Here is a 128,972-nt window from a genome sequence, read left to right on the forward strand (position 1 = left end):
CCACAAGTGCACTGTGGCATCCACGCACACGTTTATGCACACTCATACACATGCACACATACACAATACATATTTCCATCCATCCATCCATGCATAATACATTTATACATACATGTAATAAAACTATTTTAAATCCTAAACAAAGTACGAAAGTGACATTACTCTTTAAATTATATTTTATATCAATAGGTAGCCAATATAATATATTGAGTTTAAATTGCGTGTATGTATGTATGTATGTGTTTGAGATGGGGTCTCTCTATGATAGTCCTGCTTGTCCCTGAACTCTGTGTAGACCAGGTTGGCTTCCGACTCAGTTACCTGCCTGCCTCTGCTTGCCAAATGCAACTAAAGAAAGGCATGTACTACCACGTGAAGCTGAGTTTCGAATTTTTTAATTTAATTTTATTTATTATCATCCTAGCATGATCTCCTTGACAGTGGGTGCTTAGAGTATGCAGTCAATAGGGATTTCTGGCAAGAGAACCCAAGCAGGGACTGCAGGTGCTGGGAACAGACAGGCAGGCTTGTGAGGGCAGGAAGGAGGCCTTGACGCTGCCCTTCTCCCCCTCGTGTATCTGGCAAAGTTGAACTTGCCTGGCAGACACCAGAGACTCCATAGGAAAGAAGTCATGATCTTAGGGAAATCATGCATGTGTGATAAGTAACAGCTTAGGGCCTGGGGAGGTGGCTCGGTGTGTAAAGTTGCCTTGCAAGCATGAAGACCATTTAACCAGAACCCACAGAAACAAGCTCTGTGGTGACCTCTGTCTCTACTGTCTTCTTCAGAAGCTGGGTGTCCTCTGCCGTGGGGCTCTCTGTCTTGTGGAATAAGAGAGGAGACATCATGGACAAATGATGAGAGCCATTTTAGAGACTTGTGGGCCCGATTGCTCCCTTCTCCCTCCCACGTATCTCCCCAACTCCCTCCCCAAGTATCTAGCCCAGAGAGGGCTTCCTGGAGAGATGGTCAGTAGCTAGGAGCTGGCTGATATCCCAGAGGACCTAGGTTCAATTCCCGAAACCCAGATGGCAGCCCATCACCAACTATAACCACTTGGCACATATGCGGTGCTTAAATACATATGCAAGCAAAGCATCCACACACACAAAATAAATGGATGGAAAAACATTTAAGAAAGGCGGCTTGGGGGGAATAGGGGGCCTAGGCAAGACAGTGTGCACGGTGGGTCCCACACGAGCTCAGCAGGTGGTCCTGGCCTCAGATGCCTGCTTCTCTGCTTCCTGCACTTTCCCCCCACACCGCTGACAGCCACAGGGATGTGGTGATGGGAAAGCAAACAGGAGTAATTTACATACTGCCAAGGAGCTGGCATGAGCTCCCCAGAAGGGAACGCCAGCCAGGGCTAGCCTTCCTGAACCCACCCTCTGCACAGAGTGGGGAATGAGGCACGGAGATGTTTTGAGACCTAGGAGCAGGAATGTAGAGGGTGACAGACATCTTGGTTGGCTGCTGGGAAAGACACTCCAGGGCCCAACTAGGGCTGTTCCTGTGCCCTTCAGCTGGGCCAGTGATTTACCTGTGAGCCACCTCTTCCAGATTCCAGCCAGTTCATTGGTGTATTCCAAACAGACAAGCACATCACACACCTGAGCTCCTCACCATCGCCCCTGCTCCTCGCATCCTCCACCCCAGCTCTCGGACCAGCCCTCATCATTGTCACCAGTTGGCTGAGTCTAGTAGGCATTCCCTGTGCTTGCCTGGCTTGTCCTCTGGGCAGTATTTAACACAGGTGACCATTTCCTCTTTAGGCTTGTGTGAGGACTCCCGAGTGCACACTGTCCCTTCCCTCATAGCTGCTCAGGCCTGCTTTTCCAGTCTCAGACAGAGAGGCTCCTCTCTCATGGCTCCAGAGGCCATCTTCTGGGTGACAGCATGCAGGGATCTGCTCATTTTTCTCAAGTGTCATCGCGGTACCTACCCTCCGTTGTCTGTCCCGTATTCCAAGAGTGCACACAGCTGTCGCAGCAGAACCTCGATGGAATGAAACTCTGGTTCCCATCCATGACCACTGTCCTGGTCTCATCCATCTCAGGGAATGCCGTCATCACAGATCCCCATCCTCAACCCCCCTTACTCTCCCCCATGCCCCCCTCCCCCGGGTCTCTCCATCTCCACCTGAATCCAGCACCATCTCTGGCTCCCCCTCTAGCCCTCCCTGGCCCTATATATGTCACAAACTTCTACTTCACACATGAAGCAGACCCAGTACCTTCATGCCCAGTACCTCCTCTATCTACTATTGTTTTGGAAATAATCTAGCAGGGACTCAAGGTTCAAGATCTGGATTGGTAATTCTCCAAAACTTCCCCCTATTTCCCCCTGGGGGGCTTGCGTCACTCAAACACACAGCACTGCTTTCTGTTCCTCAAATAAGGCGAAGACGTTCTGCTCGCATAAACATCACCTTCTCCATCACTCGAGCAAGAAGACTCAGTGGTGTGTGAAGCCCACTTCCTGTCTCTGTTGTCCATCCACTTGACCTTAGACTCTCCCTCCCTTCCTCATTCCAAATAGGAGCCTCTCACCAAGGCCTCCTGAAGACCCCCTAGCTTCGAGGAGCCACAGACAGACCTCTGAATTCCAGGCCCATTTTCGGTCCCTGGACCCTGAGCCACAGCTAGTATTTGATTTCTGGACAGACTCAGCTATTACCCCACCAGGATGCCCTGTGCCTCTAAGAGCCTCTGGGCCTTCCTGACCCTGCTTCTGGTCCATTTCAGTACTGGCTTAGAACTGCTGCCTCTCCAGTTGAATGAAATAATCCCAGAGGAGAGGTTCAGGAGTTGTCTGGAGGACCTCTTCTTTCCTACCTGTCAGATGGCACCTCCCACTGGGGAAAAGTTGGGAAGCCCCAGGCTGTAAACTGCTTATATAGAGTATACTGTTATGGGAAAAATCCTAACGGTGACTGGACTCATCAGCCCAACACCCCCTCCCCCCAGCTGGATGGGAATAGACAGCTCTCTCTCCCAACAACAGCGTAGCTACTGAGAGGCCCTTTGCTACAGAGCCTCCCTAGTCAGTCTCCCCATTGACCATCACCATGACATCAGCCCTTCAGCTGCCTCCGATTTTTAATGCAACAGACATGGCCAGCCTTCTAAAGTACACATCTGATAAAAGTTCTCTGCTCAAGGCTTCCCCCAGCTGCTTGCAGAGTCAAGCCAAAGAAATGTGGATGATTGGCGCGGCCACGCTTCCTCCTGGCTCCTCTTCCAACCGCACCACCGTGTCACATGTGGACTTTGTTCTGGCTGCAGCATCCACCTGGAGCCTGATTTCTGCTGACAGGCTGTGTTAACTGCCTTACCTCCTTCCAGCCTGAGCTTGAATCTGACCCTTGTCAACCAGGCCCATTCACTCCCTGAGAGCACAGCAACCTGTCCCAACCTTGCTTCTTCAGCATCCTTTCTGCACCAATACTTACCTCTCTGTGACACATGGTATAAGTTGCTTATTTCCTGCCTCTGTATGGCTAGAGACACCATGTCCCCATGTATCCTAAGCACCTGGATTGGTGTTAGATACAAAGTAGCTACTCAGTAAAGAGTTATTGAACAAATGAATGACCAAAGAGATGTCTCCTTGTCTGGGGCAGATATCAGATACAGGACTGGTTTTGTGTCAGCTTGACACAGGCTAGAGTCATTAGAGAGGAAAGAGCCTCGCTGAGGAAACGCCTCCATGAGATCTAGCTGCAAAGCATTTTCTCAATTAGTGATCAACTAGAGAGGGTATGGCCTATTGTGTGTGTGTGTGTGTGTGTGTGTGTGTGTGTGTGTGTGTGTGATTCCTGGGATGGTGGTTCTGGGTTCTATAAGAAAACAGGCTGAGCAAGAAAGCAAGCCAGTAAGCAGCCCTTCTGTGGCCTCTGTAACAGTGCCTGCTTCCAGGATCCTGCCCTGTTTAAATTCCTGTCCTGACTTCAGTAAAGAACAGCAATATGGAAGTGTAAGACAGATAAACCCTTTTCTCCCCAACTTGCTTTTTTGGTTATGCCATTTTGTTGCAGCAATAGAAACCTTAACCAAAGCACAGAACTAGAGCCCAGGCAGGTTCCCACCCCCAACACAACGCCTCTGTGGGGCTGGAGAGATGGTTGAGCTAAGAGACCTTGCTGCTTTTTCAGAGAACCTAGGTTTCTCAGTTCTCAAGTCTCACAACCACCCGTAACTTTAGCTTCAGAACTAACACCCTCTTCTGGCCCTCCTTGGTCCACATCTATGTGCTACACACAAAAAGAAATAAAAATAGGTCTTTTTAAAATTGCACTTTTTCAGATCCCTTGTCAGAGACAAAGGTGTTTTGGGCTCTGGTAAGGTCTATATAGTCACCACCTTGGGACACGGTATATAAGATCTGTTTGAGGGCTGGAGAGCACTCACTGCTCTTCCAGAGGTCCTGAGTTCAATTCCCAGCAACCACATGGTGGCTCACAACCATCTGTAATGGGATCTGGTGCCCTCTTCTGGCATGTCTGAAGACAGCGACAGTGTACATACATAAAATAAATAATTCTGAGGCTGGAGAGATGGCTCAGTGGTTAAGAGCACTGACTGCTCTTCCAAAGGTCCTGAGTTCAATTCCCAGCACCCACATGGTGGCTCACAACCATCTACAGTGTGATCTGATGTTCTCTTCTGGTGTGTCTACATAAAACAAACAAATAAACAATTCTTAAAAAAAAGATAAGATCTGCTTGAGACTTAGAGCAAGGAGAACACACACACACACACACACACACACACAGAGAGAGAGAGAGAGAGAGAGAGAGAGAGAGAGAGAGAGAGAGACAGAGACAGAGACAGAGAGACAGAGAGAGAAAGGGAGAGAGAGAGAGAATGAGAATAAATAAATATCAGTCGGTCATAGGAAACACCAGCTGCTGAATCTATTCAAAGTAAACCGAAGGGATGCCATACTTCCAGGAGCCCAAGTGCCCAGATGCACTTGGGAAAGGCAGGCATCTCCGGAAGACATCCAAACTATTTCGTGGGTGAGAGAAGGGCACAGGACAAGACTCTAGGAAGGTCCAGAGAGGAAGAGGAAGGTTCCCCTCTCTCTGTTTAGCAGTGTCAGGTCCCACAGTCAGATTGAGCAAATCTGCAGGAAGAACATTACATCACTGAATTGAGCAGACTAAGTTCAACCTGTGCAGCAGCCCAATGAGGCAGGTCTTCGCATGACTGTTTCATAGGTGAGGAAACCAAGGCACAGAGGGGTTGCCTATCCTGTTCCAAATCCTGTGTCTGCAAACTGATGGAACTGAGGCAGTTTCATGTCAAAGGATAAACTGATGGTCACTGAGAATGTCTCTGAGGACTAGCACACATCTGCCTATGTTGTGGCGGAGCACCACCTCACATATCAGTATAACTGTTACGTGGGCATGGTAACACAACTTTAATCCCAGCACTGAGGAGAAAGAGGCAGGCAGGTTTCTGAGTCTAAGGCCAGTGTGTTCTACACAGAGTTCCAGGTCAGCCAGAACCATGTAGGAAGACCTTGCTTAAAAAATTAAACTTTAAAAATCGTTACTTAGCTGAGGATAGCTTTAAAAAAAAGATTATGGGAGCAGGGCAGGGTAAAGGGATAACATCTCAAATGTAAATACAGTGTCTAATAAAAAAGGATTTATGTATGTACATATATGTAAGTACATTGTAGCTGTCAGACACACCAGAAGAGGACATCAGATCCCATTATAGATGATGTGATTGCTGGGATTTGAACTCAGGAACTGTGGAAGAACAGACAGTGCTCTTAACAGCTGAGCCATCTCTCCAGCTCCTTCCTCTACTTCTTCTTCCTCCTTCCTTCCTCTTCCTCATCTTTTCCTTCTTGTGTTTTTGGTTTCTTTGAGGCAGGGTTTCTCTGTGTGGCCCTGGCTGTTCTGGAACTCCCTCTGTAGACCAAGCTGGCCTCGAACTCAGAGATCCTCTGCCTCTCCAGGACTAGGACTTAAAGGTGTGTGCCTCCACACCTGGTGGCTTTGCACTGCTGACCCTTCTGCTTCTATCTCCTGAATTTTGGAATTACAGGCATGTGCTGGCATGTTGGTTATTTATGGGGTACTGGGGTCATGCTGCCAAGCTTCATGCACACTAGACAAATACTGTGGTAGCTGAGATCCTCACACCCTACCTTTTCCTCTCCTTCCTTCTCTCCATAAAGAGCTTTCCCTAGTCAACTGGTATGGAGCCATAACTCTGTTCAGAGGCAGGCAAATTTTTCTACTGGGGTATGGCATTGCTCTCTATATGACTGGTAGGTGGCCCTTCAGGTTGGTTGTGGGTCCTTTTGATAAGACCCAGGAGCTTGAGCATTTGGGGGTTTGTGGAGACCAGCCCAGTCCTGGCTGTTCCTCAGGAACTCTGACAGAGCTCCTGTGCTCTTTGGGTCTTGCTGTGTGACAGTACTTTCCCCTTTTTGAGTCAGATGCTTTCCTACAACATTTGAAAAGTGGATTCTACCTTACTTCCCCATGAGAGTGTGACATCTAAGTCTTCCTGCTTCTAATGACTACCTCCCTCCCATGTAAGCGGGAGCCTCTGAAGTAGAGATACCCCACTGGGCAATGATTCTGTATGCCACCACTGAGGGGGGCTGTGACCTCTGATCCTGTTAGGAGTCTTGGAGGGGACTATTGTCCAGCTCACCCTGGATGCTGGGACCCAATCTCCTGACTGGACTCTTATGACCTTGGGGTCAAAGTTCCTTCACTGGGAGAAGGGTTTGTGCTGCATTTTATCGTACAGACTCTATTGACTTTGATACATTTTTCTTCATTTTAAACTTAGTTTTACTTTGTATCAATGTTTACCTAGTTTAAATTGGTAGGTGGTCAGTGCCTTTAATCCCAGCACTTGGGAGGCACAGGCAGGAGGCAGAGGCAGGTGGATCTCTCTGAGTCGGAGGCCAGACTAGTCTACAGAGTGAGTTCCAGGACAGCCAGAGCCACACAGAGAAACTTTGTCTCAAAAAACAAACAACAACAACAAAACCCAAAAAGGATAAAATATTTCTGTCAGGCTAAGGTTTCCCCGAGGAAAACAAAAAATAACAGACCTTCTAGGTCCTTTTCATACAGTTTTCAGACTCCCAGCACCTGCTTTCAGTTATCTGCTTCTTTGTCTCTGAATACCTTTCAGGTATTGTCTTCTGATTCTTCCTGTAGACAGACATTTTCTGAATAGCTTTTTGTTTCTTTGTTTCTGTCCACCACCACCACCTCGCCCCTCAGGGTTTCTCTGTGTAGCCCTGGCTGTTCTGGAACTCACTGTAGACCAGGCTGGCCTCAAACCTCAGAGATTCATGTGCCTCTGCCTTCTTAGTGCTGAGATTTCATGGTGAGGCCGTCAAAATAACAAGATTAATCATTAACACTTTCTTTTTTTATGTACATTGCTGTTTTGCCTGCATGTTTGTCTGAATGAGGCGTCTGATCCCCTAAAACCAGAATTATAGCTTTGTACTGTTGTGTGGGTGCTGGGAATTGAATGTAGGTCTTTTGGAAGAGCAGTTAAGAGTAGTTAAGTGCTCTTAGCCACTGAGCTGTCTCTCCAGCCCTATTAACACTTTCTTAAGTTACTTTCATCAGGCATTTTGTCACAGTATTGGGAAGCTAATATACACTCTGTGATGATTTGCCTCCGTGAAGATTTTAGAATGGAAATTATTTTTCCCCATAGGATTTTAAAGGCATTATTATACTAGCGGTGTTTCCAGAGTCAAATAATTAAGAAGCCTAAAGGCACTTTGATGTCAGAATCTCTGTGTGTGCCTTATTTTATCTTTCTGAAAACTCACAGAATATTCTTAGTCTTTACTTTTCTGAAACCTCATGCCTTACTGTGAAATTATTTATTATTATTATTATTAATTTTTTTGAGACAGGGTTTCTCTTGTGTATGCCTGGCTGTCCTGAAACTTGCTCTGTAGACCAGGCTGGCCTCAAACTCAGAGATCTGCCTGCTTCTGCCTCTGGAGTTCTAGGATCAAAGGCATATGCTACCACCACCCAGCTGTGAAATGATTATTACTCTTTTTAATTTTTTTTCTTGGTACTCACTGGGTCCTTTCAGTTTGGAAATTTAAGTTCTTGACTTCTGGGAACTGTATTGAATTACATCACTGGCGATTTATCCCCAACTATTTTCTCTGTTCTCTGTTTTTAGAACTCTAGCACATGGCTGTTGACCTTCCTAAATTGGTCATTAATTTTTTTTCTTAATATTTTCCCTCTGATTTCTTTCTTTCTCAACTAATTTCTTGGAAACTGGGGGGGGGGGATCCATGATTACTGATTAATGCATACCTTTTAAAAAGTTTTCTTTAATTTACTTTATGTGTATGGATGCTTTGTCTGCATGTCTGTATGAGTAATGCATGTGTGGTGCCCCAGAGACCAGAAGAGGGCGTCAGATCACCTGGGTCTGGAACTACAGAGTTGTGGTTACAAGTAGTTATGAGTTGTGAGCCATTATGTGGGTGCAGGGAATCTGAACCTAGGTTTTCTGGCAAAACAGCCAGTGCTCTTAATCACTGAGTTATTTTCCAGCACCCACCCACACCCCTGTCCCCCCACCCCCAAGGCAGGGTTTCTTTGTGTACCCGTGTAGCCTTGGCTGTCCTGAAACACTATGGACTGGAATGGCCTCAGAGATCTGCCTGCCTCTGTCTCTGGTGTGCTAGGGCTAAAGGAGTGTGTCACCATGCCCAGCTTCTAATTTTCTTTTTTATTTTTCAAGAGGTCTTCATTCTTCAACAGTCATACTTGTGTGTACTCTCTAGTGACTCTAGATACAGCTCCATCCTTTACAGCACCGTAAGGTTAGTCAGTTTCTTTTTTCCCCTGTGCTCTCTCCACTTGACTGTTTTTGCATGCTCTCTTTAAAGGTAATACATTTTCCTCTGGGTGCTTCATGACCCTTGGTATTCTGAAGTGGAGGATGTGGCCCATGAATAGGGCTTGGCTTGGTCAGTGAGGGCCTGCACAGGGTTAGCTGGCTGAGTTGTCCTACTGGAGAACAGTTCCAGCTTCTTCAAATGTTTTCCCCTGTGACGGTCATGATCTTCAAAGAAGCTTTCTTCTGTCTATGGGCTGGAGGAAGAAGGCCTAGCTTCTGGTATTCTGCCACAGGAGAAGATGGATGCTTAGAGTCAGGATGGGTTTGTGCCTTTCTGTGTCAAGGGTTAGGCTGCTTTATAGGAAGGCTGAATTAGTCACTTTTGGGTCACTGTGACTAAATACCTAACAGAAACTACTTGTGTAAGGGAAGATTTATTTTGGCGGATGGTCAGAGTTGTAGTCCTCCATAACGGGAGGTGAGACACAGTGGCTCAGGCGTGACAGCGAGATTGAAGGGCATGGCCTATTTATACTGGATTAGAAAGCAGAAAAAAACAGGCACAATTAAGGGCCCACCCCCTAATGTCCTACTACTGCCAAACAGACCCCAGTTTCTAAAGGTTCCACAGCCTTCAGGATAGTTTAACAAGCCAGGGACCAAACAGTCAAACAAGGGCCTATGGGAAACAATTTAGATTCAAACTGTGTCTTCTGTTGTTGTTGTTTTGAGACAGGGTTTCTCTGTGTATCCCTGGCTATCCTAGAACTTATTCTAGATTAGACTAGGTTTTCCTGCTTCTGCCTCCCGAGTACTGGGGATTAAAAGCATGAGCCACTGCTCAGCTCAAACTGTGTCTTAATTACTGTTCTATTGCTGTGGAGAAACATCACAGTCAAGAAAACTCTTATAAAGAAAGCATTTCATTGTGGGCTTGCTTACAGTTTTAGATGGTTATGATCATCATGGCAGGAAGCAGATGGTGATAGTGCTGAGAATTTTATATCTTAATCTGAAGACAGCAGGCGGAGGGGAGGGAAGGAGAGAGAGAGAGAGAGAGAGAGAGAGAGAGAGAGACAGAGAGAATAGACCTTGGAAACATCAAAGCCCACACCCAGTTAATACCTACTCAAATAAGGACACACCTCCCAGTCCTTCTCAAACAGTTCCACTGTCTGGTAACTAAGCGCTGAAATATATGAGTCTATGGGCACAGGTCATTCTTATTCAAACCATCTCAGATCATAAAAAGAGCACTCAGGGAAACACTCTACTTACCACTTTATCCTAAAAAGAAGCCGTATGCAGAGGTAAGAGGCACGAGGCCTGAGGTATGTGACATGAGCCCCTGGTGCAGGAACTTCTGTTGTAGTGCTGGCTGTCCTGCTCTCTTGAAGCAGGGAAGCTATTCAGACCCTATCCATTGAGGGTTTTATAGACGTCCTGTATATGAAAATATGATCAAGCTATTTGCTAATGTGATTGTGCTCAATCTTCATCTCTTTCCCCTGAAAAGAGTTCAAGTCCTCGTCCTCTCATCAAATGGTCAGTCACTCTGGCAACAAACCTCCATCCTAATTAACTTAAAAATATCCTCTGGGCTGGGGGATCTGGATCAGTTGGTAGAGTATTTCTCTATCACATCATGAAAGAAGTCTTGGGTTCAATTGTAGGGATCTTTGTGAAATAAGCACTTTGACACCAATGAGAGTAGAAGAGAGATGATGTCATCAGTAGAAGAGAGATGATGTCACCATGGGCTGAAGTCAGGACAGTTCCCCAAGGCCTTATTGGGTCCAGTTTGTGTTCTCTCATTTTATGCCTTTTTGGTTATACAAAGATAGGGTTTCTTTGGTAGTCCTGGCTATCCTGGAACTTGTTGTGTAGACCAGGCTTGGCCTTGAATTTACATAGATTCTCCTGGGATTAAAGCACCACCTTCCTGGCTCTTATTTTATGCTCTTGAGTCACAAGGTGGGGTGGGCGAGCAAGATTTTACAGAAGCAAACATAGCAGTCAGCAGGTTGTTAGGGGACAAATAGGCAGTATAAGCTGTGCTTTACATATATCGTCAAGTAAATCAATAAATTAATATCTAATAATGTTTTTATTATTTTTATTTATTTATAATATTTATAATATTAATATAATATATAGTTATTTATTATTATTTATAAGGACTTTTCTACCTTATTCTACTTCACAGTCCCCAGCACTGTATAAACTTGACGTGGAGATGTACATGTATAATCCCAGCACTCAGGAGGTGGAGGGAAGATGATCAGAAGTTCAAAGCCATCCTTAGCTACTTAGTGAGTTTGAGGCCAGCCTGGGCTACATGAGACCCTCTCTAAAGCAACAACAAAATGCCCTTTCCAGTCTAGATCCTAAGGCTTTAGTGGTTCTTTTGTCAGAGGCCAAGAGCAGAGACTAAAGATCTTTCTTGCGAGGTCACAGTGTGGGCACAGATGAAGCCTTGCCCAGACAGTTACATTGCTATGACGCCCCTTTCCAGACTCTGTTTCTTCACTTCTGTCACCTGACACTACACTGTCTGAGCCGTGGGAAGCAGAAGAGAATGGCTAAGGCATCTGGGCTCCATCCATCTCTGCCTGCATCTGTGAGCGTGCGCACACACAGCCTCTCTACACCAGTCTCTGCTTGAAACACAGAAGAAGGCGCGCTCCTCTGGGACACTGTAAAGATTCTATAAAACGTGACCAGTTATGATTTGGCCACAGTGTCCCACAAGCGTGACTTCGTCAGTGATGGCAAGTGTCAGCATGATGAGAGTCTTCACATATGGACACTGTGTAGACAGGAGCAGAGAGGGCACCAAGTCCGACCTACATCTCCAATTTGGAAATGGCACGTAGACCAGAGAGAGGGACTTGTCTAAGCCCTCTTTCTTCCTTCATTTATCCATGGATAAGGGGGCAATGTGTGTATGTGGGTGTAGATGAAGGTACTTTCTTCTTCAAAATGATTTCTTGCCTGGGGAGATTGTCTATTTCTAGAAACATCCACAGAGCCTTTTGAATCCAGAGGTCTGCCTAGCAACAAGTGATGAGAGCCCTGGCTAGCCAATGGGATCACGCAGGCCTTTCTACCTGTTTAGGAAACTCCCCCCTCATCCTGCCCAGGGAGGACAGCTTTGAGTGAGTGGGGTATTTCCAGATTTGTGGCTTTCAGTTCCACATCTATGTGGGCGGAGTGACCTGCTGTGGACGAATCAGATTCCTCCCAGTATCAGCTTCAAGAGGTGATCCTGGGACTCCAGGGTCCCAGACACACAGCAGCAGCAGCAGCAGCAGCAGCAGCAGCAGCAGCAGCAGCAGCAGCAGCAGCAGCAGCAGCAGCAGCAGCAGCAGCAGCGCTTGTGAGAAAAACTAGAGGCTAGAGCCATGGATGACCAGCGCGACCTCATCTCTAACCATGAGCAGCTGCCCATGCTGGGCCAGCGCGCTAGAGCCCCAGAAAGGTATGTGTGAGTACTAGCAGAGAGCCCTTAACTCTGGAGGGCACAGAACGCAGACCTGGGAAGGGACACAGAGCTGAGTTGCAGGAAGGTGGCCTTGAATGCTGGCCTTCTGAGTATTTTTTTTTTTTTTTTTTTTTTTTTTTTGAGACAGGGGGCATTCTACATAATGAAACTCAGGATGTAGACCAGGCTAGCCTTGAACTGCCAGCCTTTGTCTGCCTCTGCCTCCCAAGAGCTGGGAGCAAAGGCACTTTATCGCACTTGGCTCTGAGTAATCCTGTACTCCCCCGTTCCCCCTCCCCCACCCCCCACACCCCTCAGCCTGCTGAGGGTATTGACTTCCCCTCTGTAAACCAAGAGCCTCCTTTAGGACTTGTGTTAAGAGAGCCCTGGATTCGAGTTTCTCGATGTAAGGGGCTTCACAGGCCCTCTAAAGCCGGGCCATGACGCTAGGTCAGAAGACTTAAGACCATAGTGTCCCTCCCTTGGATTTGTTCTCCCTTTTCCTCAGTAAGTCTGTTTGCTTTCCTAGCCTCTAATGTAGAAAAGGTATCAATGCCAATGGCCTTAGAAACCACTTCTGAGGAGAGTGGAAATAAGTCATCATAGTCTTCCTTAACTGCTAGAAGGCATGTATGAGCCCAGATAAGCAGAGCCTCATCATACCTGAGTCCACACCTGAAACAGGAGGAGCCTTTCTCTGTGTGCGTGGGGGGTGGGGAAGAGGGCCAGCGGCCATCCCAGCAGCTGCTCAGAGGGAACTCCTGTGGCCATCCAGATAGTCCTGGGCTCCTCTCCCAACCCCTAAATTACCTCAGCCTTATGTTCCCAACCCCAAGAAACCAAACAGCGGTAGAATTCACCTGCCCTCTTGTCCTGCTCCCCCAACCCCCCCCCAGCTGCCTATTTGCATGTCTATGGGGAACTAAAACTGATGTGACGTCAGCTGTTTCCAGGCAGAAAGGGGTTTGAAAGAGACTCTGGGAGATTGCCCAGGAATGGCGTTCTGGAAAGAAGGTAACCAGATATAGATTAGAGCAATGGGGAATTCTAAGGCATCATTTACTGCTGTCACGGGTGACCACAGAGAAACCAGAACTTCTTTTGGGGTCCCATTGCTTAACAGCAATGGCTATGAGAAAGTCCATCAATTAACTGTGTACTTTCCACTGGTCCTCAGACGATGTTGATCATAAGCAAACTATAGTCTCTGTCTTAATTCTTACAGTTACTGTAGCTAGGAGTTGGGCATTTTTATTATTATTATAGCCCCCTGCCTGTGCCTTAAAAAAAACAAAACAAAACTGGTTTTAGTATGTAGCTGGGCTGGAATTCACATTGTAGACCAGGCTAGCCTTGAAGTGATAGAAACTTGCTTACTGCTCCTGAGATTAAAGGTGTGTGCCACTATGGTTGGCATCATTACACAAAAGGAATCTGAGCTCATCTAGTAAGTAACTTCCAGCTTTTCTCAGCTGGTGAGCACTGGATATAGCATTTGAACCAGGACCAGTCTGAGTCCTGCCTGCATCCTGGAAAGGCTTCATTTGTAGGGAGGGAGGTAAGAGCCCTCTGCATTCAGGCCTCTCAGGGAGGGTTGTGCCCGGAGACAATGCCTCCTTACCAAATCTGCGACAATCTTCATTTTACTTCAGTTACTGCTTCTAAAGCTAACCAGGCCTTAAGCTCTCAGGCTGTTCCCTACAGGTTTGATTTGGGGCATTTTTGTGAACACTTCTGCCTGGCAACATGTGTGTCATGATTCCTGATAGCTCTGATTGGTTTCTGACTTCAGCCAATTACTTCTCTCTTTTTTTAAACACAAGGAGGAAGTACAAAGGAGGAAGTAAAACCAGGAGGTGGCAAGAGTTGGCACTCAATCAGACGCAGCCAAATCTAGAGGCAGTCAGAGGCTGGGTGACTGTGTATGCCTATAATCCAGCATTTGGAGGTGGAGGCAGGAGGATCAGGGATTCAAGGCCAGATTCATCTACATGAGACCATCTCAGAAAAACAAAATAATAATAAACTTGATAGTGGCCTTCCTGAGAGCAGTATTACTGATGGAGAAAATGTGTGTGAGGTGTGGCGCCATGTTTCGTCTCTGTGTTATTTAACAACCTCTCATTTTAAGCACTCATGACCACCCACACTCATCTCCGATACAAACCCATGTTCTCTGGCCTCCTGAAAGAATGAAGTTCAAAAGGGGAGGGGCGTGGCTTCCCCAAGCTCTTGTGGTAGCAGGCAGAGCTGGGGCTAGATCCGAGTGTGGGGACGCAGCGGGATCCCATGAATAACCAAAGTAGATAAAACAGAAGACCTTGAGCCCAGGTCCCATCTTCCTTCATAAGACCAAGAAAGTGAACTTATTCTCCCTCCTGTCTGATAACTTTTCTCTAACGAAGAGCTTTTGTTTTCTCCAAAACTCTTCCTCTGGTCAGCCCCTGGCTTAGGAAATAGAGGTTGGCAAGCACAGAGCCAATGAGAATTAGCTGTGCCTGTGACGTCATAAGTTACCAGGCAGACAGGTTTTCTGGAGTTTCCTGAACTACCCCTTCCTGGTTGCTGAAGTAGGCAAGATGGAAACTTACCACCAGCTTGTCTTAGTCTGAGTTTACTATAATAGAAAGCCACAGACTGGGGCATTTATATAAATAAAAAATATCTAGAGATTTATTTCCCATAGTTATGAAGACTGAGAATTCCAAGATCAAGATAAACTAAAGTTGAGTTTCCAAGATCAAGGCAACTAAAGATGAGTTTCTTGTTGTGTTATAAATAGATGATAGTGGAAAGGCAGGAGTCCAACTCCTTAAGTTAAACTTTTGTACAAGGGCACCTAACTCTATTCATGATAACGCTCGGATCTTAGAGGAAATGTGCTGAAACTACAGTAATGACAGTTCTTTCCACCCAAGGGGAAGATTGACTCTCAGGGTCCCCAGTCAAGATCTCTATGTTCCATACTGCAATGTGTATATGCACCCCAAAACATTCAAAGCCCCCAAACTGCAAGGAGTCACTGAAGTCTGAAAGTCTGGCCTCCCAGGAGCATTCGGCCTGGGCATCTATGTTGCTGTTGAATTTCTCCCAGTTGGATATCACTACTACATGCTTTTATGGTGATAGTAAGATCTTGTTTCAAAAAAGAAAACTATGCTGGGAAGATGGCTTAGTTAGTAAAACGCTGGCTATATAAGCATTAGGCCCCCGAATTTGAAACTTCACTCCCCAACTGGAAAACAAGTATCTGTCACCCTAGGATTAGGGAAGCAGACCCCTGGGGTTTGTTGGTGAGACGGTCTAGCTGAATCATTGAGTTCCAGGTTCAGTGAGAGACCCAGACTCAAAATATGAGGTGAAGAGCAACTGAAGAAAAGATTTAAAGTAGACATCTGGTCTCCACACACATGTGTACATGCATATGTACATGCACACGTAAGCACACATGCATGCACACACGCACATTGGGGGAGAACCAAATTTTAGGGTTACTCATGTGATATATGAGAGAGCTGGGAGACTGGTGAAGACCTGTTCAGATTTCTAGAGACTCTGGGACACACACACACACACACACACACACACACACTGCTCCTCCCCACCTTCACACATAAAAACTCTAGGCTCACTTCTCCTTTTCAGGTGTGCAGCCCTGGCTGTCCCCATTACATTTCCTTCCTTTTTCTCTTTAAACCTGACATCACTGCAGGGATCGGGATGACACAGCGGAGGAAAATCCTTCTTCCTCCTACACAGTAAATTCACCTGTATTTTTCTGCCAAGGAATACAAACAAAATCAAATTTTCCTCCCCACCTCCGAGGGGGGCTCTTCAGATCTCCCGGATAGAGAGATCTTGGGGGGAGGGAGGACACTCCACTTTACCCTGTCACTACACAGATGGGACACTAAAACCCAGAGGAGGCAAGGAATTTGGCTCAGTTTCCCCCTTAAGCTTGGGCCCCGGATCTGATTTTTTTTCCTGGGAAGGAAAGTGGTGGTTAGCAGGAGTGGATGTCCTCACACGCATCTCTATAACTAGGGTATAGGGAGGGCTTAAGTCTGAGAGGGCATGGGTGGGGCATAGGTCCCCACTTCTAGTCAGCCTCCAACTCTGGATCATGCTTACTCCCACAACAGGTGCAGCCGTGGAGCCCTGTACACCGGTGTTTCTGTCCTGGTGGCTCTGCTCTTGGCTGGGCAGGCCACCACTGCTTACTTCCTGTACCAGCAGCAGGACCGCCTAGACAAGCTGACTGTCACCTCCCAGAACCTGCAACTGGAGAACCTTCGCATGAAGCTTCCAAAATGTGCGTGTTCTACCTGTCCTGACCACGTTGCTATCCCTTACCTCACAGACTTCATTTCTCTAGTTGGCTCCTCCCAATCCCCCCAGGTTTCAGATCTTAACTCCCGGGTGCCCTACTCCCTTGGACCTAGACTCAAGCTGTCTTCCCTGTCCCACAGCTGCCAAACCTGTGAGCCAGATGCGGATGGCTACTCCCTTGATGATGCGTCCACTGTCTATGGATAACATGTTCCACGGGGTAAGGAAGGCAGCCAGAAAGACATAATATCTGGTGTAGGCCAAGGGCAGGCGCTAAAGGGGGAGGAGCCAAAGCATAACAGCTGAAAAGGAATTCAGGTCCTAACTGCTGGGAGAAGAGGGCTCACCTCAGAGAGATTTGCCAAAAGTGATGGAGGCCAGAACTCTTAGGGCTACCCTGGTGAGGAGAGGGCAAATCACACAGCTTGCAAAGTGCCAGTGCCTCACCTTCTTTAGCATCCTATAGACTCTCACCTCCTCTAAGCCTTTGGTAGCACTTTGCTGTTAATTATAAGATTGTTATTGGAACCCTATCTAGAGAAGAACACATCAACTGGACAGTGCCAAATGGTCAGCCCTGAAACCACATAAGGCAGCATAATACAGACTGAACAGGTTTTATTAGGAATATATGTATATAAATAAACATAATATAGGCAAGTAATAACAATGAATGAAAAAAGAGGCCATGAATTTGAAGTAAAGCAGGAAAGGGCATATAGAAGGGTTGGGGGAGGAAGAGCAAACTCTGCTATTGGCAAGGCCCTGAAAAGCTTATGCCGGCCTGACCAGAGAGGACATGGAGGCAGGAAGGGCATGAGGAGGTGGCAGATCTGAGATGGTGAGCACAAGGACCTGTCTTTTACTAGACTCTAGCTGCTGGTGACTCTGTTCCCTTTCCCACAGCCTGTGCAGAATGTTACCAAGTACGGCAACATGACCCAGGACCACGTGATGCACATGCTCATGGTGAGTATCAGAGCCAGCGAGCGGGCAGTCTCCTGGTTCACGCGAGACCTCGGCCCTCACTCAAATGCTAGGCTCGCTATAAACTCAACATATGCTCAGCCTAAGGAATACAAGGTGGTTACATAGTCCAGCCCTTACCTCCTTTGAGATAAGGGTCTATGTAGTCCTGGAACTGGCTATGTCGAGCTATTTCTAGGCCAGGTTCCTGGCACCTTACTTTTGAGGAGTTAAAATTAAGGTCAAGTCTTGGATGTGACTTGGCCATGGCACCACAATTCTTTCTCCTTCCCAAATTAATACTGCACATGCCTGCTCCGCGCCAGACACTGTGCATGGCTCTTGGCCTACAACAGGGGGCAATTTTAATAGACGAGTGAACAGGTGATAAGGGGAAGGGTAGCTGGCTGTGTGAGGACAGGCAGAAAACCCAGTCAGAGGGAAAAACTGGAGGGGCTGGTACAGTTCCCCACCACTGAGGCCAGGGTCCAGGCTTGGTGTGGGTAACATCCATTCCTCTGAAGGAAGACCTGGGAACATGGGGCACACATTTCCCCTTGCCTACCCTGTGTTCTGTGTAACCTCCCCTTGCCCTGCCGCTCTGCAGAGGTCTGGACCCCTGGAGTACCCGCAGCTGAAGGGGAGCTTCCCCGAGAACCTGAAGCACCTCAGGAACTCTATGGATGGTGTGAACTGGAAGGTAAACAGCTACTGCTGCTCTCACCTCTTCCCACAGTCGCCTCGGGGCTAGAAAGAGGCAAAGGGGAGGCCAGGGGAGCTGTTCTCTGGAAACTACAGAGGGGCCTTCTAACATTCATGACACCCCCGTGGGTCTGTAAAGTCCAGAGGTAGGCTGTTGACTCCAGACCCCGACCATCACCTCTGTTCTCGTTAGGTCTTCGAGAGCTGGATGAAGCAGTGGCTCTTGTTTGAAATGAGCAAGAACTCCCTGGAGGAGAAGAAGCCCACCGAGACTCCGCCTAAAGGTACCGGGACGGGGGCTTCGGCCTGACTGTTGCGGCGTCTCAGCCTCTCAGCTGTCTTTCCTTGCCTGCTCCTTCAGGGTTCGGAGACCCTTATATCCTGTCTGTGGGTCTGTTCTTTCACACACATGTCCAGAGGACAGAGGCCTCTAGTCTCTCTGTTTTGGAACAAAAACAATTCAAAATGTACCCGGCAGGACCCTCTCCCCCTCCCCAGCAGTATATAAACACACGAGGCTGAGGGCCACAGAATCAGCACACGTCCAGACGGAGCCCAGGCACCTCTCACCTCACCAGCATTGGGGGACACCTTCTTTACCTTAGTGCTGTCTCTAACCTGCTGTTGAGTGCTGGACAAGCCCATCCCACTGGGGCTTCCACGTCCTACAGGTCTCTGGACCTGTTTTTTCTGATATATCTTACATGCCATCTCAACCAACTTCTGGCTCACGTTTAAATCCCCTCTCCAGCATCCCCAACAGATGGCAGCCCCCATTTCTCTCTGGGTTACCCCAGTAAAGAAAGGTCAGATTCCCAGCAGTGTCCCTATTACTGTCCCCCTGCAACCAGAATCACAGGCGCAATTAAAAACTGTAACAAAATCTGAGTGCTAGGATAATTATACACTGGGGCAAATGACACCTAGAGCCATGCTTTTCCTTTTTGGACCTTACTGGTTTCAGACTCTAGGCTCAGTTTTCTCATCTATGCTATGGGTAGAATAAGGAAAGCAACTTGGATAGGCATTAAGCCCATGGCAGTGATGTGAGTCTCTGCTATGCTGAGATCCTGGCCCAGAGCCCACTCATTCACTGTGTTCATCATGCCTTCAGTACTGACCAAGTGCCAGGAAGAAGTCAGCCACATCCCCGACGTGCACCCGGGTGCGTTCCGTCCCAAGTGCGACGAGAACGGCAACTATATGCCACTCCAGTGCCATGGGAGCACTGGCTACTGCTGGTGTGTGTTCCCCAACGGCACTGAGGTCCCTCACACCAAGAGCCGCGGGCACCACAACTGCAGTGGTAAGCAGGGGCCACTATGTCAGCAATCTACGACTAGGAAGCTCTAGGAAGGCTGAGGGTCCAGAGGTCCCTTCCGGTATAAATGGGGTCAGGACATGGGTTGGTTGTGTCTTGGGAACATCCACTGTCAGTCACGCATCTGCCCCTTTCTCCACATGGGCACTCCTCTGTGCCCTTCTAATCTTCTTCTCTTCTCATTCTCCGCACGCTGTCCTACATTGGAGTCCCACAGACCCGCCCATCTCAACCATATACAATGGCAATGGTGTGTGTGTCCATGTGTGTTGGGGTAAGGGGTATGAGATGAGCCTGATGCTTGTTTTGCAGAGCCACTGGACATGGAAGACCCATCTTCTGGCCTGGGAGTGACCAAGCAGGAACTGGGCCAAGGTAAGGGGGCCCACACGTACACTCCGGCGGTACAGTGTGAAACTGGGCCATTCGTCACCATCACTGGGATGGTTTTTACAGACTGGGCTGGTGGCTGGAAGCAGAGTACCTGAACCCAGCAGGGGGACAATGGTGGGCTTGATTGTTCTGCAGTTCCAAGATGTTGGGAAGGGGCAGGGACAACAAAACCGGTGACCTAACTGTATCAACTTGTGCTTCTCTTCCCAGTCATTCTGTGAAGACAGAGGCCAGCTCTGCACAGCGGCAGCTCCCCTGCTCTCCTGGGCCTCCGCCCTTCTTACATTCCCTAACATCACACCCCACATCCCGAATCCTGGGGCCTGCTATTGGTATCTGCTCCACCATCCCCGGACATGACAAATGAAACCAGAACAGAATGAGGATGCTGGAGGGCCTTGCTGCCTAACCCCATCTAAAGGGACTCCCATTTCTGACCCATTAGCAGTCTTTAATGTGAGGCTCTGAGACAGGCCCACAGACAGGGATTGGGGATACCCTGCCCTTAACCTAGGCTGGACGCATTTGCTGTCTTCTCCTCAAGGAAGAACCCAAGCCCTCCTTCCAGCAACCCTTCCTCACGTCCTACCCGACCTCCCACCCCCAACTCCAGGTTCCTTGCTCAGCCAAGCTTATCAGCAGCCGGTAGGATCATGGTTCATGTGACAATAAAATAAAAGGTAGAAGGTAGAATATTCTTGCTTCTGCGTCTTCAGTTGGGATACAGTTAGTTTACCCTAGAACCAAGGACAACCTTAAATCTCATCATCTAGGTACACAGGCCTGCAGGGCCTGGGGAGATGGGTCCCAGATACACTTGGTATCTATTTAACATTCAGAAAGAAACAGACTCCTGCTCAGTTTGAAAAGCACATCTCATCACATCCCAGTTTCCATTGCTCACGTCCCCAATTCCATTTCTGGACTAGGGACAGCGTAAGTGTGATGACAGATGGCAGTGGACACAGGGGCCGAGTGTCAGGAATGGACGCAAGTGGGGGCTGCCACCAGCTGGGTTCTGTGCAGGACCCGAGGCTACTCAGCTCCAGCCCATTGTCACTGGAAAAGGGAGCAGACCCCTTACCACCCAGGACTCCACAATGAATGTTAAGGACATTGTTCCATTTTTAAGTTTAAATACTGCTCTGAGTAAGCAGAGCCATGCTCTCAGTATTCTGATCTAGACCTGCATCCCACACTCTGATCCACACTTATAAATGGATGGAATGGCTGTCGGGTGTGGTGTGTCCTAAGGCATAGGGTCCCCACGACTTCCAGTGCACTCCCCTTCTCTGTACTGTTTTGTTGAAGTGAACATTTAGTGATTATCCCAACACACAGTTCAGCCCCTCCCCCACTTCTCGCCGTCACTAGCACAGAACTGTTTCCCAGATACAGGGTGACTCACAGCCTAGCTCACTGGGTCTTTCCCACTTCCCATGCCAGCCACCCATGTGCCCCCACATCTAAACTCCTAGTTTCCAAAGGCCTCCTATGCCATCTACCTGGTGTCTGACCCATCTTTAGTTCCCCTTAGGCTTAGAGGCCATCTCTTTAGAGATCCCTCCCTACATCAGCTCCCTCCCTGGGGAGCTTTACCAAGCTTTCCTTTAGCAGACTGACCTACTCACAGTCCCTAGGACCTTGGCATGCAGTTGTGGAAGGAACCCTGAGTGCTAACCTATGCACGACCCGGGTCACTAACTACACTGTCCTAAGTGGTCAGTAACAGTCCGAGTCCCAGATGCATGGGAAATGAAAACCTTTATATTTAAAGTATTTTATTTTGAGTTCTTTAACAAAACTGGAAAAACGGATGGGACAAGGCCTCAGGATAAGCCAGGGATCCAGGGTATGGGATGAACCAGACGCAGGGCTTTGCTGGGTCTGCAGGATAATGTGGACGGAAGTCCTGAGGTCTCCGGGCAGGTTGAATTTGAAGGGGGAGAGGTCACTTAAAAAAATATATATACTGTACACATCTCTTGCAGCACTCAGAGGGGGCATGTGCTCTACGTCACTTCCTCCTGGACCTGTGGCTTCCCTGCAGGCTCATCTTCTACTGTTAAAAAGTTAAAAAGTCCAGTCCCGACTCACACTGGCCAGAGGTCAGAGGCCTGGGGATGGTCACACTTTGCCAAGACCCTAGGAGAGGAAGACAGACCAGGCTTTGGTCAGCTTTCCTGACCTTTATCGCCACAAAAGGGAACAAAACCAAGGGGTGAGGGTGGGGGGCAGCCATCTTACGCCACCAGACTCGCTCAGGGTGGATCCTTTGTGTGTTGCTGCTGTAACTGCAGCCCCACTGACCTGAGGAAGGTAGTGTCTCTCTCTCTCCCTCTCCCTCTCTCTCTCCCTCTCTCTCTCCCTCCCTCCCTCCCTCCCTCCCCCCTCCCCTCCCCCCTCCCTCCCTCCCACTGGGCCTACCCAGCTACCCAGAGAGGTTGGACACAGTCAGGTACCTGTTCTATGCGCTGGCCCTCATACAGCAGGCTCGGCCGTCTTCTTCTGTGGGGAGAGAAGGACAATAAGCTATCAGTTCTGTGGGTTCTCCTCACCACTGCTGTCCCACAGGTCCAGGACAGGACTTCCTGGAGGCAGGGACGGTATCTCATGGGCCCTCTAGGGATGCACACACCTGGAGGCATAAGGATTCAGACCCACCACTACCAGCCCTGGGCTAAACAGTCTCTGATCCCATAAAGCAGACGGTTGCTTTTTCAGTGGGTTTCCCACTGGCCAGGACATGTAGATTAGATACTTTCTCACCTGAAAGCTGCCCAGTGTCCTGCCTAGAGTCTCTTCCACCACCCTCCCCCTGCTCTTCCTCACAAGGCCCATTAGAATCTGGGACTAAAAAGGTGGCACGGACCTGTCTAGGTGTTGGAAGGGGAAGGGTTTAAATTCCTGGCCCGAGACCCCTCAGGAACTCAACCTACCTTCTTCTTTTTCTTCTTCTGGGCTGGAGAGGCAGGGTCTTTGGCCGAGGTCTTTTTTCCTTTTTTCTTTTCCTTTTTTTCCTTGTCTTTTTTTTCTGAGGGGAGAAATTGAGCTTCCTGAGCAATAGGTTTTGACACTGATGGGTCAGCGTTAGTGAGCCCACGACAGTTCCCACACCACGGGAAAGTGGGCCCTGATAGGGCCAGGATACATCCACGTGCCAGGCTCTATTCTTCCTGTCTGTGGACTATGCAGCCTGGCCTCAATACTAGCAAGTCTTTACCACCGAGCTATGTCTCTCTATAGCTACACAGAGCATGGTGGTACACCCTTTTAATCTCAGCACCCAAAAGGCAGAGACAGGCGGATTCCTGCAAGTTTGAGGACAGCCTGTTCTATAAGTTCCAGGCTGGCCTAGCCCTGGCCATAGTGAGACCCTGCCTCAAGACAAAACTAAAGAGGGGACTGACTGCCCAGGACTAGTGGCCTTTCCTTCTCAGAGCTTGTTTTCCACTTACAAAATGAAAAGAGAACTCTGCTCGTGGCCCAGGGCTGGAGGGCAACAAACATCTACACCGAAGAACTGAATTCTAGCATAAAGATGGGCTCTGGATGAGTACATAGGGACAGTCCACACCCCAGGAACTGGCTGTGGACTCTGCTACTGACGTAGGCTAGAGAGCTCCCTGTTCCTTATCTTGTGAAGCTGGGGTTGACTTTGTTTTCCAAGAGCCCTAGGCTGAAACCTGGGCACAGTAAGGGGTTGTGAGAGCAGGGGATGCAGGCCAGATAACAATCTACTTTTGGCTTTGCCACCAGATAGATGCCTGTCTCTCTGGACAAACCACTTCCCAGGCTCTTGTTCTTTGTGGAAAGAATGAGACAGAGCAGGGCCCTGCCACCCAGCCCTGGCCCCGCAGTGCGTGCCCAGGAAAAGTCACTCACTCTTACTGGACTTCTTCTTCTCCTTCTTGCCCTTTGGGTTGCTCTGTTCTCCACTTTCCAGCTTTATTCCAGGCTCACTTTCAGGCTTCTCCTTTGCTCCTTGGGGGCCAGGAGACCCCTTTGCCTTGCCTTCAGCACTCCCTTTGTCTAGCTTTGATTTAGCCTTGGAAGTCCTGGAGGTCTTTTCTGGGGAAACAGCACTTGCCCCAGCCACAAGCTCCTTCTTCTTCTTTTTGTTTTTTGGGGCTCCACCTTCTAGCTGGTCCCCTGATAGCTTCCGCTTCTGGCCCTTCTTCCCACTCTCCTTGATGGCCTCTGTGACCTTCTGCCTTTCTTGCTCCAGCAGTTCCGTCAGGACCTTCATTACAGAGGCCTGCACCTGCGCCTCACTCAGGGGCCACGGCTGCTCCAGGAGGCGCTGGGTGATGCTGTTCGGCAGTGCCTGTGTGGAGGCTGGGGAGCTCAAGGTGCTCTTCTTGGACTTCTTGGGCTTCTGAGGCGTGGGGCCTGAGGAGGCCTCTTTCCTACCTGTGGATCACAGGTCTTAGAGGTCACAGGTCTGGAAAGCTGAGGGACAGATCTTACATAATATGAGAACCGAGGTGTGTACTTTACAACTGCATAGATGGAAAACCGAGGTCCAGGGGTCACTCCACTCCAACCATCTCCTATGCTTATCTTTACAGTCACACCAAAAGCTCTCCCCAAGCTACGTCTTCGGATCAACAGAGATCCCAGAATGCAAGGAAGAGGGCCTGAAGTCTGCTAATGAGATGGAGGGCACAACAGGTGGGACACAGTGACTCTGGTTCTAGCACTGCCTTTGTCAACTTAGTGTAGGGCTTTGGCCAGGTCACAGTCCCTCCAGGCTGATTCCTACTGTATAACAAGAAGTCAGACAAACAATGGTAAACCATATGGATTATAATACATGCGAAGGTCCTACAGACCAATGCTCAGCTCCCGTCTGTGGACACATAGTGCGTCCTTAGTTCATCAAGGCTGGGGCAAGAGTATGCTGTGTATGCATGCGGTGGCTGACTAAGCAGGTTTACTGCCTGCCAGAGAGGCTTCTGGTGCAGCCTTTGTTTAGAATTTTCTACGCCTCTGCTTGCCTTTGATAATTGTGTGCTGACTACATGTGTAAAAAAAACCTTCCACAGCCCCCTCGAAAATGTCTCCTTGTCGCTCGCACCCGCCTCTCACATAGACAAGAACACTGGGGAAGAAAGTGAGCAACAACTCTGCCTCTGACCCAGCACCGGGAAGCTGAAGTTACAAGCCCAGAGCTTTGGCCCCAGCACCCCTTCTGGCCTCCCAGGTCACCTGTGCAGCACAGAATGCTCACATGTTGGGCTCATGGGCTGAACCCTAGCACTGTTTGCCTCCAGAAGCCGAGAGGGATGGGGTGGAATGTTTCATGTTATATAAGGCAGGGGTGTGGGCACCCTCAACGGTCTCCTCCCCTGGGCCCCTCCAAATGTCATGTGACAATTTTCTTTATGCCATGCTTTCGACCGTGCACGGTGGAATTACTCTTGCCTTGTGTGGTTAAGACATAGGGGCCCAGGTGATCAGGAACTTGTCAAGGTTGCAAGCATGAGTCAGAGCAGCCCCTGGAGGCCAATCCGTAAATAAGGCTGCTTGGTCTAATCTGAGTCATCCTTAGTCCCTATACCCAGTACCCTGGTCCACTGACTGAGGAGTCAGTAGGAACAAATGGATGGCCAAGGCCTCTCACAAGCTCAGAGAAGTAGCTCCAGATGGCTAAATATTCCCGTTCCCAGGCTGCCTAGAGCTGGCAATCCGGGTCTGGGCACCAGCTGCATTTGAGGGTACCTCTAGTTCTTAGAGGACCCCACATGACAGACTCTGATGGGATACAGACAAACGCTGGTGGCACTGTTGCTGCTGATGGCAAACAGGGACCAGACAGCCTTGACTCTCCATGTCCGGTATATTGTCCCCTACTCACCGGTTTTAGGGACTGTGGTGTCTGCTGAGAGTTGGGATTTTGATTTCTGCTTGCCATCTGGGTTATCTTTGGTGGCTGGGGCAGAGGAAACCAAGGGGTTGGAGTCTGGTCTAGGAGTGGCTTTTGAAGGCTGGGAATTAGCCACAGTCAAGCCGGGAGTCACATAACCTGAGAGGAGAGACTGAAGAAGTCCAGTGTGAAAGACGCAGTGAGCCCCTAGCCATACCCCAGAGGCAAGGCCTGCTCAAGGGACTCAGTTGGTGACCCAGATCAGACTAACCCAGGCAAGCACAGGAATGGCATACTGAGTCCACAGGGAACATAAGTCTTTGGCATGTGCCTCCTAAACTATGTGAATTAACACATCTGTAAGGCACATTAAAAGGGGACTTTCTTATTGTCAATGGACTATTACCATCACAGAAAATCATTAACATTTTAGGCTGGTAGGATGGCTCAGGGGATAGAGGCACTTGCCACATGGGCCGACAGCCTGAGTTCTATCCAGTAACCCTCCTGAAGGTGGAAGGAGAGGACTGACCCCCACATGCACCCACTCCCCACAGATGAGAAAATCACCAGAGGCTGTCCTATACGGAGAAGAGCCTTAAGAAAGGGAGACCTCAGAAGTAGGCTTTTCTGGGCATGTCTTAGAATCCATGTGACCCTCTTCCTAGGCCCCAGAGCATGGGGTAGGGCTCTATTCAGTTCACTTCCCCAGGGCCCTGGGAATCTAGACACTTGATCCAAGGGGTGGCTGAGGCCTAAGGCTGCAGATGCAAGCTCCAGTCTTCACTCTGGCAGTTACCTGTGAGGGGGCCACCATCTCATCTTCGCTGGATTCTGTTGGGGTCTCTTCTACCACAGTGTCCTTCTGGGAAGGGTCTGGATCTAGTGTAGAAGCAGAGGTTTCCTATTGAGTGTGAGGCCCTGGCTAGGGAGAGCCCCCCATGAAGCCTTCAAGGCCTTGGTCTCTCTCTGTTCCTCATCCCTCTGCATGAACCTTCCTATGGTTCAGCCTTGCTATCTGAAGCACCTGGCCTGACACATGCTAATGGCATACTTTCCCCTTCTGGTTCCTGAGGTTCCCACTTCTCTGCCTTCCCCAGTAAGGAAAGCTGAGTCCTCAGACTTGTGGCCTTCAATAATGGGAGCTTGACGCTAAGAAGCTGCCATCAGCAGTCGGGTCTCTGAAGTTGTGAAGCCCAGGGTTGGGTTGAGAAGGCCAGAGCCTATAGTTCCATCAGGCTGTGTCTTATCCCTTGCCCTCTCTCTGGGAATCCTCACCCAGCCTTTGGGCCGACTTGGATGTCTGGGGTCTCTTGGCATCCCCCTCGCTCTCTGAAGAGGTGTCACAGCTGTCCTCTGAGCTCCTGGGGGCTTTGTGGTAGCTTGGGGTAAGCTGCTGCTTCTCAGGAAGTTTGGGTTTCCCGAGTTTGTTGGTAGCTTTGGGCTGGGCAGGTGTGCTCTGGGGAGGTGTCGCAGGGAGTGTTTCTGAGGCACTGCTGATCTAGTTTGGTAAAGAAAGAGTACAAGAGAAGTTACAGTAGAGGGACGTGACAGGCCAGACTCCATGTGGGAAACACCGCATGGCTTCCATGACTTTTTCCACAGCTTTCTGGTGAGCATTGCAGCTTCTTATCATGTGCCAGCATGGTGAGGCCCAGGGAGGTAAAGTAAGGGCTGGTGGCCAGACATGCAACCATGCTGGCCTTTAACTGAGGTGGGGCAGCGAGAACCCAGTCACATAATGTGGGAGGAGAGTGGGGTCAATATGGTACACATAGGTCCTCAAACACAAGCACCAAAAGGCTGATGGGACTCACGCCTGCATACACGTTCATGTTGAAGCTGTGAGTAAAATTCAGGAGTTCTCAGGAAGCCTTCTATCTTTAAATGTGATTGGGGCTCACCAATTAGGCTAGGCTGGCTGGTTAATGCGCCCAGTATTGGGATTACAAACCCCTGCCACCATCCTTGGTGGGTACTGGAGAATGAACTCAGGTCCTCATGATTTTGCAGCAAGCAGCAAGTGCCTTATGCCCCAGCTAACCCCTCGCCTGAGCTACCCCCAACCCATACTTACTGGCTTTTTAATTAAGAAAGAGCTTTCAGTACCAGTGGGAGAGATGCAGGGTCCCTCTGTTACCCACCAATGATACAAGAATGTCCGGAGACCCATAGATTCTCAGAGCAGCATCTGTACCATTCTGAGGCAGAGATGCCTGGCATGGGTAAGGCAGGGAGGCTCAAGCAAGAAGAGGTGGAGGACCAAGCAATCACAGATGGAAAGACAGACACCAGGTGATGAGCTATTGCTTTGTTCTGGAGGCAGGAAAGCTTCAATTCAACTCCAGTGGCCACTGTCTGTGTCTCCTCTGGGATGTGTCCCTAGCTAGGTAATCCCCAGGGCACCCCTGCTTCCCATCCTGCTAGCAGCCAGGAAGAGCACACAGACAATGGATAAGCCTTTGCTAAGCCTCCCAGAGCTGCAGGCACAGAGCAAGCAGTCCAGGTATGGCCTGAGCCCCCTTCCACTTTACCTTATCTGCCCTACGTGGATCACCCATGGTTCTAGTGCCTCTCGGTTCCCTTCCTGCAGGGGAGGCTCTGCTCACGTTCTCAGAGAAGCCTTCCCCGTTCGCCTTTTCTAAAGCAGGTCACCCATTATTCTCTGGTTTGTTCCCTTTGCAACACCTAGCAGTTGGTGACAACTAATTTATGCTGCTTTCCCTATTTAATGGCAATGTCTTTGCTGGCTTAGGAGCTCCACTGCCGCCTCAGTGCCCAGCAGGGCAGATGCTCAGCACCACCTCACTGCCCACACGACCGCCAGAAGCTCTTCTTGGGCTATTTGGTGATGCGCGCAGTAACGGGGTGGCACAGCAGCCCCTCAAAGCTGGGAGGGGCTTTGGCATAGCTTTCTCCTGCCTTCAGGGTGTTGGGTGTGCAATGGACTCTTACCTCACATTAACAAACCCCATTAGGCCTACAGAGCAAGGAACTTGGAGTTAGAGGATCCAGGTTCTGGCCTAGACCAACCCTGGCCTGGTGGGACATGCCTTAAACAGTGTCCACTAGTCCCGCCCTAGATATTAATAATGTACTGAAACGTGGTGGCTAGGAGGAAATAGTAAGGTCACTTCCATTCCAAATATGAAGAGAGGCAAGCAACTCATTCACAGTTTCAGCATTTCAAAACCAGGGGGAAGAAAATTAACCCATAGTCCGCCAAGCTGGGAAGATGGGGGATTCCACTTGCCTTTGGACTGACTACCAGCCTGCTCTTCCAGACAACACCATAGGGATTTGGGAGCCTGGCTCCAGGCCTTTGTGACAGTGCCAGGGGCTGGGAGCAAGCCACTGACTGGCATTCAACCCTATGGCATCAAGGCAGCAGAGACTAACCCTACCACAACCCTCTCTTACCCGACAGTACCTGAGCGGATGCTGTCTTTGGTTTCTTGCCTTTTGGCATCCGACTAGACTGATCACTCTTGCTGGGTTGGGGGGCTGTTCGTGAGAGGGCTGTGGGCGTAGTCACATTGGTTCGGATGGCTGAAACGGAGGAGAGGGGGTATATCAGAATACAGAAGCCCCATATCTCCCCAGCCAGGCATTACCAGATCACCCTTCCCATGAAACTGCTACATGAACTTAGGGATCATAAGGGGGATGTTGGCTTCCCCAAGCCTTCTAGGCAGCAGCTGTCATTATGTCATTTGATAAGGCTCATGGCCTTCAAATGGCTGCTGTGACAGTGACTCATCTTCTTCCTCTTGAGCAGGGTACCACTCCTAAGCAACATGCTGGATCATGGAGAGACTGCTCACAGCTAGGAAATCAGTGGGAGAGCTGCAGGGTGCTGATGAAGAGGTTTATCACAGCCCAACATAATCTCTCATATCTCCGGTAGTTACTGACCAAATAAACAGCAGTATTTTGCTGACAGCAGGAATTTTGCTGTCCATACTTAATGACAGAAATGTCACAGAGCCCTGATATATAATCGAAGATATTTACACTACCAGAGGGCCTTGCCACGTACAAATACTCATTCACCTTAGGTTCTGGGACGAGAACCAGTATAAAGTATTACCCATCTTCTTTTTCTATGCTAAGGGGACAGAAGCTCACTGCCAGAGCAATAGTGTACTCCACAGCCAGTTGGGTATAACAGAGCTCTTTTTAGACTAGCCTAGTCCCTGTAGCTTCTAGCCACCAGAATGCTCTGGCTTTCAGGCTTGGAGCTAGCACACAGAAGCCTTGAATGTGATTTCTTCAAAACGAGGCAGATGAGCTACCCTCATCAAGGTAACAAGCAGGGCCTAACAAGCTGAGCCCCTAGTCCAAAAATGCCAATGCCCCTGCTAGGCCACTTGGTTAGTATCTGGTCACTTCTGGTCTCAACAGGCAGGGAGTGTGTGGCGGGGGCCCTCCTAGCTGAACAGCACCTGCAGCTGCACTCACCATGGGTGGAGGGTTGTGAGGCAGGAATCATGTCCTCGTCCTCACTCTCAGAGGAGGAGCTCTGGGCAGTGCCACCTGAGGCCTGGGACTTCCTGGTGGTGTTCACAGCCTGGACTTGTTCTGGGGTAGGAGTTGGGACAGCTGGACCACGATTAGGGTTGACAGAAGTTGGAGGGGATTTCATCACCTTGAAAAAAAAAACATAAACACCCAGACCTGTGATTAAAGGCTTGGTTAGAGGAAAGAAATGGGAAATGGGATGACGGAAGGTTTTAAAAGGCAAACTTCAAGGAGCTGGGGCCAAGTTCACTCCCATCCCATAACAGCCAACACTCAGCCCAGCACTTCAGAGCTCAGGAGCCCAGCTGACCTTCACAGTGACCCCCAAGGTAAGCGGTATCCATCCACTCCACTGGCCTAATGGGAAAGCCTTAAGTCCAGAGAGGAAAAGAGGAGTGCCTGGGCCATACAGCCACATAGGAAGCAAGGAGAGAGCCGGGATGTCTAATTTAGCCTCTTTCTTCTGGTGACATCAGATGGCCACCTGCTAAGTGGGGAATTCTAAAAAGCGTTTCCTATAGCAGCCTGTCTGATTTCCCTGGAGTCTCATTGTCCCTTCCCCCAGAGACCCCATAGCAGTCTCCCTGAGATGTGGCCCAGCATGCAGCCCCCGATTATACGGGGAACTAGTTTCTGTAGTACACAAACCACCTGGGGTAACTGGGTGGGTAAAGCAAGTAGTCAACAGCCATCAGACTAAAGAGCTCAAGATGGTGACACAGTGCGTGGCCCTGATTTGCTTTGAGCCAGGTTTTGCTATACAGACCAGTGCTGGAGCTAGAGGAACACGTCACCGCACCCTAACGTTACTTAGACTCTTCAACAGGGTAAGTATAAAAAATGTCACTCATCACATGGATACTTTGGGGAAACAGGCACAAGGCCCGTTGGTTAGTCAACTTTCTAGCTGTGATTGTCTTGTGGTTGCGCTTACAAGGACTAGGAAAACTTTCTGGAGCTGCGCACTGAGATCCTGACGATGAGATGACGGGCCTGAGGCCAGCTTCAAAGAGGACAAGAAGCAGAACGTGCACAAAGCCGACCTGCTCGGGGTAATGTGTAGGGTTAATCCTGAGACATGGTCTCACCGTGTTGGCCTCTGACTTGATATTCCCCTTGTCTCCTTCGTGCAGAGATTACAGACATGCTCTAACACGCCCTGATTCAGTACTTAACCTGTGGGTCTGCTTTGCATCACACCAGATCCTATTGTGGGGAAGGACAGTTTGGCAGTGAACCAGATTCCTAAATATGTCACCGCACACCAGGAGACTCCAGATCTATTTCCTTTCAAAGACCCAGCTGATGCAGGTACTGAGACAGTAGTCAGGGAACTGGAATTCCACTTTCTACTCTCCAAACACCAGGGTAGCTGGGTTGAAGGCTGTGCCTTGGCTAATGGGAGGCCTGCCGAGGGTTAGCGGGGTCTCTATCCACTCCGACACCCTGCCTGCCTGCTGTGCTTCACCAGGCTCCCACCACCCCAGGGAGACAGAGAAAGCAACAAGCTTAGCACTATGGTACCCACCAAGTGTGGTGGCGCCGCTGTGCTCAGGCCCTTCCTACCCTGCCAAACAGCCTCCCCCGCGGCTGCTCTGATCTGCCACTTCCAGAGCCTTCCTTCCCACGTGATGAGAAGGAGAAGGATGGAAAGTGGGAGAAGGCTTGCGGTGGAGGGAGGGGGATCTATATATATGTGAGAAGACAGAAGAACAGATTGTTGGGGACCAAGAGAGGCAGCAAACCCACTGAGGCAAACAATAGCGTCTTGGAATGTTAAAAGCAGCTCTGCACACAGCCTCCTCCAGCCCCACCTGCCCACACCACCCCATCCCGATGCAGGGAGGGCAGGCGACGGCGGAGGCAGCCTAGCTGATGAGGGTGGGCTGGGCACAGGGGCAGTGTTCAAGTCTGCAGCACCTCTGCTCCCCACTCTGTCAGCGCAGTGTGTGGCCATGCCCAGCAAGGGCTAATCACCCCATCTGGGTGTGGTCAGCTGGGGAAACACAGAGCCCAGCATGTGTGGGCTGTGCTTTGATCAGAGAGAAAAAGCACTGGAAGAGGACAATACTGCCACAGTCACCTGAGCATCTCACCTCCATTCCCTGTGGGTGCCGAGAGCACATTGGGGTATGGAGATACCCTACTCATTTGCAGGAAGGATCCCTACAGAAGCAGATTTGAGACACTGCCTGCTGTCTTAGCTGGGCTCATATCTACTGTGCCCTTATTCCAGTTAGTTTGGGGCAAAGTAGCAAGGTGGAGCTGTACCAATGTCACCAAGAGCTTCTCTCAAAGCAGCTCTGTGGGGCTAGAGGTGCAGTACAGTAGCAGGGTGTGTCCACACACACACACACACACACACACACACACACACACACACACACACACACACGAAGATGACTGGGTGCTGGTTAACAGATCCTAGGCTGATCCTTTCCCAGGGGACTCAGAAATGACACTTCCTGAGGACACAGCTAGGAGACTTGGGGTTTATAAACTCCCATCTTAGTCAGAGCTGAGGTTGATGCTCTAAGGGAGGATGAGCACCTCAACCAGGAAGACTAGCAAACTGGTTTCAGATACAGGAATGGAAGGGAGCTCTCTGGGGACCAAGCAGGAGTTTCTTTTAGACCTAACCATGCAAGCCTTGACTAAATACTAACATTTAGATTTTATAGGTTCTGGCTCAGTAATGACAGTGCCTATGGTGCATGACGTAGCATGATGCATGGCTTTAATGCAAAACAGATCGGCCATGCTACTTCATGTCTGCATCACCTCACATGCCCACTTCTTTCTCATCTGTACCCAGCCCAGGCCCCAGCCTGCCTCTGCTTGAGGCTTATACTCCACATAACAGGGCTGAGCTGCAGGATGGAACCTGGGATCAGAGCTGGCCCAGAGCTGGACAATTGCTGGAGTACCCAGCCCTTTCTCCCATGGACAGGCTAATTCAAAACAACCAACCAGATCAGGAATCCAAGGAAGGAGCATCTCCAGTTGTCAACAGAGAAGTGCTCCATAAATGCCCAATAATGACAGCAAATCCCGAGCAGGCTGACACGCTCCCAGAGGAAAATGACAACTTCCTGGGCTGAGCTCGCTTTCCTGAATTCCTTCTGGGGACCTAGATAACCACTGGCTTTGTTTCTTCAAAACAGAGACTCCAGATCCTCAAGACTAAAGGACCACTTTATGTTCAAGTCCAGCACAATGCTCATTTTAGTCAGAAAATAAATAAATAAATAAATAAATTAAGGCAGCCTTCCCTCCCAGCTGTCTGTCCTTCAGGAGTCCTAGCGGAGGTGCCTCAGAAAGACTGCAGAGCCAGAGGGCAAAAGCATATCCTGGAAGAAGGCTACAGACAGGGACAGCTGGCTGGGAGGAAGAGCAGGATTTAAAGGTTCCTTGAGCTCTCACGGACCTACAGGCCCCTCTCCTTCAAATGGAAATACCCTGTTCCCTCAGAGAGTGGAATCACAGGGATCACAGGGAGCTTGTACCATCTTGGGCCCCTGATGTCAGAGAGGGTGTCCTGGATCTCGCACTTGGAAACAAGGCCAGGAAGAAGTGGGAAGCGTCAGACAGTGAGAAGGTTGCAAGGGAGGATCTAGATGCACAATGATCCATGGGAAAGACGCCTGGACAGCAGTGCTTAGTGTTCCCAAGCTTCTCCACGAGAAGACAGGGACCTCAATCCCTGCCATGCCAAACAGGCAGCCAGGACAGCATGCCCTCCCAACAGCGTTCTGGCAGGGGACTGGGCACCATGGCTAACTCCATTTTACACAAAACATTCGAGTCCTAAATAAATCCTCGCTAGCACGGTGGAGCCAGGGGTATGAAGCCCGTGTCCTACCACACCAGAAGACAGATAAGAGCTTCGAGGTGCTGCCTGCATGTGGTGAGACTATCCCTGTGGGGAAGATGTACCCTGTTACCAGACAACAGCCTGGCCCAGCCAGGGGAGCCTTTAGAGCAGCCTACCTGGCCGGACGGCAGATCCTCATCACTGCTCTCTGAGGACTCTTCTGTGCTCTTCTCTGGGGGCGCTGGACCTGAGGCTTTGCTTCTGGCAGGTTGGGAGACACCATCCTTTGAAAGGGACAAGACTTGAATAAGCACATGACAGGGGAGGGCGCCCAGGGGAGGGGGAAACTCGGCTTCAAGTGGCACTTCTTGGGCTCTCGTTCTCTGAGGACAGTGGCCTTCTGCGTAAGCCTTCTCAAGCCAGGGAGGTCACAAACCATGGAACTTGTCAATCAGTGAGGAAGAGCTAAGCTGGTGGTGATACCAACTAGGGGAGGGCTCTGTTTCCCAGGGGAGTGGCCTGTGCTCACTCAGCAAGTTGGACCCGGTTTCTCAAGAAAGGCTACAGTATCTTGACTTGTATGGGACATTTTCTCCATTTCTATAAGGTCAGGGTCGGCCGAAACTACTCACAGGGACTATTTTTTCTGATCTTGCTGCCACCTCCCTAAGGTGCAACATCAGAGGCCATCACGTTACTGGGCTGCCTGAGCTCAGACTAGAACCTGTCACCCTGAACAGAGCCAGCCTACTGCTCTCTGCAACCAGGATGAGAACTGGACAACGGTCAGGCTTCACTGAGCTGGACAGGCCCTCCTTAGACAGAGGATTGCCCCATAGCCCAAGCTTCCTTGTGGCTCTGACAGGGGTATCTTTGCAGGATGGCTCCAGATACCTCAACAGACTGCTGTGCCCAGTGCTGTAGAGGCCCGGAGAGCTGTAGGAGTACCTAGTATCTCCTTGACTTGGGACTTACGGCACATTTCATCCAGGGACATGGGGGCGGGGGGAGGTGCACCTGGAGGCAAGGGATCCTAGAGATCCTGGAGTTAGGACTTCTTCCTGTTCTTCCTCCCCACCAGGGAGAAAAGACAAGGTCTTTCTAAGTGAAGAGTTGGTGACGGTGGCTCTCAGGCCCGGCAGGCCTCACCTGGGCTGGGGTGGTGGCTGACAGCATCCCTCCGTCACTGTCAGATTCCTCACTACTGCTGTCTGAGTCCTCTGTCTTCTGTGCCCAGGCCTGGGTAGCTGGAGACCCTGTCTTCCTGGAGGTACCTGGATGGACTCCTTTTTTAGGGGACTCCTTGGCAGAGGCTGAGGCAGCTCTGGTCTGGGAGGTCTTCCCCACAGGTTTTATCTGGAGAAACAGCAAGGGGAAGAGACATACAAAGCTGTGCCTATAGGCCCAGGCCAAAACGCACGGTGTCTGAGCCCAGGCCCACCTGGGTACCTGGGCTGGTGTCTCTTCTTCACTGTCAGACTCCTCACTGCTGCTCTCTGAGTCCTCCCCTGCGCCAGCCATGGGCCCTTTCTGTGCTTGGACTGCCGGGGCTCTTGCTTTTCCCGTGGCCGGAACAGACTGTTGGCCCCCTGCAGAGATGGTGCTGTTCTGAACAGTACTCGCAGGTGGTTTTCCCTGAATCGAGAGGTGGCAATGGTATTGGAAGAAGAAAGGGCAGCAGTCAACCTTCTACTAGTGTGTAGCTATTATAATGTCATATTGAGTGGGACAGAGTGTGGTCCATGCCGGATCACTGAGAGACCCCCTTTGCAGACTTTATCCTAACTCGTTTTGTGGTTTCTGGTCCTACTTGCCTTGGGTGGAGCAACTACTGAGGTCACTTTTCCAGATGCAGACGTTGGAGGTGTCTTAGTGGGAGGTGGGTTGGTTTTGGCCTGAGGAAGTCTCCCCAGGGGTGTGGCCTGGAAGGAAGGAAGGAAGGGAATTAGGAAGGTCAAAGGGCAACAGAGCAAAAGAACACCAATGCTGCAGACACTGAGTTGATGCTAGCTCCTCCTTCTAACTGAGCAATGTGAGCTTCAGAAGTCACTTATGCCAGGGATGGTGGCACTGCCCTTTATCCAGCACTCGGGAGGCAAAGGGAGGCACGTCTCTGTGAGTCTAAGGCCAGCCTGATCTACAGAGCAACTTCCAAGACAGCTAGAGCTACATAGTAAGACCTGATTCTAAAAACAAAACAAAACAAACAAAAGAAGCAGTTTAATCCTACCAGGCCTCACTTTCATCTCTCTAAAAGGAGTATAAAAATAGAACATATCTATGAGATTTCTGCAAAGATTAAATAGACTTTGTTTAGTTGGCCTAACTGCACTAACACACACTCAAATCCAGCGCTGTAAGCCATTTCAGCATAATCCTACCAAACACAACCCTTTTAGGTTCCCTTTCAGCTAGGCTCCATGTCATTAGACTCTGTTTCTGGGTTGTTGTTTTTTCCCTGCTTAATCTCATCCTCCCCCAGACCCCCAAAATGGCTGTCAGGGTGTCCTGCTCAAACAAAATGCCTGTCAGGGTGTCCTGCTCAAACAAAATGCCTGTCAGGGTGTCCTGCTCAAACAAAATACCTGTCAGCGTGTCCTGCTCATACAACTCTACATGGATCAGTGACAGAGGAGAGACCATTCCAGAGTAAGTGCTGTACCAGAGATGGAACCCAGGGCCTTGTGCATGGTAGGCAAATGCTAAACCACCAAGCTATGGCCCCAGCCAAAGTAAGACAGACACTTGATAGACTCTGAGGAATCCGGTCAGTGTGAAACAGAAAGGCAGCCAGCAGCACGCCAGGCCCTGGCTCATTCAGATGCTGTCATCCAGTCTGTTTCAAAGTAGCTCCAACTCCCAGTGCCTCTCACATGCATGGCAGAGTTAGGACTTAAGGAAGGTCCCTATACCTCAGACCGTGACAAGCTCCTTTTCACTTCCTGTTCTCGTGGGCCAGGTGGTGTGACCCTCAATTCTGCCACCAGCAGCCCAGCCCACTGCCAGGAAGGCAGGTCGCTGGACTTCTGGCAGGTGAGGCCCTACCCAGACCCACAAGGGTGGATTTCGGACACACAGGAGTGTAGCCAAGACTCCAGGAATAGAACAGGTCTTGAGCCCAGGTAACCTGGCTCCTGGCCTCTGCCACTTAACCCTGCAGGTGGGGCTACCCAAGACAACTTCCTTGGCTTTGCACAGGCTGCTTCTGTCTAAAGAATCCACCCTCTACCTCACCAGATGACTTTCAGCTCCCCAGGGACACGACATTCATCTTAAAATATCTGAGGTACCACGCTTGACTAGCCCCACTGCACAGCCCAAAACAGTTCCACCAATCCTGCTGTAATAGTGTGTACTGTATCACACCTTGATCCAGGTGGCAACTTCCCAAGCATTTAAGTTTTGATCAAACATTTTTGTTCTTGTTTTTAATTTAAGATCTATTATTTATTATATATAAATACATTGTAGCTGTCTTCAGACACACCAGAAAAAGGCATCAGATCTCATGACAGATGGTTGTGAGTCCCATGTGGTTGCTGGGATTTGAACTCAGGATCTCTGGAAGAGCCATATCTCCAGCCCCCTCCTCTCTCTTAAAACAAGGGTTTATGTAGCCCAGGCTTACCTTGAGCTCTTGGTCCTCCAGCCTCCAAATGCTAGGATTACATATATGCATATACCACCAATCATGCTTGCTCTCTCTTTCCTCCCTTCCCCCTCTCTCTTTCTTATTCTCTCTTCCTTCCTTCTCCCTTCTTTCTTCCTTCCTTCCTTTCTTTCTTATTCTCCATTCCTTTCTTTCCTTCCTTCCTTCTTTCTTTTTCTCTCTTCCTTCCTTCCTTTCATCCTCCTCATCATGGTTGTCTTCCTCCTCTCTTCCTCCTCTCGTCCCCTTCATTTTTCCCCTTAGGCCAAGAAGGTGCAGACCAGACTTGAACTCAGCCAACACCAGTTTTTCCTCAGCCTCCTCAGTGCCAGGACAACAGGCAATGAACCTTCCCTCCACACTTGACTCGCAGAGTGTGTGGGGTACACTCAGACTTGTGGGAACCTAGAGCCAGGAGGCTCAGGAAACAGAGGGCAGAGAAACTTGAGACCCCGTTGGGCCAAGAGTAGCCTCAGGTGAGTTCATCAGCAGTCTTGGTTCAGGCTGGTTCCTCCCTACCTCACCTGTGCTGGGGTCTCATCTTCTTCCTCGCTGCTCTCTGAGTCTTCCTGAGCCATAGCTTTGACCTGGGCAGCTGAAGGCCCTGTCTTCTGAGTGTGCATGGGGGTCATCCCTTGTCCCAAGGCAGCTTTCCCTTGGAGGCCCTTCCCCCCAGACTTCCCCTAGAAAGACAACCAGAAGAAAGGGTTTCTCAAGGGCCAGAAAAGCCCCATGGGAGCTAGGAGTGAGCCCACCTGGGCAAATGCCGGCCTTACCTGTACACTGGTGGGACCGGGAGCAGCTCCTTCTGACTCCCATTCACTAGAAGAGTCCACATCTGGACTCTGGGTGTTCTTGGCCAGAGCTAGGGATGAACGGGCTGAAGAGGTCATTGTCCCTGCCTTACAATGGAACGAGGTGCTCACTCCTGTAGCGGATGCAGAGGTGCCTTTCCTAGGGGAAGCTTTCATCTGCTTTTCCAGAGCTGGTTTAGCCTGTGGAGAAAGCGTAGATGAAGGTTGAAGGAGACTCCTGGATTCATCATTCGTTATGAGAAGCAGCCCCCCCCCAACAAAAACCCACATAATTCTGAGAGGAGGGGTTTCTGATTGGGGCGGGTCAGGCCAGCCAGACTGCCTCTCTTCCCTGGTTCCCACCTGAGCAGCAGAGGATACTGGTGCTGCCTCCTCTTCGCTGTCAGTTGACTCCTCACTGCTCTCTGAGTGGGCTTTGCCCCTGTCAGTCTTGACCTGGGTGGCCACAGGCCCCACCTTCTGAGGGAGTGCATGGGTGGCTTTAGTTCCAGGGGGCTTTGCCTTGGCTGGGTTCACATCCCCATCACTGTCCGACTCCTCACTGCTGCTCTCTGAGTCCTCTTCTTCCTTTTTCGTTTGGACCTTGAGAGCTGCTGACCCCGCCTTCCCAGCGCAGGGTGGGTTGGCACCTTTTCCAGATGACCCTGGGCTTGCAGTGGAAGCTGGTCTGACCTGGGGGCTTTTCCCCAAAGGTTTCACCTTCGAGTGACAGAGGGCAAGATCAGGGGAAAATGCTCTGCTTTTAAAGAATGAGGCCTTTCTAGACAGAACACAGGGCATCCCTGGCCTCACCTTGGCAGGACTCCTGGTCAGAGTCCCAGCTGCTGGTGTCTCCCCACTGTCACTCTCTGACTCCTCACTGCTCCTGGTTTCCGGCTTCCCTGCCTGGGCCTGGGCTGCCAGAGGCCTTGCTTTCCCAGGGGTGACTGCAGGAGCCCCTTTCTGGGATGACCCCTTGGGAGGCGCCGAGGTACCTCTGACATGAGAACTCTTCCCAGAAAGTCTTGCCTAGTGTGAGAAATTGAGGAGTGAATCAGAAGGTAGATGTGTACAGAGACCCGACAGGAGAGGGGATGAGTGTGACCAGCTGAGGAGACAGGTTAGAAGCCTTCTAGGCTGTGAATGGATGCTCCCTCCTGAGGCTTCACCTGAGGAGTGGTCACATTGATTGGCATCTCATCCTCGCTATCAGAATCGTCCGAATCGTCCTCGCTGCTGGTTTCCATATCCTTTTCTGGCCTTCCTGTCTTGGCCTGGGTGGTCCCAGTCTTCTCTGGGGTTGCCGAGATGGGCCCTTTCCCAGAGATCCCCTTGGCAGAAACCGAGGCTGCTCTGGCATGACCTTTTCCAGGGGCCTTTACCTGGTGAAGGAAAAGAATAGTTAGTTCTTCTTTCTCAGTCCTCTGGTGATGCCATCAGCAGAAAGCCCAGAGGCTCCGGAGATACCAATTTCCTCTCTCACTGGTGTCCTAGCCACCCCGGGCCCTGTGGTTCCTTGGCACTGACCGGTTCCATACTCTCTCAGTACCAGAGTACCGCAGACCTCCTCAGTACCCAGTGATACCAGTATAGTGGCCTTCGGTTTGGCCCTGGACAGCACTAACACATAAGTGGTTAAATCCTTAGATGGAAAAGTCTGCTATGTGGGTACTGGCACTGGCTTCTGAGTCTGGCCAGCAAAGCTCAGGGCAGAGAAGAGGTATGTAAAGCTGCTAAGGGACAGCCTGAACGCTGAAAAGAACTCAAACCTCCTGGCACTTCCTGTGGTAAACAGCAGGACTCCTAGATCAGCAGTTATCATCCTGTAGGTCACAACCCCTTTTGAGGTCACACATCAGATGTCCTACATATATGACATTTATATTTTGATTCATAGCAGTAGCAAAATTACAGTTATGAAGTAGCAATGAAATGATTTTATGGTTGGGGGTCACCACAACATGCAGAACTGCATTTAAGGCTCACAGCATTGGGGGGGGGGTGAGAACCACTGTTCCAGATCCAGTTCCCACACTGGTCCCTTTATCCAGTCTCCTCACTGTTCTCAGCCACAGGCTCACCACTGCCTCTCGGGTTTGGTAGGGTGGCTACAGGCCCTGTCTTCTCATGATGGCCTTGTCCACTTGGCCCTAAATCTCCTAGAAAATAAATGGCTTTGGTCCTTTTAAGACCTGTGTGGTGGGCCAGTTACCGCACACAAGCTGCGTTCAGCACCTCTCTTCAGATATGAACCAACGCCCACAATGCAGCCCCACTGTGGGCTGGGTCTGCCCACCCTGTAACTTGCCTCAGAGCTTCAGCACCCAACTACCCTCTGCTCCCTTCAACCTCAGGCCTGTAGTCATACCTCCTTCTGGGTCCTCCCTTGGCCACTTCATGTTGTCAGCCAACTCTTCTTTAACATTTTAATTGGCGTGCACCCCTGTGCCCCCAGATATGGACTCCCTTCACTTCTTCCTCCTTGTTCCAACTCTAAAAGCTTTCTAGTCCTTTCTGCTTGTCCCGGCATGTGTACGGGACCATGAGACGGCTATCTGAGCCGCACTCCATAGAAAGGCCCCGAAAGAGGAACAAAATAGATTCTCTCTAGCAGTTGCCTGCTCAGGGTCTAGTTTGGCTAGAAAAGCTAAAGAGAGAACCAAGCCCTTTAACGTTCTTAGGACTCGCTGGGGCACATGCAGTATCTGAATACTTGGTGTGTCCCCTTCCCCTTTCTGTTGATGGAAGCATTTGAAAGGATCTGAAGGCTTGGCTTTGTTAGAGAAGATGTACTACTGCTTTGAATTAAGCTTTCTCTCTGCTTGTGGACCAGTTTCAGGCGTTTTGTGACTGCTCCAGCCTCATGCCTGACCACTGCCATGTTCTCGGTCATGGAACTGTAAGCACCAAGTTGAATTCTCTTTTATACGTTGGCTTTTGTTTCTCTTCAAAGCGACAGAAAACTTAAGAGAACGTGAGTCAGAAGCCAACACAGACTACAGGGAGACTGACTCAGAATGGAGGAAACCTCAGGTCTCCTCCTAGTAGCTGTCCTGAGGACAGCAAAACACTGGCCACACATGGAAACCAAGGCAAATAACAACCACCAAAGCAGGTGTAGGACAACCCCTGGTCCCTCGAAGGCGTCAGCCATTCTGGCTGCAGTGTGGGCCCAGTGGACAGTTTCCATAGGTACCGAAGCTGCCCAGTTGCCACTGTTCTCCAACTTGTCCCCACTCTTCTCCCTCTCCATAAACTCTAGAATGGGTCCCCTTCAGCAGGAGTACTCCATCACACAGTGGCTTTGGCAGCATCAGGGGCCACAATAACCCTCCTTGGGCTCACCTGGCTTGGCAGGCCAGCAGGGGCCTCTTCCTCACTCTCTGAGTCCTCCTCACTGCTCTCAGACTGTGCTGCTGCAGCCTTTACTGGTTTAGTCAGAGTGGGTGTCGCAGTCCCTAACTTGGTAGGTCCTGGGGCTATTCTTGCTGGAGGCTCCTTGGCAGAGGGTGTTAAAGCTTTGGCCTGGGGTGGTTTTGCTGAGGGCTTCACCTACAAGCAGGAAACAGAAATCCCTTGGCAGTCAAGTCAATTTGAACGAGAATGGCCTCACAGGCTCCTGTTTGAATACTTGACCAACTGGGAGAGGTGTTTGCCTTGATGGAGTGTGTCCTGGGTTCAAGACTTAAGTCCTGCATTCTCTCTCTGCCTCCTGCTGTGAATCAGGGTGTGAGCTCCGAGCTGTTCCCACGGTTATGCCTTTGCTCTACCATCACAAACTCTCACCTTTTGAGACCGTAAGTTCAGTTAAACTCTTTTGAAGAAAAATTTGTTTTGGTGTCTTAGTCACTGCCCTATTGCTGTGAAGAGACACCATGACCGAGGTGGTGGGTTAAGAGAAAGGAACGGTACTGGAGAAGTATCGGGGAGCTGCATCCTGGTCCACAGATAGACAAAGACTGGGTCTGATGAGGACTCTGGAAACCTTTCAGACCTCTAAGCCCATGCCCAGAGGTGACATGGTTTCTCCAACATGGCCACACCTCCTAACCCTTGTAATCCTTTCAAACAGTCCCACTCCCTGGTGACCAAACATTCAAATACATGAGCCTATGAGGGCCACTCACAGCAACAGAGAAGTAATTAAAAGCATGTTCCCTTCCATCTCCCAGAGGCAGACAGAATCTTACAGCCCTTTTCTAAAAAGGCACAGAACACTTAAGGGCAGCACAAGGTTTACAAGAACCCCTAGCTACCTTCGGGGCAGCACTCAGCCACCATACCTGCCTATCCACTGAGATTTTCATAAGAGAGTCTACCCGGAGGGGTCACTCAAACCAAAAAGCACCTGAATAAGGTACTGTCTGGGGGAGAAGAGCCTGGCATCTGCACTGGCTTGAACTTCTTCCTGGGACTTTTCTAGTGTTCCAAAATCCTGACAGCCTGAGGTAGCCAGTGGGCCAGGCAGTACCTGTTTCACTGCGGCATCTGACGCCCCACATGAGCCTATGGCACCACCCTCTTAAACAACCCTGCTGCTGAGCTCCGCACTGGTTTCTGGTTGCCAGTGCTGTAAACTTAGGTGCTGGATTTGCAGGAGAAAATCCTGGAGTAAAGGGATCTGGAGGGGTTCCTTGGGCCTTATTCTACTCAGGGCCCACAGCAACAGGGAAGGCGAGGAACAGCTGTGGCCAAGTCTGGAGCAGAAGGGCACAGCTCCGGCTACCCAGGGGCACTGGGTTTGGTGGGACAGCACCGTAGGTATAATCTATTCCTGGTCCCTGCTCCAACCTTTTGAAATGATGATACAACACTGTAATTTACAAAGTTCAAGCCCAAGATTCAACAACTAGAATATAAACACCTTCATGCTTTTTTCTTTCTTTCTTTCTTTTTTTTTAAAATGAGCTTGTGGCTTTCTATTGGGGTACAGGTTGGTTATTATGACAAATAATATATGTAATACATATGGGACATACTGGTTCTCACCACTGGCATCTTGTTACTGTCACCTGACAACCTGCCAGTGGGCCTCACTGAATCTTTTACTCTAAATCTTCCTCCAGTCCAGGCCACCTCTGTGCAGTGCTTAAAGCCCCTTGACGACCCCTCAGTGACCTTACAAGAATGCTAACCCCTTCACTGACCAGCTCAGACAGGATTAAAGCCCTGCGAAGTCTAACCTCATCTTGTACCTCAAGCAAGGAATTGCAGATCCACAAGCTCCCTCCGCCTTTGTCCTGCTGGTGCGGTGACTTCTCCCACACCTGCCCCTCGGGTGCTGGGTTGACCCCTATGGCTTTCTGTTTTCCTTCTCCACTGCAGTTAAAAAACCAATGGTCCCCATGAAGGCAGGCAGCTGCCTACCTGGCTCACTCTGTATTCTCAAGATCTGATGTTAAGTACTCAAAGTTCAAAGAAACAAGGCTGCAGACCAAGGGTCCCATCCAATTCTAGCCCCAAACCCACACTGACCATTAGGGTCAGAATCCTCTAGGCAGCTTTACCCCTGACCACATGTCACAGTTACTCCTATTCAGGGTCTCTGCTCCTGTGTCTTCCTCTCCCAGCATTGGACCTGATGCCCAGCATATCCTAAGCAGTACTGTGGTCCTCATTCCCCAACTGTCTAGTCTTGTCTGTAACCTTCCAGCAGTCGACACAACTGCTGGGCTGGTAACTGGCCACTGGGATCTGAACACTAGCAAGGCTTCTGGGAGGGTCAGAAGCTAGAAGAGAGAGCAATGCCTGGGAAGGGGTAGCATTTACCTCTACATCTGTCTCATCGCTTGAGCTGGAGGTATCATCGCTGGAACTGCTGGCTTGGCCTGTTGTCACCGTTCCTGAGGGTGGACATAGGACACTGAGGACCATTTCCATATTCACCTCCTTCCCAGAGCCTCCATGCCATTTGCCAGTCAAACCTAGGTAGCACTTGCTTCTCACCTGTACAGGGTTAGGTATCTGCCCCGACCCAGCTGGAGTGGGGACCCTCACACATTGTTGCAGACCTCTCTGAAGTCTTGGAAAGGCTAAAAGCACCTGATGGTTAATCAAGTCACTATTTGCTATCAAGTTGGGGAACGGGGGACAGGCTGGGCAAAGGCCTATTTTGCATTAGGAAGAAAAACCTATGCCTTTTCATTTAGTTTCCAAGTGACCACAGTGGTCCCTGTAACCGACCAGAGAGAAAAGCCAGGAAATGTCACCCTCTAAAAAGCCCATATAGAGGGCTGGAGAGATGGCTTGGGGGTTAAGAGCACTGACTGACTTGACTCCTCTTCCAGAGGACCTGAGTTCAATTCCTAGCACCCACTTGACCGCTCACAACTATCTGTAACTCCAAGATCTGATATCTCACACAGATGTACATACAGGCAAACAAACAAACAAAAACAATGCACATAAAACAAAAGTAAATTTAAAATAAATAAAAATAAAACCAAGAGTCCATATTGCAGCTGATCTAGGTCAGAAAAGGGACATGGCTGTTGTAGGACCCTGGCTGTCAGAGACAAACCCACATTCAGAATGTCTCAGAGTAAGGATACCACTGCAGTGTTTAACCCTGTTCCCTTGCCCCAGGCTCTCACCAGGCTTGGCAGTGGGTCCAAGGACTTGGGCACTGCCCTCCTCCTCAGTTTCTGAGGCCAAGACAGTGTTTGCCAAGGGCTCTGCTGACTTCTTGGGTGACTTCCCAGAGAGCAGGTGGACCACTGTCTTTCCGGAAGCAGGGCGCAGCACAGAGTTCACCGTCTTGTTGGCTGTCTTGGTCTTTGCCTACAGAGTATGGGAGGGATGAGCACTCTGTCACAGCAGGACATGTGAGAAGTATCAGCTGGACCTGTGGGTCCCACGAGGCCACTTCTGAGCTCTGTGAGTGCCCTACCCCTCCACCCCCCCAGCCTAAGGGCAGTCGGCTTCAGCCTGACATCTCTACAGGAAGAGGACAATGCCTTTCACACAGGCATTAAGAGAACATTACTGCTCCTGGGTCACAGTGGTTCCCACTTTGCATTACCCTGTAGTTCTCTGGGCTACTCGCATTATCTCACTACCTATCATTGCTATCTCCTGGCTCGGGTGACACAATCATTTATGTGTCTGCAACAGAGTTTATGGATTACTGGCAAATGACACTTTTGAAGTACTTCCTGATCCAGACAGTGCAAACACAGAAGTCTTTCTTCTGGCACTGACTGCCTAGCAGCACACCAGGGACTAGAGAGATGCTACTCACTGAACAGTGGGTACAGGGAGGAGATAGGAAAGCACCCGCCCAAGTGCTGTGTGGCCATGGCGTCACTTTTGTTTTACAGAAAAGGCACCAGAGGCCCAGCTAGATAAAGACAAAGACACCTGGAGACACAAGTTGAACCTTACAACCCTATCCTGACACAGCATCCGACAATGCATATGGCTCCCACAGGTAATAAATAACTTGCAAACAGCTCACCTTTTCTTTCACATTTGATGGCAAAGCTGCAGTTGCGGAATTAACAGGTGTCGGCCTTGGGGCTGCAAGACACAAATGCCGTGAGCAAGGTGGGCTCTTCTCATGTAAGACGACAGAGTTTACACCGTCTAAAGGCCTTACTGGCTGTTTGGTGCCAGTATGAGGACCCGAGGCCCAGCCCAGAACCGTGAGGACTCTGCAGCATCAGCATGCTTACCAGGCCTGCATCTCTGAGGGACTGCTTCACGGCATGAGATCTGGAGGCCCCCAGAGGGAAAGGACAGGCTCACAATCCTACCATCCAGCACCACAAAGCATGCCCGACTCTGGCGACTACGCTTTGTGTAGGGTGCCAACCGTCAGTCCTGATGGTTCCTGGTAGGCAGGGCCGTGGTCAGGAGGCCAGCCCCAGGCCACAAAGAAAGGTATGAGGAAGTCAATGGCGCTCAGGAGTATGAGACTAGTAGAGACACTAGATTCAGACTATAAAGAGTTTTAAGAAATGGTACCTTGGATCCCAGGCATTCAGGGAAAGAAGTTATCATTAAAGGGACAGGGGTCGAAACGAATGGTAGGACTGAGTTTATTTCCTCATGTTTTGACACTCTCTTTTCTGCACTTGTGCAGTTTTTACCAAGTCCAGAAGTACACCAAAGCCACCCAGCTCCAGCTTATGCATGTATGTATACATGTATGTACGCATGCATGCATGCATGTATGACATGCAGCTTCATTCTTTATTTAACTTCATATCAACTCATGGCGAACCTTAGTTCACCCACTGCCTCACTTTCCCTTTTCCCTTCACACACGATTTTGAAGGAAGTGCTTGACATCCTGTCACGTTACCCACAGATACTTCACAGAGGACTCTTACATTAGGCCAGACATGGTGGCACATGCCTATAATGTTAGCACCCAGAAAGCCGAGGCAGGATGTCCCTGAGTTTGAGGCCAGTCTAGGGTACATATCAAGACCATAAGAAGAACTAGTGGAAAACAACAAAACCCCCAAATGTAAAAAGTCGATTATAGGGCTGGAGAGACGGCTCAGTGGTTAAGAGCACTGACTGTTCTCCCAGAGGTCCTGAGTCAATTCCCAGCAACCACATCGTGGCTCACAACCATCTGTTGTGGGGTCCGGTCCCTCTTCTGGTGTCTGAAGACAGCTCCAGTGTACTCATATACATTAAATAAGCATTTTATACGTCAGTCCATCACACAGCTTTAAAAACTAACTTCTAGGCTCGAGATCGTAGACTGGGGGTGGGAGTGTGGGGCATATGGGACAGGACTTACTATTGTCATTCTGCTATAAGAACATTTCAACCTGCCCCTGCAGTAACAACACAGAGACGCCTAACTTGTCAAACAAAGTTGAGATTAAGTGACACCTGAGCTCTCAGCCCTAAGTGGGACACACATCAAGCCTGGAACATTACAGAATAGCAGGTTTAAAGAAAGAGCTGCTGAAATGCTGTCTTAAGGTCATGACAAGGTCATGTTCGTGAACTCGATGTAGCTATGCTGACCTACATAGGATCAGTCAACACCCTGGCAGGTAGCAATACCTGGATCCAGGAGGTTGGTTGTAACAATAAAAAACACAAGAAACAAAAAGAGGATATTAAGGTGAGAGGACATACTGGGGGAGCTGGGTGTAGGTAAGAACCACATATACATATACTGTATACACATATGGAACTGTCAGAGAGTAAGGTATTTTTAAAACACGGAATACTACCAAATACCTAGTCAGCACAAGCACCTGCCATTTCTGTTTGAAGCAGGATGTGGTCTGTCCGAATGCACATAGCTGGACGCCTGTTTGACTGGAAGCAACAGGGCAGGTTCATAGGCTGCCCACCAAGAGATACAGGTAAGAAGTGATGGGGACAGCAACAGGGTTCTTACATCGTCCTTCTCTGTGCTTCCTAATATATACTGGACCCGCTTTGCATTTATAATTTAAGGTTAAGTTACGATATACATCCAACATTCTCTCAAACATCCGCCACAGTACACAGGAAGGATATATCAAAGAAGACTGGGAAGTATAGCTGACGAGAATGTGGGTGACTTCTCCCTCGCCTTCTCTTAAAACAACTTTTGAATGAGAATTTATTTGAATGTTTGGTTTCCAGTTGATGGGCTGTTTAGAAAGGACAAGGGGGTGTGTCCTTAAGGGGGGGTGTGTCCTTAGTGGGGGTGTGCCCTTAATGGAGGTGTGTCACTGGGGTGCGCTTTGAAGTTTCAAAAGCCCACACTAAGCCCAGTCTCCAGCTCTTTGCTCACTGCCTGCAGATCTGGATATAAGCTCTCAGGTACTGCTCCAGTGCCATGCCTGCCTGACTGCTGTCATAATGCTCATGGATGAACTTCCCTGAGACTGTAAGCCTGCCCCTCAATGCTATAGATCATGGTTATCCCCTCATGGAAGCAGCCCCACGGCTACTCAGAAGTCAGAACCGTCAACTTCCTGAAATGGACTCAATACTCGTGCAAATATGGCCTCCCCCCATCTCCAGCAGTGGCATTCAGGAGCCGTGGAAACAGCCCCTGTGAAGTGAATTGAAGAACTGTGTGGGCCATCCTTTTTTCAGGAACAGGGGTGGGGAGGGGAGACAGGGTCTCACTGTGTGGTCCTTGCTGGTCTGGAAATTACTATGTAGACCAGGCTGACCTCAAATTCTCATTCACTTGTCTCTGTGCTGAGATTAAAGGTGTGCACCACTACACCCAGCCTTCTGGGATCTTAGGATTCAACCTTGGATCCTCAGAGGTTGGGAGTCACAATGCCTGCCACAAAGGAAGGGCTCTTTGGTACTCCTCAATCTCCCTCTGAGAAGCCCTACCTTTTCTGGTTTTATACTAAAGAATAGTTCAGAGGTAGATACTGCTGTAGAATAGACTAGAACCCCACAACTGCCAAGGTAGGCCCCAACCCCACATAGCACCGGCAAGGAGGGTTCTTACTGGCTTTGGCAGTTTTGGTTTCTGCCTCCTCTTCCTCTTCCTCCGAGCTCTCTGAGCTGCTAATAGGGTCTGACACTCGAGACTGCTTGGCTTGCAGTGTCTCATCATCCTCTGCCTTCTGCTTCTGGCCGAGCTCTGAGGTCCTGCAGGACAGGGGAAACGGGACATATCCATGAGATCTGGGGAGATACCTATTCAGTCCTCACAGGGAATGGCCACAGAGAGTTTAAAGTGATGCCAATACGGTGTAGAAATGATCTGTTCTCTGCATATTCACCCACTTTCTAATGTACCTTTATTATTCTCAGTGTCACAAGCCAATGAAGTTACAGAACAGCAGCAGCTAACAACCATCAGTAACAACTGGCCACAGCCCAGAGGCTGCACAGAACCATCATCCAAGTTCTCCTGACCCTAGAATTACGTCCTTCTCTTGTGCTGGTGTACAGACTGGTTTTGTGTGTTAACCTGACACAAGCTAGAGTCATCAAAGACAAAGGAGCCTCAGTTGGGAAATGTTTCCATAAGATCTAGCTGTTGAAGCTAATTAAGACTTTCTTAGTTAGTGATGGATGGGGAAGGGCCCAGTCCCTTTCAGGGTGCCATCCCTGAGCTGATGGCGCTGGGTTCTTTAAGAAAGCAGGCTGAACAAGACAGTGAGCAGCATTCCCTATGGCCTCTGCGTTGGCTCCTGCTTCTAAGATCCTGCCCTTATTTCCTTCAATAATGAACAGCAGCATGGAAGTGTAAGTTGTATAAATCCTTTCCTCCCTAACCTGCTCTCTTGTCACGGTATTTCTGTCACAGCAACAGCAACCCTAGCTAAGACAGCTGAGGTCCTTGTTCTTCCTTTTGAACTCTGAGTTTGGTGAAAAGCATCTTTTTATGACACCCCTCCCCCACAGCGCTCTGCCCTGCCATTTGGTTTCATTTCCTTCTCTATCTTCTCTGGCTGATTTCTGGATGAGCCCACGATATAAAAAGGCCCCCAGAGAGAAGGACAGCAGCTCATGACAGCTCCCTGCTCCCCCCCCCCCCCAGTATCTGGCACACACCCAGAGAAAGGATCCACTACTGAAGTGGCCTGGAGTCTGGGAGGAAGCAGAGTGGGGACTATGGGTGGGTGGGTGTATATAAGGCGCTAAGTCTTCAGACAGCTTAGTCCATTGAACTTTGACCCCACTCTCCCACCTGCAGGAAGTCATTAAGCACCATTCTTCCTAGCTGGGTTTGACACTGTTGTCAACAGTTTGGGTCCTTTCTTCCTAGGAAGGCCACTTGTCAGGAATCTGTTAGAAGTGGCTTTGTCATACCCCTCTCCTCCCAGCAGAACTTGAACTTCACAAGAATAGGAATCGTCCCTTCTAGCTTGTTCCCTCAGATACCATCAAGAATGGTATTTGAAGACAGTACCAGGACAGTTTTCACCGGCCAGTTTTAGGATTGTGTTAAATACTTCACTGTGCTTGAGCTTCATAATGCAATGAGATAATAATGTTCACTTTACAGATGATGTTACTCTAGAAGGTCACGAAAGTTGTTCAAGGTCATTTAGCTAGTTCCCGGGTTTGACTCAATAGGTAATCGCTGCTCTGGACTGGCTTGGTGGGTGAGATCTTTGGTCCACTCTGTACCCCTCACCAAACGGGGCAGGGGGGGGAGGGGCAGAGGCAGGAAACCGTGTGTGGCACAGCTCAAACACAGCTTGCTGGGGAAGGAAGTACAGTGAGTAACACCCACACACCTGGGCAAGGAAGCACCTTGTGCTCTGAGCTTCCCAAGCAGAGGAGTATTAACTATGGAGGGAAGGGTGGGCAAGATTCCCATTGACCTGAGCTCCCTCCCAGGGCCTGGCATCCCCAGCCCACAGAGCTGCCACGACGGAACTTTCACTACCAACCTCACTCTTCAGCAGATCAGACAAGTGCTCACGTCAGGCACCGGACTCCTGACTTCACTAGCTCTTCCTACCGCTAGCATCTCCACTGACTTGCGCCTGCCTCACTGATTACAAAGTCAGCAGCAAAAAAGAAACAAGCCGGGCAGTGCTGGCACACACCTTTAATCCCAGCACTTGGGAGGCAGAGGGTGGTGGATCTCCGAGCTTCTGGTCTACAGAGGGAGTTCCAGGACAGCCAGGGCTACCCGGGGACTCTTGTCTTGAAAAGACAAAACAATAATAAAAAATAATAACCCAGCTGTTCCATTTTTTTTTCCGTCCTTCCTTCTCAAGACAGGGTTTCTCTGTATAGCCCTGGCTCTTCTGGAATTCACTCTATAGATCAGGCTGACTTTGAACTCAGGGATCTGCCTGCCTCTATCTCCTGGGTGTTGGGATTAAAGGAGTGAGTGAGCCTTTGGTTTTAGGAGACCTAGCTCTCACAGGGTATGGTGACAACTCCTTTTGTCCCAGCACCTGAGGCAGCAGCAACAGGATCTCTCTGAGTTCAAGGTTACCTGATGTACATAGTGAGATCCTGTCTTCAAAACACAGACACTGGGAGGGGGAGGGTAGATACTCAAAGATGTGATGTAACTGTCCTAATGAAGGTGACAAGTATGCCCATAGCTGGCTATTAGAACACATTCACATATTAGCTTAATGCAAAGATGATACCTTGGGATATTCTGTTCCATCCCTTCTAGTCTACCAGACTTACTGTTGCCAATGTGTATAGATGTCCAGAAGGGTGACAGGCTGAGTCAGGAAACTCTTCTGTAAAATAGAAAGAGAGAGGTTCAAAAATTACCCAGCCCAATAGGCATCCTCCCTGGGACCAATTCTCCCTGACATCAGGGCTTATAACAAGTGCTTTGGAAAATGTTGTTTGCTCTTACAGGTCCACCTGGCTTTACCAGCACCATTCACAACCTTCCAGAATCAAATAAGGCAAACAGTTCCAGCTACAAACCTCTCAATATGATATATCAGTATGGGCACCTTTGAGAGGTAGGCACCAAACAGTCCAAACTAGCATTACCCAGCATCCCTATTACCAGGGATGGGAGCGTTAATTGTCTAACCTCCTTAGATGGTGTTCAAAGGCCTGGCTAGTCAATCTTCCCCAAACATTAGGTAGCCCAAACCCTGAAAACTTCTACATGACATACTAGAACTCACTGGATGTCTGGAAAGAGACTGAGCCCAAAGGGTACTAGGGTTATAGTTAAAACAGAGGGAAACATGGATAATCCAGGCCTAAGCCGAGGATATTCTCTGTGTGAACATTAAGACCAAATAGCTCCAATGGACTCCAAAGAGCCACATGCAAAGGAAAGAACATGCTAGCACCTAAACAGAATGGCCTGGAGTCAGGGAGAACATCTATTCCATGGCTCAGGATCATTCTTCTCAGCACAATAAACGTGGGAGGGAAAAGGCTGCTGTGAGGTCTAAAGAGCAGCCTAGTTAGTCAGTCTCATTCTGCCCCTACCCTAGCACCATAACAAAGTAAGTCAGGCCACTGGTCACTAATAGGACTTTGCCATTCTTGCTCCTGAAACATTCTCTTTCTAACCACAAAGCCTATCTCCTCATTTCCTTCTGGTCTCTACTCCCAGGTCATCTGACCACCCTAGTTATAATTGAAGGCCGACATTCCAAAGCCCACTTGTTAGCCTTATTATGACCAGCACCTGCCACATATGCTAAGCCACAGGCATGCACTTGTATGTATGTGCATCTCTGTGAGAGCAGGGCACTTTTGCTCAGACACACAAACCACAATGGGCACTATATCCTGCTTCCTCTGTTAAGTTATTTGTTTTGTATGAATGAACATGGAGGTCCAAGAAGGTTAAAAAAGCAATAGATAACATTTAAGGGCCCAGCAGGTTTTGGGCTTTAAGTTTGGTTTTTTTTTATTTGTTTTTCAAAAAATGAGGTTCTCTGTGTAGTCTTGACTGACCTAGAACTCACTATGTAGATGGGGCTGTCCTCGAACTCACAGAAATCTACCCTCCCTGGCCTCCAGAGTGATGGGATTAACGGCACAGGCCAACCGAGGGCACCCGTCTTCTTCTCCTTCGGCTTCTTTTTTGGAAACAGGGTCTTACCATGAAGCCCTTGGCTGATCTTGAACTCACTATGTAGACCAGGATAGCTCTGAACTCAAGAGATCCACCTGCTTCTATCTCGAGAGTGGGGGGAATTAAAGGTGAACACCACCACCACCACCACCACCACCACACCGGGGTCCTCCAGTTCACCAGTTACCACAGTTCTTCTGGGAAGACTACCCATGGGCCACTCCTGTCTGTCTGCTTGGCCTCCATCTCTGGGAGACTCCATAGTCATGTATTTCACTCAGCACTTTCTGAAGGCTAGGTCACTCGAAAGCCCCATTCCAATCCGGCAGCACCTCCTCCAGATCTCAGATCAACTGCTACATCCTCAGGGAAGTAGTCCTGGATGTTCCCCACCCATGTTTCCGCATCTCGAATCTCTTGTTCTATAGCTTAATACGTTATCTGTACAGTCGCTTCTGTGTTTCTTTTGTACCATCTACTAGGCTGTGAGACGGCAAAGGAAGCAGAAACTGGCGCGCACCATTTCATCATCTGCACCCCAGAGCCAAATTAAAATAAACTTTGAAATTACTGCACCAGAGGTTCGAGTCTTGTCATAACCGAAGACAGCCAAGGGCCTGCACGCCCTGCATTCTAGATCATCAACTACGGGGACCTTCGTCTCGGTGTTCCCAACAACAGTGGTGACAATCCACTCCAGCTGGTCTCCCAGGTGGTGTCCCAGGGAAACTACAGAGAGCCACGTGGCCAGATCCTGAGGGAAACTTAAACCAGCCGCTACCAGGAACCCCGGGCGGGAATTACAAAGCTGTTCTAGTCCGATCAGAGTTTCCGGCCCGCCCACTGCACCCAAGGGGAAACTGAGCCCTGGGAGGTGGCTGAGTCGTACTGAGTAGAGCAGAGCTTAATGTTCCTCCTGCATCCTGGCCCGCATCTCTGACTTGTGCTGGCCCAGTCTCCCGCGGGCTACTGCTCTCTTGATCTTGCACTGGGCCGTCTGACGCTTACCTGGCCGCTCTGCTCCTTCACTTCCCGCGCCGCGCGGACGTAGCCTGCTTGCAACAGATGATGGTAAATAAGGGGAAGCAGCTCCCGCCGCTTCCTGGCCTCGGCCATGCCAGAGATCCGGCCAGGCTATTCACGTGCACGCCCCCTCGCCCCCGCTAGCCGCTTCCCTCGCGCCCTAGAACCTCATGTTCCTCACTTCCGGCCCTGCGTCACCCGGTCGCGCGGCGCACTGGGAAGTGTAGTCTTGGAGCTGGAGTGGGCTGTCCCGCCCAAGAGGGCTGAGCCACGAAGGCTAACCAGCTCTGCTATTGGCTCGAAGGTGTGTCCTGATCTAGACTCGCTCTCCGGAGGCCACGATTTAAAAAAAGGTCTCCTGTATCTTAATTTTGATTTACCCTTTGAAGAGATTTGCTGTCTAGGTTTCTTGATGCCTTGCGGCGCCTTTATTCATCTCTGAACTCCGATCACTGTCCCCAGCTTCCGATTATTTATTTAACACAGTGTTTAGGATCCATGAATGAGGTATGGGTTGTCATTAGTGTGTTGAATCTCCAAACAAACCCTTACCCGAGCCCCATATTCTAAGACAGGGCCTAGCTAGGCTTAGGGCATAGAGAGACAAAGCAAACAGTTGACTCAAAAATCACTCAGGCGGGAGACACAGTGAATAACCTGGTAATTATAGTTCAGATGGCTGGTGCACCTTGTCGAGAGAAGATAGAGCTCATGGAAGCATGGGGAAGAGGCACCTAGCCCCCAAGAGACATTTAAATTTAGCCTCAAAGACATGGAGAGGACAGGCCAGACATACTGCCTGAGTCAGAATGTGAGGAGCACTTTGGCATTTGGTAAGGGAACCCCAAACAAAACCCTGTACTGCTAGGCTGTAGAGTTAGGAAGAAGAAAGTCCAATACAGGAAAAACTCCGATGTAGGCTGCTCTGTTTGTTGAGGGGACAATGATGGGAGAAAATAGGAGTGGCCTAGGAATATTTGAGGCAGCTGTTCCTCAAGGACTGGTTGGAAATCTGCTGATAACTTTCACTCTAGAAATATGTGTCACAATACATTTCCACCCAAGTTTAGGACTCGAGTAAGCACATATGATAATTAATCCTTAGTGGTGACTGGACTTTAGAATTACCTAAGAGATACTCCTGTGGGTGTGTTTGTGTAGGATGTACTTGCATTTTTTTCTTTCTCTGTTTCCTGGCCTGCTGACCTGTAACCAAAGTTCCTGCCACCATATCTTTTCTTCCTTCAAGGCCTGTAAACTATGAGCCATAATAAACCTTTCTAATATAAGTCGTTTCTTGTGATATTTGGTCACAGGGACAAGAAGAGTGACAAATGCACATTCTAGGGAAAAGCACACAGGACCAGGTGACAGGAGTGGGTGGTATGCACTGTTTGAGGACACAGGAGATTTAAGCTACATTCAGACATAGGGCGGATATTTATTGAATACCTACTATTGGAAGCCGTGGTCTGTATTCCTGCAGAGCTTCCAAGGCTAATGAGAGAGGTGCACATTAAACAAATAGCCATAGCATCTACCTAAGGACAAATAGTCTTCTCTTGTGGGACGGTATGGTGTCTGAAAACTACACTGAAGTCATACTATCTAGATTTTAAATTTGGCTTTGTTTCTTATTGAGTTTGGCAAGTTCTAGACATTCTCTGTGCCTTGGTTTATCTGAGAAGTAGAGATAATTACCATTCTCTACCTCCAAGGGTTGTCACAAGGGGGAAGAGAGTTCTAAGCAGAAATGTTTAGAAAGCTCCTTAGCAATAGAACGGAGTGCCTTAGCAATTATTGTAAAACAACAGGAAGGAGGGGTCTCTCTCTTCTTAGGGGAAATAAAAGGGTTCCCAGAGGACATGGTGTTTATGAAGAAACCTGAGCTAGGTATGAGGGAGTCTGGATTAGCAGAATCCTGTCAGAAGGGCACATGTTAGAAGATCTTGAGGCAGAAGGTATGGCTGAAGCTGGGAGTGGGGTTCCTATGCCTGAAATCCTAGAATTCCAGAGGCAGAGACCAGAGGCTCCACCTGAGTCTGGTTTACATAACAAGTTCAAGTCAGCCATGGCTACCTACACAATGACACTCTCAATCTTGTTCTGCCCTAGGGAAGGGTACAACTAAGGGTAGAGACAAGTGAAGGCCTTGCTGGCAGGGCACAGGACTGTGTCAGAGGGACTGAAGGGTGAAAGGGACAGCACTTGGCAGATTCCATATTAGAGTATTCTTCAGCTTGAGGCTGGTTGTAGAACAGTGGCCATTTGAACCCTAGAGGAAAAGGACACCAGAGAGTAGAGCCAGGGGTGTTAAGATCAATAATGATGAGCGGTCAGCAGGGCAGCAAGCAGAGGGTAGAGCAACATCTGAGGCATAGAACAATGACCTCTAGAGACCCCTAGAGCTGGTCACAGCCACCACTGACTCCCCTGGAATGGGATGGTGATCAAGGAGCAGCTCAGGGCATGTCCTCTGAGGTGTTTGTACAAACAGGTAGGCGGAACCTTTTAGATGAGGTAGCAGGAAGTGGGCTTGGGGAAGGGCTGAGGGAAGTAGGGGCAGAGGAGAAGCAGAATCAGTCCTGCTTCATACAGCCTGTGGCTAGAAAAGGCACAAGGCAAATAGACATTTGCTTTCCTCTGTGTGTATGTGTGCTGCTCAGGAAGGGGGTGCTGGGGATGGAGGCCAGATAAGACCTCCCCACTGAGCTATATCCCAGGTCCCTAGTAGGTACTTGGAAACCTGGTTTGGACACAAATTAGAGGTCTGGGCCATAGAAAAGATGGGACTGTGTTAATGGAAAGATTCCTCGGGACTCTGGATGTAGATGCCACGCCCACCAAGAACACACAAAGAGAAAGAGGGTGGTACAGGAGGTGGTTTGGTGGCATGTCCACAGGTAGGGTTGTTCAGAAGACAAGCCTGCTGGAGCGGAAGAACAAAGCCAAAGGGGACTCGTGTGAGGGAGCTGAGTGCCAAGATTCTGTAATGCTGGGAAGTGCTCCAAGGCCAGAAGACATAGACATGGCTTACTCTTGGTCTGATTGCTAGCGCTGATGAATGACTCAGAAAGTGCTGCATGCAGAACAGGGCAGGGACAGGGTACCACAAGCGTGGGATGGCGGGGGAGATGCTGGGCTGTTGGGAAGTTTCATGAGGAGGGGAGAAGAAAATTAACTCTGGGTGTGTGTGTATTGGAGGAGGTATGTTTTGAGGTAGAAGAGACCTAAGTTGGCTTAAAAATCAACTTAGATCCAGGAGAGAAAGATAGGGGTGGGTGGGCATTTTAGGAAGCTGGGAAAAGAACTAGGAAGCGATGTTCAAAGGTGCATGGGAGGGAGGGATTGAGTGTGGGTGGAGGGTTGGTCTGAGAGCAGAGGAGGGAGGACTTCAATAGAACCCCAAAGCAGGAGCAGGGAGAGAATGGGAGTGCATGTGGATGTAGGTTTGCAGTTAAGGGAGATTTCATCTTGAACTTCTATTTTTCTCTTCCAAGTGGGAGGCAAGGTCTGCTGAGAGTGAAGAAGAGGTGGTGAGGAGCTGTAAGGAGGGAGAACAGGCATTCAGAGAGTCAAGCAACTTGCCCACAAGATCCTGGGTGGCCTGAAGGAGCTGATGACATACCTAGGACTGCAGTGGCCAGTCTGCTGTGTCTTACACTGTCTTGCTGAACGGATCTCTGAAGCCAGGGCTCACCTGCCCAGATGCAGGCCAAGGAAAGTACTCAGAGGGGTTTATCCAGGGCTAGGGTTTTGTCAAACTGCCAGAAAACAAAAAGGTGTGGGGGATTAAGGTGTTTTCAAAAGATCGCAGTGCCACACACCTAGAGAATAAGTTGGTAAGGGAGGGTCAGATTTTAGGGATTCAGCCTTCAGAGACTAGGACCACTATAGGTTCGGGCAACTAGAGATGAGAGTATAAATGCCAGCAGGCAGATGGATAATGAGCGTGGAATTTTACTTGCACAGTCGTGTGTAGTATGATGTGGTGTGGTAGGCTGACGAGCATGAAGGATGAGCAGGCAAGCATTCAAAGACCTGTGCTCTTTCTCACTACCTTTCCCCACAGGGTTCTCCTCCTCCAGGACACTCTCTAAATGATAAAGAACGTGCCCTTAAAAGGATCTTGTAAAGTCGTCTGACCACATGGACCTGCTGCCAGCTCAGTGGCTGTGACAGTAGGCTCTTGTCACTCCTGCCAACTAAGTGCCTTAAGAAGTCAGGGTGCTTCCTACCAGCAGGAGTGTGAGCAGAGAAGGAGCCGGTATGTATCCCCAGCTGACCCGGGTAGGAATGGAGAGCTAGTATTAAATTAAAAAGACAAGCCTACACTAAACCAGGACACTCTAATACCTCAGTCTGGCGACAGGTTGCTCTGTTTTGTCCTTAATAAAATTCAATGTCAGATGCCTCTTCGGAAGACAATTTCTTTATTTCCTGGATTTTCTAAATCACATCCTTCAGTGAATTGCCTCAGGGCCCAAGCACGAAATTAAAACATTAAGCCCATAAAATATAACATGGCAACAGTCAAGGCAGAGAAGCAAACAAAGACGTGCATTAAAAACATTAGCCTTGGAGCATTTCTCCACCAGTTTGGAAAAGTTGACCTTGTTCATGGAAGGAACTAGAAGCTTCCAGAGCCCTCAGCCTAAGTGTCCTTGGGCAAAGCAGCCTGCTTTGGTCACCTCAGGTTCCCAGGCAGGTCAGGAAAAGAAGAAAAACAGGAGCTGGAGTGATGGCTCCGCAGTTAAGAGTGCTCACTGCTCTTGCAGAGGACCAGAGTATGAGTCACAGCATCTATATCTGATGGCTCAGCTCCAGGGGATCCAACACCCTCTACAGGCCACTTCAGGAATCTCTCTACTCATGGGTGTAGTTGTATGTTTTCTGTAAGCTCGCGCTTTTCCTTCTGGTCCCTCTTCCGAAATAATGACCTTTGAGACTCAGATATATTTATAAACACTTGGGCCATAGCTTTGGCTGTCCCTCAGCTACCTCATAAGTTAATCATTCTGTTATTTTATCCTAAGGTCTGTCACATGGCTGGTTACCTGGTCCTCAGTCTTTTGCTGCTACCTATATCTTCATTCTGGGGCCAATCTCACATCTGTCTCTATCTCAGCATTCCCCTCTCCCCCCTCTATCTGCCAGATGTCCCACCTCCTAATTTCCTGCCTAAAATCATTGGCCAATCAGTTTTTTATTGACAGGTGGATGCTTTTACACAGTGCACAAGAGATTATCTCTACACATGGGCACATAACCACATACATATACACATAATTTAACATAATAATAATATTTTTAATTTTAATTTTAATTGTTTAGAGACAAGGTTTCACTATGTATTCCTGGCTATACTGGAACTCATTATGTATACCAGGCTGGATTCATATTCAGAGATCTGTAGATTGATGTTAAGGCGATATATGATTGGACAGTGGAGAGGTAGGTGGAGAGAAGGTAGAAAAATGGAAGAGGGGGCAGAGAGAAAGGAGAGATCAAGAAGGAGCTGGAGAAGGCAGACCTAGATCTTGGTGGCTGTAATTTGCATTATGTAGAGTTGAATATTTTTAAGAGATTTTATAGGTCTTTTTATCTTTTATAGAAGGGCAGTTTGTGTCTTTGTCTATTGAATGTAATCTTATTGTGTATACTTATGGATTGAGAATTTAATATATAAACCTATATGAAAAGCTATCAGGCTTTGGAATAATGTTTGTGCCAGGTGGTGAAGAAAAGAAAACGCCAGGGCAGTTGTATCTATCCGGGACAGAAACAGCAGGGTGGGCAGAGTGAACCGTCCTGGAAAGGAACTGTGTGATTGAGTGCATACTAGAACTCTGTCCATGGAGTGAGACTGTGGGGACCGATAAAGGGATAAGACATCATATTAATAATTACTGCAACAGAGATCTGCCTGCCTCTGCATCCCAAGTGCTGGAATTGGAATTAAAAGCATACATCCCTAAGTCCAGCATAATAATTTTTTTGTTTTGTTTTAATTTTAAAAAGAAAACATTCAGCAGGTGGGGTTACATGCTCTTCCAATCAGGAATGGTCTGCACACAGGTTTGAAGTAGTAGGACCACGGACCAGTAAAGAGCTTTTATGGCCAAGTTCTGCTATGTGGCCTTGAGTCAGTCTCTTTGGTCCTCCAAAATGACCTTGTGTTAAATGGATCTGTGAACAAAGTCTGTTCTAGCACTGTATCATTTTCACTCACTCATTCATTCACTTTACATCCTGATTAGAGCGTCACCTACCTCCTCTCCTTCCAGTCCTTCCCTCTTCCCTTTCTTCTCCTATTACCCCCTCCCTTTCTCCTCGGAGAAGGGGAGACCTCTGACCATCAACCTGCCGTGGCATATCAAGTTATAGTAGGACTGGGCACATCTTCTTCTGTTGAGGCTAGACAAAGCTGTCCAGGTAGGGGAAAAGGATCCAAAGCCGGGCAACAGTATGAGAAATAGCCTCTGCTCCTGCTGTTAGAGGCCCCACATGAGGACATCTGTTACATATGCATAGGGGGACTAGGTCAGTCCCATGTGTGCTCCCTGGTTGGTGGTTTAGTCTCGGTGAGCCCCTATGTGCCCAGGTTAGTTGATTCTGTGGGTTTCCTTGTAGTGTCTTTGACCTCTCTGGTTCTTTCAATCCGCCTTCTCCCTTTTCCATGAGATTCTCCAAGCTCTTCCTAAAGTTAGACTGTGGGTCTCTATATCTGTTTTCATCAGATGCTGGGTGAAGCCTCTCAGGTGACAGCCATGCTAGGCTGCAAGTTAGAATATTCTTAATAGTGTCAGGACTGAGCTCCCTCTCAGGGCATGGAGCTCAGTTTGGGCCAGTCTCTGGTTGGCCACTCCCTCATTTCCTCCTTTTTTATCCCTCCACCTCTTGGATTCAGGAAAAATTGTGGGTTGAGGATTTTGTGGCTGGGCAGGTCCCCATCTCCCCATTGGAAATCTTGCTTGGTTTCAGGAGGTGCCTGTTTCATGTTCCATATCTTGGACTACAAGGAGTATTAGCTAGGGTCACACTTATAGATTCCTGGGAGTTTTCATTGTCCTAGATTTCTAGCTTGTCCCAGAGAGATGCCCCTCCTGCCACTGATTTTAGTTCTCTCTCTCTCTCTCTCTCTCTCTCTCTCTCTCTCTCTCTCTCTCTCTCTCTCTCTCTCTCTCTCTCCTCCCCCTCTCTCTTTCCCTCCCAGTTCCCTCTCCCACAACCCTTCCCTCACTGATTCCTCCTGTTTCCCTACCACCCTCTCCACCCACTTTTCTCCCTCCGCCCCCAGCTGTCTATTTTATTTCCTTTTCTTAGTGAGATCTAAGCGTCTTCCCTTGGGCCCTTGATACTTAGCTTCTGTGGGTCTGCAGATTATAGCATGATTATCCTGTACTTTATGGCTAATGTCCGCTCGTGAGTACATACCACACTTGTCTTTCTCCGTCTGGGTTACTTCACTCAGAATGATGTTTTCCAGTTCTACCCATTTAGCACTGGACATTCTAGAGGTTTCTGGGAAGCTTCTGTTATCACTCCAACACAAAGACAGCCCCTTTCTCCACCTTCTGGGTTCTCTGACTCAAGTCTCTTTGGCGGGTTGTTTCCCCTGCTCTTTCTCCTCTTCCCAGACTCAACCAGCAATTTCTGTTTGCTTTTCTATAATCTAGAGAAAGCTTTTGAAGGTCATTAAGTTGTTACTAAAGAAGGAGCTTAAGCAGTTCCAAGATGTAGCCTGTTACTCCACTTTCAACACCTGTACCCTCAGAGGCCGTCTCAGGGTTTAACCCTTCCGGTCCAGCACATACATCCCTGCTCTGTCCCCACAAATGCTCGCAGCCTCCCTTTGGCCTGCATCCTGTTTCTTCTTACTTTCCCTTCTCACTCTCTTCTTTTATTCCATAAATTGTTCACGGTATACATAGGACCCGTAACCCTCTCTTTTTTATTTAACAGTAACATGTTAGATCCGGATCTTCTGACTCGGAGGTCTGCCTAGGTTCAAGGTGGACCCTTCAGAGTGGGCTTGTTTGGTGAAGTGTATGCAGTCAGCCAGAGCTAGCTTCCTGGTTGATAAGCACTCATCATTTTGGCATCATAAGGAACATCTGACCTGGTTACCAGCCCTGGTAGTAGATGAGGAAACAGGGGCTTTGAGAGGTGGAGGCTGGGCTGCCACTGGTGGTGCGTAGCAGAATTTGGGCAGAAGCCAGCTGTCAGGGACTCCTAACATGACCCAGGCTGGACCATAGGCACAGATAAGGGAGGCAGGACATAGGCCTTATGATTAAGCTCAAAACACAGTGGGCTATGGACTGAGGTCTTATATCTGCAAGATGTAATCAGTGGGCAACATGGAAAGACACATTCTATTTTAGGTAGAACCAATTTAATTGCCCAAAGCATGCTCTCCTGAGCATGGTTTGTTTGTTTATTTGGTGTGTGTGGTGGGGGGGGGGTTCTTTTGAACATTATCAGAAAGGGTCCATGGAGAACAGCTGGCCAGCTCCATCCTTTCATGGTTAAAGAACCAGGCCTAGTGACCGGAAGTGACTGAGTAAGGTCATAGAGAGACAGGAAGGAGAGGTAGACCAGTTGATCCCTTTTTCTGGGGGGCTGTTGCTTTTGGTTGTTCTCTCTTGGTGCTCTTCCTCCTCTTCCCTTTCCTCCTCCAGACCAATGGCCTCACAGCACATCCCTGCTTATCAGACCTCCTCAGCTAAGCCATTGACTACAGGCTCAGGTTCCAGCTGCTATTTCTTTTTAGAGACAGAGTCTCATGTAGCCCATACTTTCTGTGTAGCCGAGGATAATCCTGAATTTCTGATTTTCCTGCTTCTACCTCCTGAGTGCTAGGATTACAAGCATGTGATAATTTATTTAGTGTGTGCATGTGTGTGTGGGGGGGGGAGGGAAAGGAGAGGGAGAGAGAGATATCAATCCTCATGTCCTTGTGTGGATGCTAGAGGATAACTCCATTATACTCCTTGTCCACCATTAGGTACATTCTGGGTACTGAACTCAGTCCTCAGGCTTCACAGTAAAAAGACCCTTCTTACCTGCCAAGCCACCTCATCAGCATAAAGTCCCAGCTGCTGCTTCTCTTTCTCCTCCCCTCCTTTCCCCTCCTCCTCCTTTTGATTCTGGATGATCTGCATGTGTGTACAGTTTGTTTGTTCCCAAGGGTGCAGTGCCCGAGGAGGTCAGAAGAGGGTGTCATATCCTTTAGAACCGGAGTCACAGGCAGTTGGGAGTTGCATGGGTGCAGGGAGCTAAACTTGGGCCCTCGGTAAAGAGCAATACAGACTCTTAGCCACCCAAACTACCTCTTCAGCTGGTCCGCGGCTTCCTCCTCCTCCTCCTCCTCCTCTTCTTCTTGATTGATTTATTTATTTCATGTATGTGAGTACACCGTTGCTGTCTTTGGACACACCAGAAGAAGACGTCGGATCCCATTACAGATGGTTGTGAGCCACCATATAGTTGTTGGGAATTGAACTCAGAACCTCTGGAAAAGCAGTCAGTGCTCTTAACTGCTGAGCCATCTCTCCAGCCCCAGGTCCCCAGCTTCTTAATAGTTACTCTGCTATGTGTCTTCCCAACCAAACCAGAACCCAAATCCTGGGAACATGTTGTTCTCAGAACATCTCACTTCCATCACCTCATTTGGGTAAAACTGCCATGTTCCTTCTTGAAGTCACACTGTTTCCTCTTTCTGCTTCAAAGCCAAGTGTAAATGTCATTTCTTCTACAGTGTTTTCTCTGAGTACTTAAGCTTCCCACCTTGGACAATCATCTCTGCTCTGTCAGGAGGCCCCTTCTTTTTGATGTTCCTTCCCAGACACAAGCTACCAAAGCATTAGCCAGAAGGGGGCAGTACACAACCAAAGAAAGGTCTTCTGAAAGGTCAAGGTCACTAGGCACTGTCAAGTCACTTGCCCAATAGGGATTGCTGTGGATATACCAGGTTCAGCTCCAGGGCCATGACCTCTGGTAAGCTGGACCTCCTCCTTGGGCCTTGGTTTGTTTGCCTCTCTGTGCAGAGATTGGGTTGGGCTTAGTTCAGTGTTTCTGAAAGCTTGGTAATATACAATGTGGCTTCGGGAGAGAAATGGATGGATGGATTTAAATGGAAGTCATTATGTATTTATTTTAATGTGTATTAGACAAAAAAGAACTAGCACATCAAACCTGTTATTTTGCAGATATTATTGCTTAGGATGGGACTAAATAGGCATTCAAGTTAAAAAAAAAAAAAAAAAAAAACCCAGTGAGTCAATGTAAGAGAAAGTACCAATTAAATTATAGTGCAGATGGAAAGCCAGCAGCGAACAGCTTCGATCATCATGGGTCTGCCTTCAGCTTCTGGATGCTGTGATCTGCAGGCACTGATCTGTGGGGATGCCTATCTTGGTGGGAGTTAAAGAGGGGGAAGGAGTGCCTGAAGGGGCTAGGATGCTGGCCTTGGTGCGGATGGGGCAGGAGCTTAGCAGTTACAGCTGCTGTTTCCACCCGACCCTCTTCAACAACCTGTGTGTGTTGGGGGTGAGGGGTGAGTGCTGGCTCCCCCTCCGCCTTCCTTCTCAGCTTTCCTGTGGTTACCAGGGAGTGGGAGGCTCAAAGGGGGTGCATTCTGGAAGCTCATCTGCTCCCTCATTCTCACTCAGCACCCTGCTTGGCATAAGCTATTCAGGGTGATGATTAGCAGAGCTGTAGAAAGCGACTGGGGCGGGCTGAGGAGAGGAAACAGGTAGACACTGTTTTCCTGAATATGTGCATATACAACCAGGAACAACCTGTCTAATGGTTCCCAAGTTTGGCTGGTGAGTGGAATCCCCGAGCTCCGCAGGAGAAATGCAATCTCAAAGTTCTCCTGCAGCAGCAATTCTGATCTCAGGGCCCCTGTATCTGTATTTCTCACTGCTCCCCAGGCAATTTGGGGGCTTCTGGGTTTGGAACCTCTGTGATCATCAGCACACCGCTCTAACAGAAGATCAGAGAGGCTGTGTCGTGCATGAAATCCAACTTGTCAATAGCAGTAACCCAGACACACAGCACTCCACTGGCAAATGGAGTTTATTTCCATTTTCCCAGGCTCTGGGCTGGTCAAGAACTTTCTCAACCATCTACTCAAGGGGCCAGAAGGGGTAGTGGGGAATGGTGGTGGGAAAAGGTGTGCAGGGGCAGGGTTGCTCGTAGAAGGGGGTGACTAATAGGTATAGCTGCCTCGTAGTGGGTGCCAACCTACCAAAGGCAAGAGTAGGTGTATCATGTGTGATGTCACTCAGGACTGGGTTTCACATGGGATTTGCACAGTACAGAATTCAGGCTAATACACAGGAGGCAAATTCTAGGAGAACTTTCATTCATTCTTTTGTTGTTGTTGTTTCTGTACTATGTATTTATTTATTGAGACAGGGCTTTTCTGTTTAACAGCCCTGGATGTTTTGGAACTCACCATATAGACCAGGCTGGCCTCGAACTCACAGAGATCCACCTGCCTCTGCCTCCCCAGTGCTGGGACTAAAGCCACATGTAACTACACCTAGGTAGGGGGAGTTTCTAGCACTGGTCAGTGGCCCAGAAGACAGTCAACCTTAGGACAATTGTCCGGCTTCCTGCTTCACTTTAAATTACGAGGTATTTTGACATTTTTTGAGCAAAACGAGAATAACAGCCAGGTAGCTGCCAAATTCCCCGTGGTTCAGATCATGAAAAAAGATATTAACAGTAACCAGGACCTTCTAGCTCATTCCCTCTCTCCTGCCCGGAGAGGGTTGCCGATTCCATCTTCTGAGGGCAGAGGGGTCATTACTGTATGTGGATTCATGCTTATGCTGCTTGTGAGTGTGCTCACGGAACAGAGACGGTGTTGCCTTCAGAATCTCTTCAGCTTTTTGCAAATGATATAATGCACACAGCCTTCTGGAAGGAACTCATGTTTGAAACGTATCTGTGATGATGTGCAGTGCTCCATCAAATGATTTATTCCCAATATCTAGTTGACTGCATTGCGTGTGAGGCATAGCTTATTAATCCATCCCCCTGTGGGTAAGCATTGAAGTCGTTTTTAATTTCCCACAGTAAAAGCCACTCTGCAGTGACTACTGTCCATGGGAGTCTTGCATGGGCCTGGAGAGGCCTTGGGCTCATTCCCATGGCTCAGCCTCCACAGTGCTGGGATTAAAGGCATGTGCCACAACTGGCCAGTCACCTCTTGTCTTTCGATGCATAAAAGCATTAGTGTGTTTTTATTTATTTATTTATTTATTTATTTATTGAGACAGGGTGTATATAAAATACACACACACAATTACATATATATATATATATGTATTTTGTCTGCATATATATCTATATACCACATGCATGCCTAGTGCTTCTTTATAGATGGTTTTGAGTTGCTATGTGACTTTCTAGGAATTGAACCTGGGTCTTCTGGGAGAGCAGCCAAGACTCTTAGCCACTGAGCCATCTCTTCGTCCCCATTAATGCCTTCTGTTGTGGTGTGAGACATTGTGACCCTCACAGTTGAGGCCATTGGCAGCATGGCATATAATTAAGAGGGAAGCTGAGTGATTTAAAGGCATGTGATGTGACCTTGGGGTGAGTTAGTTTTCTTCTGGGCTTCGGCTTTCTGACTAATGAGCCAGAGATGGGAACAGCCCCCAGCTCCCAAGGATGCTGAGAGGCTGTAAGGTGGAGGCCAAGGGAGCACTGGCACTTTTACAGAAAGCAGGGTTCACACAAAGCCATCCAATGCCACATCCCCATCTTGACTGACCCGGATCTGTCCATGGGCTCCCTTTCTCAGGGACTTAGCTCAGGAGACACAGGGCTGTTTGGGGAGGCACTGGTGGCCTCTCTAGAAAGCGAGTAGGAAGAAGGGTGTGCTCGTGACTTCAGTATAACCCATGTGCTCACTCTGCCTGGTCATTGGTGGGGTACCATTCGGATGGTATCAGGTGGCTCCAAGGAAAATATTGGTCTGGGGAAAGAAAAGAACACAAGAGCCTGGTCCCTTTTACTTCTATGTGACCACATGCTAAACCTCATAAATAGGTATCTTGCGGTGAGGGTACTCTGTCACCTTCAAAGTAGTTCATTGTGGGCATAGCAAACACTATATCAGAACAAGTTGGGGATAGGATAGGCGCTGGGGGCAGCAGCCGTGTGGACAATGAGCCTGTGGCCAACAGGTTTACTGTCCCCAAATCAATTTGTTGTCTTTACCTCTGGGTGGTCAGCCTACTAAAAGAGACCAGGATGTTGTTCCCTGGTAGTGAGGAAAATTGTTTAAGATGGGAAGCGTGTGTCTGGAATCGACAATATGTGGGCACAGATGGGTGTAGAGAATGACCTCCACGCCCCCCCCATCATCCCCCAGCCTCTCAGCAGGAAGCACTGTTACCAGAGATTTTATATATGTGCATACATCACATCACAGGGAACACTGTAGATCCATACACCTTGCTAATCATTCCCCCTCCCATCTTCCCTCTTCTGAATTTAGTAACTGGGATACAATAGGCATCAGACAATGACAAGTGGATGTGTGCATAGGCCGCCCGATGCCCATCCATGTTTAGCCTTTTCTACTCTGTATTTCTAGACTCATCCCTGACCTCCAGGTTCTTTCTTTTTCAGTATGTCACTAGAGATGGGTAAATCCAAGCCTTCTTGACCCTGGCATGGAGCCATAATGAGGAAACTAAAAGAGCCAGGCAGCTGAACAGCTTAATTGTCATTTCCACCAGCGATGGTTACCAGGGAAACTTGAAAACTGTTAGACTTGGGAGGGGCTTTGGGACAATGAGAAGCTGCAAGACAGAATCTCTGGATGGGGAGGGGGAGCTTCCCACAAGTTCCTCAAGACTTTGATTTTCCAATTTCCCTCAGTAATATCTAAAACAATTAGGTCTTACTTTTTGGATCATTTCGACAGCTTACTTTATACATACCAATCCTTGGTCACGTGATATGAAAACCATATTGGTGTTTGTATTTATAGTCATATTAGTACCAATAAACTGAGATTTTGATGTTAATCAAATTGAGAAAGTTCCTTTCTCCCCACCCCCCCTCTGTGTGCCTATGTGTGCCTCTCTGTGTGTGCCTATGTGTGTAGTGCATGTGTGCCTCTGTGTGTAGTGTATGTATATGTATATGCATCTCTGCTAATGTGTGCAGAACCCGGAGAGGTGATAGCTCTCCATCTTACTTTTAGGGAGTGTCTCTCCCTGAACCTGGGGCTGTGCCCTGCCCCCTTAGGTTTGCAATCACAAGCCCCACTAGTTGTTCTGTCTCTGCTCCTCACAGCCATGCAAGACCACACCAGGCTTGTTACCTGGATGCTGGAGTCAAACAGCATGGCTGTATAACAAAACACAGTGCTCTCCCTCTAGCCGGCTGTTCTTTTTCTTTTTAATGGATGCAAAACCGTGTAAAACCATGCATACTAATGGGCACTATGCTACCCTGAGCAAGAACTCATATTTGGGTCTAAGATCTTTAAAATCCCGAATATACTCTGAGGGAAGTTTTCAGGGAATTGTTCTAAGGCTCCTGTATATTATTTAAATTAAAAAATCCTAGTGAGGCAGAGAGGGCCCCACGTTATGGCAGACCGACCGGATTAAAATCCTCCCTCTTCTCTTCATTCTTTCTCTCCATTCTCCAGGGTCGCTGGGACCATTCTGCCTTTTCTGCTTTAATCTCCCTGCCCCCAAGAAAATAGGGCTTTCACCCCCTGTGGCAGTTTGGGAGAGATGGCCCTGGGGTCATGAGAGCAGCTGATCTGGCCCTGTCCCTTGCAGACTGCAGCCCTTGGGCCATAAATGTCACCTGGGCAGCACAGTAGAGCTGGCCCTGGTGGGGGGAGTATAAGGGAGCCAGCCCCAAGAGCAAGAGCACAGGAGAGCTGGCCCCACCACTTGTCTGCTGGCCCCACCAAGTGTCCTGGGAATGGAAACGATGCCTTCTCCTTGCACATCGGAGAGCTAGCCCTGTCCCCGCCCCCTGACTGGCTGTTGCACTTGGGAGAGCAGGCCCTGTACCTAGCCTGGGTAACACGGTGGAGGTGGCCCTGATGGCAGGGTGTAAGAGCTGAAGAGCCTAGCCTTCACAGGCTGTAGCAGTTGGGAGAGCCAGGCCTGCACCTTGACTAGGCCGCACAGTGGAATTGGCTCTGTAGGCATAGGTGCAGTGAGCTGGCTCAAGGGCATGAGCGTAGTAGAGTTCACCAAGTGTCCCGCCATTGAGAGGCCTAGCCAGCCAGTGCTGGAGAGCTTGCCCTGGTGGCACAGATATGGAAGAGCCAGCAGGCTGACCAGCTCAGCTACAGGTCTCTGAGTTGGCTCACCCTAAAATCTATATCCTCTGTGAAAGGGCCAGTCCTGCTGATCCAAAGCTGCAGGATCGTCATGACACAGAGCAGTAATGGGAAGAGACCCCATGAGGATCCAGTATTGATGGTGTCACAAAAGCCAGAGATTTTGAACCAGACTAATGACTCATTGCAGTGAACATTTGCAAGTAAAGATGTGTGGACAGAGGGACATACTGTGGGACACACTGTGAAGGACTACAGATGTTTTCTATGCTTTGGAGTTGTGTGTGTGTGTGTGTGTGTGTGTGTGTGTTATATTTGGAGGGAAGGTTGCAAGGGTGTGAGGGGGATGAGGAAAAGAGTTAGGGTGCATAATGTGAAACTCACAAGAAATAAATAGAAAGTTAAAAGAAAGGAAAAGTATCTTTAACTCCAGCCCTTGAAAGGCAGAGGTAGGCTGATCTCTATGAGGTTCAGGACAACCTGGTCTTCATAGTGAGACCCTATGTGGTGGTTTGAATAAGAATGGCTTCCATAGGCTCATATTTGAATGCTTAGCCACTGGGGAATGGAGATGTTTGAAAAGACTAGAAGGATTAGGAGGCATGGGCATGTTGGATGCTGGAGGAAGTCTGTCACTGGAAAAGTGGGCTCTACACCAGGTCCAGGCTGTCTGTCTGCCTGTGGATCAGGAGGTAGCTCTCAGCTCCAGCAACATGGGTGGTACCATGCTCCACACCATGATAATAATGGACTAACCCTCTGAAACTGCAAGCAAATGCCCAATTAAATGCTTTCTTTTCTAAGAGGTGCCTTGGTCATGGTGTCTCTTCACTGCAATAGAAGAGTGACTATGACACCCAGTTTCAGCAATGACAAAGCAAAAAAAAAAAAAAAAAAAAGAAAGAAAACAGGGCTCAAATTGCCTTCAGCCCAGGATAGCATGAATGTAAAATGAGACAATTGGTGAGAAAGTTGTCATTATCAGCACGTTCAGCTCTCTCATTTTTAAATGTGAAGAAGGAGCCTTGAGGAGGGAACTGACATTTTCACCATCATCATTTGAGCTTCTTGTCCTCTGCCACTGGGGCAATGGGTCACTAGCAGTGACACTGGATTCTAAATCTGGAAAGTATATGAATAGCAACTCAGGAAGAGTCTGTCAGCGTTTGGGCAAACACATTACATTTTTATTTGTTAAAGAGATTAAATTAGCAAAGTCAAACAAATAAATGAGCACACTGCATCCCCTACAGCCATACCTCTCAGAGCAAAAAATAAATTCCTTCTCAGGTGAAAGGTCAGGTAAGAGGAACACAGCGTCAAGACAGCCAAGTCCTTTAGTGCTGGGATCCACTTGGTTACACGGAAGGGCCACTTTATTGTCTACAGTTATTTTGGAATGTGGCTTTATGGTTAGGGTCACCTAGGGTAAGCTGAGGCTCCAGAAAGCAGGGACCATGTCTGGTTACTGCCATTTCTCACAGGCTCACCTCTGGGCTTTGCAAATACCTATGACCAAGAACAAAAAGGCAAATGAATGACCCCTCCCCATTCTTTGTGCTTAAATATTTAGAATAGCAAAGCATTCAAGGGCCCAAGGCAGGAGAATTGAGAGTTTGAGGCCAGCCAAGTCTACATAGTAAGTCCTAGCTTCTCTTGGACTAAATAGAAAGACCCGGCTGCAAAACTATAAACAGTTTTGGAGGAATCTCAAGAAAGATGCATTTCTGACATCCAGGTTCATGTCAGAGAACAAGGGAACTTGGGACCAAAGTGACTTCTGGTTTGGGGATCAGGAAGGGTCTATCTTGTACCCACAGTTGGTTTTAGGAGATTGATACCCCGATTTGTTGGATTTTCCCAGGGTCATACTCTGTGCTATCCACTGGGGGTCTCAAGCAAAATCAGTCCTGAACCCTAAGAACTTACAGTGTATGCTCAGAGTGGTGAAGAAGGGTTTGGGCTTTAGAGTCAAAAGATTAAGTCACAGCTCAACAACATGTGAATTTAGCGGTTGTTTTGCCTTTTCTTCTCTACAAGGAGCATGAAGAGAATAGTTACCTGCTAACCCAGTGATAAATAAGTGCTAAATAAGATGTAGCCCTAAGGCACATGGTACTGGCCTAGAGACAGCTCTTAGGAACTTCTGTCCATCTCGGACTGGGTCCCCTGGAGGGTGGAAGGTGGATTGCTGCCTTCCAACTGCAATGAATCCCAGAAGAGGGTGTGTAAGCTGGCAGCAGGAAACAGCTGGGGCCCATGTCTCCCGTCTCAGAAAGCCAGGTTATTTATAATGGTTTGGCTATTGTGGTTGTTGGAGATGCTTCTGTGAAAAACATTGATGCTATGACTAACCTTGTGCACTTCTTTTGTGCATGTGAGTCAGGGTTCCCCCAGGGTGAACATAACAACAAATAGCAGGAAATAAGGGATCCAGGCAACCTGGTAAAAACTTGGCCTAGAGGGAAGGTGGGCAGTGCATGCTTGTGTGTGTGCATGTGTGTGTGCCTGCTTACATACATACTTTCCGAGGTCACAGTAATTTTATAGAGGTTGGATCAAGGGGAAGCTGGGAGGACCTGGAGGAGGAGCAGAGGCAGTACATAGGTCACACAGTAGCATGGAGTGAAGGAGATTTGATGGAGTAGGTGACATGGGAACATTTCAAAGTAGGAACCTTTAATGTTTTTAAAGTCATGAGCACTGAGGCATGCATGCCTGATACATGTATGTTATCTGAGAAAGGAGTTGCTGCGTGTAAGGAAAAGGACACAAATCTGCAAGATACTGTTGAATTGTTTTTCCAAGTTACTTTTTCCCTTGCCTATTCCTCCAGCACAGAATAAACATCTGCTGAGCTCTAGTCCTGCCAGCACTTGGTATTATCTGGTTCCTTAATTTCTTGCCAACCTAGTGGGTGTAAAATGATATTTCGTAATTACCTTAATCTTCATCTCTCTGAATCTTAATATGGTTGAACATCTTGAACCAGGCTTGCTAGCACAGGCTCCTGGAACCCGAACATTTTGATGGAAGAGGCAGGAAGATCAACAGTTCGAGGCCAGTCTGTGCTACATAGAGGAAAACAAGGAGTCAGAGAGATGGCTCACTGGTTAAGAACACTTGCTGCTCTTGCAAGGACCCAGGTTTGATTCCCAGCACCCACATGGAAACTCACATGTAACTCCAGTCTACGAGACCTGATATCCTCTTCTGGACTCCAGGGGGACTTCACAGATACCCAAAGTGCACATATACACATGATAGACACTGCACATAGGTTGTGTACATATATACTAGCAAAGCACTCATCCAAGAAAATAAAGTATTAAAAAAGCTCAAGTCAGTCACTTGGTGGTGGAGAACACCTTTAATCTCAACACTCAGAGGGCAGAGACAGGCAGATCTCTGAATTTGAGGCCAACCTAGTCTACCTAGTGAGTTCCAGGACAGCCAGGGCTATACAGAGAACCCCTGTCTCAAGAGAAAAACAAAACGAAAAGAAAAACAAAAGCAAAGCAAAAGCTCAAATTTTCACTTTACAGAACATTCTGCTGCATGTTGTAGACCTGCAGTGCCGTGGAGCACGGGCTGGAGAGCTAAGAAACAAGGCTCCCCACAATCAGGGAACCTGCACAGGTCTAACCTAGGTCTTCAGCATATATATTATGGTTGCATAGCTTGGTGTTCTTGTGGGACTCCTAACAGTGGGAGCAGGGGCAGCCTCTGACTCTTTTACCTGCTTTTGGGACCCCTTTCCTCCCAGTAGATTGCCTTGTCTGGCTTTAATATGTGGGGAGGTGCCTAGTCTTATCAAAATGTTTTATTGATATCCCTGGGAGGGCCACCCTTTTCTGTAGGAAACCAGAGGAAGAGTAGATCTGGGAGAGGGAGGGAAAGTGACTTCATATAGTGAGACAGGTGCAGTGACTGTTCTATCTCACAAGTGGGGAAACTAAGCCTTTGCAAGCTCATGTCTGTTACCCAAGATCCCTCAGCTGTCAAGTGGCAGAGCCATCTTCAAATCCAGACAGCATGCTTACAGAGGCATTTTTGTTACCAGCAACAGTTCTGGTGATGGGTTGGGTCATGGGGTGGGTGGGGGGAGAAAAAACAGTTCTTACTATGTAGACCAAGCTGGTCTTGAACTCTCAGAGATCAGCTTGCCTCTAACTGCTTCTGCTTCCTACCTGTTGGCACTGGAGGCACGTACTACCACACTCAGCCAGTCCTACTGTGCAATTCAGCTCAGTGCAAACTTGTGTCCAGACAGCTGGTGAAGGTTTAGAATGAAGTAAAAGAACCTCTACCCTTCAAGAAAGGACTTTAGATGATGATTCACTATGGTTTAGTAGATGTAGATGCGCACTGAAATGGGCTAGCCAGACCAAGCTTTCTAGAATGTTCTTCAAGAGAGACCTTAGGGCATGTGGAGACAGGGAAAGAAGCACAAACCAGAGGAAGCAGTGTGGTGATACACAAAGCCAAAGCCACAGTGAACAGTAAGGTTAGGACACGGGAGGTGAGACCAGATGTGAGGAGGATCAGTTAGTTCACCCTAGTCTTCAGCCTTTAGGTTTCTGGGTGTGTGGGACCAAAGAGATATGGGAATGTCAAGAAAGTACCAAGAGTTTGGCACGGTGGTGTGAGCTTTTAACCTAGCACTCTGGAGACAGAGGTAGGCAATCTGAGTTCCAGGCCAACCTGGTCTACAAAGTGAATTCCAGTACAGCCAGAGCTGCATAGTGAGATCCTGTCTCAAAGAAAAAGAAAAAAAAATGCCAAGAGGTCCCTGGAGACACTGGGGACACTGGATGGGGGGAAGAAATGAGGTAGGTGTGTGAGAACAGGGGGTGGTCATGATGAGCTTGTCTTTGGTCTCCTTAATGTTGAGGGACTCTTGCTGAGACCGTCTTCCAGGGCTGACCTTCTTCATTTCCCTCGAAGGAAGGCATATCTTGCTATAGCCCATCTGCCCCAAAATATTCTGGGCAGGAAGGAGCAGGATCTGTTTTGTCAACGCAGCTTGCAATAAAGAGTCTCATTCAGGGAAGCAAACAGCTGCTTGACTATTAATAGGCAGGGGCCTGAGCTGAAGCCTGCTGGGAGGGCCTCAGGCAGTTCTGTAAAGGTGAATCTCTTTCTGTGTCTGAGTCTTACTCCCCATGATGGGACACTTGCCTGTTTCTTATTTCTCAGGTCTGTAGTCACCTCAGGTTTCTGATAGAGTGGCTACATGATTTTGCCCTGCTGGGTGACACATTTTCCCTGACACTGAGTATATAGCAGGAAGTGCAGGAAGCAGCTCCACCATCCTGGCCAGAGACACAGGCATCCCTAACCTGTATGGGATGTCTAGATGGGGTTTCTATAGCTGTGCTGAGTGACAGGTCAGGGATTGCCCTCAAGGGAGATCAGAACTAGGGTACAGTCTAGAAACATGGCTGAGCATGGTGCTGCATGTCTTTAATTCCAGCACTCAGGAGGCAGAAGCAGGCAGATCTCTAAGTTTGAGGCCAGCCTGGTCTACATCATGAGTTTCAGGACAGCCAGAACTACATAGAGAAACCCTGTCTGAAAAAAAGAAAAGAAAAAAAAAAAGAAGGGGAAAATTTTTGCAGAAACATGACAGCCCGTTGTCAGGAAGAGCCATGGGTCATTCTTTTCCCAGAATGGGGCTGTGGGGAGCCTGGATGCCTAGACCTGAGAGAGTGAGGTCTGGGGAGGCCCACAGTCTCCTGTTGCTGCCTTCATAACCCATGGCCTCACTGGCCAATCTGATTGCCCATCTGAAGGGCCCCGTGGAGAGTAGGAGTAGGAACATGTTAATGGAAACCCACTGGGAGCCCTGGGCCACACCCAGGCTAACTGAGAGCCCCATGGCTCCTGCCCAGGCAGTTGCCAGAATCACAGGCTGGCATTGTTACCAGCTTTCTCAGGTGGTAGCTTCAGATGGTGGCCACTTCAAAGAAGCCTCATGGAAAGCAGGGCCTCCCTCAAGTTTCCTAAGGGCCTTGTCCTGGCTAATGAGGTCATTTAGAGTCTCCTCGTTAAGTAGGTTTAAGTACATTTTGCCTATAAGGCTAGTGGTTGAGCCTTGGCTCCGGCTCCTGTGTATTTAATGTGTGGTTGTACATTTGTACTTGGTGTGTACTTAGTAGGCAGGAGAGTGCAGGCTCTGCTCACACTGCCCGAGGTCCCAACCCCAGGTAGTATGCCCTCAAGCTATTTCCTAAGTATGCCTCTGTGCCTCAGCTTCCAAACCTGTAAAAGCAGGCTGAATTGTTCTGAAGAGCATGTCCAATTGTGGTCAGAAAAAGCTCAAGTTTCTTAGAACATGGAGTTCTGTGGCTTGTTCTGGAAGGCCCACCACCTTACCTTTCACACTCACAGGCATACAGAGTCATCCTCAGGCATACAGAGTCATCCTTTCAACTTCCTTTACATTTTTGGTTTTTCAAGATGGGGTTTCTCTTGTTGGGTTTGAGGTGGAAGCCAAGAAATCTCACTTCAGAGACAGAAACTTAAAAATGAAAGCCTTACTTTCTGTGCTTGCAGGGAAGAGGTCAGTTTGGGATCTGAACCGTGTCCTTGAAGGGAGGTTGTACGTTTTTATAGGATGGGAACACAGAGCAAGGGCTAGCAGGGTGGGCAGTTGCATTGACCAATCATATTTTGATACAAGATGTTAAACAAGGGAGTTAACGTTCATAACAACCTTAACCAGGTCACCTGGTTTCAGGGTCCTTAACTCAGCTTTTGCAGTCAGGTCCCCTCCAGGACACTGACCTGGAATTCAGTGATAAAGGACAAAGGAGGGGGCGAGCGACATGTAGTCGATTGAACCAAGAGACCCAGAATTCATAATGATAAGGGAAAAAAGGAGTGGGCAAGAAGCACACATTAAGTCAAGACAGGCAGCACATTTACGGCTTGTGTGCCTTAACTTACATAACGGACTACAGCATCTTCCCTCTTTACATCCCTCACTGGTGAATACACAAACATGAACCATCTGAAAAAGCAGGACAGCAGTTGGGTTCTGCTGGGAACATGAACTCAGTTTTGAGCCTGTCAGCAAGAAGGAATTTGTTCCTGAGATGGCTGAACTCAGGATTGTCCTGGAATTAGCTCTGTAGACCAGGTTGGCCTCAAACTCAGAGATCTGCCTGCCTCTGCCTCCTGAGTGCTGGAATTAAAGGTGTGCACCACCACGCCTGGCTACCTCCTCTTTACTTTGGCACATACTGTTGACTCACCTTGAAGTGCTTTGCTCTGGTCTCTTACCCTACTAACCTTTCTTCTCCGTCAGGCCTCAGGTACAGTATCTGTCCCACCCGGGGAGCCCTTGCTATGCTTCATCCCTGGTCTGTCAGAACAGTTAGAACACCATAATGGTGCCTAGCACACATGGTAATCCTTGCCAACCTGTCGGCGTTCTAGGCTAAAGTGTAAATCGCTCGAGGCCAGGGTCTATGCCAGCTTCTCACTGCTTCACTAATGCTGCTTGGCAAAGTTTCTCAGTCAGTTCTCCGAGTGAAGCTTAAGGTTGAGGCTGCCTCTCTGCCTCCTTCTCTGTGCTTTTCTTTAAAGTCACACATTACCACTTCCCACCTTCCCACTGATCTTGACACACAGTCCTTGCTCTCTCAGACACTCAAAGGCAGAGCCGAGAAGGCCCAGGTCCAGGTGCTCTGAGCTCACTGGTATAGCCTTTGCTTAGAACAGTGGTTCTCAACTTTCCTAATGCTGCGACCTTTTAGTACAGTTCCTCATGTTGTGGTGACCCCTGACCATAAAATTATTTTTGCTGCTACCTTCACGATTGTCAGTTTTTTACTGTGAATCTGTGTTCTCTTGATGGTCTTAGGTGACCCCCATGAAAGGGTCATTTGACACCCCCCAACAGGGTCAGGACCTACAGGTTGAGAACCACTAGCCTAGGATAAGCTGAAATTTATAGGTGTCCAAATCTGTAATATTTTCCCCAGAATTCCAGGATTAGGAATCTTCATGTCCCTAGATTTTGGGCTGATGGCGTTACACGGCCCTGGTGGGCAGACATGTTGGGAGGTCTAAAGGTGGCGCAGAGCTCAATGCGGGTGGTCTGCAGGCTTCCTGGCCAGCAGGAGTTGTGCCAGAGCATCTCCCAGTAGAACTATAGTGGAAAGTGTAGGAATGAGAGGCCAGGACCACCACAGGATCTCAGAAGGGAGTGTAGACCGGTAGTTCAGGATCAAGGCTGTGAGCAGAGTGAACAATCTGCCTAACTGTGCTTTTTGAGGGAGAGCCTGGTGGCTCACAGGGGCCACTTGGGATACACATATAACCTCCCCATTAGACCAGGGAGTGATGCGTACTCTTCACGTCCGCATCCTCTGGATTGAAGAATGAATTCTAAACTTGCAGCAGTCAGCCCACAGAGGAAGGGTTCTATCCCCTGGGAGCTTGCTACTGATAATACTCTTGCTGCTGCTAATAAAAGATATCATTTGTGCCCCAGTTCCATGTACCAGGCACCGTGTTAAACACTCGCATCCATCATTTGAAAGACTGTCAGATCCACAAGAGCAGGAATCGGGCCTGTTTTGTCTCATTGTTACATCCCCAGGGCCTAACACAAAACTGACACAGTAGATACCTAATGTATATTTATTGGCTGAACAAACAACCCTGCCTGTTATCCATGTTTTATAGACAAGGCGCTGAGTCTAACACAGGCGAAGTAACTTATGCCTCTCAGCCATTGGAATGAGAAGGCAGGCTTTAGATTCAAGCCTGATTCAAAAGCCCGTACATAGACTTAGCTACGCTCTGCACCGGGGTCTCTTGCTTTGTGGTCTGGCAAATGGCAATATTAGGGACATCACCTGGGACATGCAGGCTCTCAGACCTATTGAATGTGCAGCCACACAGCAATAAGGTGACTCAGATATACATTAAAGTGTGAGAGGCACCAACTCCCAGGCCATTCCACCCCCACAGTCTCCCAGGGAGTCTGTCCTTGGCTGCCAAGCAGCCTGAATGCCTCAATCAAACTGCACTTGATTGGTGGGGCTTTTGTCCTTTGCCACAGACCGCTGAGTGTAATTGCAGTGCTGGAAGCTTTGGCTTCAACCTTTAAAATGATTACACATAAAGAGCAAAAACGCATTTTCACTTTTTCCCTTCCTTCCTTCTTTCTATTTTCTTCCTTCTTTGTTTCTTTTCTTTCCACCTCCTCTTTTTCTTCTGGCAGAGTTTCTTCATGTATCTTTGGCTATCACTTACTTTGTAGACCAGGCAGACCCTCAAACTCAGAGATCCACCTGCCTCTGCCTCCCAAGTGTTGGGATTAAAGGCATGCCCCACCATGCTGGATCATTTTCTCCTTTTAAATCATGCTTGCCTACCAGTCTCTACCACCCCCAGGCACATATTCCCAGGAATGGAGACAGGGCTTTCTAGCTGGTGGTCTTGTCTCAGGACCACCTCAGTGTGAGATCCTGTGGGGGAGATGTCTCATCTCCAAGGAGACCTGTTTTGCCTCCCTGTTCTTCTGTATCCAGTTTTGGAGGCTATGGGGTCTCAGTCTCACGCTCTGTTAATTTTGAACAGATTATTTAATCAAATGATTCTATTCAGAAACAATTCCTCCAGTGACTTAAGACGTTTCGATTGCTTGTGTTTTGCAGTTTAAGGGGTTTAAGTATTTCAAAACATTGTAAAGACCTGCTTGTCTAGCAAAAGAAACCAAGAAAGTGGTTTAATTTCATCCAAGTTCCCTTTGGCCTTCTCTCGTTTCTGAGCAGGTCCCCAGAAAGATGACCTCATTGTGTCACTGTGGCCATCACATCTCTGTCTCTTGTTGGAGAATTCAAGTCTGGATCTGCTCCAGATGCACCTAATGACAGTTGAGTTTACCTAAGCCAGCCAGCCTCTCCTTCAGCTCGGAGAGGTTGTGTAACAGACACAATCCATTTCATGTTGAGGGAGGTCAATAACTTTCTTAGATTCTTGTGATTTCTCTAGTTGCTGAAAGACCTTAGTATCTCCTGCCTTAGAACCTGTCTCTCTTGCTGTATCTGAATAACTGGGATGCATGTTTTCCACCAGACAGGAGTCTATGTTTAAGACAGGGGATGATCAGTGGTACTCCCAAGAGCCCTGCTACTCAGAGCAGAAAGCACAGCTTCCTCACGCCAACAGACTTGAATACCACTGTCATATCGTTTGCAGACGGTGCTTGATGCCTGCACTATTTTCTAGACCTCTTAAAAAGGCTCAGATCCCCCACAACCTAAGGAATCTGCAACTCACAGGTCAGATAAGATCATAAAATAAGACCCTGGATAGCGAGGAAAGGTACGGCCTTGGAGATGACTAGCTCTCAACTCTCCATTTTACAGGTGAGGACGTCAAGCCTGCAGAAGACAAGTGACTGGTCCAAGGCACCCAGTCAGCTCTGGGGCAGTGCATGGCGAGTGCTCTGATTCCATGCCTGCCACAGTCTCCCTGTAGCCTCCTCAGCTTTAAAGAGATTTCGAGAATCGAGGAAAAGTGAAGTCAGGGACTGTAGACCAGGCAGGGCAAACAGGTAAGAAGGCCCAAAGAGGTTTTTGGATCTGAAACCTGCTGTATTTACCAAAATAAAATAGTAAAACATTTTCTTCTCACTTTATGTGTATTTTTCTCTGTCTCTGTTCCCTCTCCCCTCCCCTCGGCCTTTAACCAGGTTGATGTTGTAGTTTGATCCTGAAAATACAGAGGCCTTTTTTTCTTGGAGTACAAGGCTAATGAGCACTGATTTGATTACATGCGACTACGACCTCTGAGAATAATAAGGGAAACCTCACCCTACAGTCTGAGAATTCATGAACTTATTTGGCATTTACTTATTTATTAGGAATTATTTATTTTTATTTTACTTATATGGGTGTTTTGTCTGCATTCATGTCTTGTCTCACATGTGAGCAGTGTCCATGAAGCCAGGAGAGGGCACTGGAATTACAGAAAGTTGTTGGCCACCATATGGGTGCTGGGAATTGAGCCTGGGTCCTCTGGAAGAACATGGAATGCTTTCAACCACTCGGCTGTCTTTCTAGCCCACTGACAATTATTTAGTGAGCATTGTCTATGTGCCAGCACTGAGCTGAGTTGAGGAGTGGGGACCAGCATACAGAGGGATGATATGTTCTCTGGCTACCTGTAAGGTGAAGGCCATACCTTCCTCACAGGTGGAGCTGCCTGCCTCCATCATTCTAGTGGCAAGTTTGGCAAGGTCCTCACAGGGCCAAAGTAGCCAGGATGGCTCCCCTTAGAGAGAGTAGGCATGAGTGTACCTACTGTTCGAAGTGCCAGGACTAGAAGGAATTTGGAAGTCATGTGCTTCAGTCTATTTATTCTGCACATGCACACACAAAGTATGTGTTTCAAGGCCCAAAGAAGCCGAGGGGATGGCCCAAAGTATTCAGTGTATCAGAAGCTCAGTTAGGGCCATCCTCTGGGTCTTATGCTGATCTTGAGAGCAGGATCAGAAGACGGGAGAGATAGAGAGCAGTGTCAGAAAGGGAAGGGGTGGGCAGAATGAAAGACTGGAGAATGTGGGCAGGGAGCAAGGCAACCTTGGTTTGCTATGAGTCGAAGCTTTCCATGCCTTGAATGGAAGGCTGAGGTCACCATCGTGAAGCCAGGTCCTGAAGCTGAGCCTAGGCCATGCCCGATACCTGATCTGACTTCTCGAAGAAAGGAAAAAGAAACATGGCTGATGAATTTATGGCGTGCTTTGTATGTCTCTCTCAGACATCACAGGGGTCTCCCCTCCCACAGGAAAATGGTTACACATCCTGCCCTTCCATGAAGAATCACCAGATCAAACAGTAACCTCGGTTGTTGCATCCAGCAGATGCCACCTGAGAAATGTGCTAAAGAGAGCCAGCTCTTGCTGGGACAGAGCACAGTGTGTGTCCTCGAAGAAACATTGATGAAACAGGGTCACACAAGAGTCACTTGCCCAAGGTCATGCAATCGGTCAGGGCTAGGTGGAATTAGAACCTGAGACCCCCTACCCATATATCAGGGTCTGTGCTGATACCATCCTCAGTCAGACTCTCAGCTGGCTCTAAGAGGTCACACACACAGCCTTGGACCTCTAACCTCATACTGGTAACTATAGGCTGTTTCTACAGTATCAAATACTTATGACTTTCAGGGCCAGCATCCCAGAGCTTTGACTGCTCTCTTTCCTCCCAAAGGTATCAAACACAGGCTGTTATCTCCTGTGTTAACACAGGTGTGTTCTTCTGACTGATGCCTGAGGTGTCTCTAGGGCCACTGATGTCTGCTGTCTCCAGGGACTAGGCCTTGAAGGTTTGTAGCTTCCTAACCCAGAAGGAAATGAACAGGGAGAACCCTGACCCCAAATTAACAGATTGGTTTTGCCATCATGCAAAGGAGAAGAGAAACTATACTGGCAGGAGGAGGTTTGAGAGTTTGGTTGTCTACACAGCTGAGAGATACTTTTTGCCTGGAGGAAGAATATACTGTATGGGCAAAGCTGCAGAGGGTCAGCCTGTGGACCAAAAGTGACCAAAGGTGGCTGCAGACTGAGGCTTCGGCTAGGAGTTCTAGGCAGAGGGATTTGTAATGCTATGTGGTGGGGACTCCGGGGCTCAGTTAGGCTGCTATTTGCTGAACACAAACAATGTCAGAAATGGCACCGAGAAACATAAAATCACTTCATGGGAGCGATGAAAAGCTTATCTCTGTTTTCAGGTCTTTTAAAAAAATAATGTTTCTATTTGATGCTAACATGTCTCTCATGTCTCTCTAGGAAATGCTCACACATACACACACATCTTGCTAATGCATAAGTGTGTATAAACACACACCCATATACACACACATATGCATATTTCTTTAAAGAGCAAGCCTTGGGCCTGGAGTCTTTGGCAAGCCACAGTATCTAGTTAGCATTTAATGGCATTGTTTTATTGTATTTATTTTTACCTTTACTCCTATTTATGGCAGGTGAGACTGGTTTTCCATTTGCAACACTGACATAAAGTTTCCATTTTAAAGACATTCACTTAAGTTAAAAAGAGTCTATTTAAAGAAAAACCCTAAACGAATAATAATACAGGTGCCGTGCAGGCATACCTATGTGGTAAAGGCAGTACAGAAATGAGCAGAATTTGGGAAACACAGACACGGGTAATAATGGAACAGAAAAAGGCGTATATTCTTGGAATCAAAGACCATTGAGGTTTAGGAGCCCAGGATTCTAGAACCTCAGGACACAAAATCTTAGCACCATAAATTCTAAAATAAACCACATAATATGTGAGATGCCATAAAATGGTTTCACACACACACAAAATTAGCATGTGGGGGAGAAGGCCTTAACGCCACCTGTCAGTTCAATGCCCACATCTTGATGTGGAGAAACCGAGGCCTAATAGAAAAAGATAGAATGAATTAACACATGGAAAAGAGCCTCATGAAACAAGCCATGTTTCTCCACTATCAGTATCATTGGCAAAGCTTCCCTGTCCCCAAAGCCACAGGGTTTCCATCAGAGAACTGACTGAGAGGGGGAAGCTCCTTGACCTCTGCCCTTGTGAGCACCTTAGGCTCCTTCGAGCTATGACAATGTTCTTGAGGCTCTTGTGTCCTTGGCCTGGCCTTTGCTGGAACTGGGGCAAATCTGCAAAAGGTGGGTTTGCTGAGTTTCCACCAAAAGAGTCTGCAGAGTGAGGCCAGGCTTCGGCTAGGAGTCCCAGGCACAGGGGACTGGGGGCTCAGTTAGTCTGCCGTTCGCTGAACATAGAGTTCTTCTGCAAAAACAATATGTGCCAGGAATTTTCCAGGGTGATCTAGTCTATGACTTGAACTCAGCTCTTCCTGGGGCCTTAGCCTTTTCTTCTGTGCAACAGACACATAAGCAACTCTTTTTCCTGCCCCATGGAGCTACAGGCTGCTTTCCAGGGTCTTTTCCATAAAGAGAGTGGGACTTCATCTCACTGGGGTCTTAGAGAGTCTCTACCTGGGCCATTAGGCAAGACAAGGGCTTGTGAGCTGTTGATGTGAATGAAGAAGGACATTTGGCAAAGCTCCTCCAGGAGTGAACTTACTTCTCCATAGACCTAGAACATACGGCTATTCTTGGTCAGTAACAAACCAGTCTGAGAACTGGGTCTGCAAGGTAGGCACCCTGCTGGGCTGCGCGCCTAATTCTGCTTTGTTACTTCTACATACTCAGCTCTTAGAACTGCCCATCTATCCACAGGCACAAACACGGCTGCATAGGTGGTTTAGCCCTCATGACGCTGTGTGGAGAGAGGGTCCTCTGGTGGAAGGCAGGCTGGGCCAACATTTGGCTTTGCCCTCACTTCCCCACTGGCTCTCTCTCTCCCAGAGATCGTGCTTGGACCTCACCAAAGTTTCCAGGTGTCCCAAGGTCTCGGTGTTGCCTCCTTCTCATGGTCAGCATCTTGTTTTCACACTCACTTCTGCTGTGTGTGAACTCTCTTGCTCCCCCGCTAAACATTTCATGTGGCTCTGGGAAGGGAAATGCCATGGGCAGTTGCTTCTCTGTAGTTGCCGAACTGAGGATACAGCAGCCTTCTCTTCCTGAGGTCACCCGCAGCCGGCTCCACATCTGCCAAGGGCCCTTGGCCTTCCGTGATGTGGATTCCTGCACAGGTTCCAGGTAGCCTGCCGACATGCTGACCCTTCCCTGCCCACCATTCCCCAGACAGGCGCCTGGGGAGGAGGAAAGAAAGGACCACTTCTCCTTCACTAGGCCTCTACAAGCATCTCAACCATTCTCTCCATATTAATCATGGAAAAGACAGCATTCCTTAGCCAGGGAGAGAAAAGGCACTCTTTTTCATCTGCCCTGCTGTGTAGACCCAAAAATACAAGCTCAGCCCCGGCCAAGCTTTTACCAGTTATCCCGCCATCTCCAACCCCTGTATAGACTCTAGTCTCTTCACACATCCCACGGAGGTCTAAAGACTAAGGTGACGCCACTCTTCTGAGAAAATGGTCCATAGCCTCTCCTGCTCTCCATGGTTCCTCCAGGCCAGCAAACACTCCTTGGCACAGTACCCAGTTCCCCACCCACCCTGCCTGGCATCACCCTGGACTAGACTAGAACTGTTAAGTATTTCCTCATTAAAACCCTGGCAGCTGGACGCAGGCCTGCAAGCCAACATCAATAGTTCCCACCGCCCAGGAGTGTTTGGACAGATTTCTACTGTTAGGAGTTATGAAGTTGAAAGATTTTTATGGCTGGGGACCATGTTGGTGTTAGGGAGCTCATTTCTCCAGGGTCCCAAGTCTGTCTTAAGATCTTGGCAGCAGGAAGTGGAAGGGAAAGGCCCTGAAGGGGAAGCTAGAGGCCAACCAAGAAGCAAGACTAATCAAGTTTGGCCCAGCTGCTTGGTGTGCTGTGTTAGGGACTGAGCTGGGGGTGGGTGGGGGAATACCAAGGGGGTATTTGAGGCCCAGGTGAGAAAACATAAAACTTCACAAACAGTAACACCAAAATGAGAGACCACTTCAAAGTCCAAGAAACAGCCATTTGATCTTTGCTGTCTTCTGTTTCCCAAACTGATAGGCTCAAAGCAAGACCAAGGACTCTGGGGCAGGCATCATGGGATGCAGATTTTGTCTAAATGTCACAAAACTCAGCATCTGTGCTTCATCGTGCAGAGGACCCTAAGTCAAAGAAGAGTTTGGAGGAATCTGCACCCAGTCGTGCAGAAACTATTCCCCTCTCTGTGTATTGATAGGTAAACTGAGGCCCGTTCGCTCACTCACTCAATTATTCCTTCATCAAGCAGACATTGACTGCCTATGAAAGGAGGACCTGGGGGAGGGGAGCCTGACGTGAGGCTCTGTGGTACAGTGCTGGTGGCTATGGGGCTGGGGAGCAAGCATGGTGGTGGGTAAAGAGAAATCAGGCCAATGGCAAAGTTACAGGGCAGGTGCTGGCATGGGCAGAGGCCATAGCTGAGGAAATTTAGCTTCAACAAAGCAAAGCTCAAGAAGGCAGCTAGTTGGGGGTCTGAGGAAGACAGTTCTCCACAGAGACTCAGTCACTGCAAAGACCCAGAGCTCGGGAGCCAGGCGGGGAGGCTGTGATGGCAGATTGGGTATGAACAAGATGTAGACACAGGAGCAGGTGAGGTCAGCAGGGTAAATTGTATCTGGACATGGGGAAGGAATGGGGGATTTACTCTGGGTCACCTTGGAACAAGGGGGAGTACGCTGAAGAGGTAAGAAGTCCTGAGAGGATCAGATAGGGCTCACCAGAGCATCGCTGACTGGCATTCCTTCTTCCACTATGTTGAACTATATCTTTCCTGCCTGCCCTCACCCTTTCTCTGTTATTTGTTGAAACACAAGATAGGACTGGGGTGGACAAAGTTAACTTCTTTGGCTGTGGAATTAATGGGGAATGTGGAGTTAATGGATTGCAGTGTATAACAGAACCCATGTAGCATCAGGCCCAGCGAGGGAAGAACCTGCCCAAGGTCATAACACACGTGAGCACATTCAAGGCAGAACAAGGATGGGTCTCAGCTCTTCTCTAGGCTTGTTGTCTTCCTCTGTGTCATATGGTGTGACTGCTCATCACACACTAGGACCTTAACCAAAAGCCTGGCTGGGGCATCAATTGGGGTGAGCAGTAGCCCAGATAGAGGAGATGGGAAGAAAGGAATCAAGTGGCCTTATTCTAGAAATCAGGAGGATGGCCAGGAGTCCCTGCAGAACTTCATGACCCTCACAACCAGGCTGATCTCAATGAGTGCCTACTTCTCTATTTTAGAGAAATCTGAACTTAGGAGGCATCGCGACCTATAATCTATGTCTATAATCCCAGTGCCTGGGAAGCCGAGGCAGGGAGTGTTATGAGTTAGAAGACCATCCTAGGTGACAGAGTAGAGAGTAAAACTGTCAGAGAGAGAGAGAGAGAGAGAGAGAGAGAGAGAGAGAGAGAGAGAGAGATATGGGGGGAGAGAGAGAGGAGAGAGAGAGGAGAGAGAGAGAGAGAGAGATGAGGAAGGGAGATAGGATGAAGAGAGAGAAGGAGGGTTGGGAAGCAGTGTTATCTATGTTCATAATTGTTCTATAGAGAAGTAGAAAACCATCCACCTATGCCTCACCCCCTGAACTTAGTCATTGATGAGTGTTTTGATGTAGCGCAGCTCTAACAGACCAAAAATGAGCACTGTGTAGCTTTCACTGAAGCTATCATTTTAGGTTTGGCTCTCTAAGCAGAGACAGACAAAGGAAGGAGTTGGTCCTCCAGGTTAGCAGCAGAGCTAGGTTCTCAGTAAGTGACCAAGCAGTTACATAAGACCCCATACTTAGAAAGTTTTAAATTTCTGTATAATCAAACAAGAAGCCGTGTGCTTTCCCTCTGCATTGGGCTGTTAAGTTGGGTAGCTAGTCTTCCCAGTAGCTTGGGTAAGAACCCCAATACTGTGAGATCTTGCATGTGACTTTAACCTCTCTGTGCCTCAGCTTCTTGTGGTGTAACGAGGGCATGCTTATCATAGGAACAAGTGCAGGAGGTCTCAGGAGCCCTCAGATAAGTGTGTGTCTCCTTGGGTCATTTTCTGCATCTTCCTCCCCTGCTCAGCTGGCTCTCGGACAAGCCCTCTTTCATTCTGCTTAGAAAAGCCCCTGGTGCCAACTTCCCTGCACCTTCCCCTGGGTGCCAGTATGTTTAGAAGGCTCTGCTTCCACTCTGGCTTGTGATATGGAGGTCCACTTCTCCTATGGACGGCTGTGAGATTTCACAGCCCAGACACATTCTAAAAAAGTTTTTGTTGTTGTTGTTGTTGTTGTTGTTTGTTTGTTTTTTAAAAATCAAGAGCTGGAGGCTGAAGAGATGGCTCTTCCAAAGGTCCCGAGTTCAATTCCCAGCAACCACATGATGGCTCTCAACCATCTATAATGGGATCTGATGCCCTCTTCTGGTGTGAAGACAGCTGCAGTGTACTCATTAAAAAAAAAAAAAAAAAAAAAATTGAGAGCTGAGAGACTGAGATAGAAACGACCACTACTGTTTAGGTGAAGACACTTTTTAAAGATTCGGGTAGAGGCCTGAGAGATGGTTCAGTTGGTAAGATACATGCTTCATAATCCTGGGTGCCCGAGTTCAGATCTTCAGCATTCAATTAAAAGGTCGAGTACTACAGCACTGTACTGCTGTGTTCTTGAAACTGGAAGAGTCAAGAGGATCGGTGGGCTCACAAGCCTGCCAGTCTAGACGAACCAGGGACTTCCAGGTCCAGGGAGAAGCCATGTGTTGTAAATAAGGTAGAAAATGATTGGGGAAGGAACTCAGAGACAACTGATGACCTTACACTCATGTGCACCCGTATATGCATGCATGCACGAATACAAACACTGAGCTAACACAGCTGGGCAGTGATGCATGCCGGTCATCCTAGCAGGTGGAGGGAAGATTGGGAGTTCAAATCTAGCTTTAACTACATCGTGAGTTCGATGCCAGCTTGGGTTATGTGAAACCCTACCTCAAATAAACAAACAAGCATCCTCCCCCAAACTCAAAATACTCCTGTTAGCTAGAAATAGTGGTAAATGCTTATAGGCTCAGCTATTCAGGAGGCCGGGGCAGGAGGGTCATCTGAGCTCAGGGTTTCAAGACCAGACTGGACAACATGGAGAGATCCCCACCTATGAAAAATCAGACATATGAAAAGCTGTCGTTCAGTAGAGCCGTAATCTCCTCAAGGGACTTTCTGACATCAAGCGAGGCAAGAAGAGCAGAATCCTGAGTGACCAGCAATGACAGGAACCAAAGGAAACATCACTGGTCCTATTGTCTGGTGCACAGTCAGCTCCTCTGCCCACACCTAAGGAAATCCCTGCTCAGCTCCCTGCACTGGGAGAAGTTTTCCCCCAACAGCTGTGATTTTCAGGGTGTTTTTTTTTAATTTCACCTTGAAAGAACAGTAGTATCCATGGGTTCCAAAAACTTATTAATCTTTACAAAACTTCCATGTTCCAACCAACGTGTGGCATGCTTTTCGATGTTTGTAGTGCCGCCCTGTTCCTCTTGGAGGACTTCAAAGGCTGTTTCTTTGCTGAAAAAACAAGGACTGGATGGAGGGGAGAGAAGTGGGAGTCTGTGGAGTGGGAAAGAAAAATCACATTTTTCTTCTAAAAGGATCCAGGCCTGTTACTGTACAAAGGGCTTCTGGTCTGGAACACAAATGTTGCAAAAGCTGAGGATAATGGCTGGGGGCTGGAGGAGTGGTCAGTGTATGTTGGATGGGTCCCTGCACTCTTATGTGTTTCAGGGCTGACATCTGGGTGGATGGGAGTACAGGTCTGTGACTCGGGAAGGCTATATTCATATGGCTGAGCTGGGTGTCTGGACAGGCTGGGTTCAACTGCAGCTTCCTCACAAAGTAGCCAGGTAGACCAGGCTCTCCCATGCTCCAGTTGTCTTGCCTGTAAAATAAGGAGACTAGTGGCGAGGAGTAAAGCAGTCAATACAGGCTCAGTTGCTCAGAAGAGCAGCTGATACATACACAGCCATTATGTAGCTGCTATAATCATTTATGAAAACACATAAATGGACAGACCCCCAATCAAATTCTCTTCCCAGAGCTCTCACCAAACCAGACAAGTTCTACATTTTGGTCCTTCCATTTGGGAAAACAAACAGATTCAGTTAAAAGGAAGGAGACCCTTGGTTCTCTAGTCCAGGCAAAGCGCCAGGAGTGAGGAGCAGATGGGCTTCCTGTGGCCTTCTCCTCAGAAGTGAAGATATGGTTTAAGAGATACACAGAGCCTTAGTTAGGGTTTCTATTGCTATGATAAAACATCACAAGCAAAGGAAACTTGGGGAAGAAAGGGTTTATGTCATCTTACACTTCCAGGTAATAATCCATCACTGAGGGGATTCAGGGCATGAATTCAAGCAGGACAGGAACCTAGAGGCAGGAACTGAAGCAGAGGCTAAGGCAGACTTCTGCTTACTGGCTTGATCAGCCTGCTTTCTTACAGCACCCAAGACCACCATCCAAGGGTAGCACCACTCCCAGTGGGCTGAGCCCTCCCACAGCAATCACTAATCAAGAAAACACACTACAGGCCAATCTGGTAGGGGAATTTTCTCAAGTGAAATGACTTTGGCTTGTGTCAAGTTGACATAAAACCAGCCAGCACACACAGAAAGCTCCACACCTCCCTCCTCCAGCTTGGATCCCCCTGATTAGCCTCCAATTAGATACATTTCCCAAGCCTTCATGTGTAAAATGGGAAAATGAAGAAGTCTTTAGTAGGAAGCAACTATGATTTGTACTAAGTAAAATCTTCCTGAAAATGGCCTCCTTAAGTGTCCTACAACACTTCCTGGTAGGGTTATGCCAGAGGCTTAAGCTGAAGGAAAACATGGGTAAGGAGAGAGGGAGAGGGGGAGAGGGGGAGAGGGGGAGAGGGGGAGAGGGGGGATGGGGAGAGGGGAGAGAGGGAGAGAGGGAGAGAGGGAGAGGGGCCAGAACCAGGTGAGGGTGCTCCTGGGGTTGTTGTGGGGGAAGCCTCAGAGTCTGGGAGCTGGAGCAGAAGCAGAGGTCAGGAGGGAATTCAGAGCTGCCTGCACTGTGTGTTAGAGAGAAGGGAAGGGGTTTCCCAGGAAGGGGCCAGGCAGCCAGGAATCAGTAGCAAGACAGGGAAGGGACAAGTCCCAGAATGATTCTGGCCTCTCATTTTGCAGACACGAGGTGGGTCCTGTTTTAATTGTTGTGGTCCATTGGCAAGTGGCAAAGAGCATTTCCATGGAAACAGGTGAGGAGGCCAGCCAGGAGGACTCAGCCCTATTCCTGGACTGCCACAGTGCTCACCAAAACAACTCAGGATCCATAGCAGTCCCTAGGAACAGCGCTCCCTAGCTCCACCTTGCCCTACTTAACTCCTGATCTTCATTTGCTGGTGCCTACTGCAGAGCTGGCTTCCTATGTGAGCTGCCTGTTAACTCTGCCCTTCCTCAGAAGATGTAACATCTGGGGAAAAAGCCTGGGTCAACAGAGCTACATGCTTACCCCCTGGGCACAGCATCATGCCTCAGCAGAACTCGCTGAACAACGATTGTCCAGATGGATAGAAGCAAAACCCCACCTCAGTGGCAACAGTGAAAGAGAGAAGATAAATATGTTTTAGTGAGAACAAGCTCAGTTCATGCATATGGGCACCATTTCCCTTCTCATTTCTAAAATATACCAAATGTGGAAGACAGGCATGGTGGTACATGTGTATGATATGCAAACTTAGGAAGCAGAAGCAAGAAAAGCCAGAGTTATACTTGATACTATATATACTATACTTGATACTATAGTAAGTTTGAGGCCTATATGAGACTGCATTTCAAAAACAAAAATAAATGCGAAGAAACAATTTAAATGACACACATAAAAAACCAAAACCAACCAACCAACCAACCAACCAACCAACCAAACAAACAAACAAACAAACAGCCAAACAGAACCCTTCAATTACTTGATAGCTGTCTGTCCCTATGTCAGGCATGGGAACAACATTCTGAAGGAGGCAGAGAGGGCACCTGACTTCATGGAGCTTGTTTTCTACCTGTTTATCATGGATATTCAGGAGAAGGGAAGCAGCAGGGCTTTATATCCACAAACAGTTTTAGATGGGTGGAAAGGGACGGCCTTGCTGTGTGCCGAGGACTGTGGAGGCTAAGAAATGCCTGTGGACTCTGAGGGCCATGCTCCTGTTAGAGGGCAGAGCATGTGCTTGGGTCAGCTGGGAACCTTGGCTAGCGTAGGTAGGGGTAATGTTCAAAAGGAAGGAGATGCATCCCAGACAGGCTGTGCTGTAGATTAGAGGGCCAGCGTCTGGGAAGGGAGGAAATTGTTCCAGCTTGTTAAAAGGCAGAGCAGGAGACAGATCTAGGGTCCTGGCACTTGTTCAACCCCTGTTACTAGTCCTGTCAAGTCAGGAGCCAGAAGCACCCTAAAAGTCAGCTCTTCACTGATATTGTCCAGAGTGGAGGCTGCTTGCTATGTAAAGGGCAAAACCCAGGGAACAGGGTAGCCACTTAATATCTGTGATTCAGGGGATGCTGACTAATGTACACAGGAGGACCAAGGAAACGAGAAGTTGGCCCTAGATACCACTGCTGTCTGTCTCCTTGGGGACAATACTTGCTTCCTACCAAATGAAGACTGATGAAGGCTTAATCAAGCTTGCCATGTGACAGTCACATACTGAATTAACTCAGTTCATTTCCTCGAAGTTTTGTTTTTGTAGGCTAGGGAGATGGCTCGTTGGGTAAAGTGTTTGCTTGCGATCTTCAATGCCTGCGTTCAGATCTTCAGCACCCATTTAAAAGCAGTGCACTGTGTGCATTATAACCCCAGTGCTGGTGGAGGTTGGGGGTGGGGAGAGCAGAACGGGCAGGTGGATCCCTGAGGTATTGGCCAACCAACTAAGCTGCATTGACGAACATGTCCAGTGAGACCCTGTCTCAAAAAATAAGGTGGAGAGTGGCTGAGGAAGCCATCTGATGTCAACTCTGGTTCCACACATGGATGCCCGTACTTTCACGAACACATATGCACACGCACACATCAAAAAATAAATTCATCCTTGCAACAACCACATGGCATGGTAACCATTGTGCCCACTTTATAGAGAAGGAAGCTAAGACTTGGGTGACTAAACAATCCCATTAAGGGCAGAAGGGGCGAGTTCATGGAGAAACTCAGGCCCAGACGGAAGGGCTGAGGGTGCAGAGTTTAAGTAATATGGTTGTGCAGAGCAGTGGTTCAGTCCATCTCACCTAGAGGCACGAGGGAGGGCAAATGGTCTCTTGCAAGATTCTAGCTGTGTCTGGCCTTCCATTCCTTGAGTCACATGGGTCTCCCAGGCTGCTAGTTAAGCGTGTGTGTGCAAGGGCATGTGTACACTCATGTTCACTCTTCTCATTTTACCAACAGGAGAACTAGGCTAGGAGAAGGGAAGACTCCAAGACCATGGTGGGAGCTGAAGGCTGAGTCCTGGTTGCCTCATTCCTGGGCTGCTGCTCTCACTTGCCCTCTCTCACCCATTTCTCAAGCTTCCATGACGAAAGACGAAAGTCTGAGGTCAGTGGCCTATGTCTTTCGACCCAAGATGAATACAGGCTTCCTGTGGGGTAATTGGCGGTGAAGGGTACCCTGATTCTTGGTTGAAATAAGTGAAGCCCCGGGGACCTTCAGGGACGGTAGGAAGCTTTCTAGTTGCCCAGGAGATCAGGCCCCCTCATGAAGCTACAGTCCCCAATACCCCCTTTAGAGTGGCATAGATCGCGTAGATCATGCCCCAAGTCCCTCCTCCAGGTAGGCTCAAGACAGAAGCAGGACCACGCCCCCAAATATGTAGATGAGGCATTCCCAAGCTCTCAGGCCAAACCATTAGGAAGCAACTGTTATCAGACTCTGAACCATCCCAAAACTGTATATATGAGGCCTGTCCAAAATTAAAGATGTGCAGGAATTACCCCATCTTCTGAGAGCTTCTGTCATAAGAGCTGTAACTCCGCCACTTGGGGAAGAGATTAGCTCTCCTGAAATTGCTGGAAGCTCTCCTTCACCCCTCCGCTGCCTAGCTATGCCCCTGCTGGGCATCTCAAGGTAGATGGGGCAGCAGCAGCAGTGGTAGTGGTGGTGGTGGTGGCAGCAGAAGTGGTGCCCCCACCCTGAGAGTCCCTCTCCCCCTCGCCTGAACCCATGCACCTAGCCTGACCCAGCAGCAGAGGCGGCAGAAACCATTTCCTCTCCTTGACCAGAGATCTCCTTGTGGGGCCTCCAACACTCAGGCCCACAGCTTCCTGTATAGATGGAGTTTCCCCTGGTTAACCTTCCTCAGCCTCCATCTGAACCTCCAGGTACCCCAAGGCCATGTGCCATTAGGACAGAATCGCATGGGGATGACTGGGAGGAATGGATGAAATCTCAGGAGAGGGTCCTACAGGACCATTGGTGAGAGTCTCTTGCAAGGAGACACAGCTGTTCTGGCAAAGATGGCGGCTGCTTTGCTTCGAGGACTGCATCCTGTGTGTCCTTCCCAATCATATGGTGCAGTTCCAACTCTAGCAGTATCTGTAAGTGTGAGATTATCTGGATATGGCCTGTGAGACAAAGATACTATTGCGTTGGATTGGTGGCTGCAGGCTAATCCAGTATGACTAGTGTGATTATTGTCTTTATAGAGGAGGATGACACCATACGGCGGCAGAGGCAGGGACACTGAGGAGACACTGAGAGAATACCTTCCTTTTATTTTGAGATACCCATTTATAAAACCATATGATGGCAGCCCACATAAACTAGAACCCCTATGTGAAGGTTAGCGTCAGACAGTCCACTTGACAGGATCCAGGGGACAAACGAACAAGTCTAGAGGAAGTTTCTAGACCGGGATAATGGAGGTGGGAAAATCTGCCTCAAATGTGGGTAGCACCATTCCAGACTGCAGAAAGGGGAAGGTGGCTGAGTACCAGAACACACTGATCCTGATTGGCAGATGTGATGTGACTGGCTGCTTCAAGCATCTGCAACCACCTGCCATTATAGACCATAACTATAAGCCAAAACAAACCCTTGCTTTTGCTGGGCATTTTTTATGAAAAGAGTAAGTAACAGTCATCTGGCACTTGGCTTTTCCACCTGGTAACCACGGGAACTATCCAGTGTTAGGAAGAAGGCCACGGGCCCTGGGACACTGATGTCATGATATTCCCCCACCAGAGTACATCCAAGAATCAGACTCATTTTTTATTTAGTCTTACTGTGTGCAAGGTCCCAGCCAGCCTCATGCGTAGTGGGAGATCAGGAGAATAAAGAGATCTGCTCTGGTCACACCAGGTGATGGCTGCACTGTGTAGCTTGCCCCAAAAAGGGGAGACACTGATGTTTGGGAAGGGGCTGTGGAAGGCCTCATGGAAATATTAACAGAGCTCCAAAAGATGGGCAAGGCTTTACTAAGCAAAGATAATGTGGACTGTTAAGTATATACCTCACTGCATGCTTTTCATTTGCTGCTCAAGGTATCCTTGTCCTAACCTTGTGCACTAGAATCATACTGTGGCTTCCATTCTATAGCTGAGAAAAATAGACCCGGAAAGGTTCAGGACCAGTCAGTCCCCTAGAACAGAGCTGGTAAGGCTCTGATGTCAACACAGTCTTATAACTACAACCGTGGGTTGGGCAGAGAGGGAAGTGTATGTGGTTGCTGACAGGGAGGAATTCAGAAACGATCTCTAGGAGTGTCAAGAGCATTTGGGGAAGGTGGGTAGTTTTCCAAGGCAGTGGGTTTGGGGGAGAGAGACAAAGGAGAAGCGAGCATTCTCCAAGGCTCTGCTGCAGTCTTGGCTTGGCGGGCGTTTAAGCGTTCTACCACAGTACGGTAATTAAGCCTGTGGGCTGTGCTGAGAGGGGCTGTATCTTCAGTATGATTCCGGATGGCATGCTGCATTCACCAGAAGGGCTTCCTTTATGCTGCAGTAAATAAGCATTTGAACTTCTTAATGGCCCTAACATCCAGGCTTATGTCTCACTGGGGTTGCATAACCAACCAGCAAGGCTCAGCTGAGAGCTTTCTCTCTCCTCTGCACTGGCCTCACTGGGACCCGGTCCCTGGGAAGGAAAGTACTGGGCAATCTCACAGTATGAATTATATGTTCTAGCCCGGAATCAATGTGCAGTTGAGGAAAGGCTGGAACTTACCATGTGACCTTACCAGACACACACACACACACACACACACACACACACACACACACACACACACACACAGAGCCAAAGATGGTATCTTTCCAGGAGCCACAGAGCCAGAGAGTCCAAAAACAGTATTCATGATGGCTGTGTGGCTCAGCTACCGGAACCAAGACACATACAGTGAAACCTCACCCTACCCCAGCTGATTTCATGGTGTACCCAGTTCATCACTGCTGGGCCACCAGCACCCCCTCACATCCAGGTATGTTTGGATGCAATTTGGAGGCTGGAGCTCCTTAAGAGACAGCCACTTTGTTTTTTTAAGATTAGGTCCCTCACTGGCCTGGAGATCAGCATGTGGAAGCTAGGCTGTCCATCTCTCTCCTGCCAGTGCTGGGATCACAATGAGATGGAACTTAGGTCCTGTTCTGACGCAGCAAACCATCTCTACAGATCCAGTTTCCTCGCTATTTCTGCAGTGGCGAGAGAGCAGCTCACTCCTTGGTTCTTAGGAGAGTAGCAGTTGCTAGCCAGCAGTTCCTATCGTAAATAGGTTCATGTTGCTTTTACTGCCGGTCTTCACCTGATCACAATACAATAAGTAACTTCTTTTGAGCAGAGGAATTGAATGTAGCTGGGTTGTGGTGGTGCACACCTTTAATCCCAGCACTTGGGAGGCAGGGGCAGGTGGATCTCCGAGTTGGAAGACAGCCTGGTCTACAGAGAGTTCCAGGACAGCCAGGGCTACGCAGAGAAACCTTGGTTGCATAACAAAACAAAAAAACAAATACAAAAAGAATTTAATGTAAGTAAATAAAACACAAAAAGAGAGTATGCTTTAGACAGGGTGGTTGGGAAATGCTGGTTAAACTCTTACCAATGGCCTGACACATTAAATTCTCACATAGGAGGGCCAACCTCTCCCTGGCCTCAGTTTCTCTGACTCTGAAATGGGTTCAGAGGATCATCTATGGTACTCTTAGCCACAGTAGATTTAGTTCCTTGAAGGCTGGAATAGTTGAACTCCATAGGCAGAAGGAGGACCCCAGAAAACCTAGGGATCCCTCCCCCTACCCCACCCTGTGCCCCCCTGCAGGTGCTGACTATGGGCTCTGGCTCACAGCTATGTTTGTTCTGCCTAGCAAAAGCCTTAATCATGTTTATGAACAGGAGAAAGAAGGTGACCCCCCCCCCCAGGAAAGCCTTATTCTAGAAGCCTGGCCAAGAAAAGGCTCCTTGTGTCTGGGTGGGGCGAGCCATAAGTTCCCAGGTCCAACTGCTTGACAGATTGGCTCCTGGCATATTGCTGAGGGCCCTTATGCATAGAACAGGGTGGTACAGGGCAAGCTTGTCTCAATCTCTGCTTCTCATTGGGCCCTGCTGGGACTGGGGCTGGGGGTGGTACCACAGCAGCCTGGATAGGATGTGGGGTTCTACCTTAGGAGGAAGCTAAGCTCTGCTTAGCTCACTCCTGCTTTGGTGTTTAGGGGCTTGCTCTGGTACCTCGGGCTACAAAGAGATGAGCTTAGGCTTGGGAAGAAGGGCAAGCATCCTGCCCTCCTTGCCTTTATTTCCTCTACTCTCCGTTCAAACTAGCCCCTGATCATCTAGAGCAGTGGATCTCAAATTTCCTAATGCTGTGACCTTTTAATACAGTTCTTCAATCTTGCATACATTTTTTTCTGTTGCTACTTCATAATTGTAATTTTGCTACGGTTACAAATTATGATGTAAATATTGGCTATACAGAATATCTGATATGTGATCCTAAAGGGGTCATGACCCACAGGTTGAGAACCACCCCAGTGCTCTGGAGGTTCTTTTATACCCAGACACTTTTGTCTTCCTTTATTGCCCTGTCTCCATCTGAAACACTGTTGCCTCTTCCTAAGGCAGGCTGCTTCATAGCCACCTTCCTGTCTCAACACAACCTTCACCTCCAGTTGCTCCACGTACAGTGGCCCAGACAGCATCTTCTACCATCTCTGTTAGTTTTTTTTTTTTTTAAGGATCTCTTGATCTATTTCTCATTTTCCGTTCTAGCAAATCTATCCTTTGATGGTACAGATCATGTCTGTGGTTATCTGCTAACCCTAGCGATTCTCGGATCCTCAGTCCCTGGAAAGTCTTGTTCTAAGCTCTGCACTCACTGGCAAGCACTTACGAAGCACACATTAAACAAAGGAACGAGTGACTGAATTAGGAGAACATAAGAAGAGACCCTGGCCGTTGTGTTCTTAACCATAGCCACTAATTCCCCCAGCCCTTTCTCTGCGTCCTTTACTATGCCTAGGCACTACATGAATGGCCTTCATTTAGTTCTGCCATTCTGGAGAGGGGACCCTGGCTTCCCCTTTTTCAGAGGTCTAGAGAGGTACTCAGCCTAGAGAGTACTTATGATGGTCATACGAAGGAAGAGACTACATTGAGACTGTAAGTCCAGCAGCCAGTTTGTCTGTGACAGTCTGTGCTTGTATCCCTTGCCCCTGACACCTCAAAATAGGAAGCAGTTTGTCTAAAGAGGGGTTGTAGGCCTGGGAAGCTTTTTACTGCCTTCCCACTGTCCTCTCCAGCTCTCACAGTTTCTAGAAACTTTTTCTTGGTGCATTCTCACAGAGAGCATGCAGGGTCAAGCAACAAACAACCAGACAGCAGAGGTGGCTGGGGTCTCTGAGTCATGGAATGGGTGTGGCTATCCCACAGGGCAGGCCCCAGGCCTTCAGGCCATGACCTCAATCCACTGCCAGGCTTCCTTCATCTCAGCTAGCTAGAGGATAGACACTTCAGGCTCACCAAGACTTACAGGAAGAGCCTGAGGCTATTCTGTGGGGTTCTGGGTGCCCAGGAATGCTGCTGACTCAACGTAGCAGGCCTTCTGTGACTCAGAAGCTGCTTTGACTCAGTCCACTGGACAGTTCGGATGAGGGTCTCAGTCCAGTCCTAGACACACCCAATGGGCTATACACATCAGGGGTGGCTATTGCCTAGCTCAGTGAGAGCAGGCACCTCTTCCCTGCAGACTTTCATGTATTTCTGTCTGTGCACGAGTACACAGACGTGTTGTTGATTAAGGTGGTAGAATCAGTGAGACACAGGCAAGGCAGAACCTTCAGAACTAGAAACAAGTCTGGACTTTGTGGGTGCCAGATCGCTGGCCTGGAAGTCACAGGTTCTAGTACCACCCCTGACCTTCATTTGCTGTGAGACCTTGTGTCTGGGTGGGGCAGGCTATGTACTCCTTAGGTTCAACTGTTCAACAGACGGGCTCCTGGCTTGCTGCTGAGGGCCCTTATGAAACAGCAAGGCATGGGGTAGGTTTGTGGTGGTCTCTGCTTCTCATTCAGCTGTGAGAGGGCAAAGTGGGGGTGGGAACACTCAGCAGCCTGCACAGGCCTGTGATACGATGTCATCTTTAGTGTACCCCTCCTCCTGGCATCTATGAAAGTCAGCTTTTAGTGAGCAGAATACCCTGTCACCATCCGGACTCTTACCACATTCTGTCCTTTGCTAACAAGGCCCTGGCCCTCACTCTGTCTCTTCAAGGGCCTGTGCAATGCGGTGAATCACTTTTAAGCCTTTCTGAAGCTTCCGTTCAGAATCCATCTCCCACAGATATTAAAATGATGGCAAGAATCTACAGCTGATGACATAAGAAACGTCTGAAATACATTGTAAAAAAAAAAGGAGACAGAATAAAATGCATTTCTCTCCATATATACCTCTCTATAAGTAGAAACACATAGGGAACAAAGTCTAGTGGGATATGTATACACGCATGTTAATTAGGATAATCTCTGAGTCATGAAAAATGATGTTGATCTTTACTTTTTTCTGGGGTTTTAAAAATCTCCAGGCAACAGGAATATTGCTTTTATAAACAAATAATTGAGCTTTTTTTCAATTAAGAACTTCACCTGTCCCCCAACACCAAGACCTGAACTGTCTGATTGCTCCTGAGTTGTTGCCTGTGTTTAGGTAAGTCCCTTCTGTCTTCACAGCTGGGACCAAACACCAGAGGACTTGAAGAATGGTTGAGCTGTCTTAGCTCAGAGTTTCAAAGGTCAGGGGGTCTATGGACACCTGAGTCTGTTGCTCCTGTGCCTCAGTGAGACAGTACATCCTGTCAGAGCATGACTACCTACTTCCGGGTACGGGGAGGCGGATGTCCGAGAACAAATTACATCCCTCCGAGGCAAGTCCCTTGTGACCTTCTTCCCACCAGGCACATTCAGATGAGCACAAGGAGCTTTCATGAATGGGGCTCTATGGGAACCCTTCATAGGCAAGCCATTAACACCAGGCCTCGCTTTCTATAAAATGAAAGAGCTGTTCTCTGTAATATCCGAGTTAGCATTCTTCCTGATAGAACTCTTTACAGTTCGGGCTGAAAACACATTGGGTAAGGGTGCCTGCTGCGAAGGACAACCGTCCGAGTTTTACCCCCGGACCTATGGATAGGATGGAATGAGAGAACCAACCCCTTAGAGCTGTTCTCTGGCTTCCAATTGGTGTCATGGCAGTTTTACACCTCTACATTCATACACAACATTTTCAAACGAACAATTAGGGGCTGGAGAGATGGCTCAGTGGTTGGGAGCACTGGCTGCTCTTCCAGACAATCCAGGTTCGATTCCCAAAACCCACGTGGCAGCTGTCTGTAACTCCAGTTCCAGAGGGCGTGACATCCCCACATAGTCATACTACACACACACAGACAGACATGCAGGCAAATACCGATGCACATAAAATACAAAAAAATAATTAAAACTGAATAAATAAGTGTTTTTAAAGCTCAATGAAAAGTTATACATCTTTGGTGCCCAGTAAGGTGCTACCTGCTCTTAAAAGGCATCAGCATCGTTTAGGATTAAACTATCTGAATCTAAATAGCCATTTGTAGCCAGATTACATGGAGTACTTCTAAGCTCCCTACACTCTGATAACTCACCCGACTGTCTTATTTATAGAACTTAAGTCTCAGTCTTTAGGCATGTGATTCCTCTGAGCCATCCACCTTCCACAGGAACTACATTTCTTCTCTAAATCCCACCCCTAGGTTGTTTTCATTGGTCAGCATAGACACTTGACCCAAATTTAGCCAATCAGCTCGTCTCTGGGGACTTTAATTTTTTTTTTATGCTGTAAAATCGGTATAACCTAAAGCTAAACATCATCTGGCAAATAATTCAAGGGCATTTAGTGCATTTAAAATGGACAGATATCATGTTGACCTCATTCTAAAACCTTTGTGCCAGCTCAGGAGGAAACGCTACCTAGCCCCGCCCCGCCCCTGCTTCTTCGGGCCATTGGCAATCACTGATCTCAACTCACTGTCTATGGACTTACACTCTGGACAGCTGACACATGCGAACCTTCGCCTGTGGCTTCTTTTACTCCGTGTGGTGTCTTTGACATCTATCTGTGTTGTAGGTGCATTGGGACTTCATTTCTCTTTACAGCCAAGTATTATTCCATGGTATTTACTAATTTGTGTATCCATCCAATGAGAGGACATTTGAGGTCTTTTCACCTTTGGGTTGTTATAAATAGTGCTGCTGTGAATATTCATATAAATGTATCTATTTAAGTCTCTGTTTTTAGTTATTTTGGGTGTTTACCTAGGAGGGGTGTTGCAGGGGCATAGGCTTAACTTTGGGAGAAACGGACAAACTGTTAATTAAGTACGGTGGCTGCTCTATTCTACGTACCTACCAGCAACGAGGCATTGACATTGGGCCTTTTTGGAACTCTTGGGGGCAACTTACATGCACAAGTGGAAATTATTTCCAGAGCTGTAAAGAAAAACTTGAACAAGTCCCAGTCACCCCTGAAGCTTAGCCATGCCCTGTGTCTTGGTTACACAGTTAGAGAATCTCAGTTTGCCTGCTTACTGGTTGCATTGTGTCTTGACCGACTCCCTCTTAGTGTTACAAGGTCCGGATGGCTTGGGCTTGATGTTTGAGGTTGTTTAGGGGAAAACAGACTCCCCAGGTGGAGATGAGAGACACCCCACAGCTGGTTCTTTTTTGGGTTCTTACTACTCCTCCCAGGTCTGGAGACAGGACCCCAGGCAGAACCCAGACTCAAATTTGAATCCTGGCAGTTCATATAACTGGGGAGAAGGCGGAAGAGGCTGTGGTTAAGGTGGGTGGGAGGTGGGTTGTGTGGGAGATGCCTGGGGTTCCCTTGAGGACAAGGTGGAACAAGGAAATCAAAAGGGATGCCAGCGGCCAGGCTCAGGGAGAGGGAGGAAAGGGTGGAAAGAAAAACCTAGCAGGATTGCCAATGTTTAGATGCCCTTTACCTCAGTAATTGAGACAGTCTGTCTGTGGCCAAACACGGAGGCATGTTCTTTAGGTTCCGAGAAGTGACTCCGGTTTCTGGGTGACAGAGAGGAAAGGAGTGATGGAGAAGGTGGTTGTAGAGACCAGGCCACTCTGCCCTTTGATTCTCCCTCCAGAGGATTTCATTTGCCTTTCAGCCTCACCACCTCCCTTACCTGGGGAGGGCACAGGTCGTTCATTCTCTTAACAAGACCCATGAAGCACAGAGTCTCAGGATGAGAGTCCTAAGAATGTGTGAAGGGGAGCCCCAGCCATAGGGAATGGGGGAAAGGCCTAGAGGGTAGAAGTGACCAGTATCAGGAAGGGAGGAGGAGGAGAAAAAGAAGGAAAAGAAAGAGGAGGAGTGGGAGGAGAAGGAGGGGGAGGAAAAGGAGAAAAAGGAGGAGGAAGTGGAGGAGGGGGAGGAAGAGGAAGGGGAGGAGAAGGAAGGGAGGAGAAAGGGGAGGAGGAGGAGAAAGAAGAGGAGGAAGAGGAGGGGGAGCCATAGGTGAATGCTGGGCATGCCTTTGATAGGAATTGATTTCAGAATTATTATCCATAAAGAGAATAGAAAGATAATTTACCCTTCCCCTTGGATGAAATTCTCTCTAGTATTTTTAAACTGTGTGTGTATGCCTACATGTGTCCGTGTGTCCGTGTCCATGTGTGTTCGTGTGTGTGTGTGTGTGTGTGTGTGTGTGTGTGTGTGTGTGTGTGTGTGTGTAGAGGACATCTTGCCAGACTTGGTTCTCTCCTTCTACCACGTGAGTCCTGGGGATTAAAGTCAGGGGCAGGCTTAGCAGCAATACCACGTTAACACATCCACACAGCACGCCCCATCAGCCACCTTGCAGGTCTCCTCCTTTTGGTTTTTCAAGCTGGGATGCAGGAAACGAGGCTTCATGTGGAGCTATGCTAGGTGGTCTCCATTGTTCACACTGGTTTTCCAGGACCGCCTCAAACAGCAGGCACAGGCTACCTTGTGGGTCTGCAGACAGTCAGATAAAGACGCTGGCAGGGCTGAGCCCCTCTGAGAGCTGAGGAGGGCTGGTCCTTGCTTCTCTCCGGGCTGCTCACAGTCTTCTGGCAGTCTTCCTGTGTTCCTTGGCTTGCAAAGTCATCACTACAGCCTCTGCCCTTGTCACGTGTCGTTCTCCCTCTGCGCTTCAATTTCCTATTTCTAGAAGGAAATCAGTCATAGGCACCAAGGATCCCTCTGGTCACGTCTGTAAAATCCTTGATTCCCGATAAGGTTGTGTTTTCAAGGACTGGTAGTCCAACATATCTTTTATAAGGGAATACAATTTAACCGACAGTGTGATACTTACTGATGGTTGTGAGCCACCATGTGGTTGCTGGGAATTGAACTCAGGACCCCTAGGAAGAGCAGTCAGTGCTCTTAACCGCTGAGCCATCTACCTGTTCAGCCTTACTTGCTGACTTTTGACACTGACATTCTTTCCTAGGAGGGGATGGGGAGAGTCATGTGATCCTTAGTTGAATAGCCAGCTACTCTTCCCAGCTCATTGTTTGCAGTTTTGCCCTGATTGCACACAGTCTTGAGGGGCTCAGGGAGAGTCTAGAGTACACAGGCTTGGGAAGACTAGAGGAAGGGAGCTCTATCTGCACAGCCATTAGGAAGCCATTATTCAAGCAGGAAGCAGATTGTCCAGTGCAGCTGCTTTAGATTTGCTCCTGTTCCTGCCTGTAACCCCTCACCCACACTCTGGAAGTCAGTCTAATAAACTCATTGGTTCCCAAGGGTGAGCTTTGCTAGAATAAAGCTTCCATTTGTCATTGGGACTTTATGGAAATGGTGTGACATTGCATAGTCCCTCTCTGGGGAGAAAACTCTTGAAACCCCATCAGAAAAGAAAAGCCAATTACAGCACATTTATAACTAACTGTATACATTATGTTAGAGATCCTCTTTCTGGTGGGAAATAGTTCCCATTTTGTCTAAGCATCTTCGGCTCCCAATTTTACAGGTCTGATAATTGGAAGAATTTTCCACAGCCTGCTGTCGGGCTCCTCTGATTTCATTTTTCTTCTATTAGTGTGATGGGGCAAAGATGGGGCCAAGGTTCCTCCATTTTGTGTTCTTGCGGAAGCCATTTCTAGGTTTAACTAGAATCTAATCTCCTTGATGGAGAATCTCATGGAAAAGTACCCAGCTCTGTTCTAGGAGGCAAAGGTCAGGAAGTCCCAGCTAACTTATCTCAGCCTTTGCTAAAACTGCTTATTTTATGGAAACTCCTGCAGCTAAATGCTCATCTTAGCTTCTGTTAAAATTGTTTGCTTCAGACTGCTTGTTCTGTGAAGCTCCAACTGCAGCTGCTGAAATGCCTGGACAACAAGATGGCTTAAAAACCTTATGTTCTGGACACTGGGGGCCATACCTAGGTCCATGAACACTTAAGGACCAGCTGTAATAAAGACTTCCAGTTGGCTATATACTATGTCTGAGTGGCCATCTCTGCTGGACTACCCTTAACATTTGGAGGTCCCACTGAGACCCAAATGTTATGGGGAGCTTACCAAAGATGAATACTCAGACACAGTGTCTAGTTAATTAGAAGTCTTTATTCCAGCAGGCTAAGGTCACATCCAAGTGGTTGTGGAAACTGGTGGAGCAGCTGGCTGGAATAAAAACTTTCAATCAACTATACACTGTGTCTGCGTGGTCATCTCTGGGGAGCTCCCTGTAACTTTGTTTCTATTGCTAGGCATGGAAAGATATGCTAGCATCACCATCCAAACTGAAGCCTGAACCTCTGTGTTGCTATACAATGTAATAATCTTACCAGGCAGCAAGAACAGTGAGAGAATTAGAGAGCTGGCTCAGTGGTTAAGAGCACTTGCTGTAGTACTTGGGAGGCAGAGGCAGGCAGATCTCTCTCTCTCTCTCTCACTCTCTCTCTCTCTCTCTCTCTCTCTCTCTCTCTCTCTCTCTCTCTCTCTCTCTGAGGCCAGCCTTGCTTACAGAGCAACTTCCAGGACAGTTAGGGATACACAGAGAAACCTTGTCTCAAACAACAAAAATCAAACAAAAAAAGCACTTGCGGCTCTCAAAGAAGACCCGTATTCAATTCCCAGTACCCATGGCAGCTCACAACTGTCTCAAACTCCAGTTTCAGGGGGTCAAACAACCTCACACAAATTACAGGCAGGCGAAACACCAATGTACTTGGAATAAAAATAAATAAAGAGAAAAAAAAAACTCAAAACTTAAAAGAGTTCTGAAAAGAACCAAGCATATGTGGGTGTATTCATCAAGGATCTCTAAAGGAACAGAGCTGATTAGATGCAGGATTACTCAACCATGGCCATCCTCTGGCAGAAAAGCCAAGGATCTGGTAGTTGTCCAGTCTACGAGACTGGATGTCCCAGCTGTCCTAATCTGATCTTGGAGTCTCGGGGAGGACCTAGAGCTGCCAGTCTTCCGTACATGGTTGGAATCCTGAAGTAGTAGGTTCGAAAACAAGCAAAGGAGTGGCTGAGCAACAGGGCAGATGAACATGCCTACAAGGCTGAGGGCAAGAAAGCAAAAATCCAAAGCGTCCTTCTTTCACATTCTCTTATACCTGAAGGTCCAGGTTTAGGTTCTTCAACCTCAAAAGATTCAGGTTTAGGGAGGTATTTCCCACTTCCAGTGATCTAATCAAGAAAAACCTTTCACATTTGGATTTTAGTTCATTCCAGATGTAGTCAAGTTGACGAGCAGGATTAGCCATCATGATGGGATTTAGAAGTCCACTGAATATAAATATTCGGTGCCCTCTCCCTCATTGTACCCTGAGTCAGAGCTCTCGAATGCCACAGCCATTCTTATTCCGAGACTTCAGGAAAAATGACAGTAAGGAGGTTGAGCGGAGACAGGCACTGTCCGTATGGGGCTGTAGTTAGCCCTGCACTAAAGTGAACCCAGGGCTGCAGCTGAGCTGACCGGAAAGCCAGTGACCTTGAAAACACGCTGCTGGGGCTCCTTTGGGGTTTGGGGAGGGGTTCTGAAAGCTTAAGCTATGTGAGTTTCACAGTGGGTGTGCTTCAGGTATGGGGTCTTACATCTTTAATTTTTGGTAGTTAGGCAGAAGGTTGAATCAGGAGGATGGGAACTTTAAGGCCTGCCCTCTCTCAAAGTAAGAAGGGCTGGAATAAAACTTAGTAGCAGAGCATGTGTCCCAGGCCCTAGGTTCAGTCCCCAGCACCACAAATATCAGTAGGCTAATTAATTACTTTCAATGATTTCAAATATGCTATCGCCCCTCCTGACTTGAGTGCCTTTGGGCAAATTTTGGGTCTTCCCACCAATCCTCCCCCAATTTTAATTAGTCACACTGGAGCAAGGGATAATGAAACTCTGTCCAAGCGTGCTACTAGAGCTGGCCCACCCTTGGAGGGTGGAGTATCCAGACACCAAGAGAAAGGAAATGGCCATGGCAGACAGCAAGCAGATCTAGCTTACTGTTGGACAAGAGTCTGCAGTCTAGGCAGAGCCTCCAGGAGTCTAGGTCTCCCTGTGCACAACACGAAGAGCTTGGTGACACTACCAAAGTTCAGTGTGCCCTGGGCTCCCTTCTCAGACTAACTGTGAGGTCCTAGGGAGATCAAGAGCCATGATATTATCTCACACTGAGGCGCTGCCAGGCAGGCCCTGTGCGAAGAAGTAAAACCTTTACATCTTTATTTTTGTTTTTACAACCATCCATCCTGCTGATAAAAAAGCAGCCCGGGAGAGGTTACAAGACTTGAACACTGTCACAGGGCCAGGAAGGGTGGGGCTGCATTGAAAGCAGAGCCCTCAAGCATGAAGCTATATATATAAACTGTAAATAATTTTACAGGCATAAGGGATTATTAGTAACGGCCTGTGCTGTTAATAATAGTAATTAAAAAAAAACCCTGAAAGGGAAATTCAAATAAATTCAAACAAATGTTTGTTTAGCACCTACTATGGGCTCACCAGAGGGCCTCGAAGGAGAGACATAACTAACTGTGAAACAGGCTCACTCTGATCAGCAGAACCATAAACAGGCCCCCCCCCAGGGGGGTGAGGGTGGGGGGTGCAGAGGGAAGGCCAGCAGGGTCTAGAAGGCTGTCTTGGAAGAGGAGAGAGGCATTTGAACTGAGCTTTAAAGTTTAAAGGGCTTCAAAAAAAAACTGTCTATATATGTATGTATGTGTGCAGGGAGGGAACCTACTTGTGAGGAACCTAGACTGATCTAAAGAGCTCTTGAGTAAAGATTCACTATTTCTGTGCAAAACAACTTTCACACCAGCAGGAACTTCAAAAGTAATTGCCTAAGTAGAGAGCAGCAGTTACCATGGCAACAGAAGCATGCTCCATCCCTGTCATTAGTGAGCATCCCTGGTTCCTAGCCTTTAGTCAGGCCAGGAGGCAGCAGGCTGGTCCCTGAGAAGGAAAGCTCAGCAAGAGTGGTTCCTGGGCGTGTGAGTCTGACACCTGGGTCTGGGAAGCCTCTGCCTATGAGGGCTTAATGACATCCTGAAGGAACCAGAGCAGGTTGTGGTAACCCTGGGAGGGAATGGGAAGAACATGGTTCAAGAGTGGCTTCCAAATAAGGAAGTGTTCACTGTGGATATTTGCAGCCCAGCTTCCAGGATCAGCATCAATTAATCTAAGGGCTACTCAGACCTCCCAGGACCTCCAATGTCTAGAAAGGGTGTTGGTCTCTCATGCATTGTATGCTGAGGGGACACTGTAAATGAAATCTCCTTGCCTGGCAACTGGCACTGTGAGAAATCTAGTAAAGCAGGTGTCTCTTGGTTTGTTCCTCAGTGGGACACAGGTGATAATAAGTTTACCCAGTTCAAATGACTGTGCGAAAATGAAGTGAGACAGTTGGTTATATAAAGTCACACTGATAACCTGCCATGCAGGTATTCAGTAAATGTGAGCTTTTAAAGTACTATTGCATCTGGGTGTGTGGGTGCGCATGCTTGTGTGAATGCTTAAAGTCTGTTTTTCTTTAAGATTTATTTATTACGTATACAATGTCCTGCCTGCATGTATACCTACACACCAGAAGGGGTATAGACCTCATTATAGATGGTTGTGAGCCACCACATGGTTGCTTGGAATTGAACTCAGAACCTCTGGAAGAGCAGTCAATGCTCTTAACCTCTGAGCCATCTCTCTAGCCCTTAAAGTCTGTTGTTGGTATGCTTGCAAGTATATGTGTATGTACCTGTGTGTGGAGGTCAGAGGACAGACTCAGGTATTGTTCTCAGGTACCATCTTTTATGTATATTGTGTATGTATGTGTATGTGTGTGTAATGTGTATGTAATATATATCTTATGTATATGTATAATGTATGTGTATAATGTATGTGTATGTATATGTGTGTGTGTATTTTTGACAGGCTTTCTTACTAGCTTAGAACTTACCAAGTAGACCGGCTGGCTGATGAACCCTAGGAATCCACATGTTTCTGCTTTTCCAGTGCTAACCAGTCTAAGCACGCACTACTGTGTGCCAGCTTTTCTTTTTTTTAAACGTAGGTTCTGGAGATTGAGCTCAGGTCCTAGTGCTTGTAAGACAATGGCTTTGTTGACTGAGCTCTCTCCCTAGCTGATATTAGTGCTTCTGGGTGTCAGCTTGGTATGAATTCAGGGTCTCTGCTTCTTGCAGGGCTTCCTAATAGTTGGTGCTGTTTTAAGAAAGGTAGATGGGGCTGGAGAGATGGCTCAGTCCTGCGTTCAATTTCTAGCAACCACATGGTGGCTCACAGCCATCTGTAATGGGATCCAATGCCCTCTTCTGGTGTGTCTGGTGTGTCTGGAGTACAGCTACCGTGTGGTCAAATAGATAAATCTTTAAAAAGAAAGAAGGTAGATGACATAAACAGACACAGTACCTGAACCCATTTGCCTCCCATGTGCCCAAGAATTGTCCCTAAAGAAGGGACACAGCTTGTACTGAATGGCAGCTGTGAGCATCCCACTATAGGCAGCTTGGCCTGTCAAACACGCCAGAGGAGGAAAACAAAGGGATCTCGGCAATGGAGACTTTTGTCCTTGTAGAAAGGAGGTCTAAGTGTAACAGTGTTATAATCTGAGTATAGCGCTGTTATGACGGGAGCGGTGGAACTGTGGGAGAGCCTGTCCCACATGAGGCACTGTGCTAAGAGTGGCACGAAGCTTCCTTGTCGTCATCCCACAACAACCTTAGTTAATCCGTTTTGTTATTTTTACTTTATAAATAAGACCACTTATGACACGGAAATGTAAACTTTGGTAAAATCTACACAATTACCAAATAGGAGAGTGGGATTCTGGTTCTAGACATCTCATAGTTAACTAGGACATTTCTGTGATGCTTGGGTCTGTGCATATGGAAGTTAGAGACATTAGACATTTTGATTATTTACTTTCTACCTTACTCTTTGAGACAAGGTCTCTCATTGAACCTGGGGCACACCAGTTTAGCTACACTGACTGGCTGGCTGGGTGAGACCCAGAGTTCCCCCGTCTCTGCCTTGCCAGCATCAGGATCACAGGTGTGTGCATAATGCCAGTGTTAATTTTTAAAATCTCTCTATTTTTTCTCTTTTAAGTGGGTTATTGTCTAGTAGACTCACATCCTCATGTTTTATAGATTGAACCATCTTCCTAGCCTGACATTCTTCTTTACTTTTCTGAAACCCTAAAGCCTTTACTTTATGCAGAGGTGCTATAGTTCCCTTAGGAACTGGGGTGACTAGAGGACAGCCTGTCAACCTCTCTTTTGGGGGAGACTTCCATTTGTCTTGATAATCTCTGGGATATTACCTTTTCCTTTGAGAGAGGGGGGGTGAGTTTGGGAGGGGCACATAGAGGAAAACCTTGGCTGACCAGTAAGGATGGTGGCTTCCAGACATCAAAGTGGGCAGAGCTCCGGATGGATGGGCTGGAAGCAGGCCTTGGTCCCCTTAGGCTTTCCTTCGGAAGCTGGCAGAGGCCCTGGCGGGGACTTCTAAGAGCCAAGAGAACAAGTCTTTTCATGTGGCCTCCCTTTGAGCTGGCCTCTGGGTGGGGTCGGGGTCGGTGGGTGGAGGGTGGGGAGTGTGCGGAGAGGTAAGGCCACAGTCAAGTTGGGAAAACAGATCGGGCAGCGGCTGTGAGCACAGGGTGTCCATTGTGCAGCGGGCTCTTGCCTTCAATAACGGACTCTGAAGAATGTTTCATTGACTGCCAGAGAAAGGAGCCATTGAAATGCCTGGGGCTGGGGCTCCATGAAGACTTAAAGACTAACTAACCGTGGCTCTTGTTGCTCCTGGCTTAGGTTGATGTCTCACACAGGGTTCCTGAGCAGTAAGACCAGACCCAGGGAGACCACTCAGAGGGTAAGGATCTTGCAAAGATCAAGAAGACATGCGAATTCCCCCAGAAATGCTAATGGGTACCCCCCATGTAAAGAAGCCCCCTTTCTTTCACGAACCACATTGTCCAAGTAATATTTCATAAGCAACAGGCCTTCAAGATGCCCTGTGGGCCTGCCTTTGGGGGACAGTGACCTATGAACAGGCCGTTCTCCCCGGGACTTCCTGAGTGCTCCAGGTGCTCCACCACTCCTTCCATGGCACAGCCAGCATGGCTTTCTTAAGCCATCTCTCGTCTTTCTAGTGATCATTAACAGTTGTAGATATCACGGTCCTTCCAGAGAGCATGGGAAACCTGGTGAGAACAGCCATGGCTAAAACAGGTGACTGAGGAAACCTGGGAACTCTCTTTGGAGGGATTTTCTTCAAAAGGAGCATCTGGTTAGGAGGTCATGGCTGGGCTGTCAGAGGGCACCAGAAGTGGGGTGCAGTACCCTTATACTCGGAACCACATGCAATGTTTCCAGCTCTGGAGGAGTGTGTGGCCCGAGATGTGTACACCTTTGAAATGCAGGTACCTGTGTCGATGCTATAAAGAACAGGAAGAAGGTAGGTGACATGGTCTGCCACAGAGATGGGCACACACAATGACTCGCTGTGACTAACCTCCAGTGCCGTAATGGTGCAGCTCTTTGGTTGTCACAGAACTTTCGGGAGACTTTACTGTCTCCAGAATCCAAGTCCGCAGGGAGGATGTCCTAGGACTGAAAGGGAACTTGCCCTGAGCACTTTCTTCTCAACCATTCTGGAGAAAAACATTAAAAAAACAGACAAGGGGCTGAGGAGATACCTTGGTTGGTAAAGTCCTTGCCATGTAGGCATGAGGATCTGAATTGGATCCCCAGAATACATATTTAAAATGTGAACATGGTGGTATAGTGGTGATTTGCATGGAGGCAGAGTCAGCAGGATCTCTGAGACCCACTGGCCAGCCAGTATAGCTGTTTCAAAAGACAAGGTGAGTAGTGTTCTGAGAACTGATACTCTGACCTTCTAAGACATGGACACACATCCACACATATACACAGCCACCACATACACACAGACACACAGAGAGACACTCACATATACACAATACATATACACACAGACAGACATAGACACACACAAACACATAGAGACACATACACACATACACACACACACACACCATATATACACACAGAGACACACAAAGAGAAACACACACAGAGAGACACACACACCACATACACACATACACAATGCACACAGGCATTTCTGGTCTTAGAAACAGTCTCGAGTAGGTTCTGAGTCACCCATCGCTTCCTCTGTTCTGGGTGATGACTAGGTGAAGCCCCTGGATCTGTTCTGCAGATATAGCTCTTTGCTATACAGCATGAATTCTCAGCCTTTTGGAATTCACCTGCCTGATTTTGTTTATTCTTGTTATTTCCCTCAAATGCTTTTTTGTGTGCCTAAGTTACTATAAAATAGGCAGTCGCCTCCAGACACCTTTATATATGTCCTCTGAGATGTGCCTGATACTCTTGGAATGGGAATAAAATGGTTTCCTTGTAAGAACTGTGTATTAAGTAAGAGGCAGAAGGCCTGAAGTAAGGAAGGCTTGAGAGGCTCTCTTCCTATGAAAGAAACTGAACTCTGATATTTCTGATGGTTAGAGACCTGCTATAAGTCTTGTAAGCCTCTGATATAGTCCAACCTAGACAAAGCCCTTCAGTGAGATGTCAGCACACATAATCAGTATATAGGACCTTTGCCAAGGACTATAACCAGAAGGATCGATCTAGCTATATAGAAAAAAAGATCATTTTATTCAAAGATGACTAAGTATACGTATACATATATCCACTCACATGCACGTGTGCTGTGTCTATGCATTGTGCACACACATGCACAGATATAGCAAGGACAGAGTCACAGAATAGACTCACCCAGTTTTCTACTTTAATATCTCTGCACCCTAAAAAGCTGTTTTGGGGGGGAAATGACTCAAACGATGTCACTTTTAAGTTGGAGAAACCTTTCAAAGTCTTCTCGTATTGCCTTCTGTTTTGGTTCAGGAATCTCACTTCTAAACAGGTGGGCACCTTTCTCCTTTCTTGTTTAGATCCGGGAACGGGGAACTCAGTTTTTTACTGAGTCTAAGTTCATGGGTGGAAATGAAATCTCTGACAGCTAGGAAGTAACAGAGCTACACCCCTGCCATGTCTGATCTGCATTTCGTGGGAAGATGTTAAGTTTCTTGCGGTGTTTTGATGTGGATGTCTTGTGGTGGGGGGGGGGGATAGGAACACACTTCTGTGAATGGGAAGCAGACATTACCTGTGTGAGACGGGCACCCATGACAGCATCTTCTAGGAAGCAGCTAGGTCTGGAGGCATAGGAATGTTCAAAGTCTGCACTGATTCGGCCAGAGAGTGGCCCTGAACTTGAGATACCTTAACATGCTGGGTATGCATGTGTGTTGGAGGTGGGTGGGGGTGGGGAACTGTTGGACTTTGTCCCAGGAAAGAGGGCAAGTGCCCTGGGAAAGACATAAAAGAAGATAAGCAGCTCATCTTGTAAGCCACATGACCTGGATCTGCATTCCACTGTTGATTTCCATCCTGTGGTTTCTGAGCTTTTGGAAATGTCTGCTCTAAATGTTCCAGCCTGGCAGCTGTAATGGTATTTCAGATGGAGCCATGGGTCTGCATTTATTTCCCTAGGGCATTGATGGGGACAATGACTTCTGAGACACGGCTAGTTTTCTAAGCTAGGTTTTGAGGATTACCAAAAGACTCCAGTTTGAGTGTTGGGGGACAAGAGCTGGGCCCCAGAGTGCTCCACCTACCTTTCTTTCCTGGACATTCATTCACCCACTGCTGACGTCCTTTTGTTAAGGAAGCTGCCAGAATGTTATAAAAGAAATCCCTTAAATTGGCCTGGAATCGGCCTCCTAGAGACTCTAAGCCACAAGACTCAGTTCTCAAAGCAGGGAGCAGAACAATGAACCATCTGTGGTTGCTGAGATGCTGAGCCCTGACTGAGCAGGACATTTCACAGAACGAGATGGTGTCTCTCATTTATGTGATTATCTCGGTTCACAGATGGAGAAATTTACAGGGAGAGAAACTGAACTCAAACAGTCTGATGTCGGACTCGTCCTCAAATATTGTCCATGTGTGACAGCTCCCATGGGGTTAGGTAGCCTGTGAACCTAACGTTTTAGGCCCTCGGGGAGGAGGACAGAGTAAAACTCCAGCCTGTTCACCTTGCCATCACTCTTTGTGTATGAGTAAGGGAAGAGCACTTTGGCTAGTAGTTTGGGACAAATGTAGAGACCTTGTGACCTCTAGTGAGTGACTTACCTTGTCACCCTGGACAACCTTTTCATAGCCTCCAGAAGCACCATTTTAGCAGTCACTCCCACTCGATCCCCTGGGAGGCTGTGCTTTTCCTGGCTTCCTCAACATCTCTTTTACCAGAACAACAGGCTGCTTTCCCTTTTGATAAATCTGGTCACCCTAAATATGGGGCTTGGAGCAAACAGGAGCACTGGCCCCACGCAGCCCTCATTTCCAAATGCAGATTCGAATTGCACTGCTATTTTGGAGGTCTGTTTTTTTTCCCCCACACACGGTGGTTTTCAGTAGGAGAGGAGGGATCTTGGCAGGGGAAAGGTGTTAGGAGGGAAGACGTACCTGAGAGTCTTTGTTTCTAAGACAATGGCCTTTAAGATCACAATGTGGTCACATAACAAAGGGAAGATTGGCATTGCTCATCTCCTTTGTTGGCTAGCTGTGAACAGTGACTTCCTAGGAGCAAGATGGCTCAGCAGGTAAAGCCACAAGCTTAATGACCTGAGTTTGACTCCCTCAAGTTGTCTTCTGACATCCACATACAAGTCATGACAGTCTCAAACCCACCCATAGACACATATAGAAAACTAACTAAATAGATCAATAAATACAGCTTAATAAAAAACCGAAACTTGTGCAGAACCCCTTAGTTCCCGCCCTCACCTGCGCAAAGATCAGTACCACTGCATATGTCCAAAATGACAGTCTGTGGTCACCTCAGGTTGCATGCTGACGAGGAGAAAACCCCACTCTCAACATTCCTTAGAAACCTGTGAAATGGGTTTCTATCTTCTAGGAACACAGAAACCTCCTCTTCTCCCTGGGCAGCGGCAAATGGGGTATTTGGTTCTCCACTGGTATATACTACCTGACATAGCAAAATCCTTGCTAACCTCCAGGATCCTTTGGTTCCTATTAACTTACACCTGTGGTGCACATCAAAGCCACTGGCTGTTGCTAGGCCACAAGCCTGTCCCTTCCCGGCTCTTCTTGCTACTGCCCCTCCTCCACTATGCTAACTCCTGGGTTGTTCCAGTCTCCAGGCTTCCCTTCTGACCCAGCAGGTTTCTTTTATATCAAGTAAGACTTCTCTCTGCCACCCTGACAGCTCTGGTAGTCACCAATGTACTATCCTCTCTGCCCCAAACCCCTGGTAGCTATGGCAACATTGGGCTTCTCCCCAGAATGTCTCTGGCTATCTTTTTCTATCACCTGTGAGAGAGCCACTTAGAAGTTTTATATTTACAATAAACCCTTCCTTACATCCGTGGAGTGACCTAGTTCAATGGTTTCACTGGGCCCTCGCACTTACTAGTCAACGTTGCACGTGGGCACTTGGTTCATTGTTGCCCACACAGTGCTTAAGTTAGTTACAAACACTTAACCACTGGAACAGCCGCCACTGTCTCACCATCACGCTTGACTGGAGGGGAGTTGGCCCAGGTGATTCCAAGAGCCCATTAACTCATTTTATCCATTGCATTCATTCAAGCAACAGGGTTGAGAACAGCGTTGAGCTCTCACTGTGCATGGAGGGAACCCGTGGGTACAAGAGGTACACAAATCTCTGTCATCTAGACCAGGGTGTGCACCCTAAGCACCTTAGAACTAGCCAAGAAGTGTGAGGAAGATAAGAGGTTGGGGGGAAGGGAAGCTGCGGAGCCAGAAGGAAGCTGACACTCATTGCTCTGTGATTTAGCAGAGTTCCTTGTCATCTCAGGTCCTTGGTCTCTCCATCTCTAGAAATGACCTAGTTGGCTCGGAAAATGAACTGGACTTTTCTAGGGCTGGCATTCATATGCTAAGACTCCATGATCAAGGAATGTCTGGCTGGACTATTCCGGAATTGTTCCACTGAATTCCAAGCAATCCCCCTCCCTTCTCTGGAGTCCCGGCCAGAAGCAGGCCTTAGAACTAGCGGCCACAGCGGGTCTGGGCAGCCTGCCCGGGGGCGGGGCCTTTTTCGGCGTCCCACCCCTCCACCTGGGGCTCAGCCGGGCAGATGTTACAACTTTTTCGCCGACTCTTGGGCTGTGTCCCTTCCCAGACCCGCCCAGCCCGTGTCTCCCTCCCCTTCCCCCTGTGGGGTCCTGCCCACCTCCTAGCCTGAAGCACTGCTTTGCGGGGACACCGGGCGGGGTCAGACGCTCAGCTAGGGAAATTGGGGGTCGGGGGAGGGAGGAGAAATGGAAAGCAGAAGTGAGAGAAATTAAGAGGCGGGAGGGATCGGGGTAAAAGGGAAGAGGAGAGTCCGGGGATGGTGGAGAGCACTTTTGGGAAGCTTCCACTCCACGACTCGGGCTGGCCCGTCATAATTGGGGGCGAGGAAGCGGGGACTGCGGGAGGAGGCTCGGGGCGAACCTGACCTTCCCGGAGCGCCCTGCTGCCCGGCCGCCGGTCGTGGACGAGACCCTCCCCCCGGGGGGGCTTTCACTGCATCCAGGCGAGCGGTTGGGCAAGCTTTGCGCCCCTAGCGCGGCGGGATCTAGGTCCTGGGAGCCCCGCTCGACCAGTCAGGCGTCGCGATGCAAGCCCTCTCAGGATTCTCCCTGGTCAGCCTACTCAGCTTGGGCTACCTGTCCTGGGATTGGACCAAGCCCAGCCTTGTGGCTGATGGGCCTGCTGAGGCTGGCGATCAGCCTTCCGCCGCTCCACCACAACCTCCACACATTATCTTCATCCTCACCGATGACCAAGGGTATCACGACGTTGGATACCATGGCTCAGATATTGAGACCCCAACGCTGGACCGGCTGGCAGCTGAGGGCGTCAAACTGGAGAATTATTACATCCAACCTATATGTACACCTTCGAGGAGCCAACTCCTCACTGGCAGGTAGGCATGGCCCAGACCCGCGGGACTAGGTGCCCAAACCCCCAGCACACCCAGTTGGTAGGTTACAAGCCCTGCGGAATATGGACCTGAGAAACACGTGCTACTGGCTAGCTTTGCCTGCAACATCTGTTAGGTCATCTATATACAAGTTCCTTGCCTTCTTCGGGCCTCTGTTCAAGGCTTCTGATCTTCTTTGAAACCTTCTCTGCGTTCCACAGTTTGTTCCTTTGTTTAATCAGAGAAATCTTGGACTCTTATTTTGAATTCTGTGTATAGTGACAGACATGGAGTCAGTTCAAGAGTCACTTAACTCTCAGTTTCCTGGTCCATAAAATGGACTGAAGGACAGACAGTTTCTATCCTTCTAAATAATGAAAGGAATAAGGAAAAGTGAATGAATTGTGTATAACTTGCCTGGCTGTCAATAAATGGCAGCCTCTGTCTGTATTACTGGAAAGATTTGGGTCCTATGCTGTTGATGGGTCCATTGGGAGAAGACCAAGGAACTGCTAAGATGCTGAGACCTGTAGCCTGGGACTGATTGCTTCACTTTTCCACATCTCCATGATTTTTTGTTGGTTTGTTTGTTTGTTTTGTTTGTTTGTTTTTTCATCTGCAGAATCCTCCCAAATTGTCTGAAGAGACCCCAAGGAATGCTGTGTTCTCTGTAAGGGGCTGCTCCCTCGTGGGGCTGAGGACTTCCAGAGTCAAAGAGCTGGGAAACAGAAGTTTGTAGAAGGCAAAAATCCCTGGGTTGGGCTGAAGCTAACCCTCTTTGGAAGAAGGCCATTGCATGCTTTGGGATCACTAAGATATCAGGACCATGGGCCATCTCTGTTTCCTTGGTGGGACATGTGATCAGGAAGAGGCCAGCTTCATGCTTCTGCTCAACTTCAGAACCTTGTGAAAGAGAAGGCTGTGAAGTCAGATGTTGGGTTGGCGGATAGATCTGGAAATCAAATGGTGGTGCCTTTTCTCTTTCCACCTGTCTTCTGTCTGCCTTTAGATTCAGGGACTGTGAAGATCAGGGAGAGGGAGACAGGTAGAAGGTTTGTGTGGCAGGTGTGGCTCAGTAGTGGTGGCAGACCCTGGCATGGGACAGTGACTAGCCTCCTGAAGAAGCAGGACAATCTGCATTTTGGGTTTTCCAGTTGATGATTTTCTCCCCAGATCCACGTGGCTTTGGTAAGCTGCTGAATGGACAGTTAGCGCAGCGTTCCAGGCTCTTACTGGTGAAGTTAGCAGAGCATTACAGGGCCAGCTGGTGTCTGCCCTCCACCCTCTGCAGCTACCTCCGTCTCCCGGATGCTTACTCCATGGCTGGCCATTTGCTTATGCAGCCAGTCCTGTTTGGTGTTGCTGGAGAGCCAATATTTCTTATGTTACTCCCTGACAAATGGACTTTGGCAAGACTTAGCCGCCCCACCCACATTACAAATCAGTGTTTCAGGCACCCCACCCTTATGTGGAGACACTCAGCTGGGATTCTGCGCCTTAGGATGCTTCTCCTGTGGGTTCTGGTCATCTCTCAGCTTTCCCAAGGCCCAGAGAAGCTGTATCATGCAAAGATTTTGAGCATGAGTTGGATAGACCTGGGTCATATGCTACACTTTGTGGGCTTCCGTTTCATTATTTGTAGAATGGAGATTATGGTAATGTTTCATACATACTTTACAAGAGAGGTTAAGGTTGGTGAGATGTCTTAGCAGGTACAAATGCTTCCTGTGTAAGCCTGGTAACCTGAGCTCAAATCCTGGAACCCACTGTGGAAAGAGAGCTGACTTCAGAAAGTTGATCTCTGACTTTATGTGTGCACGCCTTGGCATGAGTAGGCCCAAACTCATAAGTGCCTAACTCTCTCTCTCTCTCTCTCTCTCTCTCTCTCACACACACACACACACACACACACACACACACACACACACACACACAAACACTCACACACACTCACTCACACACACCATTAATAATAAATAAATAAATAAATAAATAAATACAATTTAAAAACAAAGAAGAGGCCTAGTAGTGCAGGCCTGTAATCCCTGTAAACTATTTAGGAAACTGATACAGGAAAATTGAAAGTTCAGTGCTGGCTTGGGCTAGCTTGGGTTACAGTGTTCATGCAAAATCAGCTTGTGAGGTTTTGTGTTAAGGTAAAATGTAAAAAAAAAAAAAGAGCTGGGGATACAATATAACTAAGTGGTAGAGTGCTTTTAGAGCATGCTCAGGGCTGGAAGTTCAATCCAAACACACACACACACACACACACACACACACACACAACACACACACACACAACACACACACACACACGCACACACACACACTCACTCCTGTTTACATACTCACTCACTGGGTGCAGGGAGAATTAAATGAGATAGTGTTTTTATGTGGCTCGAGGTCTTAAGGATGGCCTTAAGAGAAGGAAAACAGTCTGGTGTCAAATACCAGTCTCCCTCAGCTGCCTAGGGGTAAGGACAGGTGTAGAATTCTAACTCCCTTGTGACATTCCAGGTGGCTTTGCTTGCTACTCTTAAAGACACCTCAAGCAGATCATGTGGGTCAAAAAAAAAAAAAAAAAAAAAGAAAATCACAGCAGCAGAAGATGTGGTACAAATGCATAAAGGAAATGCAGGAACCACAGCAATGCACTGACTGCAGCATCAGCCTGGGGGGGGGGGGTTGAGCTCAGGTGGGGGTAGAGGGAGCACTGGACATAAAAAGCCCGAGGAACAGGGCAGCTCTCAGGGATTTCCCACCCCAGCCAGCTCACTCATACTTGCAAACATCAACTGGTCCCATGTGGGAGGAGATGGCCAGACTACTTTTAAAAACGCTCCTGCTCCGACTGTTTGGTTTTATGTTCAAGTCTCAGTGCTGCTCTCGATTGCTGAGTGACCCTGAGCAAAGCCCCTTCTGCCCTCTGCCCTTTGTTGTTGCTGTGTCTTTTCTCTTTTCAAGCAGAGGAAAAAAACTAAAAGAGGATTTAGTTCACCTCTGACTTCTAAACCCTCTGGATTCATCCATCCATCCATCCATTCATTCATTTGTTTGTTTGTTCATTTCATTAGTAACTGAGTGAGCTTTAAATATCACCGAGGTATTAGGAATAGAGAGACAATCCTATTCTATATCTCTGCGCCCAAGAATATTAGACAGTTGTAATCCTGGGGCCAAGTAGACCTTGAAGGTGTGCACCAAGTCCCTGCTGCAGAGAAGGAATAGGATCCAGAAACAATGTAACTCACTCTCTTAGTGAGTTGTGAGAGACCACAGACAGGAGTAATACTGAGGTGGGCTTCCAAGCAGCAGGAGACCTAAACTTGGCTACGCAGGCTCTGTGCTAAGTTTACAGCTTAGAACTCAGAGACTCACTCAGGTCTGGAGCCTGCGCTGGTATGCAGAGCCTACTCTTCCTACTAGCCGTGTGAGTCACTGAGCTTTCCAGTGCCTTATTTGGGAGGTGGGAATAATAATACGTACTTCCTAGTCTGCGGTGAGGATTTGGTGAGCCGAATCTAAGGGAGCGTGATGCTGACACACAGCGAGAGCTTGGCATTAGCTCTTACTGCTGCCCTGCTCAAGCCAGACTCAACTCTTCCTGCACCGGCTTCCTGGCTATGTGGTCCTGGGTAGTGGCTTAACTGTTCTGAGTATTCCATCTCATCCATAAGTTGGCATACCTACCTGCTTTGCTGATGTGATGATTTGAGATAAAGTAGGGTAGGTGCCTAGCTCTTTGGCAGTATCTGTTGCTGTTGTTACTGTTCTGGTGGCCCTGGATCAGGGTCCATCTCAGGGTGCAACTCCGGGTTGCTTATTGAGAGAAGGGGGTCTGTAGCTCACTATTGTTTCCCATCTATCAATCTCTCACCCCCAGGTACCAGATCCATACCGGACTACAGCACTCCATCATCCGCCCACGGCAGCCCAACTGTCTGCCCCTGGACCAGGTGACACTGCCCCAGAAGCTACAGGAAGCAGGTTACTCCACCCACATGGTGGGCAAATGGCATCTGGGCTTCTACCGGAAGGAGTGCTTGCCTACCCGAAGGGGCTTTGACACCTTCCTGGGTTCCCTCACAGGCAATGTGGACTATTATACCTATGACAACTGTGATGGCCCAGGGGTTTGTGGTTTTGACCTGCATGAGGGTGAGAATGTGGCCTGGGAGCTCAGCGGCCAGTATTCCACTAAGCTCTATGCTCAGCGTGCAAGCCACATCCTGGCCAGCCACAGTCCCCAGAACCCCCTCTTTCTCTACGTCGCCTTCCAGGCAGTACACACACCCTTGCAGTCACCTCGAGAGTACCTATATCGCTACCGCACAATGGGCAACGTAGCCCGGCGCAAGTATGCAGCCATGGTGACATGCATGGACGAGGCTGTGCGCAACATCACCTGGGCCCTCAAGCGCTATGGTTTCTATAACAACAGCGTCATTATCTTCTCCAGTGACAACGGTGGCCAGACTTTCTCAGGGGGTAGCAACTGGCCCCTTCGAGGACGCAAGGGTACTTACTGGGAAGGAGGTGTGAGGGGCCTGGGTTTTGTCCACAGCCCGCTGCTCAAGAAAAAGAGACGGACCAGCCGGGCCCTGGTCCATATCACAGACTGGTACCCAACACTGGTGGGTCTGGCAGGCGGCACTATATCTGCAGCGGACAGACTTGACGGCTATGACGTGTGGCCGGCCATTAGCGAGGGCCGGGCCTCACCACGCACAGAGATCCTACACAACATTGACCCCCTCTACAACCATGCCCGGCATGGCTCCCTAGAGGGCGGCTTTGGCATCTGGAATACAGCTGTGCAGGCTGCTATCCGAGTCGGGGAATGGAAGCTGCTCACCGGAGACCCAGGCTATGGTGACTGGATTCCACCTCAGACACTGGCCTCCTTCCCAGGCAGCTGGTGGAACCTGGAGCGGATGGCCAGCATCCGCCAGGCTGTGTGGCTCTTTAACATCAGCGCTGACCCTTATGAACGAGAGGACCTAGCTGGCCGGCGACCTGATGTAGTCCGCACCCTGCTGGCTCGCCTGGCTGATTATAACCGTACTGCCATTCCCGTGCGTTACCCAGCTGCGAACCCTCGGGCCCATCCTGACTTTAATGGGGGTGCTTGGGGGCCCTGGGCCAGTGATGAGGAAGAGGAGGAGGAGGAGGAGGAGGAGGAGGAAGTCAAGGTTAGAAGTTTCTCCCGGGGTCGCCGCAAGAAGAAATGCAAGATTTGCAAACTTCGATCTTTTTTCCGTAAACTCAACACCAGGCTGATGTCTCACCGGATCTGATGGCTTAGGGTGGCAGGGAATCTCAGTTCCCCTCACATACTGTCCCTTTGCTGGTTCTCAGGGAGAAGACCAAGGTCAAGTCTTCATCTGCAGGCACGTGGAGGGAGGGACAGAAGTCCTAGCTGAATAGGGTGGGATTTGTGGGATGCCTGGGTCACAGTCCCGCATCTCTCCTGATGTTTGTTCTTTGCCCTCAGGTTACCTATAGCAGCATTCTGCCTCAGTCTCACCCCTAAGATGAGGTCTGGTGACTTTAGGACTCCAGTGTACACCTGTGTCTGGGGCCATGGCAGGGTTCCTTGCCGACCTTGCCACCTTCCAGAGAACATGGGTCCATGACCTTTCCAGGTCTCTGTGGTGCTCTTGGATATCAGCTGGAGTATGACCAGCTGGCTGCTCTGCTCAACAACTCAGTGAGAATGAGCAGTGTGGGCTCTGAGAATCTTTCCATTCCTGAGCCTCAAGACTTGGGAACCTAGTGGAACACTCTTTTTGTCCCCAGCATCCAGAGGAAACTTGCTGGGCCCTGAGCCGCTACATAGTGAGGGTGGGGGAAAACAGCTATGAAAGGAGCCTTTGATTTGGCCTTGAATAAGGTTCTTCCCCACAGGGCCTTGATTTACCTACTTGCAAAAGCATAAGGAAAGGTCAGCCCTGGCTCTGCCTACCTCACGGTGCTGTAGAAAACTGGCCAAGCTGATGGTTGTGGAGAAGCCTGTGAACTTGATTAAAGTGCCATTACCCAGAGGCAAAAGATGCAGCTCTGTGTGTGCATGTGTGTCCTGGGGACCTGTGTGAGCGCGCTACTAGCAGAGGGAACAGGAAGGAAGGTGGGAAGGAAGAGAGAGAGGTCTTACTACAGATTCACAATGTAACTGCAGGCAAAGCCCTGGCCCTCTCTGGGCCTCAGTGTTTCTCTACATGCAGTGGGTGATTAAAGAATCCTTACTTCTGGTTGTTCCGGGGGCACCCCTGTGCACATTTGCATCTGGGGGGGCACAGGCTCAGTAGTGTCGAGGAGGGGGTGGTCGTTGTAAAGCCTGCTAGCTGCATAGCACCGCTCCATCCGCACACTGCGTTCTGAATAGCTCCCTTCAGGTCCCAGTCGGCGCAGTGTGTGTAGGCGAAGGCCCTGCTGTGAATTTTGAAAATAGTTATTTTTGTCACTGGCAAAGGAGGCCTGTTAGGACTCGTCAGCTTGTGGATGAGCGGGATGGGTGGAGTGGGGTGGGTGCGGTGCTGTGGGGGGTTGCCACTGCTTGCAGGGCTGCATCATCCAGGCAGTGACTGAACCCTGCACGAGGTCCTGACCTGGGCTGCAGGGAAGGAGGTGACCCTTCATCAGCTTTATCAGGTTTTTCCCCTGAGATTTATTTTTAATGATGTGTGGATATGGGTGTTTGTGCGGAGGTATGGACCCGTGAGTAAAGGCCACAGAGGCTACAGACATCAGATCCTCCCAGAGCTGGAGTTACAGAGGGTGTGAGTTGTCCAACATGGGCACTGGAAAGTGAACTATGTCCTCTAAAAACACAGTGTGTGCTCTTAACTACCGAGTCATCTCTCCAGCCCCAGCCCCGTTCTCTTGCTTTTTCTCATCTCCCCAACCTCTGTGTTTTCCCTTCCTTGATAATGTTGATACCCAGATGGTAGGCACAGCCCAAGACAGGCAGGAGTCTCTGGGCTCCAGTTGATGTAGTGTTTTTTTTTTTTTTTTTTTTTTTTTTTGTTTGTTTGTTTGTTTTGCTTGCTCAGGAGGGAAGCTCTGAAGAAGATGCTGGTTAAGGTGGTGTCTTAGCCTGGTGTATCCCCGAGGGGACTATTCATAGTCTACCCACTGCCCAGGACACTGTAGGCCTGCTGGGGCCTGTTTTAATTCTGCCTGCTGGCTTGCCACACTGGCACACAGCTTAGGCTTCCCTGTAGATCCAGGCTCAGGGAACTATGTGAGTACTTCCCCAAGGACCGCTGGAGGGCCCCTGCCTGCTAGGACTTTCCAACTTCCAGCCCTGTTATCCAGTTTGCTTATAAGGACCCCTTTGGAGACACAAGAGCAAGCCCATATGTGGCGCTTTCTGTTCTCCCCTGGGTCCCAAGCTCTATTCCCTGAATCAATCTGGCCCTGATATATAAGGGATGATTGGTGCTGAGGCTGGCGTCTGTTTCTGAAGTTTTGAAGAGAAGGGTTGGTTCAAGCCTCCCTCTGTTCAGTCATCCATTCAAGGCAGAACTCAACGAACTCAGAGTTCTCAACCCAGATGCCAGCATAGCCCAGGAACCACTTGAGCTTCAGTCTGAAACCAGGACCCCAGGAACTAGTGGGCAACAGTGTGTGAGGCCAATGGTTTTGGGGGGTATTGTATTGAGAGGCCCAGCTTAGCAGTCAGCATGCCCACAGCCTATTCTCTATGATGGTCCAGGTTCCCCCTCAGTAAGCACATCTTCACTACATTCCAGTTCCCAGTTGGCACCTGTCTTAGGGTTAACTATGGCTGTGATGAAACTCCAGGATGAAAAGCAATGTGGATAAAAAAGAACTAATTTTTCATTCAACGTTCCGTAGAACGGTTCATCATTAATATCAGAGAGGGCAAGAATTCAAGCAGGGCAAGGTCCTGAAGGCCAAAGCTGATTGATGCAGAGGCTATGGAGGGGTCCTGCTTACTGGCTTGCTCCTTGTGGCTTGCCTAGCCTGTTTCTTATAGAACCCAGGACCACCAGACCAGGGATGGGACCACTCACAATGGGCTGAGCCTTTCTCCATCAATCACTAATGAGAAAATGTCCTGCAGCTGGATCTTATAAAGAGATTTTCTCAGCTGAGCTTCCCTCCTTTCAGATAACTCTAGCTTGTGTTAAGGTGACTTAAAACTAGCCAGCACAGCATCTCTAGGCTGTGCTCACCTGGGTCCCTTTGGAGAAAAAGGGTGGAAGGGTTCCCAGAGGCAGTCTCTAGGCCACAGGTCTTCACTGGGGGTCCCCCCCCCTCTGCTGGATTAGAGGACAGCAGACATGTTTGCTCCAACAGTGAGATTCAGGTGAGAGCTGGACCCCAGCTCTGGAGTCCTGGCCTCCAGTCACCACCTCCCTAAGAACCAAGTGGAGCCTTATACCTGTCTGGGCAAGGGCTGTGTCTCCTCTTCTTCCAGGCACTCCTGGATTCCCTAGGACTTAGGATAGCACCCTGGGAATGCCAGGAGGGGACACAGCTGGGAGAGAGCAATGCTCAGGGAGTCAAAAACTCCAGGCTTTTGGCCTGACGGCCACCCGTTAGAGGGCAACCCCTACTCTCTGCACCTTGGTTCCCAGCTCTAAGGGATACGTGGCCCCTAAAGGTCTTCTCAGCTTGATATGGGGTCCTAAGAACAGGGCAGGAGTAGTGGATTTGGTCCCTGCTTGTGTGGCTGTAGGTAAGTGTCATGGTTCTGTGGAATGGAATCACTACACCTATATTTACTGCATTGCTATAAGGTCCAAACTGGCTCTGATGTAACTGCTTCATGTCCTTGGGGGACCAAGAATGAAGATTTTTGTCCCTGACTGTCCCAGGAGGAATGAGACAAGGGGGAAAGCCCTATCTAGCTGTCTTAGCCTAGGAACTGAACCTCCATCTGCAGGATGTCCGTCACTGCCCCCCTCAGGAGGGCTTCTGCATGGGGCACCTCAGGGCACAGTGCTTCTTCCCTTCCCTCCTCTCTTAGGCCTGGCAGTATTCGGCATACTGCCCTGACTCAGTTGCTCTGTACTCAGACCCTCAGCATCTCTTCTCTCCTGGCCCACTTTCTGCTGAGCCTGCTCCCAACTTTTGCTGCCCTTAGTGGGACAGGCCTCATGGGACCATTCAGACAGCAAGGTTTTCTTTTTCTTTCCTGTGGTGGTTTTCTGTGATGGTGCGTGTTCAGGCCCTGCAAGACCCTGTGACATTTAGCATATGCACGAGAACCCATGGAGGAGCTATCATAGTGTGAATAGGGTTGTAATTCTCTCACCCATCTTTCCCTTGTGTCTGGAACTCAGCCCAGCCTCCTGTCCCCTCCCATTGACATGAGCCAATCTCGTTCCAGCCTTTGCCAGTGCTGGCTCAGCAAACTCCAGGGCTCCCACCCCTGGCCATCAACCCTTGGCACACGGGCTTGTGCTTGAGTACCTCACACGTGTTACAGACTGGGTACACGTGCTGGGTCATTCTGCCTACTGTGGCCCCAGGGTGTGGGAAGTCTGGCAGAACCAATCCCCCCACCCTAATGCAATCACCAGCGTATTCTTTCATTACCACCCAGGCATGCTTGACTCCTTGATGCCTGCCCCCACTAGGCACAGCTGCCAGCTCTGTGGGCACAGAGGATGTGGCGAATTAGTGGTCATGCCTCCTCAGTGAAGCGGCAATTGCATTCAGCATGCAGGTGTCTACCAAAAGGCAGTGTCTATATCCCTGATGTAGTCTCTAGTTCCATCTGAAGATTAGATCTAGTCTCAGGAAGATCCTGAGAGGTATGCACCCATGAAGGTGTAAGACAGACCCCCACAGGGTGCTTCTGTCCACTATCAGGCGGGTCTAAGGTCCTAGGACCTGCCTGTCCCTTAGGCCTGCATGCAAGAGAGAGAGAGAGAGAGGCATCAACGAGAGAAGGGTAGATATGAGAGGATGCCAGAGAGGAAGAAAAAGGGCACGAGGAAGAAAGGAAGGAAAGGAGGTTGGAAGCATGGAAGGACAAAGACGGTGACCACAGTGCAGTTATGTCTCCGTGGTCCCCGTCAGAGGCAGGCAAGTATCAGGATGTCTGCGCCTTCACAGGCCTCTCTGAGCTCCCGGGGCTCTTCGAAACGCTTTGCTGGTCTCTGAGCCAAGCACTGCATATCATCCGTGGGAAGTGACAGGCCAGCACTGGTCCACGAGAATGGCTACTTCTGTTCATAGGGTTACATTTCCATGGTTACAGCCTTAGCACATTCCTCTTAGTGCTTTACTGATTTTTAAAGCAGTTACCGTGCCATTGTCCTGTAATACGTGAGGGTCCCAGTGCCCTCTTTTATTTTTATTATTTATTTATTTATTTATTTATCTATTCATTTATTTATTTATTTATTTATTTATTTATAGTCCTCGTCATTTGTTTTGCAGAATTGGCTGTAAACAAAGCCATGTCTAAACCATGTCAATGTCTGAACTATGAGCTGACCCCCAGCAAGGTCTCAGAGAACGGTACCCCAGAGTCCATAGTCCAGGGAGCAGTGTGAGGAGAAAGGGTTTCTAGTTCCTTAATAAGTCCTTCTGCACCAGCCACTGTGTTCATCTTTTTTGTCTGCCACAAAACTGCCTTACAGGTCAGGAACATCATTTACCCAGTTTTGCACTTGAAAAGGTTCAGAGAAGTTAAGACACTGATTCAAAATCACAGCCTGTAAATCACATACCCGCTGATAATAGATCGACACTGTTTCCCTTGGTCAGCGGCTGGGTGGTCCCACGGATCGCCCTGGGAACAGGCCAGAGCAATGTTTCTCAACCTGTGTGGTTCGTGACTCCCCTTGGCGGGGAGTGTCGAACAAGCCTTTTATAAGAGTCACCTAAAACCATTGGGAAAGAAATAGATATCTGCATTCTTTTTCATAAGAGAAGCAAGATTATAGTTATGAAGTAGCAACAAAAATAATTTTTTTTTTGTTATTTGTGGTTAGGGGTCCTCACAGCATGAAGGGTTGTATTTAAGGGTTGCAGCACTAGGAAGGTTGAGAACTCCTGGGCTGGAGGATCTAAATCAGGAACACGGAAGTACAGCTCTGTCCCACTCCGGCTTTCCTTTGGTGCCTCTAGCCTTGGCCGTGGTGTTCTGTGCCTGCCTGCTACCCACCAGCTGTGCGGCCCTGCAAGCAGGAGTCTTTCTGCTCTGCTCTGAATTGCCACGTTGGCGGCAGAAGCGGGAAGCGTATTGTGCGCAGAAACAAAACGGAGTGGTTTTTTCTTTTTCCGAAGGTGGTAATGGTGCAATTAGTGGCTAAGCCGTCACCCCCTTCTCCCTGGCTTGCCTCCCTCCTTCCTCTCCACCTCCCTTCTTTTTCTTTCCTGGGAAAAATGGCTGAAATGAAGAGCTCTCCCGTCAATCTTTCTTTCACTGACTCAGGAAGAGGGATAGAGGGCCCCCTAATGTCTCTAGGGTCCTTGAGCCTCAGTTGGGTCAGGCACTTGTTGGTACCCCTATGTCTCCATAAGTGAGGGAAGCAATACAGCGATTTATGGGTTCTGAGGAGCAAGTTGGAAACAGAGAGAATTTGCATTCCCAGGTCCTTTTATCTGTCCCTTGCTCACTGGGGGCAAATTCGGGCATGAGACCGTGAGACCTTTGCACAGCCACCTGTGAAACATACTGAGTCACCCTCTTTTTTTCTCTCTCTCCTGAATGTGCGTTCAAGACCAAACTGTGGTGAGGGAGTGCTCATGGACTCGCTTTAAAACTTGTTTCTTGCCTTCCAGAAACTGAGAAAGAGCCCTTTAGGTTTACCTACTTTGCAGAACCCGTTTATGGCTTTAGGCCACTTCATCTTCATGGGGGTCTTCTGCCAGGATGACCATCTTCCAGTTTTTTTTTTAGAAAATTAGATGGGAGCTTCCTCAGTGACTTGCCCAGGGCCACACAATGAATACCAGAGCTGGAACTTGAACTTAGATCTCTAGTCTTAAATTCCATGCCGTGGGGGCATGATCTGCGGCTGCCATTGTGGTTGATGCACAGAAGTGAACTCATTAGGGAAGAAGACCGGTGAGTTTGGGAAGGAAGACTCCGGGGCAGGGTATATCATGCCACCGGCCCAGCCCTGGGTGAGTCTGGCCACGCTCACCTCATTAGAGCTGCCTCTCTCTAGCCCTACCTTGACAGAAAGCACGAGCCAAAACTGGGACATGAGCCCCAGGAGACCAAGTTTTCATGGTCCCTCTGGGAGGATGGGTGGGGAGAGCTTGTGGAAGAGGCCTCAGGAGGGGCCCTGCTGCACAGTGCTGACAGGTAGGGGTGAGAAGACAGAGCCATTCCTTCAGAGCCCTGGGTCTGCTCTGTACATCTCCTCAAGCCAAGCTGACAGTGTGAGCGGCACAGTGACTAAGAAGCAGAGAGAGCAGGAGAGAAATAAGGACAGAGGCAGAGGCCAAGTCAACCAGACCAATTCCCAGAGGGAGCAGAGAAACTATTGCAAAGACTACAAGGGGGAAGGGAAGGAGAGAGAGATGAATTAGCCATCCTTCCCCTGTAAACCTTAGAACCCAGCTGTTGCCAGGGCAACGGGGCAATACCTGTCTCTCCAGAGAAGATGAAGTTGCCAGGGTAACTACATCCTGTCTTTCTCAAGGACCATCCCAGAATGTGGCACCCACTAGCCGTTACCATAGCAACTGCCTCTTTGCCCCACTTAATCCCATCCCGTCTGTTAAAAGGGCCCTATAGTTGGAGGTGGGGGAGGTAGGAAGAGAGAAGATCACTTGTGGACTAAGTTTGTTCGCATCCCCTTCTCCAACCCCCTCAGTACATCACCCTGG

General features: G+C 48.7%; 3 protein-coding genes across 6 annotated transcripts; 2 read left to right on the forward strand and 1 right to left on the reverse strand.

Moving 5' to 3' along the window:
- The first annotated feature begins 12,151 nt into the window (after positions 1-12,151).
- CD74 (CD74 molecule) lies at positions 12,152-20,751 on the forward strand. Of its 2 annotated transcripts, XM_080919727.1 has the most exons (9): positions 12,152-12,355; positions 16,501-16,670; positions 16,828-16,907; positions 17,594-17,656; positions 18,261-18,353; positions 18,549-18,639; positions 19,470-19,661; positions 19,989-20,051; positions 20,280-20,751. In XM_080919727.1, the coding sequence occupies exons 1-9, from the start codon at positions 12,279-12,281 to the stop codon at positions 20,288-20,290; spliced, it is 840 nt and encodes a 279-aa protein (XP_080775853.1). In that variant the 5' UTR covers positions 12,152-12,278; the 3' UTR covers positions 20,291-20,751. The 2 variants fall into 2 exon arrangements, with proteins under 2 accessions (XP_080775853.1, XP_080775854.1); XM_080919728.1 differs by lacking the exon at positions 19,470-19,661 and having other exon boundaries at positions 12,153-12,355.
- A 1,141-nt stretch (positions 20,752-21,892) lies between these two features.
- TCOF1 (treacle ribosome biogenesis factor 1) lies at positions 21,893-54,371 on the reverse strand. 3 transcript variants are annotated; one of them, XM_080920308.1, is made up of 25 exons: positions 54,186-54,371; positions 51,809-51,864; positions 49,149-49,291; positions 46,173-46,234; positions 45,310-45,496; positions 44,486-44,559; positions 42,062-42,268; positions 39,886-40,098; positions 39,530-39,745; positions 39,080-39,436; positions 38,699-38,917; positions 38,447-38,605; positions 36,088-36,195; positions 35,723-35,908; positions 35,423-35,629; positions 34,450-34,557; positions 30,400-30,586; positions 29,369-29,487; positions 27,217-27,439; positions 26,738-26,820; positions 25,930-26,110; positions 23,955-24,482; positions 23,009-23,103; positions 22,532-22,577; positions 21,893-22,214 (listed from the first exon to the last, which is right to left on the reverse strand). In XM_080920308.1, exons 1-24 carry the CDS (start codon positions 54,291-54,293, stop codon positions 22,551-22,553), a joined length of 4,053 nt encoding a protein of 1,350 aa, XP_080776434.1. In that variant the 5' UTR covers positions 54,294-54,371; the 3' UTR covers positions 21,893-22,214; positions 22,532-22,550. The 3 variants fall into 3 exon arrangements, with proteins under 3 accessions (XP_080776434.1, XP_080776436.1, XP_080776435.1); XM_080920310.1 differs by lacking the exon at positions 42,062-42,268; XM_080920309.1 differs by lacking the exon at positions 38,447-38,605.
- A 61,468-nt stretch (positions 54,372-115,839) lies between these two features.
- On the forward strand, positions 115,840-121,444 carry ARSI (arylsulfatase family member I; the record flags this gene model as incomplete). The annotated part of the gene is made up of 2 exons (XM_080920333.1): positions 115,840-116,150; positions 120,031-121,444. 2 exons carry the CDS (start codon positions 115,840-115,842, stop codon positions 121,442-121,444), a joined length of 1,725 nt encoding a protein of 574 aa, XP_080776459.1.
- Positions 121,445-128,972: the final 7,528 nt, after the last annotated feature.

The sequence above is a fragment of the Micromys minutus genome (assembly GCF_963924665.1).
Source record: "Micromys minutus genome assembly, chromosome: 8".
In the NCBI taxonomy this organism is placed as follows: Eukaryota; Metazoa; Chordata; class Mammalia; order Rodentia; family Muridae; genus Micromys; species Micromys minutus.

Bases quoted from the DNA above. Each gene is read 5' to 3' on its own strand.
- TCOF1 (XM_080920308.1), bottom strand. From the start codon at position 54,293: ATGGCCGAGGCCAGGAAGCGGCGGGAGCTGCTTCCCCTTATTTACCAT. The intron at 44,560-45,309 runs GTGAGAGCCTGG...GTCCACCCTCAG, and splicing joins TGGACCCACTGCCAAGCCTG to GAACGGTGACAACAGGCCAA. The intron at 22,578-23,008 runs GTAGGTTGAGTT...CTCTCCCCACAG, and splicing joins AGAAGAAGAAAAAGAAGAAG to AAGAAGACGGCCGAGCCTGC.
- CD74 (XM_080919727.1), top strand. From the start codon at position 12,279: ATGGATGACCAGCGCGACCTCATCTCTAACCATGAGCAGCTGCCCATG. The intron at 16,671-16,827 runs GTGCGTGTTCTA...CCTGTCCCACAG, and splicing joins TCGCATGAAGCTTCCAAAAT to CTGCCAAACCTGTGAGCCAG. The intron at 16,908-17,593 runs GTAAGGAAGGCA...CCTTTCCCACAG, and splicing joins TGGATAACATGTTCCACGGG to CCTGTGCAGAATGTTACCAA.